We start from the raw sequence: 121,441 nt of genomic DNA, 5'->3' as shown, positions 1-121,441 counted from the left end.
AGTATTCAGCTGCCAGGAAGACAGACTATCGGTTACCATTAGCACTAAAAAACCCAATGGACTGGGTGCGGTGGCTCAGCCTGTAATCCCAGCACTTTAGGAAGCCGAGGTGGTGGGAGGATAGTTTGAACCCAAGAGGTCAAGACTAGCCCGGGCAACATAGCGAGCTCTCTACCAAAATAATAATAATAAATAAATAAATAAATAAATAAATAAATAAATAAATAAGCTGGGCGTGGTGGTGCACAAGTGTAGTCCCAGCTACTTGGGAGGCAGAGGTGGGAGAACCGCTTGAGCACTGGAGGAGGCTGCGATGAGCCAGGATTGTGCCACTGCATGCCAGCCTGGGCCATAGAGCTGAGAGTTTGTCTCAAAAACACAAAACAACCCAATGGAAGCTTCCAAACTCTCCTTCTGGAGCCCTAAAAACTTCCTTTTTGTTAAGTCGAGGTATATAAACCTTCACTTTTGAGTTTTCTGTTACTGGAAGTTCCTGCATGCTTGCATAAACTTTTGTCTTTTCTCCTGTTTATCTGTCTATTGCCAGGTAATTTTTAGGCCCCTAAACACAGGACACAAGTTGAAGAGGAAAAAAGGTTTTCTTTTCAACATCTTCAAATAAAATAGATGGGTCATTGATCAGATAAGACGTACATCATTTTTTAAAATTAATGGAATCTGGTTGCCAACTTAGAAATTCTTCAAAATGATTAATGAGAATTGTCCTCAGTTTTGTCACTGGTGGTAGATAAACCCTCTTTCAGGAACAGAGTACTTTCTTATGAAAACCAGCCAAACACGGGGCCCGCATAGGTTCATCTTAGGACGTCTAAGATGGACATCTTGTTCCCTCTGGCTGCTGCTTCGATAGTTGTCTTTCAATCCACTTGGCCTTATTTGTGGTCTGACAGGTTCCCAGGGATTTTTTATTATCAAATCAACTAAGTTCCGGATGTTTATTGACTCTTCTCTATGTGGTCCTTACATTAGTCACTCTGAAAATGCAGAAGTTTAAGAAACAGTCTCAGGGTCAGGCGCGGTGGCTCACGCCTGTAATCCCAGCACTTTGGGAGGCTGAGGCAGGTGGATCACGAGGTCAAGAGATTGAGACCATCCTGATCAACATGGTGAAACCCCGTCTCTACTAAAAATACAAAAAATTAGCTGGGCATGGTGGCGCGTGCCTGTAATCCCAGCTACTCAGGAGGCTGAGGCAGAAGAATTGCCTGAACCCAGGAGGCGGAGGCTGCGGTGAGCCGAGATCACGCCATTGCACTTCAGCCTGGGTAACAAGAGTGAAACTCCGTCTCCAAAAAAAAAAAAGAAAAAAAAAGAAACAGTCTCTTCACTCAAGGAGCATGTTTGGGAAGACACAAAAAAAACGTGTTGAAATATAAGAGAATTTAGGCTGGGTGTGGTGGCTCATGCCTGTAATCCCAGGACTTTGGGAGGCTAGGGTGGGCGGATAACGAGGTCAAGAGTTCGAGATCAGCCTGGCCAATATGGTGAAACCCCATCTCTTTAAAAAAAAATTTTTTTTTTTAATAAGGGAATTTGTGGGTAAATGCTGCAATGGTAATATAGAAAATGAGAGACTGAGGAGTCTACTTTTGCTACAGTTGTTGGGAGTACACATATAAAATCTCCTCCAATTTGAAGCCATGAAAAATGATTTAAGGTCCAGGTACAGTGGCTCGTGCCTGTAGTCCCAACACTTTGGGAGGGCTAGGAAGGAGGATCACTTGTGCCTAGGAGTTTGAGACACACCCGGGCAACATAGCAAGAACTCATCTCTACTAAAAAAATTAGCCTAACATAGTGGGATGTGCCTATAGTCCCAACTACTTGGGAGGCTGAGGCGGGAGGATTTCTTGAGTCCAGGAGTTCAAGATTGCAGTGAACTATGATTGTGCCATTGCACTCCAGCTGAGGCAACAGAGGAAGACCCTTTCTCAAAGAAAGGAAAGAGAAAGGGAAAGGGAAAGGGAGAATGGTGACTGAAAGAGTTGTAGGAAGGAAAAAGGAGACATTATGAAAAATTTTGAAATATGTGCCATCAGAGGTTGGGTTCTCTAGGAAGGAGATCCTGACATGGAGTTAAGAGTGCAGAACTTTCTGTGCACATTTTCCGGGGTATAACGCCAGAAAAAGTCAAAGGAAAAAGCATGATTGATCCATGGGACCTATCAGACTTTGGTGCAGACCTGACAAAATCTCTTCCAGCCCAATGAGGAGCTCCGGAGTAGGGGTCCAGCTCTGGACAGAAAAGGCTAGCCTTGTACTGCCTTGCTCAGCCATTGGTGGAGGCCACCGGAGAAATGGATGACTTCAGGTCGAATGCTGAGTCAGATCTTGAAAGACCTATAGCTGGAGGCCATCGGCTAAACATGTTCCCCACAGCTGGGCGGCAAACTTGACCCAAGTGCCACCCTGTGTCAGCTTACTCTGCCCTTTGTACCACATGGCTTTCTTCATCCATTTGTATTTAGGGAACAGCCTTTTCAGGGTCACTCTTCCTACAAGGAAGCTTATAAGAGGGAAATTAATGGAATGAACTATAGTCCTGTCACTGCAGTTGGTCTTAAGGCCACAACTGGCCCTCTGGTCTTCATCATATCCCTCCACCACTTAGCCACCACTTCAGCTGCTCTCAGTAGCTTAACCTGGTTGGATGCCCTATTTGTAAGCGGTCTGAGCACATCTCAGGCTCAGCTGGGCAAAGGATTACCAAGAGACACCCAAATAGGTCACCAGAATTCCACACATATTCCACCTACCCACACTGTGTAGCAGCAGCCCTTCCTCCTGCTAACCTGCTGATCAGTTACCTCGGATAAGATGGCCATTCCCTTTCTCACTTCCTAGTCTCTCTCCATTAGGAGGCCAAAGTAGCTGGTGAAACCCATCGCTGTAGTCCAGTGGGATCTCTGCTGCATCTCCAGGCAAGAGTGTGCCCCTTTTGGGAACCAGGACTCTGCAGAGCCCAGGGTTGCAGGGAGAGGAAATTACCGTGGGTCATTGAGATTTTAATAAGTAGGGCCACTCAGGCTTACCCGTTCTTTCCGTACTCATGTATGGACACAGCACCATATTAACTTGACTGATTCAAGGCATAGACCATGATGTCCTGGAGGCTATATAATCATTGTAGGGTATCACCTCCATGCTGGTGCTTTGACTCCATCTTAAACTGGCCATTCCAATTCTTTATCTTATAGTTACTGGTGAAGAGTATGATAGGACCATGGATGCCATGTTCATGGTTTCATTCCCTCCACTTTCTGTGCCATGAAAAGATTCATCTGGTACAATGCTATATTAAGTGTGATTCCATGTCTGTGGATCGGGCAATCTTTAAGACTAGGAAGTGCTGCTACTGGCCAGGTGCGGTGACTCACACCTGTAATCCCAGCACTTTGGGAGGCCGAGGTGGGTGGATCACTTGACTTCAGAAGTTGATCACTTGATCAGCCTGACCAATATGGTAAAAACCTGTCTCTACTAAAAACGCAAGTGGCGGTGCATGTCTGCAGGAGAACCGCTTGAACCTAGAAGGCAGAGATTGCAGTGAGCTGAGACCACACCATTGCACGCCAGCCTGGGCAACAAGGGTGAAACTCCATCTCAAAAAAAAAAGAAAGAAAGAAAGAAAGAAAGAGAGAGAGAAAGAGAGAAAGAAAGGAAGTGTTACTACTGAGGCTCTGTAGGGAGGAATGGCAACCCCAAATCCAGAACCACTGGTTCCGCCAGGACAAAAGGGCCCCAATGCAGTCTACTGGTCACCAAGTAGCCTATGGGTCTCCTCAAGGACTAGAGCTTAGCACTGGTCTTCATGGCTGACAGATTGGACATTCAGAGGAGGCAGTAGCTATGTTCATTTTGGCCAATGACAATCTACACTGTTAGGTTTTTGCATCACTTCCATCTTGGCCACCATGGCCTCTTTGTTCAGAAACCCATCGTGCAGCAGTGGGGGAGGGGCCTCTCACTAAGCCTGGCCAACATACTGAGCTGGCACATCCTTAACCCAAGCTTGGTCTTTTTCCCTCCTCCTTTAGCTGGTTGTATGGGACCCCCTCACATGACCACAGGTGACACCAGGGGAGGGGTGCTGGTGCAATGGTAGTGAGTGACGTGGAAATCTGGCCTAATTGCTCATGCAGCTTGTGTGCACGTCTGCCCTCTCGTCCCACTTGTGTTCATTCCCAGATGTACCATTTTTATCCTATGATAGCTTTGATACTGGCCCTGCATGACTTTATCACTTGCTGTGTTTAACAGGACGTAGCTGATGACAGCCAGTTTTGAATCCACGGTCACTTGGTGTCTCTACCAGGGCCCAGTAGAAGCTAGGAGCTGTTTCTTGAAAGTCATGTAATCCTTCACTGCAGTTGGCATGACCTTGCTGCACTATCCAGGAGGTCTGCATTGTGACTCCTCTATTGGGACTCACCATAAATGCCACACTACGTCTTTTTCCATCACGGACATCTCCAACATGATAAGCTGTGCCACATTTTATGGTCCAACAAAAGCGCTGCTTATGACACAGCCTGGAGAGCTCTTTCCTGCTCCAAGCCCCAGTCAAAGCTGGACCCTCTGTGTAACCCATGATATGCGCAGCAGCCGTATTCCTAGGTGTAAAAGTATATTGTCAGGAACCCAAAGATTCCTAACAGATTTTGTGCTTCCTTCTTTCCAATAAGGTATAAGTGATGCAACAATTTTTCTTTTGCCTTGGGACGAATGTCCCAGCCCACTGGTGACCACTGGGCCTTTCAAAGCATTAGTGAAGTGGCAGGTCATTGTATCTTTGTAGGATTGATGTCCCACTCTCAGGAGCACATGTGTCATACCAAGGCCTCCACCATGCTCTTCACCTCTTTCTCATCCTGCCTGAGCAGTATGACTTCCTCAATGTGAGGATCAATGTGATGTTACATGTGATGTCCAAATGCTCTGGTTCTCTTTGGACTAGATTGTGGCAGAGGACTAAAAAGGAACATAGCCCTGTAGCAAAACTGTAAAGGTTTGTTGCTATGCATTCTGTATGAATATGAACTCTTTCTGATCCTCTTTCCTGATTGCAATAGAAAAGAATGCATTCACCAAATCAATGGCCTCAAACCACTTCAAGCTGCCTAAATCTGCTCCGGCAAAGATGCCGTATCTGGTAGAGAGCTACTACTTCCTTGCAGTAGTCTGCAGTCATTCTCTAAGAACCATCCGGTTGCTGCAGGGTCCACACTGGCAAATTAAACAGAGACATGATAGGGACCATGCTTCTTCATCCTTCAGATATTTAAGAGTGGCTCCTGTGTCCAAATCCTAACAAAAAAAGAAAAAAACTAAAAATAAGAAATAAAAATAAATTTAAAAAGATATTTAAGAGTGGAAGTATCTGCCATCCTCCTCACCCTAGACTGCGATGCTGTTTGGTAGTTACTACATTGGCTGGAGGGGGGGTGGCATTTTCAGATACTTCCACTCAGCCTTCCCCACTGTGATATCGCCCACGCTACAAAACCAGGATGAATGTGAGAGTTAGCCCAACTCCCAAGTGTGGCAATCCCAACCACTTATTTGGGGATTAGGACATTGACAATTGGTGGATTCATGGACCCAGGGAACCCACTGTAAGCTGGACCCCAGTCAGAACTCCATTTGCTCCCACTCTAACATGGAAGCCATGAGGATGCTTCAGGTCTCTGGGCATCAGTTGACCTCTGACTCTGTACCCAGTAGTCACCAAAATGTCTGCAGATTTCCCTATCCACAGTGTGCCATCACTGGAATTAATATTGTAGATCATGTAGGGGAAGAATCAGAGGCACTGTGACAATACAGTTTTGTTTTTTTTTGTTTTTTTTTTTTGAGACGGAGTTTCGCTCTTGTTACCCAGGCTGGAGTGCAATGGCGCGATCTCAGCTCACCGCAACCTCCGCCTCCGGGGTTCAGGCAATTCTCCTGCCTCAGTCTCCTGAGTAGCTGGGATTATAGGCACGCGTCACCATGCCCAGCTAATTTTTTGTATTTTTAGTAGAGACAGGGTTTCACCATGTTGACCAGGATGGTCTTGATCTCTTGACCTCGTGATCCACCCGCCTTGGCCTCCCAAAGTGCTGGGATTACAGGCGTGAGCCACCGCGCCCGGCACGACAATACAGTTTTATAGCATCACAGGTTCCTCATCTTGGTAACTTGGCCATCACTTCACTCAGTGGGTTCTGAGTCTGAACATTGGTTCAGGAATGGAAACTAGGCAAGAAACGTTACTTTTCGTTGGGATAAGCAACTGTTTTCCTCATTATTCTGCTTATTAATTCTTGTTTGCTTAGATCATACATATGAAGCAGGACAGATGCTCCTTGACTTATAATGGGGTTATGTCCCAAAAAATCCATCATATATTGAATATGTTGTAAGTTAAAAATGGATTTATGCCAGGTGTGGTGGCTCACGCCTATAATCCCAGCACTTTGGGAAAGCTGAGGTGGGTGGATCACTTGAGGTCAGGAATTCGAGACCAGCCTGGCCAACATGATGAAACCCCATCTCTACTAAAAAAAAAAAAAATAAATAAATATATATATATATATATATATAATTTATATACATATATAATTTGCGTGTATATATATATATAAAAATTAGCCAGGCATGGTGGCTTATGCCTGTAATCCCAGCTGAGGCTGAGGCAGGAGAATTGCTTGAACCCAGGAGGCGGAGGTTGCAGTGAGCCTAGATCATGCCACTGGCCTCCAGCCTGGGTGACAGAGCGAGGCTCCATCTCAAAAACAAAACAAAACAAAACAAAAAAAACCCAAGGAAGAAAAACAACCAAAAATGCATTTAATACACCTTACCTACCAAATATCATAGCCTAACCTAAGTTACATTAAATGTGCTTAGAACACTTTCATTAGCCTGCAATTGAGCAAAATCATCAAACACAAAGCCTAGTTTAGAAAAAAGTGCTGAATATCTCATGTAATTTTTGAATTGAGTATACTGTACTGTACCGTTATTTACTCTTGTTATCACGTGGCTGACTGGGAGCTGTGGCTGCTGCCACTGCCAGCAACATGAGAGAATATCATACAGCATATTCCTAACCAGGGAAAAGATCAAAGTTCAAAATTCCAAGTGTGGTTTCTACTGGATTGCACACCATGGTATAGCAGAAAAATCATATGTCAAGGGCCGTTTGTACTTTTTGACTACCCATGCGTCTGTATTCTTTCTAGAGAAACTGTGTGCTATTCATAATCCCTACAACTCCCTAGAAGTCAGGTCCTGGTAGCTGCCACTCTGATTTTGTCATGCCGTCCTTAAGTGCCGTCATTCTGGTGTCTAGTGCATCAGGGTCCTATCATCTTCATTGCTATCATGAGTCGAGTTCCAGGACAGCCCCTTCTTCCATCACTTATGTCCTACTGGGGAAAGCACCACTGAACTTCCTAGCGATGTTGGTGTCCCTCTCACCAATGCGTTCCCTGTGGCCTTGATGAATATGGCTCCTTGGGCCATCCTATGGGACATAATCACCCGGTGGGTGTTCTGGCCTAACCTTACCTCTGTTTCAGCATGTCCCCTTTTTTGAGTCTTCTAATCCTTTTCTCTGCTGCCTACATAGCAATTTAGGTACGTCAGACTCACTCTTCACGAGTCAGCACTTTTCCAGGATACAGGGAGCCACCCTAGCAGCAAGTTTGTACCATCTCCTGGTCCTTGCCAGGATGCTCAACCTCATCTCCTGAGAGGTGCCCTTATGTCAATTAATTCTCCTGTAGACAATCTCACATTATTCCAGCGCACTCAACAGAGCAGTTCTCTCAGAGTGGGGAAGTTGGAAATCAAAGTGTGTAAAGTGAAGAAATAAAACAATTGAGTATAGATCATTCATTTTAGAGGATTAGCAGGGAAAGGAAGGGAATGGGAGGAGAGGAGAAGATAGGGAAAATATTGTTCAGGTAATGAGAGGGAGAACTTTTTTTTGTTCAATTGATACTTGTCCTTGTTTTTTTATTTATTGTTATTGTTTGTTGTTATTTTACTAGAAGATCTGGGTATTTGTGAAAGTTTCAATGAAATAGATCTGAGGAGAGACTGCAAAGCTGAGGTTGCCAGGGGGTGTTGGGGTGGCATCAAGCCATACGAACCAGCTGAACCTCCGATCAGAGAGGGAAGTAGAAAACACACAGGCTGCAATGAGTCAGCAATGCTAAGTCATAGAAATGAAAAGTACATAAACAGCAGAGGGCTGAGTCAGATGGAATGTCCAAAGTCCATGCCAAACAGGTGTTCTACAGGAGATATGGGAGTCGAGAGAGGCATTTGTCAAATGGTCAAATGGGAGAAGGCTGCAGTGGGGGGGCAGGCACCAGGGCTTTCCCCAGCTTCAACCTGCATCACTGCAAATACCTCTGGGAGAGCTGCACTGGGAAGGGAAGGAATTGCAGGTATATATTTAGAGCTGGGGAAGGGCCATATTCCTCTTAGAAGATATATTGACAAACTTTAAAATGAGGAACTGCAGGCTACAACCCTTCTTCCGGTAACACATCTGCGAGCAGAGAAAATGGGGATGTAGAAATCCAGAGGTAGGGTTAACCTGGTGATGATGGCATCATGTGGTAGCCAGCTGGCTCCCAGTGGGTTTCACCCTCAGGTATTTGTACCTTTTTGAACCCTTCCACACTGAATAGCACAGATCTGTGTAATCAATAGGATACTGTCAAAATAACAGTGTGACTTCCAAGACTAGGTCATAAACAGTGCTGTGGGTTTCTCCTGGCTCTCTCTTGGGTCCCTTGCTCTGGGGAAGCCAACTGTTGCATTGGGTAGACACACACAAGGAGCCCTAGAGAGGGGTCCACGTGGCAAGTACTAAGCCCTCCCACCAATGGCCAGCACTAACCTGCCTAGCATGTGGGTGAGCCAGTGGGAAGGGGAGCCTTCAGCCCCACTCAATCATCACATGACTGCAGCCCCAACTAACTGCGACCTCACCGAGACTCTGAGCCAGAACCACCCAGTGAAGCCACTCAGCAGAAACTGAAAGAGATAAGAGTGTTGATTGCTTACATCATACTGCTTCGTGCTTATATATCAGGTGGGTCTTAAGCAAATTAGTGACGTGAGTTTTATTACCTCAACTTACAGAGGAGAAAACTGAAACTCGGGTTAGCACACACTGGAAGCAGCAGAGGCAGGATTTGAATCTGGGTCTTGCTAACTCCAAAGCATACAGCCCTATGTCACCTTCAGTTCTTGCTAGCAGCTGCCTTCAGCGCTAGAGGATGAAGTGAATCACACAACATAACGGGGCCCGGCCCCTCAGCAGCTAGCTGACATAGCTAGCCCTCCTTTCAGGGATTCCTGCATTGGAACACCTGATATTTTTCCTGTTTTTCTTTTTATGTTTATACTGTTTTATGATTTCTCAATTATCTTTCTGCCAAATAAATGGTTACACTAGCACTCAAAAGTTGAAAATGATTTTTTATATTATCCTCACACAAAGCGATTTAGTTTTTTTGTTTTTGTTTGTTTTTAAAATGAGGTCTCTGTCACCCAGGTTGGAGTGCAGTGGTGCAATCTCAGTTCACTGAAACCTCTGCCTCCTGGGCTCAAGCAATTCTCCTGTCTCAGTCTCCTGAATAGCTGGGATTACAGGCACACACTACTACCCCCAGCTGATTTTTGTATTTTTAGGAGAGACAGGATTATATGTTGGCCAGGCTGGTCTCAAACTCCTGGCCTCAAGTGATCTGCCCATCTCAGCCTCCCAAATGCTGGGATTACAGGCGTGATCCACCATGCCCAGTCCAACAAAGCTACTTCATTTTAACTGCTATGAAGATAAGTTACCAGGCAGGGCGTAGTGGGTCAGGTCAATAATCGCAGCACTCTTGGAGGCTGAGGCAGGAAGATTGCTTGGGCCAGGAGATTGAGATCAGTCTGGGCAACATAGGGAGACCTCATCCCTACAAAACAATTTGAAAATCAGCCAGGCATGCTGGCACATGCCTGTAGTTCTACCTACTATGGAGGCTGAGGTGGGAGGATCGATTGAGCCCAGGAGATTGAGGCTACAGTGAGCCATGGTTGCACCACTGCACTCCAGCCTGGGTGAACCTGTCTCAAGGGGAAAAAAAAAAAGCAAGAAGGAAAGGTAAGTTACCTTTTATATTGAAACAAATACTGACTCTGATAGCTTTAACTCATTTCAGTTAAACTTTGGCCATAAAGAAGAATTTGGGAGTTTTAAAATAAATTTCTCTTTTTAATTTTAGATTATAGAAAATTTCTATACAATAGAATAGTATAATAAATGCCCACGTACCCATCATGTAGCTTCAATAATTATTACCTGCAGGTGTCTCGGTCTGCCAACTTACTCATAGTTCAGCCACAACCCTTATCCCTTAGCACTTGTTAAATGGCTATTTAAAAAGCACCAAAATGTTAACAGGTGTTGTTTCTTGGTTATCAATTTTATATACAATTTATACTTTCTTGATTTTACTTCTCAGTATCCTCCCAAATTTCCACAGTGAATATGAAGTACTTTTGTAATAAGAGAAAATGCTATTTTAAAATGATTGAAAAAAATGTCTTTTTTTTTTTTTTTTTTAGAGAGGGGATCTCACTATGCTGCCCAGACTGGAGTGCCATCATTGTTCACAGGGATGATTATAGCGTATTATAGCCTTGAACTCCCAGGCTCAAGGGATGCTCCTGCCTCAGATTCCTGAGTAGCTGGGACTACAAATGCAACCGACCTCACCTGACTTGAAAAAATGTATTTCTTTAAGGAGAATATTTTCAAATGCTTGATCCAGGAGTCATTCTTGTTCTTGCTGAGAACAAGCCATTAGTAATCCTCTCCCCGTGATTTCATATAGTTCACTAAGAGCGAGCAAAATAAAATTTGGGTTTTATTTTTGAAACAGGGGCTTGCTCTGTCATCCAGGCTGGAGTGTAGTGGTGGGATCATAGTTCTCTGCTGCCTAGTCCTGGGCTTAGGGATCCTCCCACCTCAGCCTCCAGAGTAGCTAGGACTATAGTGCACACCACTGCACCCAGCTAATTTTTTATTTTTTGTAGAGCTGGGGTCTTACTATGTTGCCCAGCGTGGTCTTGAACTCCTGAGCTCAAGCAATCTTGCCACCTCTGGCCTCTCGAAGTGCTTGGTTTACAGGTGTAAGCCATTGCACCCAGTCAAAATACGGTTTTTAAAGCCTTTTTTTTCAGAGGGAACAATCTCTATTAAGAAAAAACAAAACATTCTTTTGTTGGTAAGGCAGAATATTTGTACACCTAGTAAACAAAAAAAGAAAAAACAGACAGCCCTCAAACAGAACCAATGAATATTACTGTGGCTCTGCAGCAGAGAGTGGAGGATTCTTCTTTCCATGAGATTTTTTTTTCCGTAAGGAAAATCAACCCCTAGCAGGAAATGCCAAAATTGAGTGCCTTGGCACTCCCTCAACAACTCATGGCCCTGTGAATGACAGGGATGTCATTTTTACAGTGGTTTCTAAGGACCTAGGGACAGTATCACTGTGTATCAGGGCTGAATTAGAGAAACAGAGACTCCAGAGCAGCACTCTAAACTCTGGGCTGGATTGTCTTTAAAAGAAATGTCAGATAGGGCAGGGCGCGGTGGCTCATGCCTATAATCCCAGCACTTTGGGAGGCCGAGGTGGGTGAATCACAAGGTCAAGAGATCGAGACCATCCTGGTCAACATGGTGAAACCCCGTCTCTCCTAAAAATACAAAAAAATTAGCTGGGCATGGTGGCACGTGCCTGTAATCCCAGCTACTCAGGAGGCTGAGGCAGGAGAATTGCCTGATTGCCTGAACCCAGGAGGCAGAGGTTGCGGTGAGCCGAGATCGTGCCATTGCACTCCAACCTGGGTAACAAGAGCGAAACTCTGTCTCAAAAAAAAAAAAAAAAAAAAAAAAGAAATGTCAGATATAGGTGATGGGGGGATGGAGGCAGCAAAGCACATTGCCATATATGTGCCTATGCAACAATCCTGCATGATCTGCACATGTACCCCAGAACCTAAAGTACAATAAAAAAAAATAAAAAATACAACAAAATAACAAACAAAACCAGATTTAGCAAGATACAATTTACTTACTCTGGATAAAAAGAGTCAAACTAGTCAAAAAGAGGTAAAATAGTTGAAGAGATTTATTCTGAGCCAAATATGACTGACATGGCCTGCAACACAGCCCTCGGAAGATCCTGAGACCATTGTGCCCAAGGCGGTCAGGACACAACTTGGTTTTCTACATTTTAAGGAGACACAAGGTATCAATCAATACATGTAAGAGGTACATTGGTTGGGTCTGGAAACGTGGGACAAGCAGAAGTAGGGGCTTCCAAGTCATAGGTGAATTCAAAGATTTTCTGATTGACAATTGGTTGAAAGAGTTATTTTATTTATTTATTTATTTTTAAGATAGGGTTTCACCATATTGGTCAGGCTGGTCTTGAACTCCCAACCTCAGGTGATCTGCCCGCCTTGGCCTCCAAAGTGCTTGGATTATAGGCGTGAGCCACCATGCCCAGCCAAAAGACTTATTATCAATAGAAAGGAATGTCTGGTTCACAATAAGGGTTGTGGAGACCAAGGTTTTCTCATGCATATGAAGCCTCCAGGTAGCAGACTTCAGAGAGAATAGATAATATACCAATCTTTCTTTCTTTCCTTCCTTCCTTTCCTTCCTTTTCCTTCCTTCCTTCCTTCCTTCTTTCCTTCTTTCTTTCCTTCTTTCAATGGAGTCTCACCGTGTCACCCAGGCTGGAGTGCAGTGGCATGATCTTGGCTCACGGCAACCTCCACCTCCCTGATTCAAGCGATTCTCCTGCCTCAGCTTCCTATGTAGCTGGGACTACAGGCACCCATCACCACGTCCAGCTAATTTTTTGTATTTTTAATAGAGATGGGGTTTCACTGTGGTAGTTAGGATGGTGATCTCTTGACCTCGTGATTCGCCTGCCTTGGCCTCCCAAAGTGCTGGGATTACAGATATGAGCCTCCGCACCCAGCCAATAAATGTTTCTTATCAGATTTAAAGAGACTATTATATCAGTAATTCCAAAAGTGAGGAGGGTATAATGAGGTATGCCCAGCTCCCCCTTCCTATCATGGCCTGAACTAGTTTTTCAGGTTAACTTTGGAATACCCTTGGTTGAGAGGAGGAATAGAATTATATTGTTTGTTTACAGTACTTCGTAATTCACCTATTCATAGTGTACAATTCAGTGCTTTTTTTTTTTTTTTTTTGAGATGGAGTCTTGCTCTGTTTCCCAAGCTGAAGTGCAGTAGCACAATCTCAGCTCACTGCAACTTCCACCTCCTAGGTTAAAGCTATTCTCCTGCCTCAGCCTCCTGAGTAGCTGGGATTAGAGGCACATGCCACCATGTCTGGCTAATTTTTATATTTTCAGTAGAGATAGGGTTTCACCATGTTGCTCAGGCTGGTCTCTAACTCCTGACCTTGTGATCCACCCACCTTGGCCTCCCAAAGTGCTGGGATTACAGGTGTGAGCCACCGTGCCTGAGCTGTTCAATGCTTTTAAACAAGTTTTTATATAGTCATACAATCATCAAAACCTGGATTATGTTTTACAGTGCCTCAGAATCCACTGCTGTATTGCAACTGTAATGAAGCTGCAAGTTCCAAGTTTGCCTGTTACCTATGCGACCAGGTTTTGTGTGCCTATGTTATTATGTGTTTCATAATGCCTATGTGATTCTTAGAGCTGTACTTAGGAATAGTAACTTCTTCTCAAGTACACTCAATGTCATATTCTGCCCTCTGTAACTACAGCTACAGTTCAAACAGTCTCTACCAGGATTTAGAGATTTAAAGCTATACCCAACTGTTGGAAGTCAGTGGTCATATCAATTGATTTAGGAAATTCAGCAGGGTTGTTTATAGTATCATCAGTCCTTTAGACTCTGGCAAGAGGAGCCCCTGCTCTGGGGTCTGTGCTGTGGCCACACCCTAAACCAGGGATGAAAAGTCCATGGAGCTAAGGGGTCCCTGTACCTCTCCTAACCATGCTGTGGTACCCAAAACTCTGAATTCCCTGCTGATGCAACCCCAAGCCTGTTTCCATATCTGAACGGGTCTCTTCCTTGGATCAGTCCTCCCTTTAGGCCTATCAGAAAATGACAGATCACTGGTGAGTTGGGTGGCTACAACTTGAGTTTGTGGGCTGGGTGTCCACACATAGGCACAAAGCCCTACATGGTGTAGGATAAAACCTGGAGTGAAAAGAGATAGGGTGTGGGCTGAGGGCTGGGGCTGGATCTCTCTGCACTGCCACATCCATAGCAGAATTTTGAGAAGTCTGAGAATTCTAAATTGGAGCCTGACCTTCTTCATAATAGTATATTTGTCAAGGAAGGAGGATAAAACATTTTATTTAACAGTTTGCTAAGCTGATTTAAAATTTTCCAACATTTAGCTGTGTGGTATATAGACCTCCATTTATATGATTTCATTTATATTAAATGTACAGAATAGATAAATCTTTAATGACAAAAAAGATTAGTAGTTGCCAGAGGTTGGGAGGAGGAGAGAAAAAAACAAGTGATTGCTGACGGGTGTGGGGTTTCTTTCTGCAGTGATAACAGTGTCCTTGAATTCGATAGTGATAATGGATCCACACTGTGAATATATTAAAAGCCACTCAAACTTTAAAAGTGTGGGATTTTTTTGTTTTTGTTTTTTGGGACAGAGTCTCGCTCTACCACCAGGCGCCAGGCTGTAGTGCAGTGGAGCAATCTCAGCTCACTGCAACCTCCGCTTCCTGGGTTCAAGCAATTCTCCTGCCTCAGCCTCCTGAGTAGCTGGGACTACAGGTGTGCACCGCCACGCCCAGCTAATTTTTTTGTATTTTAGTAGAGATGGGGTTTCACTATGTTAGCCAGGATGGTCTCGATCTCTTGACTTCGTGATCCACCCTTCTCAGCTTCCCAAAGTGCTGGGATTACAGGTGTGAGCTACCGGCAAAAATGTGGGTTTTATGACAATTTAAATAACCTATCAAGCTGTCACCAAAAATGTACAATGGGAGTTCTGAAATGCCACCTCAAAATATGATGCTTTGACATGTGGATCACTTTGAACTGATGACACTTCGGGAACAGCAGATGCAGACAGAGGCTTCCTCTGAGCGCTGCTTATCTGCCTAAGACAGACCAAGGGATCCTCCAAAAGGAACTCAATTGACATGAATCCCCTCCCCTGGACCTTATCAACCAGGGAAGATTAACTTGGACCACAGAAGGGGAGGCTGGAGGTTGACACCATGCCTAGACAGTCACCTCTTCTTCTGAGGGCTGCTCCAAGAGAACCTTTATTACTTAGGAGCCTTTTTATTTGCATAACAAGACAACCTTTGTTCATACACTTCCTCCCCTCATATTCCCATAACTGGTGTCACCACCCCCCACCCAGAAGCCCATAGCCTCTATTCGCTTCTGTAGCTCAGGGTGTGATATGAGCTTCAATCATCTGACCCTTCTTTGAATCTCATATTTTGTGGGACTCGCATGAGTATGTACATAATTAAAAATGGATTTCCTCCTGTTAATCTGTCTTATGTCAATTTAATTCATAGCTCAGCCAAGGAATTTAGAAGGGTAGAGGGAAGTCATTTTTCACTCCCCTACAAGAACACTTTGCCGTAAAGGGGAGCTAAAAGTAATTTTTGTCTTAAATTCAACCAAACATAGGGATAATTCTGAAATGCGGAACCAAAAGGGTGAATTCGTGCTTCTCTGCAATCTATATATGTAGCTGTCTGTATGTGTCTCTGTATATTGATGTTTTTCTAGATATATGTTAATACATATATAATCAGTGAATTAAGATATCTAGTCACTCATTTACTCACCAAGTGATTGCAGGGGGGTGATGGGGAAGGGGGCAGGGAGGAGTGGTGGGTTCCCAGAGAATGATTATGCAAAAGAATCTAAGAAATCATACCTGCCAGGCCAGGCATGATGGCTCATGCCTGTAATGCCAGCACGTTGGGAGGCCAAGGTAGGCAGATTGCTTGAGGCCAGGAGTTCCAGACCAGCCTGACCAACATGATGAAGTCCCACCTCTACTAAAAATACAAAAAATTAGCTGGGTGTGGTGATGTGTGCCTGTACTTCTAGCTACTTGGGAGGCTAAGGCAGGAGACTTGCTTGAACCTGGGAGGTGGACACTGTAGTGAGCTGAGATTGTGCCACTGCACTCCAGCCTGGCAATAGAGCAAAACCCTGTGTTAAAAAACAAACAAACAAAAACCAAAAAACATACCTGCCTTCCATGAGTTCGTGATATACTTGAATCTCCATAGGCTAGTTATTCAGGAGGGTATGTAATGTAACTCACAATGCCACACTTACTTACATTCAGTTTGGAGAATTACCTCAGTTTACCCAACTTGTTACTGTGAAAAAAAAAAAAAAAGAAAGAAAATTTCAGGACCTTCCAAATTTATTATGCCGAAGGGAAGAGTCAAGCCCTGGGAACCAAGTTACATAGCCTGGCTATTTTTCTTCTCTGGTGTATGACTGTTGCTTCCTGACCTTTTTGTTGATGTTATACATTAACCAAGCTCTCCATTCTTTATTCAAACCTAGGCTAAATGAGGTTGGCGATAGAGCCTCTTGTGATTGTTACCTCTTTACAACAGAATATTAAACAACCCCCTTGGAGTGTAATCAATGGTAGTGAATTAAATCTTCTGTGTATATTAGCTTTATATAGAAAATGCTGTTATTCTGTACAGCGCACCTGTGGTTCCCTACATAAAACCCCCTCACCTTTCCCTACATCGGGGAGCACTGACGACTATTCTTTCTTTGGTGTCTGTGTTTACCCGATGGCTGCTCTCAAACTTTGCTCTTGAATAAGCTCTTTTAACTGGATGCTGAGCCATTCGATTATATTAGATTGACATTTTGATAACCCAGAGACTTTAAGCGGGCCTCCTGAGATCTGTGCCTCTTTGCTGACATTCGGAGCTTTGGTGGCTGCAGGAGCGGCTTTTGCTCATCCCACCTCATTGGAACTGACAGGGGTCTCTGGCAAGGCTCCTCTCAGGTTTTGAATCTCCCTTTGACTGAGATTCAGACTTTATGCAAGCCATCCAGTTCTATGCTAGACAGAGCTGGAACTGACGCTCTACTTTAAGTTAGAAGTTTTGTTTGCTTGTTTTGCCTTTCACAGATTTATGACGTTGTTTTCTTTGAGGTTAAGGTTTGTTTGTTGAACTACTTGCTAGACTCTGTATGGCCCTTTCTGTCATTCGAATTTGGTCAAAGAACAAAATTGGTTCTCTCCATGAAAAGAGAAAGTGAATGTTGCCGGGCGCAGTGGCTCAAGCCTGTAATCCCAGCACTTTGGGAGGCCGAGGTGGGTGGATCACAAGGTCAAGAGATCGAGACCATCCTGGTTAACATGGTGAAACCCAGTCTCTACTAAAAATACAAAAAAATTAGCTGGGCATGGTGGCACGTGCCTGTAATCCCAGCTACTCAGGAGGCCAAGGCAGGAGAATTGCCTGAACCCAGGAGGCGGAGGTTGCGGTGAGCCGAGATCGCGCCATTCCACTCCAGCCTGGGTAACAAGAGAGAAACTCCGTCTCAAAAAAAGAAAAGAAAAGAAAAGAAAGTGAATGTTTGTGGCTTCACGTAAATTTGTAATTTTCAGCTGGGCCCAGTGGCTCACACTTGTAATCCCAGCACTTGGGAGACTGATGCAGGCAGATTGCTTGAGGCCAGGAGTTCGAGACCAGTCTGGCCAACATGGCAAAACCCCATCTCTTCTAAAACGACAAAAATTAGCTGGGCATGGTGGGGTGTGCCTGTAATCCTAGCCACTTGGGAGGCTGAGGCAGGAGAATCACTTGAACTTGGGAGATGGAGATTGCAGTGAGCCCAGATCGTGCCACTGCACTCCAGCCTGGGTAAGTGAGTGAGACTGTGACTCAAAAAAAAAATTTTTTTTTTTTTTTTTTTATCGTGGTCTTAAACTGGACCCAGGTTGGTGACCCAGGTTTTGGAGCTCAGTTAAAATTGACATTTAAGTTTTCTTCTTAAGTGACCAAAAATTCATAAAAGGGTTTGTATGAGGACATAAGTCCCAAATATAAAAATCCTTGGTCCTCTCAGAAGAAAAGCACCTTAGGTGATGGAGGTCACATAGGAATGTCGGAGTTCATAGCTTCGGATGTATAACTGCTCTAGGGAAATCCCAAAGAACAATATACAGGGAAATCTTCTTAACCTAATGGGCACACATAAGGGGTTGGGCTCCCAGTCCCTTAAACCCCCAGAAATTTCTGGGTTTCATTGGGACACATAAGAGGGGAGAGGTGACTTGTGGGTGAAACCTTGAGGAGTAATCACTATTAAGCAGCACACTAGACCCAAAACATCTTTCTCTTTCAATCTTCGGTCAATTTAAAAGAGGATACAAATTAAGGACAACCGTTCATCTAAAACGAAATCCTTTTTAGGGGAAGACCCACTTTCAGAAACTCCAGGTGAATTTATGCACAAGACTTATGGTGCCACCTCCTGTCTATATATAACCTACATACACCAATATGTATATATATGTGGGTGTCGGTACATCTTATGCGACAGGGTCTCGCTCTGTCAGACTGGAGCACAGTGGTGCTATCTCAGCTTACTGCAACCTCCACCTCTGGGGCTCAAGCGATCCTCCCACCTCAGCCTCCCAATGCAAGTGGATGGCACCAGAGGCACACCCACATGCCAGGCTAATTTTTTGAGTTTTTGTAGAGATGGTCTTGCTGTGTCATCCAGGCTTGTCTCAAACTCCTGAGCTCAAGTGATCCTCCTGTCTCAGCCTTCCAAAGCGCTGGGATTACAGGTGTGAGCCAACACAGCCAGCTACCTCCTGTCAATATTTGGAAAAATTGTCTTGCTTGAGCCAAGAAGATCCGGAATTACAATGGCCAAAGTGAGGTACTTGCGAAATGCCTACGTTAGTTTGCTCACGTGCACAATTTTAAAAAGCCAGCTCTAGAATTAAACAATATAATTGGGAGAGTTATTTCCAGTGCTACAGAGAAGCATGCAAAAGAGGCTGTGACACAGTTCTTTTCCTGTAGAAAGAGAATGAAAAGCTCTCTAAAACTGTTCATTCAGAAAAGCTGCTGAAACTGCTGCTTCTCCTCCTTCTGCTCCCCCTTCTTTCTATGCCTCCTTAACAGAACTACCTTGCCCAGACTGACCTTCTCTTCCTTCTCCTCCCCTTACACCCACTCCCAGTTTTTTGACTCCACTTCATGAACATCAAGCATCTGATAGAGGGGAGCCTGCTTTAGTTTATCAACCATGGTCTAAGGTAGAACTTAGAGGCAGAGTTAAATAAGTCCCCGACCCTCGCCAGGGTCCCGTTGGTTTTGCTAAGGAATTTGAATTAAGTATCTGAGCTTATGGCCTTGGTTATTCTGATTCATATCAACTAACTCACATGTGAGTATCAGAAAGTAGAGTTAAAGATGAGAACAAAGCCCATTATAGAAATCTCTTAGAAGATTTTCATAAATGCTCAGAAGAGGACTGTAGGAAGACACACAAACTGCAAAGGCGTTGCTTCAAGCCATCCTCACTGTGTTTCAAAGAGTAGTTGGCTGCAGTAAAATACGATGTCAACAAAATCCAGATGAGTCAGCAACGTCACATTTTGAGAGGTTTAAGTACACTTAAACGATATTCAGGTTTATCTGAAGAAATCTATGTTAATAATCAAAGTGATACTCTTCTCAACTCCAGTTTTATAAATGGGTTAGAGGAAGAATTAGCACTAATAGTGAAAAGACAACACCCTAGCTGGGCCACTTCTCAAACCTCATAATTTGGTCAGTCTTGCTGACCAGTTGTCTCGGCTGAAGATGAAACCGAGAGGGAAGCCAGACAAAAGAGCAAGGCTAATAAAATTATGAATTTACAGTAAAAAAAAAAATATCCACACAATTTGGACCTTCAAAATATCCTTCTAAGCCCCCAAACAGACCTAACCATATACTTTCAATTAATACAAAAAGCCTCCTCACTTTTAAGAGAATTGCCAAAACCTAAAAAGGAAAGAACAACAGGCGGAGGCAGAAAATAAAGAACGGGGGTGTGCCATGGAACTTAAAGGAGCCTTTCCTTTTCTCCTTACTAACACTGTGGAAGACAAGACATTGTTTAAAACTCCCGTACCGGTTTTCCTCCCTATTCTGTGGAAGCATTGCTAAACTCACACCACACTCAACAGTATTCAACTTGTAGACTAGCTTCATACAAAATTTCACTTTCAGCTTCTCACATCACCTCTCTAGATGTAGTAAGCTAAATATTGCAACTCTGTTTCCTTCACTTTTAGATGAAACAACACAACTGCATAAGTCTAACTGCAAACTTTGTTTCTCCGAAGTGATCTGCAAGAGACTCTTCCTACTTAGGCTGATGTTGTGTGGTTTACGGACGGATGTTACGTAATGGATGAATCTGGAACTTACTGTACAGGTTTATGTAATAGTGTTTTCAACCGAAGAAATAGAAAGTGCTTACCTTCCAGAAGCCACTTAGATTAGCTCCTGTCTTTGTACCACAACTGGATATTGAAGATGTCATTTGCCATGTAGAGGCCCTAACCTACTACACACAAAAGGCCCTAAATGACAGCACATGAATGTCTCATTATTATATACTGAATTTACTCTCACGAGAAGACTGTATTACAAAACTATATGGTCTTGGACATACTCACTGCAGCCCAAGGAGGAACCTGTGCCATGACAGAAACTGAACGCTGTGTTTATATCCCAGATGAATCAAATAACATCACCAAATTAATGACTGATTTGAAAAACTCAAGTAATTAACCTTTTGGATCCAAACCCTCTCTAAGCTACCAGTTAAGTAGTTGATTTGGATCTTGGAGAACCTGGTGACAAAAGCTGTTACGTATTTTAAGAATTATAATCATGGTTTGTGTTTTGTCTTGCCTTTGTCTGCAGAGCTGTTATGGTATTTATCTGCAATTGGGTCAACATATAGCTGAGAAAATTAGAACAATGACTACTCAAAGAATTCTTTGATTTAAGAGGCAGCTATGTAGCCTGAATCAGGTTCCAGAACTACTTTCTCTCGTTGCTTTATAGTTCGGACCTGGTCCTTTCCGATTTCCCCTCCTTCCTGGGATGTGACTGCCTAGGAAGGAGCCTTCCTAGTGACATGAGGTTTGATCAAATACAGGACCTGAGAATATAATTCTTCTATAATGCTTTTTCTGAAAGCTTTTGAAGAAAAGAGCGGGGGTGGGGGGAAATGTGAAAGAATATTTCAGCACCTTCCAAATATGTTATGCCAAGGGAAAAAGTTAAGCCCCGTAAACGAAATCACAGAACATGGCTGTTTTTCTTCTCTGGTGCATGACTGTTGCTTCCTGATCTTTGTGTTGTTATATATTAACCAGATTTTAAATTCTTTATTCAGATTAAGTGACGTTGGAGATAGAAACCCTTGTGATTGTTACCTCTTTACAATGGAATGTTAACCCCCTTAAAGTGTAGTCAATAGTAGCGAATTAAATCTTCTGCGTACGTTAGCCTCATCTAGAAAATGCTGTAATTCCATACAGCACCCCTGTTTTTGGCGATATAAACGCCCCTGATCACCATTCTTTGCTGTCAGTGTTTGACAGGATAGCCACTCTTACACTTCGCACTTGAACAAACTCTTTTAACTGGATCCCTGAGCCTTCTAGTTACTTTAGGCTGACATTAGTTAGTTAACTAGTTAGTTCTGCAGTCTGTTAATTCTGAGGGGTTGACCAGAGGTCCTCTAAGGTCCCTTCCAACTCCTAACATTCCACGATTTCGTGAATTTAAAGACTATGGTTGCCCTGTATTAACTGGGTTCAGGACTAAGATAAATTAAGTCATCCAATCGACAAATATTTATTACAGTTTACTATTGTGTGTAGGTGTATCTGTGGAAATAGGAACCTGTATTTTGGTGCACTGCTGCCTCCAAATCGCGGATCTACAACTTTTTCAGCAGAAATTTTCTAAGCTTCCCGCACCAGCCAGAGACGGAGATTGTGCGTCGGACGCAGCCAAGGGTTGCTAAGGAGTCCGACTTGGTCCAAAACGGAAGTGGTCCCTGACAATTACTTTCCCAGGAAGCTTACTTTTGAAAAACTAAGCTATTCCAATTCGCCTTTTCCTAAAGTAAACTCATAAATAGAGACACAACTAAACTTTCGCTCTCGGCGCAGCAGAGAACGACGCTCTCCTCCCGAGAATAACCTCTGCTCTTCCGCGGGGGAAGCTGCATGGAACCAGGAAGCCGCGGGTGCTGGTTCTCCAACGAGCTTTTCTCCCGACGGACCAGCCGCGGCGGGGTTGCCGTGGAAACCGAGCGTGCTGTGTGGATGCGGCGAAACGCTGTGGCGCGGCCTTTGCTGTCTGTCTGCGGAGGGAACTCACAACACCGACGTCAAGATGGTTAGTGGCTCTGAATAATGAGGGAATACTTTGAGTAGGTCCTGATTCTGGCGATTAGAGGTTCCCAGCACACTTCTGTGTAAATCTAGGTGTGCCCGCAGAGGGTAATCCCCTGCTCTCCCTGGGTTCCCACGGTGGGCAGGGATGTACATACCTGGATGCTTTCTTCCCTCCTGCTTCTCCATTTAACCACATCTAAACCACACGTGGGATGGGAAGCAGAGGAAGGGAAAGCTGAGATGACAGAAGCTATGCGAAAGCATCTTTTGCCGCACTCGAACCAGAGAAGATAAAGTTGGGAGTAGCTCTTTGGTCCTTCCTAAGTATTGGGTGATGTTTCTGCTAGTAGAACACCTGTTATAAAACGAGTTTGAATAGGCTTCCCTGGGGTTCGTTGCTAAGGATTTGACTTATAAATTACAGAGCTGTCACTCTTAGTTTAAATCTGATTATTGGAATTGGACCGCACAGCTGTCCTTGTTTCTTTCACAGATGCTTTCAAGGGCCAAACCTGCCGTAGGCGGGGATGTCCAGCACACTGACAAAAGAAAGAAGAAAGGTAGGAAGATTCCAAAACTAGAGGAGCTCCTTTCACAAAGAGATTTCACTGGAGCTATTACCCTGTTGGAGGTAATGTCCAAAAACGTTACTTCTTAATGGGTGAATACCAGACTGATGAATGATTGGGTGCATGCTGGTTGCTAAGCTGTTGAAATAGATGGGTACATTCTGGGGCTTCCTGTACAAATCCCCTGTAAATCTAGTCAGGCCGAGATTCCAGATTCTAAGTTAACTGTAAACCTGATAAAAGATGAACTAAAAATCTAATTTCTTGAGGGCCACTTTTGATTATGTCGAGGTCACTGATGGTGATTGTAATCTAAAAATATGGAGGGACATTTAATACAATGTCAGTTAACACATTGCTTATCCCAACCCTTGGCCAATGTATGATTTTTTCCTATTACGTGTTCGAAAATTTTGCTCAAATTTAAGTAATTCTAACATGCTTATTGTTGAAAATATTATAGCCCCAGAAAATATTTCAAATCTCTATGGCAGTAGTTCTCAGAACCTTTTAATATACGTCGGAATTACCTAGGGTACTTAATAGGATATCAATTCCTGGGCTCCTGCTCTAGGTCTGCAGTGGTGCTCAGGAATCTGCATTTTAAGGTGCGTAGTCTAAGTGCTTCTGATGGAGATGGTCCCAGGGACTGCGCTTTGAAAGACTGCTTTGTGGGAAACACATGTTATAGGAGGGTGAAGTCTGCACCAAAGAACAAAGAGTTCTGACAGCATGTTCTAGTTGTGTTGTGCCACAGTTATTTCTCTTAAAATACTCCATCCATATTAGTCTGAATCTACCATTAATAATTGTTATAATTCGGTTTGCATATATTTCTTCATTTTCCATGTATAGTTTGCTTTATTATTTATTTATTTATTTTTTTGAGATGGAGTTTTACTCTTGTCACCCAGGCTGGAGTGCAATGGCACAATCTTGGCTCACTGCAACCTCTACCTCCTGGGTTCAAGCGATTCTCCTGCCTCAGCCTCCCAAGTAGCTGGGATTACAGACCCCCGCCACCACGCCTGGCTAATCTTTTGTATTTTTAGTAGAGATGGGGTTTCACTATGTTGGCCAGGCTGGTCTCCAACTCCTGACCTCAGGTGATCCACCCGTCTCAGCCTCCCAAAGTACTGGGATTACTGGTGTGAGCCACCGCGCGCGGCCTAGTTCTCTTTCTTACTAGTGTTCTGGTATTGAGCATGTTGTTTAGCTTTTTGTGTGTCAGCTTTCTTATCTTTACAGTGGGGAGTTGGCATGGAAGCACCTTCTAGTTTTGTGAATGAGTGGACTGAGTGCTGTGTATATGTCTATCTTCATCAGTCTGTTTTCCTTTTTTTCTTTAAGACAATGACCCCTTTTTCCTTACTGTATAACACCAGGTTGCCTTTATTTTATTTTATGTTTGAGACAGGGTCTCACTCTGTCATCCAGGCTGGAGTGCAGTGATGTGATCGTGGCTCCCTGCAGCCTCAACCTCCGCTCACATGATCCTCCCACCTCAGCCTCCCAAGTAGCTGAGACTGCAGGCATGTGCCACTATGCCTGGCTAATTTTCATCCAGTTGGTTGTTTATGTGTGTGTGTGGAGACGGGGGTCTCACCATGTTGCCCAGGCTGGTCTTAAACTCCTGGGCTCAAGGGATCCGCCTGCTTCTGGCCTCCCAAAATGCTGGGAGTTACAGGGCCAGACTGATTCTTTTTTTTTTTTTTTTTTTTTTTTTTTGAGATGGTGTTTCACTCTTGTTACCCAGGCTGGAGTGCAATGGCACGATCTCGGCTCACTGCAACCTCCGCCTCCTGGGTTCAGGCAATTCTCCTGCCTCAGCCTCCTGAGTAGCTGGGATTACAGGCACGGGCCACCATGCCCAGCTAATTTTTTGTATTTTTGGTAGAGACGGGGTTTCACCATGTTGACCAGGATGGTCTTGATCTCTTGACCTCGTGATCCACCCGTGTCAGCCTCCCAAAGTGCTGGGATTACAGGCTTGAGCCACCGCACCCGGCCTGTGCTTACATTCTTAGGTAGTTGGTTGGAGTACCATGCTGCATGGGAATGGAAACTGCTATGGTTTCGGGTGAGGTAGTCTCATGCACTTTCCTGTAGCTCCAGGGAATTCAGGGAGACCTCAGGTGAGAATTTCTCCAGAATTAAGGCACTATTTTCAAATTCATAGCATTGCATTTGGTGTAAGGAGGATTTCTAATGTTGTAGAGTTAGCTACAGGAGCAAATTCTTATCCCAGATAAGAAAATATCAAAGAAATGTCTTCATTTTATAATGATTGAGGCATCTGAAGTTCTATAGTGATGCTCTGTAAATATGTGTTGGCCCACTATTTGATTTATCACCCTGTAGAGTGAAAAAAAAAAATCTTACCTTGGGCCGGGCGCGGTGGCTCAAGCCTGTAATCCCAGCACTTTGGGAGACTGAGGCGGGTGGATCACGAGGTCAAGAGATCGAGACCATCCTGGTCAACGTGGTGAAACCCCGTCTCTACTAAAAATACGAAAAATTAGCTGGGCATGGTGGCTCGTGCCTGTAATCCCAGCTACTCAGGAGGCTGAGGCAGGAGAATTGCCTGAACCCAGGAGGCGGAGGTTGCGGTGAGCTGAGATCACGCCATTGCACTCCAGCCTGGGTAACAAGAGCGAAACTCCATCTCAAAAAAAAAAAAAAAAAAAAAAAAAATCTTACTTTACTGCCAAAATTCAGAATTCTGTGTCAAGGTCTTAGTTCTTTCCTTGAAAATAAGGCTTTTCTTTTGTTGGCAGAGGAATTCATAAAATATTTGTTCACAGTGGACATAATTGAGTCCAAGTCTTCGAACATCCTTAACTCTTGTAGGCCTGGTAAGCTAGCCTGCTCAAGGGTAATAGAAAGATTTAATGGCTTGTCCTCAGTGAAAGGTTATAACCTATTAGTAAATATATGTGTGTGCTAATGCAACAGGACTGAAGTGGGAGGTTAAATGCAGTAGAGCACAGGGGGTGACAGCATGGGCTTTGGAGTCAGACATTTCTTTAAGTCCCTGTCAGCACACATACTGGCTGTGGGGTCTTGAGTTCATGGTTCAGCCTCTCTAACCTTCAGTTATTTGGCTTTAAATATTTTACACAATCCTGTCCCTTATGTATCACCTACAATTGTTAGGCAACTCAAATGCTTTTTGGGGTACAATATCATTAGATACAGAATGCCAAATGGGAAATGTTTGAAAATATAAATTTCTGTGACAATTAGAAGGTAATTGTCCTGTTTAATTAAACATCTTATTGTCATGCTTCTAATACTTAGATTGCCTGTTGTTCATCAGTAACTCAACATAGCATTTTTTTAAAACAGAGAGTTTACTATTCAGAGTTTTTCATGATTTTTTAAAATACATTTTTAACCTGAAGTTCAAACGTCATGTTGGGGAACAAGAAGAGGACACTAATTTGTGGATTGGATATTGTGCCTTTCACCTGGGTGACTACAAGCGCGCTCTGGAGGTTAGTGTAAAAAAAACCCGTTTTTTCCTAACAGAAGTGTGTTTAAAATGTTATTAAACTTTATATTATAATAATACATGTCCATGGTAAAATTCAAACAATCCAGATGGAAACAAAAAGAAGTTACCTATTTGTGTTCCTCAATTATACTTGTTAATGAAGGCAACTACTGACTTTTAAAAAATTTATCACTTCAGTAGTTGTCTATATTGTAATATGCTCCATTAAAGTAGTTCCCTCTTGGGCCGGGCGCGGTGGCTCAAGCTTGTAGTCCCAGCACTTTGGGAGGCCGAGGCGGGTGGATCACGAGGTCGAGAGATCGAGACCATCCTGGTCAACATGATGAAACCCCGTCTCTACTAAAAATACAAAAAATTAAAAATTAGCTGGGCGTGGTGGCGCGTGCCTGTAATCCCAGCTACTCAGGAGGCTGAGGCAGGAGAATTGCCTGAACCCAGGAGGCGGAGGTCGCGGTGAGCCAAGATCGCGCCATTGCACTCCAGCCTGGGTAACAAGAGTGAAACTCCGTCTCAAAAAAAAAAAAAAATAGTTCCCTCTTGTCCATGGTTTTGCTTCCCGGGGTCAAGCTCAGTTACCCAAGGTCAATCTCAGTCCAAAAATAGGTGAGTACAGTATAATAAGATATTTTCAGAGAGAGAGAGAGAGAGAGAGCAAAAAGAGACCACATCCTCATAACTTTTATTACCATATATTGTTATAGTTCTATTTTATTATCAGTTATTGGTGTTAATCTCTTATTGTGTCTAACTTATAAATTAAACTTTATCATAGGTGTGTATGTATAGGAAAAAACATAGTATATATAGGATTCAATACTATCCAAGGTTTCAGACGTCTACTAGGCATCTGTCCCCCATGGATAAAGAAGGATGACTGTATGTGTACCTGTATCTTGTATACATTTTACTTTACATGCATACTAATGAGATCGTACAACATATTGGTATTAGGATTTATTAAGTAAATCTTCAGAACAGGAAAATTAAGACATTTTGATAAAAACTTGCATGAGTCTTCTCTGAAGAGAATTTCACTTTTCTTTTGCTTGGTTATTTTTAGACATAGGAACAATTATATTATCTTTATATTTTTGCAAGTAGAATTGTTTGGGAATTTGTTTTTCTTGGTCATTGTAAACCCTACCCATCTACAATAATTAATCAATAGGATTATGGATTTAAATAAAATTATAGATGCCTTACATCAAATAATTTTTAATTCACAAATGAAATTGCTTGAGCATTTCCTACATATTCTTTTTTCTTTTTTTGAGACGGAGTTTCACTCTTGTTACCCAGGCCGGAGTGCAATGGCGCGATCTCTGCTCACTGCAACCTCCGCCTCCTGGGCTCAGGCAATTCTCCTGCCTCAGCCTCCTGAGTAGCTGGGATTACAGGCACATGCCACCATGCCCAGCTAATTTTTTGTATTTTTAGTAGAGACGGGGTTTCACCATGTTGACCAGGATGGTCTCGATCTGTCGACCTCGTGATCCACCCACCTCGGCCTCCCAAAGTGCTGGGATTACAGGCTTGAGCCACCGCGCCCGGCCCATTTCCTACATATTCTTATTCCCAAGATGTAATCTAAGCAAATTTGAAAAACCTGCATAACTAAAATGAAAATATTCGCCGGGCGCAGTGGCTCAAGCCTGTAATCCCAGCACTTTGGGAGGCTGAGGCGGGTGGATCACGAGGTCAAGAGATCGAGACCATCCTGGTCAACATGGTGAAACCCCGTCTCTACTAAAAATACTAAAAATTAGTTGGGCATGGTGGCGCGTGCCTGTAATCCCAGCTACTCAGGAGGCTGAGGCAGGAGAATTGCCTGAACCCAGGAGGCGGAGGTTGCGGTGAGCCGAGATCGCGCCATTGCACTCCAGACTGGGCAACAAGAGCAAAACTCTGCCTCAAAAAAAAAAAAAAAAAAGAAAAAGAAAAAGAAAATATTCAAGGACAGGTAATGAGGAGGCGAGCTGTAGAACAAAGGAACAGGTTGGGCTCAGTGGTTCACGCCTATAATCCAAGCACTTTGGAGACCAAGGCGGGTGGATCACCTGAGGTCGGGAGTTCAAGACCAGCCTGACCAACATGGTGAAACCCCATCTTAAAAAAAAAAAAAAGAACAAAGGAACAGAGTTGGTGAAGGAAAAGGGAAGATGTGCAAAGGACAGGATAGAGGCGGGTAGTATTTGTAAAAGGCGTAGGAGGAAAGGAAGAACAACCCACGTGTGGTAAGAAACAACACCTGGGAAAGACTGATCAAAAGTGAGAGTATATGGGAAATGTCATTGGCAAAGTGAATCTCAGAAAGCGTCCTTGGCAGGAAAAACAAAATATTTAAAAAATATGAAGCCCACCCCCCCAACATATAAAAAAAGCCAGAAAACAATTAGAATGAAATGGAATTTGTAGTGTATTAAAGCTATCAGATTTTAAGTTAACTGAACATAGGACTTTCTTTTTTTTTTTTTTTTTGAGACGGAGTTTCGCTCTTGTTACCCAGGCTGGAGTGCAATGGCACGATCTCGGCTCACGGCAACCTCCGCCTCCTGGGTTCAAGCAATTCTCCTTCCTCAGCCTCCTGAGTAGCTGGGATTACAGGCACGTGTCACTATGTCCAGCTAATATTTTGTATTTTTAGTAGAGACGGGGTTTCACCATGTTGACCAGGATGGTCTCGATCTCTCGACCTCGTGATCCACCCGCCTCAGCCTCCCAAAGTGCTGGGATTACAGGCTTGAGCCACCGCGCCCGGCCAGGACTTTCTTAAGGGGATCTTGTATGTCTTTTTAAATTAGCAGAAATAAAATAGTTCAGTTATTCTTTGTTTCTGTTGTTTGTTAGTCCCTATCAATATTAATTGGGGGACAAAAACCACAAGTACAAGATCATATGGACAGTAGCCCTGCAGATGTAGGATTGAACTTTAGCTTCAGTATTTAACCTTTTCAGATATAGAATAATTGCCAAGCGTGTAGGATTCCCTAAATGGTAAATTGCTTAATCTCAGTATGAAATCCTATTCCATTGTGGAAGAATGGCCCATCAATTGCTTTGCTGCCAAAACAAGATCACTGCTTACTGTATATTTCAGGAATACGAAAATGCTACAAAAGAAGAGAATTGTAATTCTGACGTCTGGGTGAACCTAGCTTGCACCTACTTCTTTCTTGGGATGTATAAACAAGCCGAAGCAGCTGGATTTAAAGGTAAAAGGGCTCTTTTCATCTGATATTCTTCACTCATAGTAAGAGTCGTTTTGAAGATTTTAAAACTTAGTGTATTCCTTTTTCTGTTGAGGAAAAAAAAAGATTGACATTGGAAAGCTCAAAAAAAAAATAGCTTTAATCCTCAAAGAATATTGGATTTGAGTAATTTATGTTTAAAGAGAGAGTTAGCCAGGCATGGTGACTCATGCCTGTAATCCCAGCACTGCCTAGGAGGCCTAGGCAGCTGGATTGCCTGAGCTCAGGAGTTCGAAACCAGCCTGAGCAACATGGTGAAACCCTGTTTCTACTAAAAATACAAAAATTAGCCAGATGTGGTGGCAGGTTCCTATAATCCCAGCTACATGGGAGACTGAGGCAGGAGAATCACTTGAACCCAGGAGGCGGAGGTTGTGGTGAGCTGAGATTGTGCCACTGCACTCCAGCCTGGGCAACAGAGTGAAACTCTGTCTCAAAAAAAAAAAAAAAAAAAAATAGAATTAATGCTACACCCCACCAGGCTACAGCCAAAAAGCAGAAGGATAAAGGAAGAGAAAGGGCTGGGTGTCTTTCTTAGGCCCCGTCATGGGAGAATAGGCATGCTGTTGGTGGTAGTTAGGTAGAGTTTTGTTCAGACTTTTACAGCTGTGGACTTTGTGGCTGCTTTTCCTGTTTCTGAGTGAGAAGCCCAGCAATTTCAGCTTGAAGAATCCAGAAATCATCCCTTCTGCTTTCTTACTTATGGATATTCATCTCAGGGCAATTGTACTCAAATTTGAAAATAAGGACAAAATTAAAACGGCAGAAAAAGTTAATTAGAGTCCGAACCAACTTAAGTTCAAGAAAATGCAGAGAAAAGTGGGCACTGTAATATTTGATAGGGAAGAATGTATTCAAGGTAGAATTAATTTATACATATCAAGAATTTCAGCTCGATTGTGTGCTGTGGCCCACGCCTGTAATCCTAGTACTTTGGGAGGCCGAGGTGGGTGGATCACTGAGGTCAGGAGTTCAAGACCAGCCTGGCCATCATGGTGAAACCCCATCTTTATTAAAAAAAAAAAAAAAAAAAAAAAAGAATTTCAGCCCAAATTCATGGCAAATGTGGAACTTGAAGACTTTTTTTTTTTTTTTTTTTTTTAAAGACAGGGTCTCACTATGTTGTCCAAGCTGAAATACAGTGGCTATTCATATGTATGAGCATAGCATCTTAAAGCCTCAAACTCCTGGCTTCAAGCCAGCCTCCAGCCTCTGCCTTCTGAGTAGCTGAGACTACAGACACACCTGCCACCATACCCAGCAAAGCCTTTCTTGATTCGTACCCAAATTGTTTCATATGTGCTTATATAGTTTTTCCTAATTTCATTATAAGGTCCTTTATGTTACTTACTTTATCTCATATTTCTAGGCTTCATCTGTGCTAAGAACAGTGTTAGACACATAAAAGGTGATCACGACAGCTATCTCTATTTCTTTTTTTTTTTTCTTTCTTATAGATTGAAGTATGACTTTTTCTGTAAAAGAGGTAGAATTGGGTATCCAGAATCAGGAAGTTTTCCAAGAATGCAAAGGATATTTGGAACTTAAAAGCTGTTAATATTTTCTTGACTTCCTGTTTCAGTGTGGCACATAATTATGCTAGAAAGTCTGTGGAATAGAGACTAGGCTAGTATTTAGGAAAATATGGCAGTATAATTGTAGAAAAGGAAATAGCAGAATTAACAAAGAATACTGGGACTAGGAGCTGAGTGAGAGTGGATTCATACACACATCGAGATGACCATGGCGTCTATTCCCAGTGTTTGGTTTGGTATATGAACAACACAGAGGCAAGCTGCTACTCTAACCATGTGTGTGGGGTGTTGTGTTGTGGATCATCGTAATAGGATCAGGTAGACTAAGCAGTGGAGAAGAGCGAAATCTTAGCACATTTCTCTTCTGGTTCTTTTTTTTTTTTTTTTTTTTTTTTTTTGAGACGGAGTTTCACTCTTGTTACCCAGGCTGGAGTGCAATGGCGCGATCTCGGCTCACCGCAACCTCCGCCTCCTGGGTTCAGGCAATTCTCCTGCCTCAGCCTCCTGAGTAGCTGGGATTATAGGCACGCGCCACCATGCCTAGCTAATTTTTTGTATTTTTAGTAGAGACAGGGTTTCATCATGTTGACCAGGTTGGTCTCGATCTCTCGACCTTGTGATCCACCCGCCTCGGCCTCCCAAAGTGCTGGGATTACAGGCTTGAGCCACCGCACCCAGCCTCTCTCTTCTGGTTCTTGATGCTGTTTCTGCTACTGCAGGTGGAGACCAGACTCAAACAATATATATTCTAGCAGAGACATACCTAGGATCAGATAAGTAAGATTTGAGAAGATCATCCGAGTTTCATTTCATTCCTACAAGGGACTGCTAGACCTAGACTGTTGAATTCTTTAATAAGCAGCTTGGATTTTTTTTTTTTCAGCTTCAAAAAGCCGACTCCAAAATCGCCTCCTCTTCCACTTGGCTCACAAGGTATTTATGTTCTCATTTCACATTGTTTTGTTTTAAAAATATTTTTCTTTTTCTTCCTTCTTGTTACTAACACTAGTGAGAGATAATTAATTAGAAATTATTGTTAATAATTTTCTAGAACAAGTGGAATATAACTTAATTATATAGGATTTTCTCCTCTATCAGTTTTCTTTTTTTTCTTTTTTTTTTTTTGAGTCTTGCCCTGTCGACTGGCTGGAGTGCAGTGGAACCATCTTGGCTCACTGCAATCTCTGCCTCTTGGATTCAAGAGATTCCCCTGCCTCAGCCTCCCGAGTAACTGGGATTGCAGGCATGCACCACCATGCGCAGATAATTTTTTGTATTTTAGTAGAGACGGGGTTTCACCATGTTGGCCAGGATGGTCTCAATCTCCTGATCTCATGTTCCGCCCGCCTGGGCCTCCCAAAATGCTGGGATCACAGGTGTGAGCCACTGTGCCCGGCCCAATGTTCTTTACCCTCTTAATTTATTCAGAGATGTTAGGTTTTATTTCTCCTTAAGCCACCGTCATAAGAAGTTTAGACCAGGCGTAGTGGCTCACACCTGTAATCTCAGCAGTTTGGGAGGCCAAAGCTGTTAGATCACCTGAAGTCAGGAGTTCGAGACCAGCCTGGCCAACATGGTGAAACCCTGTGTCTACTAAAAATACAAAAAAAATTAGCTAGGCGTGGTGGCACACACCTTTAATCCCAGCTGCTGGGGAAGCTGAGGCAGGAGAATCACTTGAACCCAGGAGGCAGGAGTTGCAGTGAGCCAAGATTGCACTACTATACTCCAGCCTGGGCGACAGAGCAAGACTCTGTCTCAAAGAAAAAAGTTTAGTTTGTGTCAACTATCCTATTATTTCTTAGGAAATAGACTCAGAGACACCTTGTTCTGATTCCTAGAAATAAATATATACTTTTCAGAATTGCTATATGGTAATAATTTTGATAATGATTAAATTATTTTTTAAATAATAGTTTTTCAAATTTAAATTTTTAAATAATTGTTTAATGTATTTTTTAAAATTTTATAGCATTCCACCAAATGCATCATATGTGTCATTATTTATTCAACATTTCCTAGTTATTTGACTTTTAGATTTATAATTTTTAAAATTTATAAAAATGTCATTCTGAACATCTTAGAAATGGACATGCCTATTGGGTATAAGCATCTTCAAAGCTTTTAATTGATATTGCTAAGTTGTTTTACAGAAAGTTTAATCACCCACGGGCATTATATGAAAATAATTATTTTTGGTACATTTAGAAATTCCACATCATAATTGTCACTTTGTCTCTTTCTCTTTCTAATTCTGCCTTACATGTTTTTCAGACTCTATCATTAAGTGCATACAAACTTAGAATTGCTAGTAGACTGTCTAGCAATAATGTCTTCCTAGTAGACTGAAATATATACTATCATGAAATGTCTCTCATCTCTAAAAAATTTCTCATGGACATATTTGTAAGTGATACCAGCTCTCTTTTGGGTAGTATTTGCCTATTATATCTCTTTATCCTTTTACTTTCTACCTTTCTGTGTCCTTATATTTAAGGTGACTCTTATAAACAGCATATAAATGAGTTTTGTGGGTTTTAAAATCCAGTTAAAATCTTTATTAAAAAAATCTCTAGTATACAATTAATTTACTTAATGTGTTTACAAATACGATTAGCTGCATAACTGCCATCCTGTTATTAGTTCTCTCTTTGCCCAGCTGGTCCATGTGGTCTGGGTTTCTTTTTCATTTCTTTGTTGTCTTTTTTTGGATTGATTTTTTAAATTATATATTTTCCCTCCATTGGTTGTAGTTATGTACATTCTTAGGATTTAGCAGTTTTACTCATGTGTCTTTTGCATATTAAAAAGTTTGATATTAATTAGTACTTTTACCAATTTCTAGAAAATTAAAGGACCTTAGATCATTTTAACTCATTTACTCTTTATCTTTTCTGCAAATTTGAAATATATCTTAAGTGTCTATGTTTCTAATCCCATAAGACTGTTTAATTACTGTTTTATGCAATTAATATTCATTTATAATTAGCCATATTTATCCTTTCCATTGTTCTTTATTTCTTCTTGCATGTTTGTGCTCCCATCTAAAATCATTTTCCATTTGAGGAATTTCCTTTAATATTTCCTTTAGTGGTGATGAATTCTCTATTTTTATCTAAAAATATTTTTATTTTGCTATCTTTCTTAAAGATTTTTGTTTTCTCAGTGTAGAGTTGTAGGCAGGTAGGTACTTTTTATTTTTGCTTAGCATTTTGAAGATGTTGCTTTATTGCTTCCTAGTCCTTGTCTCTACTGACACGTTAGCCGTCAGTCTTATAGTTGTTCCTGTTTTTTTTTTTTCTGATCACATTTAAGATTTATGTATTGTTTTTTCTTATTAGCACTTCTCTTATAATATTCCCAGATAGGGTTTTCTTTCTTTTCTTTTCTTTTTTTTTTTTTTTGAGACGGAGTTTCGCTCTCGTTACCCAGGCTGGAGTGCAATGGTGCGATCTCGACTCACCGCAACCTCTGCCCCCTGGGTTCAGGCAATTATCCTGCCTCAGCCTCCTGAGTAGCTGGGATTACAGGCACGCGCCACCATGCCCAGCTAATTTTTTGTATTTTTAGTGGAGATGGGGTTTCACCATGTTGACCAGGATGGTCTCGATCTCTTGACCTTGTGATCTGCCCGCCTCGGCCTCCCAAAGTGCTGGGATTACAGGCTTGGGCCACCGCGCCCGGCAGGGTTTTCTTTGTATTATACTACATCAGGTTCATAGTGCTTGCTTAAGTTTTTTTTTTTTAATCAAAAATAATCCTTGGTTATTTTTTCTTCAGATTTTGCTTCTGCTCTATACTCTCTTCTTTCCTTCTAGGATCTCAATAATATACATGTATGTAGACCTTTTATTTATATCACATGTAAACACTTTGTAACATTTTCTATACATTTTCTGCAGAAATTTCTTTTACTAATCATCATTCTTCAGCTGTGTCTAATCAGCTATTCTATTTAGTTCTTAATTTCAGTTCTTAATTTCTTATAGAATTTACATTTTGTTGTTTTTTTAATTTCTAATTTACAGCTCAAATTTTCTAATTTTTATTTTAATTTCTTAAACATATTGATAACAGTTATTATTTTTTTTTTTTTGAGATGGAGTTTCGCTCTTGTTACCCAGGCTGGAGTGCAATGGCGTGATCTCGGCTCACCGCAACCTCCGCCTCCTGGGTTCAGGCGATTCTCCTGTCTCAGCCTCCTGAGTAGCTGGGATTACAGGCACGCGCCACCATGCCCAGCTAATTTTTTGTATCTTTAGTAGAGACGGGGTTTCACCGTGTTGACCAGGATGGTCTCGATCTATCGACCTCGTGATCCACCCGCCTCGGCCTCCCAAAGTGCTGCGATTACAGGCTTGAGCCACCACGCCCGGCCTTTGATAACAGTTATTTTTAAAGTCCACGTCTAGTAATTCCAATAGTGTATCTCTGGACAGCTGTTTCTTGGTTTTCAGTCAAATGTTCTTGACCCCTGGTTTGCTTATTGTGTTTAATGTTGGCTATTAAATATTGCAATATTATGTTTAATGCTGGCTATTAAATAATGGAGATAATTTGAAGCTCTCGATGATTTTGTCTTCTTCCAGGAAGGATTTAGAATTTACTTTTACTTCTGTCAGGTACATAGAATAGGGGCAGATGAACTGAAACCTGTCAGAGATTGCAACGAGTTAAAGCTGGTGTATTTCCAGTTTACCTTTATTTCTAGGATAGCTTTCCAGGGGTCCCAACTGATAGCTTGGTGGGCCCCAATCTCTGTTTTTTGGTCCATTAAGCCTGTAAGACTTCTTGAAGCTCTACTTAGTTTTCAGCAACTCAGCCACCAATTGAGAATTGGTAGGTACCATTTAAGAAAAGGTGGTGCTAAATATCAGAATTACCTCTTTGCACTTCTTGCTGGGGATCTTGGTATCTCTCAAGTTTCCATTCACTTGGTAGCTCTCTGATCCTTCCACACAAATTTTTTTTGTTTTGTTTTTTTTGAGACAGGATTTCACTTCCAGTCACCCAGGCTGGAGTGCATTGGCGCCATATCGGCTCACTCTAACCTCCGCCTCCCAGGCTCAAGCAATCCTTGTGCCTCAGCCTCCCAAATCTCTGAGATTACAAGTATATGCCACCATGCCCAGCTGATTTTTGTAGAGACAGGGTTTCACCATGTTTCCCAGGCTAGTCTCAAACTCCTGAGCTTAAGTGATCTACCCACCTCCACCTCCCAAAGTGCTGAGATTACAGGAGTGAGCCACCGTCCCAGCCCCTTTAACACAGATTTTTCAGTAGTTTTTAAGATTTTCTATATGTTCTTGATGGGAGCGCTGCATACTGCAAGCTACTTTAATATTAATAGTAGTGAAAGTCTTTGATTGAATTTAAGAAATATATTTTGTTGTATTTTCCTTTTTCTTTGTTTTTTTGAGACGGAGTCTTGCCAGGCTGGAGTGCAGTGGCACAATCTCGGCTCACTGCAACCTCTGTCTCCTGGGTTCAAGCAGTTCTTCTGCCTCAGTCTCCCAAGTAGCTGGGATTACAGGCATGTGCCACCATGCCCGGCTAATTTTTGTATTTTTAGTAGAGATGGGGTTTCACCATGTTGACCAGGCTGGTCTGGAACTCCTGACCTCAGGTAATCTGCCCACCTTGGCCACCCAAAGTGCGGGGATTACAGGCGTGAGCTACCACACCTGGCCTGTGTTTTTCTTCTGATTACAAAAATAATACATGTTCATCATAGTACATTTAGAAAATAGCAAATTACATACACACAAAAATCAAGATTTCCTGTAAGACCGTCACTTCCAGCTAACACTGTAATATTTTACTCTTTCTTCCAGTCTTTAAAAAATTTGTATTTTTATGTATGTATATATATGTGTATTTATATTGCTAAATTTGGATCATAGTATATATTCTATTTTATAACCAGGCTTTTTACTTAAAAGTGTATCATGGGCCGGGCACGGTGGCTCAAGCCTGTAATCCCAGCACTTTGGGAGGCCAAGGCGGGTGGATTACGAGGTCAAGAGATCGAGACCATCCTGGTCAACATGATGAAACCCCGTCTCTACTAAAAATACAAAACATTAGCTGGGTATGGTGACACGTGCCTGTAATCCCAGTTACTCAGGAGGCTGAGGCAGGAGAATTGCCTGAACCCAGGAGGCGGAGGTTGTGGTGAGCTGAGATCATGCCATTGCACTCCAGCCTGGGTAACAAGAGCGAAACTCCGTCTCAAAAAAAAAAAAAAAAAAAAGTGTATCATGAACATTTTTCCATGTTACTGAATAGTCTACAGAAGACAATTCTTTACAAAATTTTTAAGCTTATAAGTCATTCTCTATCAGGCAGGAGTGAGCAATCTGCATATTAAGGATCACTGTCAAAAATATATCTGTTCTGCCCCATATATAAGCAAAAGGCAACTAATATTTGCAGTAGCCATCTAACAAAATAAGCATTACAAGGTTGGAATAGAATTCTGACGATCTCAAACAACAACAATGTATAGTAACTAAAGAAAAAATGAGAAAATGTAGAGTAGGAAATTAAAAATTGAATTCACTAAGTTACATGATGAGAAATACATTTTGACTCCTCATTGACTACCAAGAAGAATGAGATACGAAAGAACAGGTTAAAAATGTTACCAGGTCAACGTAGAGGCTAAAAAGAAAAAAAGAAAAAAAAGAAAGAAAAAAGGAAAGGGAGAAAATATAAAGAAAAAGAAAAGATACGGAGAGGATCAAATAATATTACCTGTAACCTAAGGGCTTTCCATTGTCATTGTCAAGCTGTGCCTCCAGAGGCTATCTGCATTCTTTCTTTGCAGGGGAAATGAAGTAGAAGGCAAGGAGCCTAAGGGAAATAGGAAGAAGAAAGAGACACAATTTTAAAGAAGAGTTAAAAACTCTATCACACAGATGTTGATTTCTCTAACAACACTAATGTGAAGCTTTACATGTCTTTTCCACTCTCACTCACAATTTTAGTTTAATGATGAGAAAAAGTTGATGAGCTTTCATCAGAATCTTCAGGATGTCACAGAAGATCAACTCAGTTTGGCCTCAATCCACTATATGCGATCTCATTACCAAGAAGCTATTGATATATATAAGCGAATACTGCTAGACAACAGGTCTGTGTCCTTTTATGCCTACTCTACATTTCTTTCATTTTGTTCTTTTCTTTTGTAACTAGTTTGACTGAGAATCTAGTGTCCTTTGGATGTAGTACCACCATGCATTCAAATCTGTTTAGTTGATTATCTGGTGAGATTAAAAATTAGATATTGTCTAAATCAGGTCTCTTATCTTTTTTTTTTTTTTTTTTTTGAGACGGAGTTTCGCTCTTGTTACCCAGGCTGGAGTGCAATGGCGCGATGTCGGCTCACCGCAACCTCCGCCTCCTGGGTTCAGGCAATTCTCCTGCCTCAGCCTCCTGAGTAGCTGGGATTACAGGCACGCGCCACCATGTCCAGCTAATTTTTAGTATTTTTAGTAGAGACGGGGTTTCACCATGTTGACCAGGATGGTCTCGATCTCTTGACCTCGTGATCCACCCGCCTCGACCTCCCAAAGTGCTGGGATTACAGGCTTGAGCCACCGCGGGCCCGGCCTCTTATCTTTTTATCCATTATCACCCTTCCAAAAGACTTTTTCCCCCTAATTACCCTCCCATGAAAGTTTAGTATACTAATATATGTATATTAACATATATCCATTTGTGTACTATAAGTATAACTGTGCTTTACACATAAAATAAATAGGATTTTTTTCATCCTCCCATAAGAACTAATTTTTCCCCTTTGGAAGTGATATTACCCCTGTTGAAATGTATGGTCTAGATGTATCAAACTTAGCATTATAGTTACATTGTAGGTAACTTGCTGACAAAATTAGATACAAACCATTCTGAAGAATTTACATTCCAGCCAGGTGAGGTGGTTCACGCCTGTAATCCCAGCACTTTGGGTGGCTGAGGAGGGCGGATCACAAGGTCAGGAGATGGAGACCATCCTAGTCAACATGGTAAAATCTGTCTTTAAATAAATAAATAAATAAAAGAAAAAAAAAGAATTTACATTTCTACTTTATCACTAAACACTTGACCTCTCTCTCCCTTCCCAAAAATATCTCAGCTTCCTTCCTCCTTTCCTCTTTTGCATTACCTTCTTAGTCGCCTACCTGCTTCCATTTCCAGCCATTGAGTTGGTCTAATGTATGGAGTGTGCTTGTGTTTATGTTCAATTATAGCATATGTTAGTTTTCCAGTATGAACAGCATGAATGTTCCCTTTCTTCTCTTGTTGTCATCTTTCACTCTACTTATATCAAAACACCCAGCTGGGCACGGTGGCTCACACTTGTAATCCCAGCACTTTGAGAGGCCAAGGCAGGCAGATCACAAGGTCAGGAGTTTGAGACCAGCCTGGCCAATATGGTGAAAGCCTGTCTCTACTAAAAATACAAAAATTAGCCAGGTGTGGTGGGGCATGCCTGTAGTCCCAGCTACTTGGGAGGCTGAGGCAGGAGAATCGCTTGAACCTAGTGGGTGGATGTTGCAGTGAGCTGAGATTGTGCCACTGCACTCCAGCCTGGGTGACAGAGCAAGACTCCATCTCAAAGAACAGACAAATAAACCAAAAACAAAAACCCACCCAAATATTGCAATGCAAAAAATATATATATACTGATTATATCTTGCCTTCTTTCTTCATATGGCAAATTCATGAACTGTCTTCTTTGCCTCGTCCATTTGAGCTTTGTAGTTTGACATTTCTATGAAGTAGACTTACATGGTTAACTCTTAATTCTTTCATCTAATAGGGAATACCTTGCCCTCAATGTTTATGTGGCCCTCTGCTACTATAAATTGGATTACTATGATGTGTCTCAAGAAGTTTTGGCTGTTTACCTTCAGCAAATTCCTGATAGTACCATCGCACTCAATCTTAAAGCCTGTAATCATTTTCGCCTTTACAACGGCAAAGCAGCTGAGGTATTGAAGTGTGTTTTTAATGTACTTAATTCCAATTTGAATTACTTTATACTTTCCAAGTTATTCATGAAATGGTTATCTGTAACTCTTGATTAATATCCCTGTGTCATTGCCAGTGTGATTCTATAAGAACCTAATTGTATGTTTATTAGGTATTCTGAAAAGAATGTTGGGCCGGGCGCGGTGGCTCAAGCCTGTAATCCCAGCACTTTGGGAGGCCGAGGTTGGTGGATCACGAGGTCAAGAGATTGAGACCATCCTGGTCAACATGGTGAAACCCCGTTTCTACTAAAAATACAAAAAATTAGCTGGGCATGATGGCATGTGCCTGTAATCCCAGCTACTCAGGAGGCTGAGGCGGGAGAATTGCCTGAACCCAGGAGGCGGAGGTTGCGGTGAGCCAAGATCGCACCATTGCACTCCAGCCTGGGTAACAAGAGCGAAACTCCGTCAAAAAAAAAAAAAAAGAATGTTGACTTCTGAATTCTTTGTGTTACATCTGTTATATTATAGATGATTTTACTGAGATGCCTTACATTATGTTTAAAACCAAATGCTTCTGTTAATTGCTTTAATTTTCCAGGGCTTAAAGAAAAAAAAAAAAACAAAAAAACCCAAATGCTTCTGGCCAGGCACTGTGGCTCATGCCTGTAATCCCAGCATTCTGGGAGGCTGAGGTGGGCAGATAACTTGAGGCCAGCCTAGCCCACATGGCCCCATCTCTACAAAAAAAATACAAAAAATTAGCCTTGATGTGGTGGCATGTGCCTGTAATCTCAGCTGCTGGGGTGTTGTGGGGCAGGCGGAGGTTTCAGTGAGCTGAAATTGAGCCACTGCACTCCAGCCTAAGCGACAGAGTGAGGCTGTGTCTCAAAACAAAGAAAGAAACAAAAATGCTTCAGCTTCTTCCTCTAAAATATGTATGTGGCTCTATAATCGAATGTCACCAACATACATCCAGTAAACCACATCGGAAACCTGGCATATCTGTTGCTTTCTTCTCTTTCATCTCCATGAAATCATCCCTTAGTTCCTATCAGCTATACATCCTAGATATCTCTTTTATCTATCCCTTGGCTACTGTAATCCGGGAGTTTCTCGCCTCTTATTTTGGCCCTTTAAATAGTGTTCCTACCTTTAGTCAGTCTTGTTATCTTCCGTCCAGCCAGTGAATTTGTTCCATGTGCCATACTCTCTTACCCCCTAGCTTTGTGTACAGCATTCTCATTCCTGGAATTACTTCCTTCTTTCTCTGCTTGGTACACTTTAATTTCTTTTCTTTTTCTTTTTCTTTTTTTTTTTTTGAGATGGAGTTTTGCTTTTGTTACCCAGGCTGGAGTGCAATGGCGCAATCTCAGCTCACCGCAGCCTCCGCCTCCTGGGTTCAGGCAATTCTCCTGCCTCAGCCTCCTGAGTAGCTGGGATTACAGGCACGTGCTACCATGCTCAGCTAATTTTTTTGTATTTTTAGTAGAGACAGGATTTCGCCATGTTGACCAGGATGGTCTTGATCTCTTGACCTCGTGATCCACCCGCCTCGGCCTCCCAAAGTGCTGGGATTACAGGCTTGAGCCACTGCGCCCTGCCCGCCCAGCTAATTTTTTTAAAAATTTGAGATAGAGACAAGTTTCACTACATTGTCCAGGTTGGTCTTGAGCTCCTGGGCTCAGATCTGCCTGCCTTAGCCTCCCAAAGTGCTGAGATTATAGGCATAAGCCACCATGCCTGGCCTTTATATTGGTCTTTTTATGTGTTTTGTTAGATTTGTTTCTAGGAATTTGATATTTTGTATGCCATTGTAAGTGGTATCTTATTTTAAATTTCATTTTTTGACTCTGTAGTGATGCGGAACTACAATAGATTTTTTTTTTTTTTTTTTGAGACGGAGTTTCGCTCTTGTTACCCAGGCTGGAGTGCAATGGCGCGATCTCGGCTCACCGCAACCTCCGCCTCCTGGGCTCAGGCAATTCTCCTGCCTCAGCCTCCTAAGTAGCTGGGATTACAGGCACACGCCACCATGCCCAGCTAATTTTTTGCACCTTTAGTAGAGACGGGGTTTCACCATGTTGACCAGGATGGTCTCGATCTCTCGACCTCGTGATCCACCCGCCTCGGCCTCCCAAAGTGCTGGGATTACAGGCTTGAGCCACCGCGCCCGGCCGATTTTTTTTTCAATTTAAAACCAGTCACTGTTTATTAACTGGCCAGTGACAAAAATAATCACAGTGAATACCATAGTTCATCCTTCTGCTAAGCCTGTTGATCTGGTCTTCCCTGTTGCCAGCATCTCTACCTTCTACCAAATGGGTGGTATTTCTCATCATTCCACCTCAGGGAGAAGATAATTTGAAGGGCCACAGGAAGTTGTTTGCTTCTTTGAAGTGTTTTCCAATAGTATAGATCTCATGAATCTGATCTTGCATGCAGATGATGCTGTATTTACCAAGACATCAAGCAGTCAAAGTGTTACTTGTGAAGGCAATCTGCTTCTTACTGATTTTACCACAACTGTGCTTGTAGATCACTTCATTATTAACCTCAGGTTTGGATACTCCCATGTAATGTATGCTTTTACAGTCCTCACCATGTTAACTGAAGGCTTCTTGAGCTTAACAAAGGTGCCATGGAAGATTTGGCAAAGGCAAGGCTTCAGACCACTGGGCCCACACCATTACCCCTGATCCTGATGACAAATGCCAATTTAGGTTCTACAGGTACATAGAAGTTGCCAGCTTTCCTTGCCATCCCAGCCACTGGAGTCTCAGGTCTATACATCTGCCTGTAGTTCTTGTGGTAGTGCTTAGCTGTTTCATAGAAAAGCCTCCTTGCCCTTTTTTTTTTGAGACGGTGTCTAGCTCTGTCATCTATGCTGGAGTGCAGTGGTGCGAAACTGGCTCACTACAGTCTGTACCTCCTGGATTCAAGCTATTCTCCTGCCTCACCCTCCTGAGTAACTGGGGTTATAGATGTGTGCCACCATGCCTGGCTAATTTTTTTTATTTTTAGTAGAGATGAGTTTCACCACATTGGTCAGGCTGATCTCAAACTCCTGACCTCAAGTGATCCACCTGCCTTAGCCTCCCAAAGTGCTGGGATTACAGGCATGAGCCACTGCATCTGGCCACCTTCTTGCCTTTTGAAGCCTCTTTTGGAAAAACATCTTTGTTAGGTGCTTAACCTTCAGCTTTGTGAAATTCCTTTGCTTTGCTTTTCCTTAAGGGGTTCTGGCACAGCTGGAACCTTCTTTTTTTTTTTTTTTTCTTCAATACTTTCCATGGTTCCAGCTGGGAAAGAGTAAATTCCACAGTAGATTTTTTAAATTAACCTAGTAGGATCAGCAGGGTGTTCAGGGTGTGGTAGCTCACACCCTGTAATCCCAGCACTTTGGGAGGCCAAGGTAGGTGGTTCATTTGAGGCCAGGAGTTTGAGACCAGCCTAGCCAACATGGAGAAAGCCCGTCTCTATTAAAAATACAAAAATTAGGCCGGGCGCGGTGGCTCAAGCCTGTAATCCCAGCACTTTGGGAGGCCGAGGCGGGTGGATCACGAGGTCGAGAGTTCGAGACCATCCTGGTCGACACGGTGAAACCCCGTCTCTACTAAAAATACAAAAAATTAGCTGGGCATGGTGGCACGTGCCTGTAATCCCAGCTACTCAGGAGGCTGAGGCAGGAGAATCGCCTGAACCCAGGAGGCGGAGGTTGCAGTGAGCCGAGATCGCGCCATTGCACTCCAGCCTGGGTAACAAGAGCGAAATTCCGTCTCAAAAAAAAAAAAATACAAAAATTAGCCGGGCATGGTGGTGCACGCCTGTAATCCCAGCTACTCAGGAGGCTGAGGTGGGAGAACTGCTTGAACTCAGGAGATGGGGGTTGCAGTGAGCCAAGATTGTTCCATTACACTTCTGTCTAGACAACAGAGTGAGCCTTTCTCAAATAAATAAAAATTAAAATTAAAAATTAAAAAAAAAATTGACCTTGGATCAATTTAAGAGGTCAGTTTAAGAGATCTTGCTAGATTCTCTTATTTGTTTAAATTACATTAAACAGTTTTTTAAAGCAACAAAAATAGTATATAAGTATGGTGTACAACATGATGTTTTGAAATATATATACATTGGGGAATGGTCACATCAAGCTCATTAACATATGTATTACCCACATACTTTTTTTGTGGTGAGAACACTTAAGGTCTACTCTCTTAGCAATTTTCAAATATATAATACGTTGTCATTAACTATAGTCATTGTTGTACAATAATGTTGTACATTATGTTGCACATAATGTATGCTGTGTTGTACAATAGATTCATTGAACTTATTCCTTTTGTATGACTGAGTAATGTATCCTTTGACCAACACCTTCCCAATCTTCACCCTCCTGGCTCCAGGCCCTGGTTACTACAATTCTACTCTCTGCTTCTATGAGTTCAACATCTTTAGATTCCACATATAAGGACATCATGTGATGGTTATCTTTCTGTGCCTGGCTTATTTCACTTAACTAATGTCCTTCAGGTTCATTCATGTTGTTGCAAATGATGGGATTGCCTTCTTTTTTAAGGCTGAATAATGTTAGTTTCATTATATATATACCACATTTTCTTTATTCATTTGTCTGTTGATAGAAACTTAGGCTACTTCTATATCTTGACTATTGTGAATAATGCTGTAGCGAATATGGGAGTGCAGATACGTCTTTGACATGCTGATTTCATTTCCTTTGGATAGATATCCAGTGGTAGGATTGCTGGATCATATGGTAGTTCTATTTTTAATTTTTTGAGGAACATCCATACGGTTTGCCATAATGACTGTACTACTGATTCACATTCCCACCAACAGTACACAAGGGTTCCCTTTTCTTCACATCCTTGCCAATTCTTGTAATCTTTTGTCTTTTTGATAATAGTCATTCTAATTGGAATGAGATGATATCTCATTGTGTTTTTATTTGCATTTCCTTGATGCTTAGTAATGTTGAACATTTTTTCATATACCTGTTGATAATTAGCATGTCTTCTTTTGGGAAATCTCTTATTAATCCTAATAATTTACCTGTAAATTCATTTGTATTATATATATAATTTATATCATCATTTTATTTCTTCCTTTCTAATTCTTACAATTTTATTTCTTATTGCACTGGCTAGGGCCTCTGGAACGTTGTTGAATGTTTGAAATACCCTTATAAGGTTTTTTATCTCAAAGGAAATGATTTTGATGATAGTTCATCATTAAGAAATGGTATTTCGGCCGGATGTGTTGGCTCATGCCTGTAATCCAAGCACTTTGAAGGCCAAGGCAGGTGGATCACCTGAGGTCAGGAATTCAAGACCAGCCTGACCAATATGGTGAAACCCCATCTTTTTTTAAAAAATTTAAAAATTTAAAAAATTTTTTAAAAAGTAATGATATTTCATCATTAAACATGATGTTTAATGTAGATTTTTAAAGATTTCCTTGATCAGATTAAGGAACTTCCCTTCTAGTGTTGGTTTGCTGAGAGGTTTTTTGTTTGTTTGTTTGTTTTTTCGAGACAGAGTTTCGCTCCTGTTACCCAGGCTGGAGTGCAATGGTGCGAACGCGGCTCACCGCAACCTCTGCCTCCTGGGTTCAAGCAATTCTCCTGTCTCAGCCTCCTGAGTAGCTGGGATTACAGGCACGTGCCACCATGCCCAGCTAATTTTTTGTGTCTTTAGTAGAGACGGGGTTTCACCATGTTGACCAGGATGGTCTCCATCTCTTGACCTCGTGATCCACCCGCCTCAGCCTCCCAAAGTGCCGGGATTACATGCTGAGAGGTTTTATAAGGATCAGATTTGAATTATAACATCTTGTATTCTTCATCTATTGAAACGATCATATCATTTTCTCTTATTGTTGTGCCAAATTATTTGAAGTATTTTTTTTTTATTTTTTTTTTTGAGACGGAGTTTCGCTCTTCTTACCCAGGCTGGAGTGCAATGGTTCGAACACGGCTCACCGCAACCTCCGCCTCCTGGGTTCAAGCAATTCTCCTGCCTCAGCCTCCTGAGTAGCTGGAATTACAGGCACGTGCCACCATGCCCAGCTAATTTTTTGTATCTTTTTTTTTTTTTTTTTTGAGACGGAGTTTCGCTCTTGTTACCCAGGCTGGAGTGCAATGGCGCAATCTCGGCTCACTGCAACCTCCGCCTCCTGGGCTCAGGCAATTCTCCTGCCTCAGCCTCCTGAGTAGCTGGGATTACAGGCACACGCCACCATGCCCAGCTAGTTTTTTGTATTTTTAGTAGAGACGGGATTTCACCATGTTGACCAGGATGGTCTTGATCTCTCGACCTCGTGATCCACCCGCGTCAGCCTCCCAAAGTGCTGGGATTACAGGCTTGAGCCACCGCGCCCAGCCTAATTTTTTGTATCTTTAGTAGAGACGGGGTTTCACCATGTTGACCAGGATGGTCTCGATCTCTTGACCTCGTGATCCACCCGCCTCAGCCTCCCAAAGTGCTGGAATTACATGCTGAGAGGTTTTATAAGGATCAGATGTTGAATTATAACATCTTGTATTCTTCATCTATTGAAACGATCATATCATTTTCTCTTATTCTTGTGCCAAATTATTTGAAGTATTTTTTTTTTGAGACGGAGTTTCGCTCTTGTTACCCAGGCTGGAGTGCAATGGTGCGATCTTGCCTCACCGCAACCTCCGCCTCCTGGGTTCAGGCAATTCTCCTGCCTCAGCCTACTGAGTAGCTGGGATCACAGGCATGTGCCACCATGCCCAGCTAATTTTTTTTTGTATTTTTAGTAGAGATGGGGTTTCACTATGTTGACCAGGATGGTCTCGATCTCTTGACCTTGTGATCCACCCGCCTCGGCCTCCCAAAGTGCTGGGATTACAGGTGTGAGCCACCGCGCCCGGCCTTGTTTGAAGTATTTTCTATTGCTAAATCCACTTTACGCTGGACACGGTGGCTGATGTCTGTAATCCCAACACTTTGGGAGGCCAAAGCAGGCCTATCATTTGAGGTCAGGAGTTTGAGACCAGCCTGTTCAACATGGTGAAACCCCATCTCTACTAAAAATACAAAAATTACCTTGGTGTGGTGGCATGTGCCTGTGGTCCCAGATACTTGGGAGGCTGAGGTGGGGGGATCACTTGAGCCTTGGAGACAGGCGTTGCAGTGAGCCGAGATGACACCACTGCACTCCAGCCTGCTCTGGAGACACGGCAGAGCATGTCTCAAAAAAATTAAAAGTTAGCCGGGCACGGTGGCTCAAGCCTGTAATCCCAGCACTTTGGGAGGCCGAGGCGGGTAGATCACGAGGTCGAGAGTTCGAGACCATCCTGGTCGACATGGTGAAACCCCGTCTCTACTAAAAATAAAAAAAAAATCAGCTGGGCATGGTGGCGTGTGCCTGTAATCCCAGCTACTCGGGAGTCTGAGGCAGGAGAATTGCCTGAACCCAGGAGGCGGAGGTTGCGGTGAGCCGAGATCACGCCATTACACTCCAGCCTGGGTAACAAGAGCGAAACTCCGTCTCAAAAAAAAAAAATAATAATAAAATAAAATAAAAAATAAATAAAAAGTTAAAGAGATCTTTAAGATCTTAAGATCTTTAAAATTCAACTTTATACCAGAATAAACCCAGCTTCTTCATGGTTCATTCTTCTCATTATATATCACAGGAACTAGTTAGCTATTATTTAATTTGTTGCATCAATGCATATTGGTTTAATTGGTTTATAATTTGCTTTCTGGTATAGTTCTTGTCAGGTTTTGGTGCAAAGGTTATCTCAAAGGAAAATGAATGAATTGAAGCAGGTACTATATGTTTCTATTTTCTGGAAGAGTTTGTATAAGATTGGCTTTTTTTTTTTTTCTTAAATGTTTGGTAGAACTTATGGTTAAAACTGTCTGGGTTTGGAAGGTTTCAGATTGCTTAATTCAGTTCCCTTAGTGGTTATAGAACTATGCATGTTTTCTGTTTCTTCTTGTGTTATTTTTGGTAAGTTGTATTTTTCTAAAAATTTGATAATTTTCTTTACATTTTCACATTTTTGTAGTCTTTTAAAAAAACCAACTGTTATTTTTAATCCTATTATATAACTTTTAAGAATTAATTTATATACAATGAGTCCCCAAAAAGTTCGGAGAAAATGCATATTATGAAAAAACTGGTGGTGCGCAGTGGCTCATGCCTGTAATCCCAGCACTTTGGGAGGCAGAGGTGGGTGGATCACAAGGTCAAGAGGTTGAGATGATCCTGGCCAACATGGCGAAACCCCGTCTCTACTAAAAAATACAAAAAATAAAAATAAAAATTAGCTGGTCATAGTGTGCGCCTGTAGTCCCAGCTACTCAGGAGGCTGAGGCAGGAGAATTGCTTGAACCCAGAAGGCGGAGGTTGCAGTGAGCCGAGATTGCACCACTGCACTCCAGCCTGGCGCCTGGCGACAGAGCAAGACTCCGTCTCGGGAAAAAAAAAAAAAAAAACAGAAACAAAATACTGTGCATGGATTTCAGTTTTTTTAATCCACCAAAATAAACTTACACTAATTTATTAAAATATATCTGGACAGGATCTAGTTTGAGGCACTAAGAAGGATAAGACGTCAGTTTCAAAAGAGCCCCTATCAGAAAAACATGAATTCTGCTAAAATTACAGCAAGAGCAAACATCAAAGTTATGGCCTGGGTGTGGTGGTTCATGCCTGTAATCCCAGTACTGGGAGGCCAAGGTTGGAGGATTGCTTGAGCCCAGGAGTTTGAGACCAGCCTGGGCAACATAACAAGACCCCATCTCTACAAAAAGTAAAAATAATTAGGTGGGTGTAGTACTACATACCTGTTGTCCCAGCTACTTGGAAAGTTAAGGTGGAGGAGCGCTTGAGCCCAGGAGATCAAGGGCAGTGAGCTGTGATCACGCCACTGCATTCTCACCTGGGTGATAGAGTGAGACACTTTTCTCAAAAAGAAAAAAACAAACAAACAAAAACCATAAAAACAAAAGAAATTGTCAGCATCATTGTATTGTGATCTGAGTTTGATAATTTAAATTTCTTAAGCTTTTGTGTGTGTGTTTGATTCTGTTTTTTCTTCTTTCTCCTGGTTCTCCCTCATGGAGTCCAGTTTCTATATGTAACCAGTACATCAGGTTATGTTTGTATGCTGGACACAGTATTTTAAAAAATGCTTGGCCGGGCGCGGTGGCTCAAGCCTGTAATCCCAGCACTTTGGGAGGCCGAGGTGGGTGGATCACGAGGTCAAGAGATCGAGACCATCCTGGTCAACATGGTGAAACCCCGTCTCTACTAAAAAATACAAAAAACTAGCTGGGGGTGGTGGCGCGTGCCTGTAATCCCAGCTACTCAGTAGGCTGAGGCAGGAGAATTGCCTGAACCCAGGAGGCGGAGGTTGCGGTGAGCCGAGATCGTGCCATTGCACTCCAGCCTGGGTAACGAGAGTGAAACTCGGTCTCAAAAAAATAAATAAAAATAAATAAAAAATGCTTATAGAAATAATTTAAAATCAGGCCGGGTGCGGTGGCTCAAGCCTGTAATCCCAGCACTTTGGGAGGCCGAGGTGGGTGGATCACGAGGTCGAGAGATCGAGACCATCCTGGTCAACGTGGTGAAACCCTGTCTCTACTAAAAATACAAAAAATTAGCTGGGCATGGTGGTGCATGCCTGTAATCCCAGCTACTCAGGAGGCTGAGGCAGGAGAAATGCTTGAACCCAGGAGGCGGAGGTTGCGGTGAGCCGAGATCGTGCCATTGCACTCCAGCCTGGGTAACAAGAGCGAAACTCCGTCTCAAAAAAAAAAAAAAAAAAAAAAAAGAAATAATTTAAAATCTGCAATGAAGGTACTTTCCTCTCTAAATGATATGCATTTGCTCTGCCAGATGAGTACGAGGATTATAAATTTGAGACCACCTTAGACCAAACTTAGGCTTGAGATGAACCGCTGATAGGATTCTCACTGGGCTGTCATTCTGCACAAGGGATGTTTGAGTTCCATTTTATCCTTCTTCTGCCAGGGTAGCTCTTTGGTAGTTCCTGCTGATTGTGGGAAGGGTCTTTCACTAGACTTTCCACCTTGTGCTGGTACTGGGCTTTGTTTTTTGTCCTTGTCACTTGAGACAATGTGGTCTCAAAATAGATAGAATGCAGATACAGATATGCCAGTCTGTCTATCTTCCGTTAAGCCAGACATTAGAGGTTTGCAAAAAAGGTAAAACAGTAATATTGTTCTCACTAAATTTTTGATTTGATAAATACAGTTATTTAAAGTAAAAATTATGTATTTCAATGTGTAGTGGGGTTTATTGTTATTTTTAAACTTTTAAAAAATTTTAATGTTTTTATTTTCGGTAATGACAAGTGGCTCTGAAATTGAGACAAAATGTTAATTCCACCATATTTTAAGGCATATTATTTCTACCATTTTCAATGAATTGAATACTTTAAAATGTCTGTTTTAGTTTCTACTATGATAAATATTGATGGCTATAACCCACATAAGCAAAAATTGTTTGAGATCCTTTATAGAGTATAAAAGGGATCTAAAGATCAAAAAACTTGAAAACTGCTGATATAGCCTAGTATTACCCAAAAATTTGGAATTGTACTGTAGACAGGAGAAGAGTGATTAAAAAAAACAATGCTGAGGCCGGGCCTGGTGGATCACGCCTGTAATCCCAGCACTTTGGGAGGCCGAGGTGGGCAGATCATGAGGTCAACAGATCGAGACCATCCTGGCCAATGTGGTGAAACCCCGTCTCTACTAAAAAAATACAAAAAAATTAGCTGGGTGCAGTGGCGCGCACCTGTAGTCCCAGCTACTCCGGAGGCTGAGGCAGGAGAATTGCTTGAACCCGGGAGGCGAAGGTTGCAGTGAGCCAAGGTCGCACCACTGCACTCCAGCCTGGTGCCTGGTGATGGAGGAGACTCTGTCTCAAAAAAGAAAAAAAAAAAAAAACAATGCTGAGCAGACATGCATTCCCAACCGTGAGATCAGGCAGAATGAGTTTGTGGTAGTTAGTGAAGAACAATCAAGAATTTAATGATTTTATCTAGAAAAGCTTAGCAAACCACTAATAGAAATATAAAAAGGATGAAAGGAAGATTTCTCAAAATCTCCTTTCAGATTAAAGAATCAACCTTAGTTCTTAAATGCTTAGCTCGTTAATCACCTTTGACACTGAAAGAAAAAACTAACTCTAGGAATCTTCAGACTTGAGTACCCCAGTTTTCAAACTTGCTGCTTAGTATAAGTTTCAAGTCACATAACTTTTATAAGCCTCATTGTTTTCATTTATTATTGCCCTCATTTGAAAATGTGGGTAATAATAATTACATTGACCTAGAGTCATGAGGATCAAATGAATTATTTGTAAATTATAAACCATTGTGTAAATATGTGGTATAAGAACGATACAATTGTCATTTTCATAAGCCTTTCTTTTTTGAATTTCAGGCAGAACTCAAAAGCTTGATGGACAATGCTTCTTCATCCTTCGAATTTGCTAAAGAACTCATCAGGCACAATCTGGTGAATAACGGTTTCCCGTCTTGACTGAGTTCAGTCCTACTCTGCTTTGGTACATCACAGCACTTAGAAAGATGAATAAAAGGAGATGCCCCAGCAAATAATGCTTTACTCCAAGGGAACGCCTCCTCACTGTGGAGGAGATAAGTTTTAAAATATTAGTTTGTTTCCTTAAGGAAATCCTTGTTGGGAGAACAGGAATATATATAATATTTGGAAAGAAGCATAAGGCAGCGTAGATCCAAGTGTTTGTTTTTTTGGGAAAGACAAAGGAACATATCTCCCTGTGGATTAAAATAAATGGGAAATATTTTTGCATCTTTGAAGGATGGCTGAGATTTAGAGGGTTCATTTCTAGTCAAGGACATGGCGATAGAATGAGGATGACATATGTAAAAGATTGTGAGCAGATTGATCTTACTGAAACAGTAAATTTGTACTGGGGAATAGCAGACACTTAAGTTGGATGTGTGGTTGGGTTTAGGACTAGATTTTGATTCTATTGACCCACGTAATAGAGTGAGATGCAGAAAAGCTGCTCTCAATTTAGGTACCTGGGATCACTGGGCAAATCATCAAATACTACTGTCTGATATTCTTCATCCAAAAGTGGCAATAATAATAACTATGCTTTTTTCTTCTGATTCTCTATTCCTTTTTGAGGTACCAATTCCTCCAGTAAACCACAGCTGTCGTAGACTCTCCCCTTCTCTTTATCTTCAATATCTATTCAGTTACTAAATCCTATTCTCTTCTTGTTGTCAATGTCTTATATTTACTCCCTTTCTTCTCTGATTCAGGCCTCTATCATAGATACAGTTTTATTTGGATAGTTTCTACTATGAGTTTCTGCATCTAATCTTTTAACTTCAAATCTAGTTTATAAATTGAAGCCAGATTGATTTTTGTGAAGAATTATGGGTTATATAGTAGTCTGGAATTTAAGCTTGGGGAAGATAAAGGCTTGAGAATAGATTTAGGACTTATTGTGAGAGTCTTGACAAATTAATATGGAAGGTTTCCAATTGCTGAAGTGAAATAAATCATGTAGAAAGGATTAAACATAGAAAAATATGGTTCCAAAACAACATCTGTATTTCTGGGACTGGAGGAAGGAGTATTAGAAAATGAGACAAGGGCAGAGAAGCAGCAGCTAGATAATGTAATGTCATCTACAACTACACATTTTAATCACCTGGGAGGCTTTTGAAATTCATGATGCATGGGCTCCTTATTTAATGGTTGGTATAGGGCCCAGCTATCAGTATCTTTTTAAAGCATCCCAGATGGATACAGCTAAGATAAAGAATCACTGTATGGGCCAGGTGCAGTGGCTCACACCTGTAATCCCAGTGCTTTGGGAGGCCGAGGCGGGTAGATTGCTTGAGGTCAGGAGTTCAAGACCAGCAGGACCAACATGGAGAAAACCCCATCTCTACTAAAAATACAAAAATTAGCCGGGCGCGGTGGCTCAAGCCTGTAATCCCAGCACTTTGGGAGGCTGAGGCAGGTGGATCACGAGGTCGAGAGATCGAGACCAACCTGGTCAACATGGTGAAACCCCGTCTCTACTAAAAATACAAAAATTAGCTGGGCATGGTGGTGAGTGCCTGTAGTCCCAGCTACTCAGGAGGCTGAGGCAGGAGAATTGCCTGAACCCAGGAGGCAGAGGTTGCGGTGAGGCAAGATCGCGCCATTGCACTCCAGCCTGGGTAATGAGCGAAACTCCGTCTCAAAAAAAAAAAAAAAAAAAAATTAGCCAGGCATGGTGGCACATGCCTGTAATCCCAGCTACTCAGGAGGCTGAGGCAGGAGACTTGCTTGAACCCGGGAGGTGGAGATTTTGGTGAGCTGAGATCATGCTATTGCACTCCAGCCTGGGCAACAAAAGCAAAACTCCATCTCAAAAAAAAAAAAAAAAGAACCACTATATGAATATATGACTAAATAGAACATATGAAATAGGGATAATTCTTGAAGAGTGGGATTTTAAAAAGAAGTAAGAATATGAAAAATTTTATTTCATAATACTGTATTTAAGTTTTTTCTAATAAACACATATTTTATGATTTTTTTTGTGTGTGTGATAAGAGTCTCACTCTGTTGCCCAGGCTGGAGAGCAGTGGTGCAGTCTTGGCTCACTACAACCTCCACCTTCCAGGTTCAAGCAATTCTCCTCCCTCAGCCTCCTGAGTAGCTGGGATTACAGGTGCCACCACGCCCAGCTAATTTTTGTATTTTTAGTAGAGACAAGGTTTCACTATGTAGGTCAGGCTGGTCTCGAACTCCTGACCTTGTGATGCGCCCGCCTCGGCCTCCCAAAGTGCTGGGATTACAGGCATAAGCCACCGTGCCTGGCCACTCTTATAATTTTTTAACCTGAAAAATATCAGGGCAATATAAAATGCTTGTTAAAAAACATCAACTTTTGATGTTAGATTTGAGGTCAAGATCAAGTTCTACCGTGTACTAGCTTTGTAACTTTGGATAAGTCACTTAACATTGCTGAGTCTCAGTGTTCTTATATGTGGAACAGGGAAAATGAAAGTACTTGTCTTGCATTTTTGTGAGGATTAAGTGAGGTAGTATGTGTAAGGGGCTTCACACAGTGTGCATTTAGAAAATGGCATTGTTACTCTTACTGTCATCTTGTAGGCATCAGTGTCAAAACCGCAGACACATCATGGAGCAAGAGGACAGAAAAGTCCATTGAATTTAGCCAAAGAGATTAATTTGTGACTTGTGAGAGTAAGTTGATTAGTATGCTGAGAGCAGAAGCCAATGTTTTGAGAGGTTGAGTGAGAGGATGAGAAGAAAGTAGAAGCAGTAAGTCACACAATTTTGAAATGTGGCACTGAAAAAGAGAAAAATAGGGCACTATCCAGAGGAAACAATGCAGCCAAGGGGAAGATTTGTCAAGAGAACAAAAGCCCCTTGTGTATGTTTAAAGTTGAGAAGTAGGACCAGGGCTTTGGGAAGATTGAAGATACAGTGATTAATGGAGAAAAGAGGTCCAGATGGAATTAGAAGTCGTGGGATCAGGAAGACAGGTAAATGAATTAGTCTTGGCAAAAGAAGGGACTATCTCAAAGAGGAACCAAAAAAGATCACCAAATAGATATTTTGGGATAGAGAGAAGAAACTGTGTAGTTCATGTGGGATGACCTTGCTTTCTGTAAATTTATTTATGAAACAATTTGCTATATTCCAGACACTATGCTAGGCTCTAGAAATACAACAGTACACAAAATAAATTGTCCTTTCATGGTTGAATTTTTTTGTTTTGGTTTTTTAGCTTTTCTTTGTAACATTTATTATCATCTGATAACATATTTATTTGTTTGCTTTTTGGAGGTCTGTCCCCACTTGAATAGTCCCTATGGTGATGGGAGTGACCTGTTCCTGCCATAACCCCCATGCTGGTTACAGTAATGGGCATGTAGTACATGCTGTTAATTCCATGAAATATTGAAATATGTGCACACATTTAGTCCACTAAATTTAACTCATTTAATCCTCGTAAGAACCCTAAAGGTAGGCATTGCTAATGCCATTTAGAGATGAGGAAACAGGCTCAGAAAGGTTATATAAATTCCTTCAGGGAGTTTTTGATGTAGAATGTCTATCTAGAAAAGAGTTTTATTAGTTATCGGGTACTTTAAGAGTTTTCTGCAGTTCTTATGAAGAGGAAAAGAGATGCACACAATAAGGGTTATTATTTTTATTCTATTTCTTATAGTTTTTGTTTTTAAAATTTAAATTTTTGTAGGTATACAGGAGATGTATATTGCTGTAATTTAGATCATGGCTTGCTTTCAATGAGATCAAGTTCATATGTATACAGAGAGCTTCAAAAATATGTTCGTCCTTTCAAAAAATAACTTGAGTGCCGACTCTACCAGCCACAGTTCTAGGGACTGGGAGAACACAGTAAATGCAAAGGTCCTTGCCATATTGTGGTGGACGTAACAAGTAAACAGATAAAGAAATATACAATAAAATAAAAATATAAGTGCTATGAATAAAAATAAAGAAGGATAAGGCTATAGAGACTGATAATGGAGGTAGGTTTTATATAGGTTTAAAAATAAAATGTTTAATTATGACAGGACTGTTAAGAAGGATCAAAAGCAGAGAGGAAGGAAAAGAAGAGAGAAGGTAAGAAGCATGGGGATTAGGTAGTCAATAATAAATCCAGCCAATAATAAAAGTTCTCAATATATCAACTGATTCCCACAGCTATTTTAGTCAAATATCATGAACCCAGTTGTATGTGGCAGCTCCTTAAACATTGTCACCAATAAATATATACATTGTTATTGCCATAATAGCATGATTTCTCTATCTCTAGGTTGTTTTCCGAGGAGGTGAAGGGGCTTTGCAGGTTTTACCTCCTCTGGTTGATGTCATTCCTGAAGCTAGGCTAAACTTGGTGATTTACTACCTTCGTCAAGGTAAGAAAAATTTGTCCTAGTCTTATTTACAATGAGATATTTTAGAATATTTAAATATGTCTGAGTGAACTACTTGTTTCACTTTTTAAATCCATATTTCTACAAATATATTTCCAACAAGTTCATAGAACAAGTTTATGGTGCTTGTTTGTTGTGCCTTTTTAATCCTCTTTCTTCTTCTGTTGCTTCCTACCTTCTTCTCGCTCATTCTGTTTTTTTCTTTTTTCCTTTTATTTTTCTGTCCTTTATTCTCTATCCATTCTTTCTTTTTAATTGTTTTTCCTCCCGTTCCCTTACAGTTCTTTCTTTTTCTAGTTTTCCCCATTGCATAATGTACATCCACATTTTCTTGTGTCTTTTGAAAAAATGATTAACTGATTTTTTTTTTGCTTTGATTGTTTGCCTTTCTGTTTCTTTGTACCCCAGGCTGCTTATGAGAAATACTATGATTCAAAGAGGATGTGATATTTGTTGCCCCAAAGTAAGATTAAAATTGTTAGACACGTGCCTAAAGCAGCCTTTTCTAGCAGCTATGAGTACAGGGTAGCAGCCACCATCCATTTTTGGTGGCATTCAGTCATGGGCTCTGGAAACCAGCCAGGACAACATATTCCTCATGGAGGAATATGTGTTTATTGAAATAAGAACATGTACTTGCAAAAAGTCCTATTTATTTTATTTATTTGTTATTATTTTGAGATGGAGTCCTACTCTGTTGCCCAGGCTGGAGTGCATTGGTGCGATCTCGGCTCACTGCAGCCTCCACCCACTGGGTTCAAGTGAATCTCCTGCCTCGGCCTCCCAAGTAACTGGGATTACAGGCGTGCACCACCATGCCCAGCAAATTTTTGTATATTTAATAGAAGTGGGGTTTTGCCATGTTGATCAGGCTAGTCTCAAAAACTCCTGACCTCAGGTGATGTACCTGTCTTGGCCTCCCAAAGTGCTGAGATTACAAGCGTGGGCCACCATGCCAAGCCTCTATTTTATATATAAGCAAAAGGAAATATGTTTTGGACAAGAATGAGATAAACAGCATATATATTTTATAAGTTACTTTTATTTTTATTTTATTTTATTTTTTTTGAGACAGAGTTTCACTCTTGCTACCCAGGCTGGAGTGCAATGGCGCGATCTCGGCTCACCGCAACCTCCGCCTCCTGGGTTCAGGCAATTCTCCTGCCTCAGCCTCCTGAGTAGCTGGGATTACAGGCACGCGCCACCATGCCCAGCTAATTTTTTGTATTTTTAGTAGAGACAGGGTTTCACCATGTTGACCGGGATGGTCTCGATCTCTTGACCTCGTGATCCACCCGCCTCAGCCTCCCAAAGTGCTGGGATTACAGGCTTGAGCCACCACACCCGGCCTAAATTACTTTTATTATGGTAAATTTCTTTTTCTTTTTTTTTTTTTTTGAGACGGAGTTTCGCTCTTGTTACCCAGGCTGGAGTGCAATGGCACGATCTCGGCTCACCGCAACCTCCGCCTCCTGGGCTCAGGCAATTCTCCTGCCTCAGCCTCCTAAGTATCTGGGATTACAGGCACGCGCCACCATGCCCAGCTAGTTTTATTGTATTTTTAATAGAGACGGGGTTTCACCATGTTGACCAGGATGGTCTCGATCTTTCGACCTCGTGATCCACCCGCCTCGGCCTCCCAAAGTGCTGGGATTACAGGCTTGAGCCACCGCGCCCGGCCGGTAAATTTCAAACATAAAAATAAATAGTACAATAAATAAACATCCAAATACCCCAGATTCAGCACTTTTTTGTTGTTGTTGTTTTTTTTTGATTCAGCACTTTTCAAGATATTTCCAATCTTCTTTTTTCATTCAGTACCCGCTTTTTGTTCCCGAAATGTTTTAAAGCAAATCTCAGACTTGATATCATTTAATTCCTATATATTTAGTATATCTCTCTCTTAAAAAAAAAATTAAAAAGGTTACTTTTCTTATCTAATACGATGCCATTGGCGTAGAATGCCTCCTCCATGTTCTTAGCTTCAACATTTTTTAAAGTGCTTCATGGCTTTAATATGAGTTTTCTAAGGATATTGGTTATCTTTATCATAGCTACTCAACTCTGAACATTGAGACTTAGAAGACAGATAAAACAGATCCTATTTCCCATGAATATTTAAGTAGTGAAGGATCTTTTCGGAGGGACTGCCTCAGAAGGGTTTTCTGGAATACAGACTAGTGTAATTACTTATTTGTTATATTTCAGATGATGTACAAGAAGCTTATAACTTAATTAAGGATCTGGAACCTACTACTCCTCAGGTAACTGAGAATGTTTTACATTTTTACTAACCAAGTTCTGCTGAAAGTAGAACTTCAGAAATCTAGTTGGAAGTCATATTAGAGAAGATAAGGCAGACTACTGCCTGTAGAATCCCAGGAAAAGACTATATATATTCATTTAGGAATGTTATATGCAACTTGTGATACGAGAATGAATGTTCTGTGCTTTTTGATGTTTTTTCACTTCCTTATATGTAGTCATTTTGTCAAAAAGGGTAAGGAAATTTGGAAAATTCCTTTAGTATTTGGAAATATGAAAATTTAGAATTCCACTGAAGCAACTAGATACATGCAATTATCTCACAAATTGTCTATAACTTGTCTTTCTTCCCCATTGGATCATTAACTCCTTGTAGTCAGGGACAGTGTCTTATTGTATCTCCAACACCATGCACATGAAGTATATTGTAAACATTCCATTTATTGAATGAAAGACTGAATAAAGAATATTTCCAGATCCCATGGAGTTTAAACAAGTGTATTTCTCAAGTATATTTAAAGATTCAGCCTCTTTCATGCTGTCCTTTTTGTGAGCTCTCTCTCTCTCTTTTTTTTTTCAGACAGAGTCTTTCTCTGTCTCCCAGGCTAGAGTACAGTGGCCTGATTTCTGCTCACTGCAACTTCTGCCTCCCAGGTTCAAGTAATTCCCCTGCCTCAGCCTTCCATATAGCTGGGATTATAGGCATGCACCACCATGCCCTGCTAATTTTTTGTATTTTTAGTAGAGACGGGGTTTCGCCATGTTTGCCAGGCTGGTCTCGAACTCCTGACCTCATGATCTGCCCACCTTGGCCTCCCAAAGTGCTGGGATTACAGGTGTGAACCACTGCGTCCAGCCTGTGAGCTCTCTTAAATGAAAGTTTGATAAACCTGCTACCTAGGAAGGGTATGTATTAAAAAATTGAACCAAGTCTGAAAAAAAGGATACAAGTGAGGCCCCAGGACTTCAAAAGAGAGAATACCTTATAAATGGACATAGGACACATTTTTTTATTTTTTATTTTTTATTTTTTTTAGGAAAAGGATTACTAGCAAAGAAAAGTTACTATAACATTTAAAAGGGGCTGGGCACAGTGATTCACGCCTGTAATCCCAGCACTTTGGGAGGCAGAGGCAAGTGGATCACCTGAGGTCAAGAGTTCGAGACCAGCCTGACCAACATGGCAAAACCTCATCTCTACTACAAATACAAAAAAATTAGCCAGGCATGGTGTGGGGGGCACCTGTAATCCCAGTCTCCCTGGAGGCTGAGGTAGGAGAATTGCTAGAACCCTGGGGGGCAGAGGCTGCAATGAGTTGAGATCACACCACTGCTCTCCAGCCTAGGCAACAAAAGTGAGACTCTGTCTCAAAAAAAAAAAAAAAAAAAAAGATTGGAAAGGGAAAATAATATATATGATATGGTTGAGAAGGTAATAAAAATTATATCAACTTTTTTCATATAATTGAAATAAAAAGAAACTTATCTCCTGGAGCTTCCACTGAATTATTTTTGCTTAAGATGGAGAATTTACAAATATGGTATTGTGTTATGTAGATACTTGGCTGCTGGCAACTAAATGAGTGTCTCCTAATTCTTTCATTCAAGCTAGGGATAGAACAGAGAAAAGTAACTCTGGGTAATCTTTGATAATTTATATAAAGTATTAAGTTAATGTAAGGAGTTAATTTGAAAATGATCTCATAGCTCCACATTTCTCTTAACCAGTGTTATTCCATGTTTCTAGGAGTATATTCTCAAAGGAGTGGTCAATGCAGCCCTTGGCCAGGAAATAGGTTCAGTGAGTATGAAATCACTGATAATCTATCGGTTGTAAAGTTATAGGTATGTGGAAGAGAACAAAATGACTATCGAAGTGCAGGCAGCAATAGACTCTCCTGTAGCTCCTTTTATTTCTCTGTATCCCTCAATCCAGACTCCATTGTGAAAAGAATGTTATAGTATTTAGAGACAAAAACAAACAAATAAACAAAAAAACCACAATCCTGTGACCCTAAAGATTTCTCCTTGTTTAAAAGGGTTTAATTTTCAGAAGAATCACTTGAACACAGGAGGCGGAGGTTGCAGTGAGCCGAGATCATGCTACTGCACAGCCTGGGTGACAGAGCAAGACTCCGTCTCCAAAAAAAAGGTCCTTTTTTTTTTTTTTTGAGACGGAGTTTTGCTCTTGTTACCCAGGCTGAAGTGCAATGACGCGATCTCGGCTCACCACAACCACCGCCTCCTGGGTTCAGGCAATTCTCCTGCCTCAGCCTCCTGAGTAGCTGCGATTACAGGCACGTGCCACCATGCCCAGCTAATTTTTAGTATTTTTAGTAGAGACGGGGTTTCACCGTGTTGACCAGGATGGTCTTGATATCTTGACCTCGTGATCCACGCGCCTCGGACTCCCAAAGTGCTGGGATTACAGGTGTGAGCCACCGCGCCCGGCCAAAGGTCCATTTTTTAAATAGCAATTTATTTAATAACAAATTTTAAAATCGTTGCGCAACTTCTTTTTTTTTTTTTTTTTTTGAGACGGAGTTTCGCTCTTGTTACCCAGGCTGGAGTGCAAAGGCACGATCTCGGCTCACCGCAACCTCCGCCTCCTGGGTTCAAGCAATTCTCCTGCCTCAGTCTCCTGAGTAGCTGGGATTACAGGCACGCGCCACCATGCCCAGCTACTTTTTTGTATTTTTAGCAGAGACGGGGTTTCACCATGTTGACCAGGATGGTCTCGATCTCTCGACCTCGTGATCCACCCGCCTCGGCCTCCCAAAGTGCTGGGATTACAGGCTTGAGCCACCGCGCCCGGCGCAACTTCATTCTTATTTGCAGGGACTTTTTTTTGACTTACATAGATCTGAGCTATAATTTTGACATCTGTAAACTGGAGAAAATTGTTTCTTGGGAAATTTTTTTTTTTATAAACACCAAAACACTGTCTAAAATTAAGCTCTTATCCATCTTAATACATCATTCTTTGTTCTTTTTGGAACAAAATGGGATACGAATAAATCTTATCTCAAGTTCTTTTTTTTTTTTTTTTTTTTTTTTTTTTTGAGACGGAGTTTCGCTCTTGTTACCCAGGCTGGAGTGCAATGGCGTGATCTCGGCTCACCGCAACCTCCGCCTCCTGGGTTCAGGCAATTCTCCTGCCTCAGCCTCCTGAGTAGCTGGGATTATAGGCACACACCACCATGCCCAGCTAATTTTTTATATTTTTAGTAGAGACGGGGTTTCACCATGTTGACCAGGTTGGTCTCGATCTCTTGACCTCGTGATCCACCCGCCTCGGCCTCCCAAAGTGCTGGGATTACAGGCTTGAGCCACCACGCCCGGCCTTATCTCAAGTTCATTCTGCAATGTCTTGTATAGTAAATAGGCAGCAAATATTTATTAAATAAATGAGTTTAGGCCGGGTGTGGTGGCTCACACCTGTAATCCCAGTACTTTGAGAGGCCAGGGCGGGCAGATCATGAGGTCAGGAGTTTAAGACCAGCCTGACCAACATGGTGAAAGTCCATTTCTACTAAAAATACAAAAAATTAGCCGGGCATGGTGGTGCATGCCTGTAATCCCAGCTACTCAGGAGGCTGAGGTAGGAGAATCACTTGAACCCGGGAGGTGGAGGTTGCGGTGAGCCAAGATTGTGCCATTGCACTTCAGCCTGAGCAATAAGAGCGAAACTCCATCTCCAAAAATGTAAATAAATAAATGAGTTTAATAAATACTCCTTGTTACATTTATAGCTCCTGTTCCAAAGCCTGATAAAAGAGCAATAGATATTTGTAGAATGAGTTCATTTAATGAAGTTTTATGGTAGAATTTAAGGATTTGATTCTTTTTCTTTTCTGTCTGTCCCTGCACAGGTTTTAATTCAGTTTCAGGTCTAGTTGTTATGCTAATAAGAATTAGTATTGTTTGGGGCAAGATTTAAAAGAAGGTTATATGTTAAATCCTGACAAATATGTTAGAACCATAAAGTATAATAAAATAAAATATTTTTACTTTATTCCTCTATATCAGCTCAGTTTGTTTTTCAGAGGGATCATATGAAAATTGCCCAGCAGTTCTTCCAGTTGGTGGGAGGATCAGCTAGCGAATGTGGTATGTCTGAAATCTGTACTTAGGATCATGCTTCATAATTGGAGTGGGACATATATTGACTGTAAAGTTTGATTCTCTGTCTAGGAATGTATCTATTAGGCTTCACATTGTAAAGTGGGAGGTCAGAAATAAGAGAGACTATTGGAATTAGTTCTTCTCAACATTTCAGCTAAAATGGGATAAGAGAATAAATAAAGGAGAGTAGATTTACTGTTTTGTTCCTGAGATTTTTAAAACTTTGAATCAGTTTTAGATATGAAATGTTATTTATTTATTATTTTTGAGATGGAGTCTTGTTTATCACCAGGCTGGAGTGCAGTGGCATGATCTTGGCTCACTGCAAACTCCGTCTCCCGGATTCAAGAGATTCCCCTGCCTCAGCCTCCTGAGTAGCTGGGACTATAGGTGTGCACCACCACACTTGGCTAATTTTTTGTATTTTAGTAGAGCTGTGGTTTCACCATGGCCAGGATGGTCTCGATCTCCTGACCTCATGATCTACCCTCCATGACCTCCCAAAGTGCTGGGATTATAGGTGTGAGCCACTGCACCTGGCTTGAAATGTTATTTTTTACTGAGTTTTCAAGAGTTCTTTTGAGCATTAACCTTTGTCACATTCTGGTATGTCATTTGCCTTTAAACTTTGCCTATGATATTTTTTTTCCATATAAAGATGTTAAAAACAGCCAGGCATGCTGGCTCAATCTTGTAATTCCAGCACTTGGGGAGGCTGAGGCAGACAGATGGCTTGAGCCCAGAACTTCAAGACCAGCCTGGGCAACATAGGAAGACTCCATCTCTACAAATAATCATTTAAAAAATCAGCCAGATGTGGTGGCATGCACCTATGGCCCCAGCTACTTGAGAGGCTGAAGTGTCAGGTTTGCCTGAGCCTAGGAAGTTGAGGCTGCAGCAAGCCACTACACCAATGCATTCCAGCCCGGGCAACAGAGTGAGACCCCCATCTCAAATACATATTTATATATACATATACATGTGTGCCATAAAACCAATACTATCAAAATTCAAGGAATCACCAGAGGCTACTATGAGCAATGATAGGCCAATAAATTTGAAAAACTAGAAGAAATGGATAAATTCCTAGACACATACAACCAACCAAGATTGAACCATGAAGAAATCCAAAACCTGAGCAGACCAATAACAAGTAATGAGATCAAAGCCATAATAAATATATTTCCAATAAAGAAAAACCCAGGACCCGTTGGCTTCACTGCAGAATTCTACCAAACATTTAAAGAAAAACTAAGATCAATCTTGTTCAAACTATTCCAAAAAAGAAAGGAGGAAATATTTCCAAACTCATTCTTCAAGACCAGGATTGCCCTGATAACAAAACCAAAGACACATCAAAAAAAGAACTGAAGGCCAGTATCTCGAATGAATGGGGTTAAAAAAATAGTCAACAAAATATTAGCAAAAAGAATTCAACAACACATTAAAAAGATCATTCATCATGACCAACTGGGATTTATCTCAGCGATGCAAGGATGGTTGAACTTATACAAATAAATGGGATACATCGTATCAGCAGAATGAAGGACAAAAACTATATGATCATTTCAACTAATGCTGAGAAAGCATTTGATTAAATACAACCTTCTTTTATGATAAAAACCCTCAAAAAACTGGGTGTAGAAGGAACATACCTCAATGCAATAAAATCCATATACAACAGAAAGTATCATATTGAATGGGGAAAATGGAAAGCCTTTCCTCTAAGATCTAGAACAAGACAAGGATTCCCACTTTTACCGCTGTTATTCAACATAGTACTGGAAGTCCTAGCTAGTAATTAGACAAGAGAAAGAAATGAAGCACATTCTAATTGAAAAGGAAGAAGTCAAATTATCCAAGTTTGCAGATGATACGATCTTATATTTGGAAAACCTAAAGACTCTACCAAAAAACCATTAGAACCTGTAAGGAAATGCAGTAAAATTGCAAGATGCAAAACCAACAAATAAAAATCAGTGGTTGGCCAGGCATGGTGGCTCATACCTGTAATCCCAGCACTTTGGGAGGCCAAAGTGGGTAGATCATGAGGTCAGGAGTTTGAGACCATCCTGACCAACATGGTGAAACCTGGTCTCTACTGGAAAAAAAAAAAAATTAGCTGGGTGTGGTAATCCCAGCTACTTGGGAGGCTGAGGCACGAGAATTGCTTGAACCAGGAGGCGGCGGTTATAGTGAGCCAAGATCACACCACTGCACTCCAGCCTGGTGACAGAGCAAGACTCCATCTCAAAACTTAAAAAAAAAAAAAAAAAACCAGTGGCATTTCTATATGCCAACAGCAAACAATCTGAAAATCAAAAAAAGTAATCCCATTTATAATAGCTACCAGTAGAATTAAATACTTAGGAGTTAACCAAAGTAGTGAAGTATCTCTACAATAAAAACTATGAAACACTGATGTAAGACATTGAAGAGGGCACACAAAAGAGGAAAGATATTTCATATTCATAGATTGGAAGAATCAATATTGTTAAAATGTTCATACTACCCAAAACAGTCTACAGATTCAATGCAATCCCTATGAAAATACGAATGGTATTCTTTATAAAAATAGAAAAAAAAATCCTAAAATTTATACAGAACCACAAAAGACCAGAATAGCCAAAGCTGTCCAGAGCAGAAAGAACAAAACTGGAGGAATCCCTGTACCTGATTTCTAATTATACCTCAGCGCTATAGTAACCAAAACAGCATGGCACTGGCATAAAAACAGACACATAGACCAATGAAGCACGTTAAGAGAACCCAGAAATAAATTCATACATCTACAGTGAACTCATTTTTGATAAAGATGTCAAGAACCTTGGGTAAAGGAAAGTCTCTTCAATAAATTGTATGGGAAAACTGGATGTCCTTATGCAGAAGAATGAAACTAGACTCCCATCTCTACCCCTATAAGAAACTCAAATTAAAATAGGTTAAAGACTGAAACTAAGACCTCAAATAAGGAAAATTCTACAAGAAAACATTGGGGAAGTGGCCGGGCGCGGTGGCTCAAGCCTGTAATCCCAGCACTTTGGGAGGCCAAGGCGGGTGGATCACGAGGTCAAGAGATCGAGAGCATCCTGGTCCACATGGTGAAACCCCGTCTCTACTAAAAATACAAAAAAATTAGCTGGGCATGGTGGCGCGTGCCTGGAATCCCAGCTACTCGGGAGGCTGAGGCAGGAGAATTGCCTGAGCCCAGGAGGCGGAGGTTGCGGTGAGCCGAGATCGCGCCATTGCACTCCAGCCTGGGTAAAAAGAGCGAAACTCCGTCTCAAAAAAAAAAAAAAAAAAAGAAAACATTGGGGAAAGTCTCCAGGACATTGGTGTTGGCAAAGACTTCTTTTTACGTTATTGCTCTTGTTTTTGTTTTTGTTTTTTCAAACAAGACAGGCTTTATATAGATCACCAGAAGTAACACTTGACAGAAAGGGAACCATAACATTACACAGCAAAGTATAGCTGTAAAATCTCAAACAAGAAAGGCAGTGCTTTCTTTCGATCACCAAAAATAATGTTTTATAGAGAGGAAATTGTTAGAAGCAAATGTCTAGCTGCAAATTTTCTTTTGCCATCAATCTTGATTCCCTCTAAAATACTTTGGAACTATTTTGTGGTTTCCAAGTACAAACTAAACATTGTTGGACAGAGTTGCTCAGCTTCATCAAAAGAATGAAACCAATTTGCAAAAAAATTTTGTTCGATGGTAACAAATAACAAAACCATGTGATTCTTGCTGTTTAACTGCAATGTCTGTTGAAATGGCCTAACTTATGTACTCTTCTGTGAACATTTCACTGTGAACACAGTTGCTTTTTTCCTGCCATCACACATGGCCTGCACAGTAGCAAGTGTTGTGTCAGAGCACTTTCAGGCACCCAGGAAATATTTCCTAACAGAATAACTACATTATGTGGGCAACTCAAACAACAGGGCCCACCTCTGTCAGAGCCACCAAATGGGCATTGTGTTTGTGCTCTGGGTAAAGACCCACCACCTTGATAGTTGTTCATCTGGAACCCAGAGCACCAAGCTAGACAGAGCAGTTGTTCTTACAGAACCACCAACACTTTAAGAAATTACCCAGGGGCCGGGCGCAGTGGCTCAAGCCTGTAATCCCAGCACTTTGGGAGGCCGAGGTGGTTGGATCATGAGGTCAAGAGATCGAGACCATCCTGGTCAATATGGTGAAACCACGTCTCTACTAAAAATACAAAAAAGTTAGCGGGGCATGGTGGCGCGTGCCTGTAATCCCAGCTACACAGGAGGTTGAGGCAGGAGAATTGCCTGAACCCAGGAGGCAGAGATTGCGGTGAGCCGAGATCGCGCCATTGCACTCCAGCCTGGGTGACAAGAGCGAAAGTCCGTCTCAAAAAAAAAGAAAAAAAAAAGGAAATTGCCCAGGGATTCTTGGTGCTGTAACGCACCTCACAAGCAAAGACATAAGCTGACTCTGGGAAAAAGTCATCATGGTATTCTGCTAAAAACCTCAAATAAGCATCAGAGTGCTTCAAAAAAGTCTTCAGATATTTCTCAGAAAAGGACATCTTCCCAAGGATTTCTGGAAGTTTTATAAAAAATTGCAGCAAATGTTATGCCCTGTAAATGTAAGAGGGTGGAGACACTGGTCACCTGGTGGGTAATTGTCAGGCACAGCCTTCCAGGAAAGGACCTCATTCATTTCATTAGTTTTTCTTTCTCCCTTCAGAGCCAGCAAACACTGCACTCCCTTCCTTGCTAGGAGTAGAGGAATAGGTGAAGATGATCTGCCAAGCACAGGTGTCTTCTTTTCCAGGTGCAGGAGCAGCTTGGGCATGCTGGTGGATGTATCCTGCTGCCAGCGCTTGGGTGAGGTGAGGTGCTGCTCTCAGAAAGTCTGTCACAGTTGGCGGTGTGGCACATGGACCACCTCAGAGACTGCAGTGCTTCCAGCTCAGCCTTGCACCTTTGTTGGTTCACCAGTGGTTGGCTGACTCTCTGTGCACTGTCACATGGATGGATTCCACAGAGGCAGGCTGAGAGAGAGTTCCTTCTAGTTCCTATTAGTGTTTGTGGCACTTTCCTTAATTGGGAGAAAAAATTTAGATGAAGTCACCTTTTTTTTTTTTGAGACCAAGTCTCACTCTGCCACTGAGGCTCGAGTTCAGTGGCGTGATTTTGGCTCACTGCATCCTCTGTCTCCTGGGTTCAAGCTCTTCTCCTGCCTCAGCCTCCCAAGTAGCTGGGATTATAGGCATGGGCTACCATGCCTGGTTAATTTTTGTATTTTTAGTAGAGATGGGGTTTCACCATGTTGTCTAGGCTGGTCTTGAACTCCTGACCTCAGGTGATCCTCCCACCTCGGCCTCCCAAAGTGCTAAGATTACAGGCTTAAGGCACCATACCTGGACTTTTTATTTTTTTTTTTGAGACATTGTCTTGCTCTTGTCACTCAGGCTGGAGTGCCGTGATGTGATCTCAGCTCAGTGAAACCTCTTCCTCCTGGGTTCAAGCGTCAAGCAATTCTCCTGCCTCAGCCTCCCAAGTAGCTGGGATTACAGGTGCCCGCCACCATGCATGGCTAATTTTTGTATTTTTAGTAGAGATGGGCTTTCGGCCACATTGGCCAGGCTGGTCTCGAACTCTTAACCTCAGGCGATCCACTCGCCTCAGCTTCCCAAAGTGCTGGGATTACAGGCATGAGCAGCCGTGCCCAGCAAAGTCACCTTTTTATACTGAGCTTATTCATACAGATAGAGTAAAGCCAGTGGGGGAATGTAATCAAATATTATTCTTAATCCATCCACCATCTTTACAAAAGTCACATTCTTTTTTCTGGGATATAATGCACATTCATGTTGGCATGTGGCATAGCGTGATGGTGACTAGGCCTCTCATTGGCTGAAAAGGCTGCATTCATAGCAAAACGTTTGACATAGGATTCCAAAATCATTATTGGTTGGTCTGGCATGAAAGTTTCACTAGCATTTCCTCCTGTTAATGTAATAACAATCATCCTCCTGCTGCCTCAGAACTTCAGGGATTTCTATAGTTATTGTTCTTTCTTCCATTTCTCTTTTTGTTTGTAGCTCTGGTTTTTTCACTCCAGTCTTTTCTTCAATAACACTTTCTTTACTTATTTCTTTATCCTGTCTTTGCTGCTGTCAGAGGAACTGCTTAATGACTTTTCATCACTTTCATCTTTTTCTTCAGTTGAGAGGCCTTTTAAGACAGAGTCAATCGACACCAGGCAACCTTCAGCACTTCTTCTTTCTTCCTGTGCTCCTCAGGTGAGCTACAGTTTTTCTTGCCAATTTATGCTGTAATCTATGATTTTCATCGGTATCACAAAAAACATGATCTTCAGCCCATTTATCCCAGCTTCTGTTCCAACCATTACAATGGATCAGATATTCTGGAATCTTTCTGCCTTGTTTGTCTTTCCCAACAATAACATTAACAGTCTGGGTCTGATGGCAGGGTGTCCCACAGGAGCGCACACAGCACTGGGCCACACGAGGAGAGATTTAACAGGAAGACAAAAGCTGTAGTCAAAAGGCCTCTTCCACCTGTATTGGTGTCGGGGGTGCAAACATTAACAACAAAGCACGCGTGATGTTCCCCACCACGTGTGAGTGGCCTGGCCCAAAGATTTCTTGAGTAATACCCCACAGACACAAGCAACCAAAGCAAAAATGGACAAATGGGATGACATCAAATGAAAAAAGCTTCTGCACAGCAAAGGAAACCATCAGCAAAGTGAAGCGACAACCCACAGAATGGAGAAATATTTGCCATCTGACAAGGGATTCCTAATCAGAAAATATAGAAGGAGCTCAAACAACTCAATAAGAAAAAAATCTAACACTCCAATTTGAAAATGGGCAAAAGATCTGAACAGACATTTCTTTTTTTTTTAAATTTATTTAATTTTTTCCTGTCGCCCACCCCCAGACATTTCTTAAAAGATACAGATGACAAATGGGTATATGAAAGGTGCTCAGCATCATTGATCATCAGAGAAATGCAAATCAAAACTACAGTGAGATATCATCTCATTCCAGTTAAAATGGCTTTTATGCAAAAGACAGGCAGCAACCAATGCTGGAAAGGATGTGGAGAAAAGGGACCCTCGTACACTGTTTGTGGGAATGTAAATTAGCACGACCACTATGGAGACCAGTTTGGACGTTCCTCAAAACACTAAAAATAGGATGACCATATGATCCGGCAATCTCACTGCTAGGTATATACCCAAATAAAGGAAATCAGCATATCAAAGAGATACTTGCACATGAATGTTTATTGCAGCACAATTCAAAATAGCGAACATTTGGAAGCAACCTAAGCATCCATCAACAGACGAAGGGATAAAGAAAATGTGGTACATATACACAGTGGAATACTGTTCAGTCATAAAAAGAATGAGATGAGATGAATGAGATCCTGTCATTTGCAACAACATGAATGGAAGTGGAGAACATTATGTTAAGTGAAATAAGCCAGGCACAGAAAGACACAGTTTTCACTTATTTGTGGGAGCTAAAAAATATTAAAACACTTGAACTCAAGGAGGTAGAGAGTAGAATGATGGTTAGCAGAGCCTAGGAGGGGTAGTAGTGTAGAAGGACAGTGGGGATGGCTAACAGGTACAAAAAAAATTAGAATTAATAAGATCTAGTATTTGATAACACAACAGAATGGCTGCATTTAACAATAATTTATTATACATTTCAAAGTAACTAGAAGAGTATAATTGGATGGTTTGTAACATAAAGAAAGGATAAATGCTTGATGTGATGGATACCCCATTTACCCTGATGGAATTATACATTATATGCCTGTATCAAAATATCTTACGTACCCATAAATATATACTGGATATCCATATGCAGTATGGATATATGGACTACATAGCCACAAAAAATTTAAAAAGTAGATTAATAAAAATATTAAAACCATATTTAATTGCCTTTATCTTTTCTTTTCTTTTTCTTTTTTTTTTTTTTTTTAAGATGGAGTCTCATTCTGTTGCCCAGGCTGGAGTGCAGTGGCATGATCTCAGATCACTGCAACCTCTGTCTCCTGGGTTCAAGTGATTCTCCTGTCTCAGCCTCCCAAGTAGCTAGGACTACAGGTGCCCACCACCACACCTGGCTAATTTTTATATTTTTAGTAGAGATGGGGTTTTCGCCATGTTGGCCAGGCTGGTCTTGAACTCCTGACGTTGAATCGTTCACCTACTTCCACTTCCCAAAGTGCCGGGATTACAGGCATGAGCCACAGCACCAGCAATTAAGTTTATCTTTTCTATAATGATGTCTTGCATGGGAATTAAGCTTAGTAAGTGCTTTCTTTCAGCTGGGCGTGGTGGTTCACACCTGTAACCCCAGCACCTTCGGAGGCCGAGGCCGGTGGATCACAAGATCAGGCGATTGAGACCATCCTGGCCAACATTCGGTGAAACCCTGTCTCTACTAAAAATACAAAAGTTAGCTGGGGGTGGTAGCGTGTGCCTGTGATCCCAGCTACCTGTGAGGCTGTGGCAGGAGAATCGCTTGAACCAAGGAGTTGGAGGTTGCAGTGAGCCGAGATTGCACCACTGCACTCCAGCCTGGTGACAGGGTGAGACTCTGTCTCCAAAAAAAAAAGAAAGAAAGAAAAAGAAAATGCTTTCTTTCTGCCACAATTATATAATATTCACCTGTATTGCCCACTAGTAGTCTTGAAGCTTCATTTTTATAATTATTTATTTCATCAGCCAAGATTCAGTGAAAGATTTGAGAAAGGGCTACAAAAAGAGATGCTAGTTAACCAGCATGAACCAGTATGGTGCTGCCTGTGCTAGTTGTCTATGCCTATCTATTCTGAGTAACAGTGTTCATGCTGAACTGAAGATTAAATATTTTTGTCACCCCTGGATATTCACAAATGTTCCACCAACACCAGTTATTGAATAATATTTTCCCCGTTTCATTCATTGATTCATACAATAAAAATGTATTGAGCTGCTGAAGATACAGCAGTAAACAAACAAAATTTCCAACCGTTATGCAACTTACAGTCTAGTGGGCCAGACAGACTAGAAAAAATATATAGTGGCTGGGCACCGTTGTTTACGCCTGTAATCCCAGCACTTTGGGAGGCTAAGGCAGGCAGATCACAAGCTCAAGAGATGGAGACCAGCCTGGCCAACATGGTGAAACTCCATCTCTACTAAAAATATAAAAATTAGCCTAGTGTGGTGGTGTGTACCTGTAATCCCAGCTACTTGGGAGGCTGAGCCAAGAGAATAGATTGAACCTGGGAGGTGGGGGTTGCAGTGAGCCAAGATCACCCTACTGTACCCTAGCCTGGGCAACAGAGCAAGACTCTGTCTCAAATATATATATATATATATATATATATATATATATATATATATATAGTATATATACTATGTACATATAGTGTTTGTGTGTCCACACCTATATAGTTATACTATGTATGTATATGGTACATATATCTAGTATGTACATTCTGATCCCGATCCAACTTTTTGCCTGATATCAGATTCCTATTTGAGTAGTGGAGGATTCGTATAACTAACACCTTTACTACATGCATTCCTAAGACTCCTTATCCTGTTTACTTTTTTTCCTTTACCACTTGTAACAGTCTGATATACTATGTATATCAGATATATACGATAGATATATATCTTATCAGAGATACCAGAAAATGCCACCATTTTCTGTGGTAGCATTAGTGGCATCAACTATGTTAAAACTTTTGCTCTGAATGAAGAGACTCCCCCAAACAGGCTTTGTGTGAGCAACATGGTTGTTTATTCACCCAGCTGTGGGTGGGCTGAGTCCGAAAATGGAAGGTGGGATAGGAGTTGGTTTTATAGGTTGTGGAGAAGGCAGCGGAAAGTTACAAAAGGTACAGTTAAGGGCGGTTTTTTGCAAGCTGGGAGGGGGTTATAGGGTGTGGAGTCGCTAAGTTGGCCAAGCTAAGGTCAGTTACAAAGTCCAATGGCCTTGTCAGTTGAAGCCTGAATAAGAAACAATAGAGAAGGTCTCAGAGTTAAGTAGGAGCCACAGGAGCTGATCGTTTCTTCCTCTTTTCATGATCTTCCAGCTACTTCAGGTTTTCTAATTCCGGCAGGCCCTCCAGAGGTGTAGGTGCCGTTCACGGGGGTCACCATGTGGTAGGGGCCACGGCATGGTCAGACCTTACAAACTAATCCTTAAGATTAGTTTTGTGTTTATCTGGTATAACTGATGGTTTTATATTTTGTATGTATATCTGATTAGATATACCAGAAAATGCCTCATTTTCTGTGGTGGCATTAGTGGGATCAACTAATCCTTAAAAATAGTTTTGTGTTTATCTGGTATAACTGATGGTTTTATATCTTATGTGTATATCTGACTAGATATATATAATATTATATGTATCAGATATACATGGTATATCAGTCTGTGATAAGTGCTAAAGGAAAAAAATTTAGCAGGATAAGGAGCCTTAGGAATGTCTGTGGCAAGGGTGTTAGTTATAGGAATCCTCCACTATTCAAATAGAAATCTGATATCAGGCAAAAAATTGGATCAGGATCAGAATCAGATGGTTCCATGGCAAATTATTTTTCCGTTTGAGATTAGAAATGCTAGGTTGATTTAGAAAAGTGATGATGGAGACCAGGCCACACCAAGTGAATGTGCAAATGTTGGATGTGAGAATCAAAGCCCTGGAAATGATTTGGGTAATGCCGTAGCTAGTGAAACTGAAGGGCATGTGTTCATTTTGGACTCTGGGAGTTTATCCCTTATTGGTCACTCTCAATGACCTCCATTTGTTGGAGTTTTGCCCACTAAACAAAATCTAAAATTTCAGAATCTAGAAAGATGTCTAAGAATATTTTCCTGTCTCTAAATTATTAAATAACTAAAATTTCAGCTAAAGAGGATTTTAGTTTCATGAATATGTGTGGGGGTTTTTTTTCCCTCTATTTCAGATACAATACCAGGGAGGCAGTGCATGGCTTCCTGTTTCTTCCTGCTTAAGCAATTTGATGATGTCTTGATTTACCTCAATTCATTTAAGGTCAGTATAGAATTATATAAGACTATATACAAAATACTGTAGACTATGTCAGAGAAGGTAAGGTACCCTTAGAGATGACCCATTTTCTTTGGTGGCATTAGTGGCATAGACTAATCCATAAGGTTAATTTTGTGTTAATTGGTATAACTGGTGGTTTTATGTTTTATATGTTAATTCTCAATGCGACCTGTTCTTGGGGTGTTTTTCAGAGTTACTTCTATAATGATGACATCTTTAACTTTAATTATGCCCAAGCCAAAGCTGCAACAGGCAATACTAGTGAGGCTGAAGAGGTGGGTACCTGCTTTTGAAAGCATTTGAATGATCCTATCTAAAAACATCCTTGTCTTTTTCTCACTGGAATAAAATGGTTAAGGGTCAAGTGTTAAGGATTATTAAAGATTCCTCTGTTCTTAAGTTGCATTAAAAAGTACGCTGTGGGCCGGGTGCAGTGGCTCAAGCCTGTAATCCCAGCACTTTGGGAGGCCAAGGTGGGTGGATCACGAGGTCAAGAGACCGAGACCATCCTGGTCAATACGGTGAAACCCCGTCTCTACTAAAAATACAAAAAATTAGCTGGGCATGATGACGCATACCTGTAATCCCAGCTACTCAGAAGGCCGAGGCAGGAGAATTGCCTGAACACAGGAGGCGGAGGTTGCAGTGAGCCAAGATCGCGCCATTGCACTCCAGCCTGGGTAACAAGAGCGAAACTCCATCTCAAAAAAAAAAAAAAAAAGTAAGCCGGGCGCGGTGGCTCAAGCCTGTAATCCCAGCACTTTGGGAGGCTGAGGCGGGTGGATCACGAGGTCAAGCGATCGAGACCATCCTGGTCAATATGGTGAAACCCCGTCTCTACTAAAGATACAAAAAAATTAGCTGGGCATGGTGGCACGTGCCTGTAATCCCAGCTACTCAGGAGGCTGAGGCAGGAGAATTGCTTGAACCCAGGAGGCGGAGGTTGCGGTGAGCCGAGATCGTGCCATTGCACTCCAGCCTGGGTAACAAGAGCGAAACTCTGTCTCAAAAAAAAAAAAAAAAAAAAAGTACACTATGGAGAAGGTGCAGTGGCACACACCTGTAGTCCCAGCTACTTGGGAGGCTGAGGCAGGACAGTGGCTTGAGCCTGGAAGTTTTAAGCTGCAGTGCACTATAATCATGCTTGTGAATAGCCACTGCACTCCAGCCTGGGCAACATAGTGGGACCCTGTCTACTGCACTCCAGCCTGAGCAACATCGTGAGATCCCATCTCTTAAAAAAAAAAAGTACAATATGAACAGACATAGGTTTTATAACCATATTAAAATTTTTCCTTTTTAGTAAACTTTATAGAAATATAACATATGTACAGAAAAGTATACAAATCCTAAGTAAACTTTATAGAAATATAACATATGTACAGGAAACTATACAAATCCTACGTATACAGCTTGGTGACTATCAATATTTATTTACTTATTTTAATTGTATTTTTGTGGTCATAGAATGTGGTCTGGGCTAGGTGAGCTGGCTCACACCTATAATCCCAACCTTTTGGAAGGCTGAAAAGTGGGAGGATCACTTGAGCCCAGGAGTTCGAGACCAGCCTAGGCAATATAGTGAGACACCATCTCTACAAAAAAAAAATTTTTAATAGCCGAGTATGGTGGCATGTGTCTGTAGTCCCAGCTATTTGGGAGGCCAAGGTACGAGGGAGGATCACTTGACACCGGGAGGTCAAGACTGTAGTGAGCCATGATCGTGCCACTGCACTGCAGCCTGGTTGACAGTGTGAGACCTTGTCTAGAAAACAAACAAAAGAATATGGACTGTTTGATACCAGTCGTTTACCCTTTGTTGAGGCTTGCCTTACTGACCGGTGTGTAGCATGTCATGTGTGCTTAAAAGGAATATGTATCATACAGTTTTTAATTATTCCGCTTAAATCTTCTATATCCTTACCAACTTTTTGTCAACGTGTAATATCAATTTCTGGTGTACTATTTTTAAATCACCACAACTCTGTCCTTTACTTTTCTTAGTAGCCTGTATAGAGTTTGGTCATCTACAGTGCTACGGTCATCATCAATCTAAGGCAAGCCAGTAGTGGATATTTTCACTGCAAAACCATCCTCACGTGTGTTCCCTTTCTTTTCTCTTCTTGCAGGTGTTCCTCTTGATCCAAAGTGAGAAGATGAAAAATGATTACATTTACCTCAGCTGGTTAGCTCGGTGCTGTGAGTCTTCTTTTAAATGTTACAAAAGGAGTCCTCTTTTTCTTTTTGGTTGCATAATCTGTTTGGAAATGACATTAAATGTTTTCTAATTTTATTTTGCATTTTGTTCTGTAGAATGAGTAAACACTGAAATTGAGGATTGTTCATTCTACTCAGTAAGAGTTTCCATGTAAATGTGTCATGCAAGTTTACCCTGTGATTTTTTCTTCTACATAGTATTGATCTAGTACTTATAGCCAGAAAAATGTCAGGTTCTTCCTAAAGTCTCGTTCAAGTTTCCAGAGTCTCAGTTTATTGTGTTGTTTGTGAAATGATGTTGTCATGCTAATTTTAACTTTTCACTATGGTTCAAACCTGAAAAGCGGCAAAATGTTAAAAATGTAATTTTTTGGTGTATTATAGAACTTTACTTTCTATCTCTCTCTCGCTCACTATCTTTTCTTGCTCCTTTTTAAAACTCAGATTTAAAATGTTGCCAAGCACAGTTGCTCACACCTGTAATCCCAGCACTTTGGGAGCGTGAGGCAGAAGGATCACTTGAGGCCAGGAGTTCAAGACCAGCCTGGCCAACATGGTGAAACCTCATCTCTACTAAAAATACTAAAATTAGCTGGGCATGGTGGTGCACACCTGTAATCCCAGCTACTTGGGAGATTGAGGTATGAGAATCACTTAACCCAGGAGGCAAAGTTTGCAGTGGTCCAAGATCGCACCACTACACTCCAGCCTGGGTGACAGAGCAAGACTCTGTCTCAGTGCAAAGATAAAATTAAATAAAATGTTCACTGAGTTTTTGTCAGAGGAAAATTTAGCAATCAAATCTTCTAAGTGAGGCTGAAACTGTGAGTCAGATTGAATGAATGCTAGGTATCCTCTTTTAAGCAGATGAGCAAAGTAGGAACTACCAGAAGTCAATCCAGTCTGAAAGACATAATTATGTGACTCCTAACTTAACTATATTAAGTATGGTAGAATTCTGGCAGGGAGCCAGCTTAATGCCAACATTGCAAGCTTTCCATGAAAGAGGTATTCTATCATTACTTTATTTGGAATATAGAACCAAATCCATAGAATAATAAGGTGCAGAAATTATTTTTTGTCCATGTAAAAATGACTCATTTGTTTACAAATCTTTGTTTCCTTTTGCAGATATTATGAATAAGAAACCAAGACTAGCCTGGGAACTTTATCTCAAGATGGAAACCTCTGGCGAGTCCTTCAGTCTCTTACAGCTAATTGCTAATGACTGTTACAAGGTAAGTTTGACTGAGACTAAAGGGACACTGAAGGTCAGTATCACATTGCTGCATTGGCTAATATTAAGGGAAATGTCCTGCAGACTAAATGGTTAGTAGTGGGAGGATTTGCATAGTGTTTGTTATAAGAGATTCCATTCTTTTTTTTTTTTTTTTTTTTGAGACAGTCTCTCTCTGTCACCCAGGCTTAAGTGCAGTGGTGCAATCTTAGCTCACTGCAACCTCCGCCTCCCTGGTTCAAGGAATTCTCCTGAGTAGCTGGGATTACAGGCACCTGTCACCATGCCCAGCTAATTTTTGTATTTTTAGTAGAGATGGGGTTTCACAATGTTGGCCAGGCTGGTGTCAAACTCCTGACCTCATAGTCTGCCTGCCTTGGCCTCCCAAAGCGCTGTAATTACAGGCGTGAGCCACGCCACCCGGCCTGATGCCATTCTTTTTATGAATGAACTGAACTTAAAGATAGGCAGTATTTCAGAAATTTATGTGTATATGAAATAATTATTTAGAGAGGAAGTTTTAGATTTCTAAAGGCTATGAATCTTTAGGTAGCACTGATGTACAGATAGTCATCTGGTAGTTAGAAATTTGGTTCTGAAGTTCAAGAAACATGTCTTCTGATATCTAGAGACATAGATTGGGAGTCATTAACATTTAAGTACAGCCCTGTGTTGCTTAATAATGGGGATAAGGTCTGAGAAATGTGTCATTGGGTGATTTCGTCATTGTACAAACATCAGAGTGTACTTACACAAACTTAGATGGTATAGCCTGCTACACATTTAGGCCATATGATATAATATATAGCCTATTGCTGCTAAGCTGCAAACCTGTACAGCATGTTCCTGTACTGAATTATGTAGGCAGTTTTAACACAATGGCAGATATTTGCATATTGAAACATATCTAAACATAGAAAAGGCACAAAAAAAATACAGTATTATAATCTAATGGAACCACCATCATATATGCTGCCTGTCATGGATCAAAATACTGTTATGAAGCGCATGACTGGATTCACTGAAGCCCTGAAAAACAGTGAGATTACACAAGTAAAAAGGAAAGGGAGAAGAGTAGCAAACCAAACTTTGAGGTGCAAATGGCAGACAGGTAAGACAAAGACCAGAAAAGAGAATAAAAAATTAGTCAGATTTAGTAAAGGAATGGCTGTTTTTTGTACATGTTGGTTCGTGTGTGTGTAGGGGCTGGGGAGTTGGAAAGGCTGGGAGAAGTTAGTAGTTTTGGGACCTAACCTATAGATTAAAATTTAAAAAAATTCACCTCAAATTCTGCAAGTTCCTATTTTTGGAATATCTCATCCAAAAATGTCAAAAATACAGGTAAATGTCAGGTAAAGAGAGTCTTATGTTAAATCAATCAACAAAAGCTAATTTCAAAGTGAATCATTACCAAACAAGGAAGTGAATCACCACCAGTGGAAAAGATTTTAAGACATAGGAGACTTGAAAATAATGGTTTAACATGACTTGGTGGATGCCAGTGCTGTTAAGTTAGGGGAGGCAGAGGGAAGGAAAACATTGGAAGACAGGAAATTATTTCCGTTTGAGATATATTAAATCTGAACTGTCTTTGAGGTTCCCAGCAGAGATAATACAAGTAGGAAATGCTGTGCTTGGAGCTTTGGTATTCATTGCAATTAGCAATGCAGATTTAGCAGTTCACAGGATTTAACAATGTAGATTTAGAAGTTAACAGTAGTTAGTGGTGGTAATAGCAATAGTAGTAGCAGTGGTAGTAATAGCAGCAACAGCAAAGTATGAGAGAGAATAGGATGAACCCGTAAACAGGGTGAGGAACCTTGCGGAACACCACTGTTTAAGGGCTAGAAAGAGAGAAGAGTAAATGAAGGAGAGGATGAACAGAAGAGAAAGAAAACAATGAGGACAGAGGAAAAAATGCTTTTCATTACTTTTTCTTGCTCCTATTTAGTCAAAAGCCAAGGCAGTGTCAAATCTGCATCCAGATTGAAATGCATGAGGACTGACAGTAGTAGGTAGAGAATAGAGTCAGATTAAAAAGCAGATGCAGTGAGTGTAATGTAGACCACAGTATTAAAAAATTTGATATTGAAGATAAGGAGAAAAAATACAGTGCTAACTTAAATGGAAAAACAGTTTGGGATTGGGGATGGGGTGTAGATCTCCTCTTTTAGAATGGGGGTAGGGGAGTATGCCTGTCAGCAGAAGAAAATGAGCCATTGAACAGGAAGATTAAAGATTCAGGAGAATGGGGCATTTTTGATGGAGTCAGGCCCTAGAGAAGATGAAAGGGGAATAGGGTTAACATCAAAGGAAGATAACTACTTGAAAAACAAGTTAGACTTACCTGGTGTCTCAGTGGTCCCATGACCACCCACAAACTTGGTGATTTACTAGAGGGACTCATATGACTCAATGTAAAGTTATACTCATGGCTAAAATTTATCACACTACAGGAACAGCAGGAACAAGAGAGGTGTAGGTGAAGGCTAGAGAAGTCAAATATAGGTTTTCTTATTTTCCCTCTGTGGGGATCACATGGCCATGTCTTTTTTCAATATATATGTGATATCCTTGTCAAAGAAAAACAGAGAGAATAAGGAGGGAAATGGCAGAATTAAGCCCTAATATGTCATAAATTAAATGTAAATGGTCTAAGTATGCCAATTACAAGACATCTACTGACAGAGTAGATTTTGAAAAAAACCCAATTATGTGTTCTCAGCAGTAAAATCACTTTTTTTTTTTTTTTTGAGACGGAGTTTCGCTCTTGTTACCCAGGCTGGAGTGCAATGGCGCGATCTCGGCTCACCGCAATCTCCGCTTCCTGGGTTCAGGCAATTCTCCTGCCTCAGCCTCCTGAGTAGCTGGGATTACAGGCACACGCCACCATGCCCAGCTAATTTTTTGTATTTTTAGTAGAGATGGGGTTTCGCCATGTTGACCAGGATGGTCTCGATCTCTTGACCTCATGATCTACCCGCCTTGGCCTCCCAAAGTGCTGGGATTACAGGCGTGAGCCACCGCGCCCGGCAAAATCACTTTAAAAATATTGATATATGTAGGTCAAAAATAAAAGGATCAGGCCGGGCGTGGTGGCTCGAGCCTGTAATCCCAGCACTTTGGGAGGCCGAGGCGGGTGGATCACGAGGTCAAGAGATCGAGACCATCCTGGTCAACATAGTGAAACCCCGTCTCTACTAAAAATACAAAAAATTAGCTTGGCATGGTGGCCCGTGCCTGTAATCCCAGCTACCCAGGAGGCCGAGACAGGAGAATTGCCTGAGCCCCGGAGGCAGAGGTTGCGGTGAGCCGAGATCGCGCCATTGCACTCCAGCCTGGGTAACAAGAGTGAAACTCCGTCTCAAAAAAAAAAAACAAAACAAAAAAAATAAAAATAAAAATAAAAGGATCAAAAAGAATGCCCCATCATGAAGTAGTTTGGCAGTTTCTTTAATAAACATACTTAACCATATGACCCAGCAATTGCATTCCTATGTATTTATCCCAGATAAATGAAAACCTATATCCACAGAAATATATAAATGTTAGTAACACAAATTTTAATATATAAATGTTAATAGGAGCTTTATTTGTAATAGCCTAAAACTGGAAACATCAAAATCTTGCAGTAGGTAAATGGTTAAACAGACTGGTTTGGCATGGAATGCTACCAGTAATAATAAGGAACTGTAATGAAAAGTCTGACTCCATTTCTTGTTGTTTGACTGCTGACTGCTTTTAAGCCTCACCCCATTCTTTTCCCCTTGTGCCCCACATCTGGACAGAATGATAAGAAAACCTACATGCTCCCTTCTTTGGCCCCGTAGAGTGATTCAAGCCACACAAGCCCCTGGCCAGACACAGGAACCTTCAACACTGCCCTACCTCCTAACCACAGTAAACACCAAGGCCAGTCTCTTTCCTTGCTCTCTCAGGCCTTTTCAGACCTGCATAATAGGGCCATTCTACTCTCCCAAGACTTCAGATCTGTAAGAAGATGTTTCATATCCTCTTGCTGTGTGTGTGTGGTGTCATCAGTTTCAATATCCAAACCAAACTTTGGTTGGGAGTCCCTCTTGCAGTTGCAGGGTGACCATAACAGGAGCAAGCTGTCGGTACACAAAGTAACTTGAATCAACAGGGAGTAACAAGGACATTATACTGAAGGAAAAAAGCCAGTTTCAAGGAGTCCCCCTACTGTTTGCTTTCATATATATAACATTCTTGAAATGACAAAATTATTGAGATAGAAAACAAATTAGAGGTTGTTAGAGGTTAGGGATGGTGAGCAGGGAGGGCTGCGCGTGTGACTGTAAAAGGGTAACAAGGGAAATCTTGGTGGTGACGTAATAGTTCTGCATCTTGGCCAGGCACAATGTCCTATGCTTGCAATTCCAGCACTTTGGGAGGCCAAGGCAGGAGGATTGCTTGAGGCCAGGAGTTCAAGGCCAGCCTGGGCAACATAGTGAGACACTGTCTCTATAAAACATTTTTTAAAAAGTAGCTGGGCATGGTGGCACACACCTGTGTCCTAGCTACTCGAGAGACTGAGGCAGGAGAATCATTTGAGCCCTGAAGTTCAAAGTTGCAGTAAGCTGTAATTGCCTTACTGCACTCCATCCTGGATGACAAAGCGAGACTTTGTGTCCAGACAAAAAGAGTAACTCGGTATCTTGATAGTTGTATGGTTGTGGATACATGAATCTACACATATGATGAAATAACAAGACTATCGTCAGCATACACAGTACCAATGTCAATTTCCTGATTTATTTATTTATTTATTTATTTTTTGAGACAGAGTTTCACTCTTGTACCCAGGCTGGAGTGCAATGGCGTGATCTCGGCTCACCGCAACCTCCTCTTCCTGGGTTCAGGCAATTCTCCTGCCTCAGCCTCCTGAGTAGCTGGGATTACAGGCATGCGCCACCATTCCCAGCTAATTTTCTGTATTTTTAGTAGAGACGGGGTTTTACCATGTTGACCAGGATGGTCTCGATCTCTTGACCTCATGATCCACCCGCTTCGACCTCCCAAAGTGCTGGGATTACAGGCTTGAGCCACCGCGCCCGGCAATTTCCTGATCTTTATGTTGTGATATTTTACTATTGTTAATGTAAGTTACAACCTTTGGAGGAAACTAGGTGAAAGGTACATGTGACCTCTGACCTATCTTTGTCCATGGATCTATAATTACTAAAACTTGAAAATAAATTTTTTTTTCTTGAGACAGAGTTTGCTTTTGTCGCCCAGTCTGGAGTGCAATGGCGTGATCTCGGCTCACCACAACCTCTGCCTCCTGGGTTCAAGTGATTCTCCTGCCTCAGCCTCCCAAGTAGCTGGGATTACAGGCATGTGCCACCACGCCTAGCTAATTTTGTATTTTTAGTACAGACAGAGTTTCTCCATGTTGGTCACACTGATCTCAAACTCCCGACCTCAGGTGATCCGCCCACCTCAGCCTCCCAAAGGGCTGGGATTACAGGCGTGAACCACTACACCTGGCAAAATAAAAAAAAATGTTTTTTAATGAATCAACTAGATCTATATACAGCAATATAGATGGATCTTATAATGTTGAATCATAGGTACAAGACATAATAAAATATTTACAATATTCATTCATATAAAGTTCTGAGAAGCAGAACTCAATTATATTGTTTAAAGATGTGTATATGTAAGACATAACATAAAGAAAGTCAAAGAACTGATGAGCATAAAAGTCAGAATAGTAGTTACCTCTGACTATGGAAAGAGGGAGTTATGGTCTGGAAGACCATGTGGCTTTTGTGTTGCTCAGTGTCTTGAATTGGGTAGTATTTTCACATTATAATTAGTAGCTGTACATGGATGTTTCATAAACCATTCTATATGTATGTTATTTCACAATAAAGACTTTTTTCCAAAGAGTACATAAACAGAAGTATAAACCTTGAAAATAATTTTTAAAAACTTCTTCCCAGGCCGGGCGCAGTGACTCAAGCCTGTAATTCCAGCACTTTGGGAGGCAAAGGCGGGTGGATCACGAGGTCAAGAGATCAAGACCATCCTGGTCAACATGGTGAAACCCCGTCTCTACTAAAAATACAAAAAATTAGCTGGGCATGGTGGCGTGTGCCTGTAATCCCAGCTACTCAGGAGGCTGAGGCAGGAGAATTGCCTGAACCCAGGAGGCGGAAGTTGCGGTGAGCCGAGATCACGCCATTGCACTCCAGCCTGGGTAACAAGAGCGAAACTCCGTCTCAAAAAAAAACAAAAACAGGGCCGGGCACGGTGGCTCAAGCCTGTAATCCCAGCACTTTGGGAGGCCGAGGCGGGTGGATCACGAAGTCAAGAGATCGAGACCATCCTGGTCAACATGGTGAAACCCCGTCTCTACTAAAAATACAAAAAAATTAGCTGGGCATGGTGGCACGTGCCTGTAATCCCAGCTACTCAGGAGGCTGAGGCAGGAGAATTGCCTGAACCCAGGAGGCGGAGGTTGCGGTGAGCCGAGATCGCGCCATTGCACTCCAGCCTGGGTAACAAGAGCGAAACTCCGTCTCAAAAAAACAAAACCAAAAACAAAAAATTTCTTCCCATTAGACAGAAGAGAAGAAAGGATTAATGAATGTGTAAATATAATTTGAACTGAAGAGAGAAAAATTGTGTTTTCCCTGTAAAGTACAGAATAAAGCTAAGCTAAGAAGGCTGTCTTAAGGAAATTTTCAAAGATTTAGAAAAACATCTGTCAGAAATAGAGAAGTAGCTAAAGCATAGAGCTGCCCAGCAATTTGAAGCCTTAAGTGAAATTGGTAACAGTATGCATTTATGATTACCAAATAAGAAAACTCATCTGGCCAGGCGTGGTGGCTGAAGCCTGTAATCTCAACACTTTGGGAAACCAAAGTGGGAGGATCACTTGAGGCCAGGAATTCAAACCCACCTGGGCAAACTCGTGAGAGCCTGTCTTACAAAAAATTAAAAATTGGCAAGGCATGGTGGTGTGCTTCTGTAGTCCCAGCTGCTTGGAATGCTGAGGCAGGAGGATCTCTTGAGCCCAGGAATTTGAGGTTGCAGTGAACCATGATGGCACCACTGCACTCCAGCCTGGGCAATAGAGCAAGATCCTATCTCTAAAAAAAATCATGAATTAAAAAAAATTTTTTTAATAAAAGAAAACAAAAAAAGAAAACTAAGCAGAATTTAATGGCATTCAGCATGTTCTGTGAGATCAAGGAAATGTTAGTACGTTTGGGGAAATGTCTGTCAAAATGCATTAAATATTTAAAAGATTTAGTGTTTACTATTCAGTATACATCTAGGCATTCTGAGAATTTAGGAACAAGATTAGGGAAAGACCACCCTCAAGTGGAATATGATCAAATTGCATAAAATGAATGATAGTAGTCATGTGAAAAGAATACACTGAAGAGACTTGAAAAATGCTCAGCTCAAATCGCAATAATCAGTTTCTCCTCAAGATTAGAATACAATTAGAAGAAATGGCAAAAATGCTGATTGTAGCATAACTTGACTGTATGTAGAAAAAATGTTACACTATTGAAAACTGAGTGAACATAGGTGGTTTAAACCGAACCTATGTACCCAAACTGTGATCTTCCTTCTTATTGTTTTAACTAGGAATTGAAACTTGCTAACTGAAAATGTTGTCATTACCCATGCACTTATTTCATGCAGTTCCGTTTCATGTTACCTTTATGTTCAGGGTCTTTCTGTGCAATCTTTTTATTGCAAGTATTACCACATACTTTCTCTTGTTCAGATGGGCCAGTTTTACTATTCTGCCAAAGCTTTTGACGTCCTCGAGAGGCTGGATCCCAACCCTCAGTATTGGGAAGGCAAAAGGGGTGCCTGTGTGGGCATTTTCCAGATGATCTTAGCTGGGAGAGAACCCAAGTAAGTAAACAGGCAAGAGATACTGCCTCTACTCATTTTCTTGTTTTTGAGGGAAAGTAATTGTTCTCTTGGATGGTCTCTTCTGAAAACACACAATTATAATGATGTTTTAGAATGATGAAAAAAATGTTGATGTTAAATATTTCTATCTGACCCTTTTCCTCCAGAAACATTTTGTAGAATCAGATGATTCTAAGTCACATGTAATAGAATCAGATAAATCTAAGTTATATATACATTGAGTACACTAACAGCCTCCAAATATAAGAGCCAGATGGATATTTGGTTCCAAATGAATAGCCATTTTTATAAACAAAGTTTTGTTTTTTACTCATCTACTCTTTGGGGTTTTTGTTTGTTTTTGTTTTTTGCCTATTTGGCTTTTTCTTGTGTCCATTAGTTCAAGTCTCAAAGAATTAGGAATGGAGTAGATGTGGTTGGTAACTCTTTTGGTTTTGTTCACCTTCTCGTATTCGAGGAAATACTGAGACATTAGTGTACATAAAATCAAGTGGCTTATACTTTCTTTTTCTTTCTTTTTCCTTTTTTTTTTTTTTAAGATGGAGTCTTGCTCTGTGTCCCAGGCTGGAGTGCAATGGTGCGATCTCAGCTCACTACAGTCTCTGCCTCCTGGGTTCAATTGACTCTCCTACCTCAGTCTCCCAAGTGGCTGGGATTACAGGCGCGTGCCACCACGCCTGAATAATTTTTGTATTGTTAATAGGGATGGGGTTTCACCATATTGGCCAGGCTGGTCTCAAACTCCTGATCTCAGGTGATTCTCCAACCTTGGCCTCCCAAAGTTCTGAGATTACAGGCATGAGCCACCACGCCTGGCCTATAGTTTCATTTGAAACAAACATTAACACACAACTCAATTCCATTTTCTAAAAATAATTTCATGGAATGTATTCACTACTGATATATGAATAGGAAATGTGATAATTTTGAAAGAAAATATCAAAAATTACTTCCTACCTTATAGGATTTCTAAATAAAAGTTTAAAAGCAATTGGTTTTAAACTTTGTGAAAGAGGTTGTTTGTGGGGAAAAAGAAGTAAAAAATATGAGGAGACTCTTAAGCAAATGGATTCATAGTCTGTTGCCTATAGATTTGCTAGGGCAATAGGGAGGTTTTTGTATGCATTACTTAAAATATATTTTAATTTTAATTATTATAAACTTCCAGAAATTTAAATCAAACATAAATGCTAGGCTTCGTCTTTAATGTTCCTCTCTTCCATATTTATTCATGTATTATTTTTCTTGAAACAAATGACTCATTCCTCTGGCTTTGTCAGATTTTATGAATTTGACAGTGGTGCCTAGTAGAACATGATTACCACCTTAAACCAGGTAGAAATCTATGAGTTAGACAAACTAAGTGACTTGTTAGTGTTAGAGCTAGAACTTGAACTCAACTCCTGGATATACCCTTTCTAGTCATGCAGAGTGACAACAGAAATGGGAATATTTAGGTCATCTCAGAGAGGACAAAAAGATTATCAGAATGTAGATAGGTGGTATGGATAAACAAGGAACACTTGGGTTGGTAAGAGAGATTTCACATAATCTTCATTTTCTAGGCCACCATCAGGACATGAGACTAGGAAGCTTGTTAATTGCTTTATGAATAACAGTGGAAAAGTCTATTACCAAAAATGCACTACAAGACATATGGTATGAAGGACAGTTCAGAGTTTATTTTATTTTTAAATTTTCATTCTTCATTGACACATTTTGTCTTTTCAAATCTTTTCCTCAGAGAGACCCTTCGAGAAGTGATCCATTTACTGAGAAGCACAGGTAACACCCAAGTAGAGTACATCATCCGGATCATGAAGAAATGGGCCAAAGAAAACAGAGTACCCATCTAAGATAGCCCCAGCATCCTAGGAACCAGCTTCCACTTTGACATAAAACTGGAAATTATTTTCACTCAAGGTTAATCTGTGATACAGGGCTCTGTTTTATTGACATTTTCCTTCCTTGCTCTTTAAGTCTCAAGGTCAGTGACTGACTTGCTGAGACCTAGTCTCCTGGCTGAGCAGAGTACCATAGTCTGTGACCCTGTATGATTCTTCTAGCAATAAGACTTTGGACTTGTCTGGTGCCTTTCTTCCAGAAATGCTCAGAGTACTTTTATGTAATTTACTGACTTTAAGGAAAACAGTATAACTTTTTTTTTGTTAGCATTTTATGGCATTGTCTCCTGACTGCAATAACAAATGTCTTTGATGTGCAAGAATCGGCATCATTCTGTCATTTAACTTTCAGGCATCTCTGTACATTATCCCATTTTATTGGGAATTTCATAAAAGGTTTTATAAATGCATCTCTAAATCTTGGGAGAATAACTAGCCACGTGATTCTAAGAATGGCAGTAAGCTCCTTTATCAAACTGCCTAGTCACTAATGGGATAGATTTATAGGATGACTCTTTCAGTAATTAATTTGTTGATGATAGTAGCATGTTACAGTGCAGTAAGATGAGTATTGCAATTTTTTTTTTTTTTTTTTTTTTTTTGAGACGGAGTTTCGCTCTTGTTGCCCAGGCTGGAGTGCAATGGCGCGATCTCGGCTCACCGCAACCTCCGCCTCCTGGGTTCAGGCAATTCTCCTGCCTTAGCCTCCTGTGTAGCTGGGATTACAGGCACGCGCCACCATGCCCAGCTAAGAGTATTGCAATTTTTTAAAAGGTGAGTACTTGTAATCCCAGCACTTTGGGAAGCCGAGGCGGGTGGATCACGAGGTCAAGAGATCGAGACCATTCTGGTCAACATGGTGAAACCCCGTCTCTACTAAAAATACAAAAATTAGCTGGGCATGGTGGTGCACGCCTGTAGTCCCAGCTACTCGGGAGGCTGAGGCAGGAGAATTGCCTGAACCCAGGAGGCAGAGGTTGCGGTGAGCCGAGGTTGCACCATTGCACTCCAGCCTGGGTAACAAGAGTGAAACTCCGTCTCAAAAAAAAAAGGTGAGTACTATGAAAAAAATTGCAGTACCTCTAAAGTTATTCAAGAAACAATGTTTATGAATCTCACTAGTCCATTATAGCTTGGTATCATAATATTTTAGGTAACAAAGCAGGTTAGGTTTTTCTTTTTCTTTTCTTTTTTTTTTTTTTTTTTTTTTTTTGAGACAGAGTTTCGCTGTTGTTACCCAGGCTGGAGTGCAATGGCGTGATCTCGGCTCACCGCAACCTCCGCCTCCTGGGTTCAGGCAATTCTCCAGCCTCAGCCTCCTGAGTAGCTGGGATTACAGGCATGCACCACCATGCCCAGCTAATTTTTTGTATTTTTAGTAGAGACGGGGTTTCACCATGTTGACCAGGATGGTCTCGATCTCTCGACCTCATGATCCACCCGCCTCGGCCTCCCAAAGTGCTGGGATTACAGGCTTGAGCCACCGTGCCCGGCCAGGTTTTTCTTAATGTATCTTGTTGAACAAACATCAGTTTTGAAAGTAGGGCTACAGTGATTATTTATATGCATTGTGGGCACTTATTAATGTAATGATAATAAAACATGAATTGTGTAAAGTCCTTTGAGGGACTTCCTTATGGCTAGGCTGTCTTTCATAAGTCATATTCCAGAACCATGTTTCTTTCTTTCTTTCTTTCTTTCTTTCTTTCTTTTTTTTGAGATGGAGTCTCACTCTGTCACCCAGGCTGGAGTACAGTTTCGAAATCTCTGCTCACTGCAGCCTCTGCTTCCCAGGTTCTTGCAATTCTCTTGCCTCAGCCTCCCAAGTAGCTGGGACTACAGGTACACACCACCATGCCTGGCTAATTTTTTTGTATTTCAGTAGAGATGGGGTTTCACTGTGTTGCCCAGGCTCACTTGAACTCCTGAGCTCAGGCAATCCGCCTGCCTCGGCTTCCCAAAGTGCTGGGATTACAGGTGTGAGCCACCGCACCCGGCCAGCCCCATGTTTCTGAGCTCATATAACATAAACCGACTATAAAACTGAGCATTCTTTTTTTTTTTTTTTTTTTTAATGAGACGGAGTTTCGCTCTTGTTACCCAGGCTGGAGTGCAATGGCGCGATCTCGGCTCACCGCAACCTCCACCTCCTGGGCTCAGGCAATTCTCCTGCCTCAGCCTCCTAAGTAGCTGGGATTACAGGCACGTGCCACCACGCCCAGCTAGTTTTTTGTATTTTTAGTAGAGACGGGGTTTCACCATGTTGACCAGGATGGTCTCAATCTCTCGACCTCGTGATCCACCCGCCTCGGCCTCCCAAAGTGCTGGGATTACAGGCTTGAGCCACCGCGCCCAGCACAACTGAGCATTCTTAAGTTCACAACCTGTTTCCAGAAAACAGACCCACATTTTTCTATGTTTTGTACTACCTTTGTTTTTTTTTCTATTAGTTTAGGGTACCTAGTGTTACAGGTCTAGAAAGTGCAGAACCATCCCTACCTAGAAGACAATAGATAGGAGGAGAACTGAAAGAAAGAATTCCTCAAGCACTAAAGTCAGGAAAATCCCTGTAGTCACTGTATTAGTTGTTCCACTTATCCCAACACTCCACTTATGGTTAAAGGAGTTGTATAGAAAGGAGATGAGAACGTGGCAGGAGTGAAAGCAGCCAAGAGGTCGATGACTGAAGATCGCCATCGCCTCTGCCTTCAGGACTATCACAAGAGGTTATTTCACCTCTACTCAGGAAGATGGCCAGTTTTCCTGTCTTTTATCTGAGACCCATGTATAATCAGTTCAGAGCACAAATAAAAATAAACTGGCCTAAATAACTGAATTCTAGGAAACAAAGCTGTATCTTTTTTCATATGCCAAAGCTTCTGTTCCCTCATGTTGTTCCTACTTTTTTTTTTTTTTTTTTCTGTGAGACGGAGTTTCACTCTTGTTACTCAGGCTGGAGTGCAATGGCGCGATCTTGGCTCACGGCAACCTCCGCCTCCTGGGTTCAGGCAATTCTCCTGCCTCAGCCTCCTGAGTGGCTGGGATTACAGGCACACGCCACCATGCCCAGCTAATGTTTTGTATTTTCAGTAGAGACGGGGTTTCACCATGTTGACCAGAATGGTCTCGATCTCTTGACCTTGTGATCCACCCGCCTCGGCCTCCCAAAGTGCTGGGATTACAGGCTTGAGCCACCGCGCCCGGCGTTCCTACTTTTTAAATAATAAATGCTTCTCAGCATCTTAGGAACTAGATGGGTCTGATCTGGGTAGAACCTGCTGTAATTTTTAGAATCATTTTTGTAATTCTTACCTCACTTGAAATATTAGGAAACACAGTAATGAAAAAGACAGGTAGAACTCGTCAGCAGGTTTTGGCAGTGAAATTCGTCTTCCAGTGAATTGCTGTTATTTTCAATTTGCCTATAGTTGAAAAGCTTTTCCATTTATGGAGATTTACTTTTAAATGAGCTTTTGTTGAATTCAACACTCTAGACTCTCCCTGATATTTTCCTGTCTTTTGGGGAAAAAAACAGGTATTCCAAAAATGGCAGAATTTTAGATAATTATTGTAAACTTTTCTTCTATAGGATTGAGCCAAAAAACATAAACACTAAAGAGAGGTACCATATAATTCTCTTATTAAAGATAGCTACTTCTGAAATGTCTTAACAGAGTTTCAAGATTGCAAAGTAGTATTGCACAGCTGGTTTTCTTATCTGTGATGATAGAGGAGAGAGGAAGACCCAGACTTAGGCATGTGGTGAAATATGTACGGTTTATAGCGTCAGTGTACTATTTATAATCTGTAGCAAACATTACTTGTAAATGGGAAAAAATATCTTTTATAATTATTTTTATACCTCGAAATAATTATTCTACTGTATTACATTCAAATTAAAGTTTATTATTTGGTTCTCATTATGATATTCTGTTGAGTGTGATAAGGGCGGGACCTGAGGATGTCATGGGCCTTCTACCTTTTTCTTCCTAGCCCTAGAGTGAGAGGAGGGAAATAAAGTTTTGGGCCCTACAGGTTACTTTTTAGAAGAGAGGAAAGCACATGTTCCCTAAGAAGCCCTTTCCATTACGAGGCTGGTGGTTCCTGCTCAATCATAACAGCTTTGGCTCTTTGCTGAATTACAGCCCATTTATGCTGAATTACAGCCTGTTCATGCTGAATTACAGCCCATTTGGAAGTTATATCAGCAGTACATAGTGTACTACCTCACACATAGAAAGCTCTCAAATACTTGTTGACTGAATAACTAAACATACAGTAACTGGTAGAGCAGGGGACTTGTGAGATCTAACCTCATATATATTCCAGTTCCCATCTAATTTTTATTTTATTGTGTGCTAAACATATGCCAGGTACTTGAGATGCAAAGATAAATAATGCACAGGCCTGGCCCTGAAGGAACTCTAACAGAAGTACATACAACTAAACACAGTAACATGATTGATATCATCAGTGGGAATAAAGTATTGAGCAATAGAAGACAATGGAATGTTTGCATCCATGTAAATGGAATGCATCCTGCCTTATTCGGGAGAAGCAATCAAAATGGATCCCAAAGCTCAACAGCTAACAAGATGCCCATGGCTCTGCCACGTGTGCAACACACACCACATGCATCCAACAGATGGAAGCCAAGGGACTGCTTTCCTCCTCTATGGCTTAGTGCACTTCCTGAAAGGTGCCAGCAAACAGGCATTATATCACAAGAGCTATATCTGCTTTCTAATGGCAAAAGTGAAGTAGTGACTTCCTAGTTCCTATATTAAGAATATCTCTCTCTTGGATGAATAGCCATCTTACCTCTCTTTTCTTCATCCTATAAAATTCTTCTAGGCTGGGCACAGTGGCTGATGCCTGTAATTCCAACACTGGGAGGCCCAAGTGGGAAGATCACTTGATGCCAGGAGTTCAGGAGTAGCCTGAGCAACAAACCAAGACCCTGTCTCCACACACAAAAAAAGTTTCATTTTTTTTGTTTTGTTTTGTTTTTAATTATCCAGGTGTAGTGACACATTCCTGTCGTCCCAGCTACTTGGGAGGCTGAGGAGGGAGGACTGCTTGAGACCAGAAGTTCAAGGTGATAGTATGTACTTTATACTAATGTTCAAACAGTACTCCTTACTATTAAGATGGTCTCAGAGCAGCATAGCTAGGGACTTAGTGACGTGCCTGGAAACTATCTTAACATGAAGCGTCAGGAATACGAGAAAAATGTAAGATAGCACACAATCAAATGAATGTCATCAGTTGACAGTTAATGTGTGTGTAATGAGTGTGGAGCATGTAGACAAGTTTGCACATGCGTTGCCATCAGAACCTCTTCTTTAAATGAAATCTGAATAGCAAACACACCGAGGGGCTGATCCGGTGGTTGTGGTGAAGGAGACAAGAGGAAGGAGGCACAGCAGGGTCCCCTTCAGCCTGCGCCTTGTAGGGCAGCAGTTTACAGACCTCAGATATAAAGAATAAGTATCCTGCCGGGCGCGGTGGCTCAAGCCTGTAATCCCAGCACTTTGGGAGGCTGAGGCGGGTGGATCACAAGGTCAAGAGATCGAGACCATCCTGGTCAACATGGTGAAACCCTGTCTCTACTAAAAATACAAAAAATTAGCTGCGCATGGTGGCACGTGCCTGTAATCCCAGCTACTCAGGAGGCTGAGGCAGGAGAATTGCCTGAACCCAGGAGGCGGAGGTTGCGGTGAGCCGAGATCACGCCATTGCACTCCAGCCTGGGTAACAAGAGCAAAACTCCGTTTCAAAAAAAAAAAAAAAAAAGAATAAGTATCCTGCTAGGCTAACCTCGGGTGAGAGAGCAATGGGCATAATCTATGGGTACATTTTATCTAATTTGTTTATTACCATTTTTGTACATTCATGTATTAATTTGGTCAGTTACTTAGATGCCACTGTGTTCCAGAAAGCATTTGAGGTCAATTACCAAGGTATATATAACAAAATAACAATCGATGGCCGGGCGCGGTGGATCACGCCTGTAATCCCAGCACTTTGGGAGGCCGAGGCGGGTGGATCACGAGGTCAAGAGATCGAGACCATCCTGGTCAACATGGTGAAACCCTGTCTCTACTAAAAATGCAAAAATTAGCTGGGCATGGTGGCGCACACCTGTAGTCCCAGCTACTTGGGAGGCTGAGGCAGGAGAATTGCTTGAACCCAGGAGGCAGAGGTTGCGACGAGCCTAGATCGCGCCATTGCACTCCAGCCTGGGTAACAAGAGCGAAACTCCGTCTCAAAAAAAAAAAAAAAAAAAATCAATCGATAACAAGGTGTTTAAGAAATCAGATGGTGTATAGTAGCTTTGCTGTAGTCCCAGCTACTCAGGAGGCTGAAGCGGGAGGATCACTTGAACGGAGGAGATTAAGACCAGGTGGGCAACATAGCAAGACGTTGTCTCTAAACAAAATTTTTTAAAATAAATAAATAATAAAATATTTAAAAAGAGTAAAGGAAACCAAGAGTTAATACACGACAAAATATAGCAGAATTGCTAAAAACAAACCAGAAATTTGTCTTACAAGCTTCCTGCCAACTGAAGCAAAGGATGAAACACAACCAGATAATAACCTCACAGTCCATCTATGTGAATGACCTTCCTAAGGGGAAGAAAAAACTTGATTTCCAGTGATCTCTAATTGTTCATGGGCTTTGCTGAATTAGGTTTTTCACACTATAACTTTTCAGTGATCTCTAATTGTTCATGGGTTTCTGAATTAGTTTTTTTGCACTATAACTTGGACATAAGTTTATGCTTCTAAGCATTTCAAGAAAATACTGTTCCTGGAAATATTCATAGATCTTTCCTACTGAAAGATAGTTGAACAGTTAATTACACTTGCCCTTCTGTTTTTAGTCTTCCGTATAAATATATAAGTAATTATACTTTCCTTTGCTAGGTTTTTTTGCTTTTGTTTTTGTTATTGTTTTTGTTTGAGACAGGGTCTTATTGTGTCGTCCAGGCTGGAGTGCAGTGGTGCAATCTTGGCTCACTGCAGCCTCCGCCTCCTGGGTTCAAGCGATTCTTCTGCCTCAGCCTCATGAGTAGCTGGGATTATACGTGTGTGCTATCACACCGAGCTAATTTTTTGTATTTTTACTAGAGTTGGGGTTTCACCATGTTGGCCAGGCTGGTCTCAAACTCCTGACTTCAACTGGATCTGCCCACCACAGCCTCCCAAAGTGCTAGGATTACAGGTGTACACCACTGCACCCAGCTGCTTTTGCTAGTTGTTGATGGCATAGTTATCAATATGGTGGAGCAGAGACATGTCATTCAAGTTTTTAGAATTATAAGCACATGTTAGGATGAAAATAAAAGTTAACAGTGACCTACAGAATAAATTTTAAGGTACTGTAAAAACAATGAAATGATAGGGTGTGATATGGCTTTATACATTTACTGAGGAAATTCTGTAACCAGTGAGGTTTTCTTTCCTTTCCTTTTTTTTTTTTTTTTCAATTATGAAACCATGGAGGTTTTAAAAATTTTTATATATTTATTTTTAATGTTTAAATGTTATTTAAAATTTTTTATCTATTTATTTACTTTGAGACTGTGTTATGAAACTTATTTTTGTATGGCTAATTTTTGTATGTTTGGTAGAGATAGGGTTTCGCCATGTTTCCCAGGCTGGTCTGGAACTCCTGGGCTCAGGCAGTCCACCCACTTGCTAGGATTACAAGCCTTGAAAACATGGAGTGTTACATATTTTATATGTATCAATTAATTGCAAACATTATTTATTTAGATCAGGTGTCCCCAAACTTTTTACACAGGGGGCCAGTTCACTGTCCCTCAGACCGTTGGAGGGCCGCCACATACTGTGCTCCTCTCACTGACCACCAGTGAAAGAGGTGCCCCTTCCTGAAGTGTGGCGGGGGGCCGGATAAATGGCCTCAGGGGGCCGCATGCGGCCCGCGGGCCATAGTTTGGGGACGCCTGGTTTAGATGTTTGAGCTGTCCAACAAAAGCGCCTTTAAATTGGCTCCTGTAAAAACAAGTTTTAAATTGTGCTAAAATACACATAAAAGTTACCATCTTAACCGTTATTTGCAACAAATTATTTTTATTGTAAATTGACAATTTATAATTGTGTAAGTTTATGGGTTACAAAGTGATGTCATAATTTGTGGATACGATGTGGAATAACAAAATCAAGCTCGTGAACATAACCATCACGTCAAGTAGTTCACATTTTTGTGATGAGAACACTTGAAATTTACTCTTAACAATTTTGAAATATATAATGTTCTATTATTAAATCTATTCACCACACTGTGCAACAGAACTCAAAGTATAAAGCATTTTCTTTCTGAGATTTTGTATCCTGACCATGTTTTGTTTTGTTTTGTTTTGTTTTGTTTTGTTTTGTTTTGTTTTTGAGACAGAGTTTCGCTCGTTACCCAGGCTGGAGTGCAATGGCGCGATCTCGGCTCACCGCAACCTCCGCCTCCTGGGTTCAGGCAATTCTCCTGCCTCAGCCTCCTGAGTAGCTGGGATTACAGGCACGCGCCACCATGCCCAGCTAAAGTTTTGTATTTTTAGTAGAGACGGGATTTCACCATGTTGACCAGGATGGTCTCTATCTCGTGACCTCGTGATCCACCCACCTCAGCCTCCCAAAGTTCTGGGATTACAGGTTTGAGCCACCACGCCCGGCTATTTTTTTTTTTTTTTTTTAAACAGAGTTTTGCTCTTGTAGTTCAGGCTGTAGTACAATGGCGTGATCTTGGCTCACTGCAACCTCTGGGGTTCAAGTGATTCTCCTGCCTCAGCCTCCTGAGTAGCTGGGATTACAGTCACCCACCACCACACCTGGCTAATTTTTTGTATTTTTAGTAGAGTCAGGGTTTCACCATGTTGGCCAGGCTGGTCTCAAACTCCTGATCTCAGGTGATCCGCCTGCCTCGGCTTCCCAAAGTGCTGGGATTACAGGTTTGAGCTACTGCAGCCTGCCTTAAAATTTTCAAGTGAGACAAAATGTCAATTTCAAAACAGCATCTAAAAAGTGAGCATAATTATTCATACTCAGTTCATGATAGAGCAAATGGGTGAATAGAAGAGTAATTCATGCTATTACATGTTTAATGAACTAGCAACAAGAGAAAATTGGTCAAAGAAAGGCAGAGGAACTTTGTCTTATAAGAATTAGACCCTGGCAACCACTCATCTACTTTCTTTTTTTTAAATTTATTTATTTATTTATTTATTTATTTATTTATTTTTTAAGACGGGGTTTCACCATGTTGGCCAGGCTGGTCTTGAACTCCCGACCTCAGGTGATCCACCTGCCTTGGCCTCCAAAGTGCTTGGATTACAGGCATGAGCCACCACGCCTGGCCCACTTATCTACTTTCTATCTCTACGCTATTCTGGACATTGCGTATAAATAGAATCCAACAATATGTGGCCTTTTATGTCTGGTTTCTTTCACGTCACATAATGTGATCAAGATTCATCCACGTTGTAGAATGTGTCAGTACTCTACTCCTTTGAATGGCTGAATAATATTCTATTGGATGGAAACACTACATTTTTCTAATCTATTCATCAGTTAAAGACATTTGATTGTTTCTACTTTTTGGCTGTTATCCATAATACTACTGAGAACACACAGTACAATTTTTTTATGTGAACATATTTTTAATTGTTTTGGATATATAACTAGGAGCAGAACTGCTGGGTCATAGAACTAGGTCAAATAACTCTATATTTAACTTTTTGAACAAGTGCCAAACTTTTCCAAAGTGGCTACACCATTTAACAATCCTACCAGCAACGTGTGAGGGTTCAGATCTCTCCACGTCCTTACGCACATGACAATAACAGACATGATATCTTATAGTATCTGTCTTTATGTCGCTCCTCAGGTCCAGAGCAGGTGCCTCTCTCATATCATCACAGGACACCCCACACGTCTGCAGTATCCTGTCTGGGGTATCTTTCGATCCCTGATCCCACTATCCTGGAATTATCTGATCAGCTACTTAAGTCCTGACCAGATTGTAAGGTCTGCAAGGTCAGGGGCTGAGTCTGTCCCATTTACAGCTCTAGTCTCAGAGTCAGAGTAGTTGGTATATAACAATACTCACTGAATACATGTTCAATAAACGAGTTACCAAAATAAAATTTTAAAAAAAAGAATTAGAACCCAAGGACTCCGTAATCATCTGGCATTCATTCGATGTTATATCTCTGGTTAGAAATGTACACAATAGGAACTCCAGGAATCTTAAGAATCTTCTTTTAAGGTCCTGGTCAACTGTGGCCACAATGTAGCACTTGTGCTGGGTCACTGTCTGTACTAAGCAGTCATCGCATAGGTTCCTTTGTGTGTGCACGTGGTAATCCTTCAAATCTTGGATCCTTGGAGATCGTTAGAGCCACTCAATACTTCTGCCCCAATTTCTCAATTTCAGCCATTATGGAATCAGTTACACAAGGGATACACTTGGCATACAGACAGTCCATCATTGACTGCACTAAGTCTGGTTTGCCGTTAATGGAAAAGTTGATGAAGTTGGTATCAACACGGATATAGTAAAGTGGCCCAGCTGTGTATTATATCAGAAAAATAAGCAGAAAGGATATTGAGGAAATTCTCTTTCCTTTAGTGTGTTGGAATCTTTCTTTTCTTCCTTTTTGGGTTTTAATCCATCCCTTTCTTTAAGCTTCTGATCTCTGAGACTAAGCATTGGCATCATGATTGAATACTTCCTGGTTTTCTTTTGCCGCTGTACGCTCAGGTCACACTCTTGTTTCTTCCAGAATTCCATCTTGGCCATTTTCAAGTGTACAGTTCAGTGCTGTAAAATACATTCACATTGGGTTTTTATATATAATATTTTTATTTGCTCTTTGTTTGTGTTTAGTGCATGTTGTAAACCTGCATAAGGCTATCAAGTAACCTGAGGAGTTATAGGCCAGATGCAGTGGCTCACAACTGTAACTCCCAGCACTTTGGGAAGCTCAGGTAGGAGGACTGCTTGAGCCCAGGAATTTGAGGCTGCAGTGAGCTCTGATGGCACCACTGCACTCTAGCCTCGGCAATAGAGCAAAACCTTGTCTTAAAATAAAAATTGGGCCGGGAGTGGCATGCCTGTATTCCTAGCACTTTGCGAGACCAAGGCAGGTGGATCATCTGAGGTCAGGAGTTCAAGACTACCTGGTCAACATGGCGAAACCCCATCTCTACTAAAATTACAAAAATTAGCTGGGCATGGTGGTGGATGCCTGTAATCTCAGCTACTCAGGAGGCTGAGGCAGTAGAATGGCTTAAACCTAGGAGAGGCGGGTTGCAGTGAGCCAAGATCATACCAATACACTCCAGTGGGCAACAAGAGCAAAACTCCATCTCAAAAAATATATAATAGGAAGTAGCTCTTAATGAAGACTTTTTATAGTTATTAATCTTTCTTTCCAGCCAGATGCCGTGGCTCACGCCTGTAATCCCAGCACTTGGCAGGCCAAGGTGGTTGGATCATGAGGTCGGGAGTTCGAGACCAGCCTGATCAAGATAGGGAAACCCTGTCTCTACTAAAAACAAATACAAAAAATAGCCAGGTGTGGTGGCCTATACCTATAATCCGGGCTACTAGGAAGGCTGCGGCAGGAGAATCACTTGAACCCGGGAGGCGGACACTGCAGTGAGCCGACATTGCACCACCGCACTCCAACCTGGACAACAGAGTGAGACTCTGTCTCAAAAAAAATCTTCCTTTCCACATATTCTTTTTTTCCCTAGCTTTATGAGGTATAGTTGACAAATATCATTGTATAAAACTAAGGTATACCAAGTTATTATGTGATAGACATCCATATTGTGAAATAATTACCACAATCAAGTTAGTTAACACGTCTGTCACCTTACCTAGTTACCATGTGTGTGTCTCTGTCATGAGAATACTTGAGATCTAATCTCCTAGCAAATTTCATGTATACATTATTATCAAATAATGTCACCATGCTACATTAGATCTCCAGAACTTACTCATCTTATAAGACAGTTTTATCCTTAGACCAGCATTTCCCCATATTCCCTACCTCTTAGCTCCTGGCACCCACCATTCTACTCTGTGAGTTCGACTTTTTTCTTTTTTTTTGAGACGGAGTCTTGCTCTGTTGCCAGGCGCCAGGCTGGAGTGCAGTGGTGCAATCTCAGCTCACTGCAACCTCTGCCTCCCTGGTTCAAGCAGTTCTCCTGCCTCAGCCTCCCGTGTAGCTGGGACTACAGGCGCACGCCACCACGCCCAGCTAATGTTTGTATTTTTAGTAGAGATGGGGTTTCACCATGTTGGCCAGGATGGTCTTGATCTCTTGACCACCCTTGTGATCCGCCTGCCTCAGCCTCCCAAAGTGCTGAGATTACAGGCATGAGCCACTGCACCCGGCCGAGTTCAACTTTTTTAGATTTGACATATAAGTAAGATTTTATAGTATTTGTCTTTCTCTGTCTGACATATTTCACTTAGCATCATGCCCTCAAGGTTTATACTTGGCTATTATGAATAATGTTGCTGCACGTAGCAGGATTTTCTTTTTGTGGCTGAATGATAGTCTGTCATGTATATGGACGCTTAGGTCCATTGAAAGTCCAAGACTCCATATCTTGGCTACTATGAATAATGCTGCAATGAACATGGGAGTACAGATACCTCTTTGAGATATTGATTTCATTTCCTTCAGATATATACCCAGAAATGGGCTTGCTGGATTATATGGCAGTTCTCTTATTAATTTGTGAGGAATCTCCATCATGTTTTCCATAATGGCCTCTACCAACAGTGTACAAAGGGTCTCTTTTGCCCATATCCTTACCAACACGTATTATATCTTGTCTTTCTGATAACAGCTATCCCAACAGGCATGAGGTCATATCTCCTTGTTGTTTTAATACTATCACATTGTTGTGCAACCGATTTCCAGCACTCTTTTCACCTTGCCAAACAATATCTACACCCACTCCTGTCCTTTGAACTTTGTTTTTAGAGAAGGGAGTCTTGCTGTGTTGCCCAGGCTGGACTCTTAAGTCCTGGATGCAAAGTTTCCTCCCACCCCAGCCTCTTGAGTAGCTGAGACTACAGGTACACAACACCATGCCTGGCTCCACATTGTTTACTTTATTTATTAATTAATCATTATTATTATTATTATTTTGAGATGGAGTCTCACCCTGTCACCCAGGTTGGAGAGCGGTGGCGTGATCTCGGCTCACTGCAACCTCTGCCTCCCGGGTTCAAGCAGTTCTCTTGCCTCAGCCTCCCAAGTAGATGGGATTACAGGCATGCACCACCATGCTTGACCCACATTGTACTTTTTAATATAACCTAAGAACAAAAGAATCTTTAATAATCCTTCACCACCCAGGCACAGTGGCTCACACCTGTAATCCAGGGCTTTGAAAGACTGAGGTGGGAGAATCACCTGAGCCCAGGAATTCAAGACCATCCTACCATAACAAACCCCATCTCTAAAATTAAAAAAAAAATTTTTTTGAATTCCCCTTACATGGTGGCAAATGTGTGTAGTCCTAGTGACTTGGGAAGCTGGGATGGGAGGATGGCTTGAGCCCAGGAGTTGGATGCTGCTGTGAGCTATGATCATGCCACTGCACTCCAGCCTGGGTAACATAACGAGACTCTGTCTCTAAAAATAGTAATTGTTTACCCCTGCTCATTTTATTTCCATAAGAAAAAGATAAGAATATATTTAGATAGAATCATTCAAATGCCTTCCAAAGCAGGTACCCAGCAGCAGCCACTGTGCCTGGCTTCCTGTGACTTTTGACATAACTCCATCAGTCTTTGATAGTTTCTTTGCTCTGTGACTCAAGTTGTCTCTGACTTATCTTGTCCCTTAGACTTGGAATCATTTATTATTCTAAGGAAAGATAAGGGTTCATATTGATTTTTAATGCAAAATTTTTCTTTCTTTCTTACATTCTTTTTTTTTTTAAGATAAGGTCTGGCTCCATCACCCAGGCTGGAGTGTAGTGGTACAGTAATAGCTCACTGCAACCTCTGCCTCCTGGGCTCAAACCATCCTCCCACCTCAGCCTCCTGAGTAGCTGAGACCACAGGTGTGCACCACCATGCCTGGCTAATTTTTGTATTTTTGGTAGAGACAGGGTTTTGCCCAGGCTAGTCTTGAACTCCTCAAGCAGTCCTCCTGCCTCAGCCTCCCAAAGTGCTGGGATTACAGGTATGAGCCACCAAGCCTGCCCTTAAAATGTTTCTTATAGGTGCCTCTTCCTTCCTATATCACTAAGGCATTTGTACCTAGGAATCCAAGCCCCAGGTGAGAAATTTATTTACAATTTTTGATAAACATATGACAAAATATTCCATCTCCAGGATAAGGATGATATTTTAAAAAGATATTCAGTCTCACTAGAAAGCAAAGATATGCAACCATAAATTTTGTCAATTCTGAGTTGTGTAAATATTAAAAATTCGAGTATAACCAGCTGGGAAAAGAGTAGAGAAAACTCTCATGCACCAATTTTGAGAAAATAAATAGATACTACCTTTGCTTGGCAAGCAGTATGGCAAATGTGTCAGAATGTAGAATATTCTTTGATCCATCATTTCCAAATCTAGGAATTTATTCTAAGGAAATAGTTAGAGATATATATGTAAAGATATAGGCACAGACCTGATGATTAAAAGGGAAACAACATAAATGATTGCTCCCAAATATACCCCTAGCTCCTAACATGCAATACGGTAGGTATCCAACAAATATTTCTTAGGTGAACTAATAAATGAATAGCCAGCTACAAGATGTTGGTTACATAATGCAGGTGCATCTGTAAAATATAATACTTTGCAATCACAGGCTGGACACTGTGGCTCATCCCAACACTTTGAGAGGTCAAGGCAGGAGGATCGCCTAAGCCCAGGAATTCAAAACCAGCATGAGCAACATAATGAGACCCCATTGCTACAAAAACATTAAAAATTAGCTGGGCATGGTCGTTCAGGGCTATGGTCCCAGCTACTCAGGGGGCTGAGGTGGGAGTACAGTGAGAGCTGTGATCACACCACTGCCCTCCGGGGTGGGTGAGAGAGTATTTCAAAAAATAATAATACTTTGCAGTCATTTAAAAATGATGAAGTAAGGCCGGGCATGGTGGCTCACACCTGTAATCCCAGCACTTGGGAGGCCAAGGCAAGTGGATCACAAGGTCAGGAGTTTGAGACCAGCCTGATTAACATGGTGAAACCTCGTCTCTACTAAAAAAAAAAAAAAATTAGCTGGGCATGGTGGCACACGCCTACAATCCCAGCTACTCAGGAGGCTGAGGCAGGAGAACTGCCTGAACCCAGGAGGGGTAGGTTGCAGTGAGCCAAGATCGTGCCACTGTACTCCAGCCTGGGCAACAGAGTGAGACTTTGTCTCAAAAACAAAAAACAAAACAAAACAAAAAAAACGATGAAGTAGATTTACATTTAACGACTGTGGTAGGCAGAATAATGGTCCCCCAGATATGTCCATATACAAATCCCCGGAACCTGAAAATACATGCAACTACATGGCAAAGAGAAATTAAGATTGTAGACAGGACTCAAGTTGCTAATAAACTGGCCTTAAAATATGGTGCTTTTCCTGGATTATCCAGGTGGTCATGTAAATTTTAAGGACAGAGATCCTTAAAAGCAGAAGAGGGAGAACCAAAGAGATGGCAGCATGAGAATGACTTAGCTGAAGCTGCTGGCTTTGAAGATGGAGGAAGAAAGCCATGAACCAAGCGATGCAGACTTCCTCTAGAAGCTGAAAGTGGAAGGAAATGGATTCTCCCCTGGAGTTTCCAGAAAGGAATGCAGTCTTGCTAACAGTTTCACTTTAGCTCAGTTAGACCCATTTTCAGACTTCTGACCTATAGAACTGTAAGATAAATTTGTGTTGTTTTAAGCCACTTAGTTTTTGATAACTTGTCACAGCAACAATAGGAAACTAGCAATGCTAAAGAAACGTTTATAACACATATTGATAAGTCTTAAAAGTAGGTTACAAAATAACTGTGTTGTTTTTATAGTTTGGATGTATCCTCCAAAACTCATATGCTGGAAACTTAATCTCTACTGCAACAGTGTTGAAAGGTAGGGTCTTTTGGGAGGTGTGTAGGTCATGAGGGTTCAGCCCCCATGAATGGATTAATGCCACTATGAAGAAGGCTTTTGGGAGTGAGTTTGCTCTCTTTCCCTTCTGCCTTCCTTCATGGGAGAAGTCAGCAAGAAATCACTCAGATGCTGGTGCCTTGATTTTGGTGTTCCCAACCTTCAGAACTGTGAGATAACTTTCTGTTGCCGGGCACAGTGGCACATGCTTGTAGTCCCAGCTACTTGGGAGGCTGAAGTGGGAGAATCACTTGAGCCCAGGAGTTCTGGGCTGCAGTGCGCTATGCCGATCAGGTGTCCGCACTAAGTTCGGCATCAAGGAGGTTGCCTAAGGAGGGGGTGAACCAGCCCAGGTCGGAAACGGAGCAGGTCAAAACTCCTGTGCTGATCAGTAGTGGGATCGCGCCTGTGAATAGCCATTGCACTCCAGCCTGGGCAACATAGGAGACCCCATCTCTTACAAAAATAATAATAAAAATAACTTTCTGTTAATTATAAATTACCCAGTTACAGGTATTCTGTTATAGCAGAACAAAATGGACTAAGACACATGTGATTTTGTTTGTACATATATATTTGTCTGAATATGCAGAGAGACTTCAAGAAGGATGCTCATGAAAATTTAAATTTAGGCCCTTATACATCTAAGAGTAGCTGAAGAAAAAATATTTTCTTCTTGTATAACCAAAAGACTGGAAGTAGGTGATTACTGGCATAGGTTCAGTGGAAGAAGAAATGACCACCCAATGGTCTTGGGGACCCAGCGAACCTACAGTAATATGGACTTCAGCCAGGAATGCATTTATTACCCTGTCTGCCAACTCCAACAAAGGGGACCAGGATGGCATTTTGGTTCTCGGTGTATAAATGTTAACTAAACTCCGGTGTCTCATAATCCTCAAAATAGCTGAGTATTCTCTACTGTACTGTCCCTGAGCAAATGGCAGTAGGTCCTTTAGGGAAAGGACTGAGGATATCATTAAGGTACATGTATATGGTAGTCATTACATGACTGTATATATTTGTCAGCACTTACAGAACTGTACATTTAAAATAGGTGGGGTTTTTGGTATAATAAAGTTATTTTTGAGGGAGTGGACCAAGGGTTGAGAAATTACTATTGGGTATAATATTTACTATTCAGGTGATGGGTACATTAAAAGCCCAGACGTCACCACTATGCAATATATGCATATAAGAAACCTGGACTTGAAATTCAAAGGATCATAGAGGCTACTGTGAGCAACAATAAGCCAATAAATTTGAAAACCTAGAAGAAATGGATAAATGCCTAGACACATACAACCTACCAAAATTGAACCATGAAGAAATCCAAAACCTAAACAGACCAATAAAAAGTAACAATCAAAGCCATAATAAAAAGTCTATCAAAGAAAAGCCCAGGACCCAATGGCTTCACCGCTGAATTTTACCAAACGTTTAAAGAAGAACTAATACCAGTCCTATTCAAACTATTTCGAAAAAGAGAGGAAGAGGGAATATTTCTAAACTCATTCTATGAGGCCAGGATTACCCTGATACCAAAGCCAGGCAAAGATACATCAAGAAAATAAAATTACAGGCCAGCATCTCTGATGAATATATATGCAATATTCCTCAACAAAATACCAGCAAACAAAATTTAACAACACATTAAAAAGATCATTCATCATGGCCAAGTGGGATTTATCCCAGGAATGCAAGGATAATTCAATATATGCAAATCAATCAATGGGCTACATCATATCAACAGAATGACGGACAATAACCATGTGACCACTTCAACTGATGCTAAAAAGCATTCCATAAAATTCAATATCCCTTCATGATTAAAAACAAAAAAACCCTCAACTGGATATAGAAGGATCATACCTCAACACAATAAAAGTCATAAATGATAGATCCACAGCTAGTATCATACTGAATGGGGAAAATGAAAAGCCTTTCCTCTAAGATCTAGATCAAGACAAGCATGCTCACTTTCACCACTGTTTTTCGACATAGTACTGGAATTCCTAGCTAGAACAATCAGACAAGAGAAGAAATAAAGGGCATCCAAAGTAGAAAGGAATAAAATCTATCAAGCTCCACCAAAAAAATCTATTAGAACTCGGCCGGGTGCGGTGGCTCATGCCTGTAATCCTAGCACTTTGGGAGGCCGAGGCGGGTGGATCATGAGGTCAAGAGATTGAGACCATCCTGGTCAACATGGTGAAACCCCGTCACCACTAAAAATACAAAAAATTAGCTGGGCATGGTGGCGGGTGCCTGTAATCCCAGCTACTCAGGAGGCTGAGGCAGGAGAATTGCCTGAACCCGGGAGGCGGAGGTTGCGGTGAGCTGAGATCGTGCCATTGCACTCCAGCCTGGGTAACAAAAGTGAAACTCCATCTCAAATAATAATAATAATAGTAATAATCTATTAGAACTCAAATTCAATGAAGTTGCACCAGTACCATTTCTATATGCCAACAGCAAACAATCCGAAAATGAAATTAAAAATGTAATTACATTTACAATAGCTTACAAATAAAATAAAATACCTAGGACTTAACCAAAATAGTGAAATATCTCTACAATAAAAACTGTAAAATATCAATGCAAGAAATTGAAGAGGACACACACAAAAATGAAAAGATATGCCATGTTCATGGGTTGGAAGAATCAATATTGTTAAAATGTCCATACTACCCAAAGCAATCTACAAATTAATGCAATCCCTATCAAAATACCAATATCAAAATACAAAATGACATTCTGTACAGAAATAGAAAAAACATTAAATTTATGTGGAACTACAAGAGACCCAGAATGGCCAAAGCTATCGAGAGAAAAGAACAAAACTGTAGGAATCACAGTACCTGACTTCTAAATATACCCCAGAGCTATAGTAACCCAAACAGCATGGTACTGGTATAAAAACAGACATGTAGACCAATGGAGCACAATAGAGAACCCAGAAATAAATCCATACGTCTACAGTGAACTCATTTTTTGACAAAGTTGCCGAGAGCATATGTTGGGAAAAAGATAGTCTCTTGTAATAAATGGTGCTGGATAAACTGGATATCCATATGCAGAAGAATGAAACTAGACTCCCATCTCTCACCCTATACAAAAATAAAATACAATGGATTAAAGCTTTAAATCTAAGATCTCAAACAAGGAAACTATTACAAGAAAACACTGGGGAAACTCTCCAGGACGTTGGTGTGGGCAAAGGTTTCTTGACTAATACCCCACAAGCACAGGGAACTGAAGCAAAAATGGACAAATGGGGTCATGTCAAGTGAAAAAAGCTTCTGCACAGCAAAGGAAACAACCAACAAAGTGAAGTGACAACCCACAGAATGGAGAAAATATTTACCAACTATCCATCTGACAAGGGATTAATAACTATAATATAGATGGAGCTCAAACAACTCAATAGGAAAAAAAAGTAACAATCTAATTTGAAATTGAGCAAAAGATCTGAATAGACATTTCTTAAAAGAAAACATAAAAATGACAAATGGGTATAAGAAAAGGTGCTCAGGCTGGGCGCGGTGGCTCACGCCTGTAGTCCCAGTACTTTGGGAGGCCGAGGCAGGTGGATCACAAGGTCAAGAGATCGAGACCATCCTGGCCAACATGGCGAAACCCCTGTCTCTACTAAAAATACAAAAAATTAGCCAGGCATGGTGACACATGCCTGTAATCCCAGCTACTTGGGTGGCTGAGACAGGAGAATCGCTTGAACCCAGGAGGAGGAGGTTGCGGTGAGCCAAGATTGCGCCATTGCACTCCAACCTGGGCAACAAAAGCAAAACTGCATCTCAAAAAAAAAAAAGAAGAAAGAAAGAAAGAAAAGGTGCTCAACATCATTGATCATTAGAGAAATGCAAATTAAAATTACAGTGAGATATCATCAGACCCCAGTTAAAGTGGCTTTTATGCAAAAGACAGGCAATAACAAATGCTGGTGAGGATGTGGAGAAAAGGGACCCTCGTATACTGTTGGTGGGAAGTAAATTAGCACAACCACTATGGAAAATAGTTTGAAAGTTCCTCAAAAAACTAAAAACAGGATGACCATATGAGCTAGCAATCTCACTGCTAGGTAGTATATGCCCAAAAGAAAGGAAATCAGTTTATCAAAGAGACACCTGCACACTCGGGTTTATTGTAGCACTATTTACAATAGCTGAAACTTGAAGGCAGCCTAAGTGTCCATCAACAGACAAATGGGTAAAGAGAATGTGGTACATATGCACAACAGACAATTTAGCCATAAAACGAATGAGATCCTGTCATTTGCAACAGCACGGATGGAACTGGAGGTCATTATGTTAAGTGAAATAAGCCAGGCACAGGAAGACAAACTTCACATGTTCTCATTTATTTGTAGGAGCTAGACGTTAAAACATTTGGACGCATGGAGATAGAGAGTAGAATGATGGGTTACTAGAGGCTGGAAAGGATATGGGTGGGGCACGCGGTGGGGATGGTTAATAGGTACAAAACAACAGTTAGAAAGAATGATTGGTGGTTGATAGCACAACAGATACTAAAAATAAAAATAGGCACAGCGTTGCAGGGCTGTCGTTCTAGCTACTCAGGAGACTGAGACAGGAGGATCCCTTGAGCCCTAGAGTTCAAGGTGGCAGTGAACTGTGATTGTGCCACTGCACTCCAGCCTGGGCAACAGAGCAAGACCCTGTCTCAAAAAATAAATAAGTAATAATAATTTAATTATACATTTAAAAATAACAAAAACAATATAATTGTTTGTAACACGAAGGATAAATGGCCAATGGATACCCCCATTTACCCTGATGTGATTACACATTGCATCCCAGTGTATAAGATGTCAAAATATCTCGTGTGCCCCATAATATATATACCTACTATATACCCACAAAAATTTAAAAATTATTTTAAAAACCCCTGTACTTATACTCCCTAAATATATAAGAAAAAAAATTAAACTGCAAAGCTGTTTTTTAAACCCCAGGTTTATTTTTCCCAGTCTCAGTAGTGCTCACTCTCCATGGTCACAACTATGATTCAGAGACTAGAATTAGATCCTGGGCATCATTCCACAGGGTCAATGGAACTGAAAAAGAAAATTATAGGAACACCAGAGACAAAGAGAACTCAATCATGGAGGGAGGTGGGCACAAGTTGCAAACAATCAAAAATCACATCGGGTTTTTTTTTTTGGTTTTTTTTTTTTTTTTTGAGATGGAATTTCGCTCTTGTTGCCCAGGCTGGAGTGCGATGGCACAATCTCGGCTCACTGTGACCTCCACCTCCCAGGTTCAAGCGATTCTCCTGCCTCAGCTTCCTGAGTAGCTGGGACTACATGGGTGTGCCAACACGCTCAGCTAATTTTTTTGTTTTTAACAGAGATGAGGTTTTACCACATTGGCCAGAATGGTCACGATCTCCTGACCTTGTGATCCCCCTGTCTGAGCCTCCCAAAGTGCTGGGACTACAGGCGCAAGCCATCGTGCCCGGCCAACATCGGACCTCTTAGTAGCAACTCTGGATACTAAAATAATGATGCAATTCCTTAAGAATCCTGAGGAAAATATATTTCCAACTAGAAACTGTCATTCAAATATGTAGTAGAACAAATATCTTTTCAGACATGTATATAATATAAAATTATTTTTCGATTAATGTACTCCATCAAAAATTTGAGAACAAAATCGGAAAAAAGACATGGCATATAAGAAACAGGGGCTCCAGCTTAAAAGAGAGATGAAGGGAATGCCTGGACTGATGGTGGGGACATATTTCAAGACAGGTCAGGAGCAGGTCAGAAGGTTCCAAGATAGGCTCAAACAAGATTAAACATACAAATACCTCAGTATCAACATATCAATAACATGTTTACTACCATTGTGAGAGTGTGGAGATGAGTTATATAGAAAACTAAGCAAATGAGAAGGTGTACAAGAAAGGAAAAGTATTCATAACATACTTCATGGATCAGCCATAAAAAAGCATTTATTTGGTCCTAAAACTGTAAGCACTGAACACAGACTCAACCAAAAATTGATCCAACTGTATTAGGAGGATGGGGAGATAGGAAGTATCCACACGTCGGGGGTATGTGTGTGTGAGAGAGTGTGTGGGCACCAAATCCTCATATTTCATTGCAATATGATAGATGCAGTGCATTTAGACTAAAACTCTTGTGTTCAGTTCTGAGAAAAAGAGGAAGCTGAGCAAAGCGAAGAATCACACAGACAAGACGTATTTGTAGGAAGCACTTTGCCCTGCAGCAGAGACGACATTGTTGTGGACAGCTCCACAGCTGCTTATCAAATAAGTTAGAGAAGAGTAAATGCAAAACTCGGGGTCAGATAAATGCCTGCTAAATAGGTGGGTACATGGCTTTGGGGTTTCTCTACATGTATATTCATCAAAATAGCTGGTCCAGGAAAACTCATCTTCCTCAAGGATGAGCAACCACACAGACAACGTAGCTGAGAGTCTATAGAAAATTAACAGAAGAGGTAATAAAAAAAATCAAATGGTGGACAGAGAATATCAATAGAAAATAGACAACTAAGATCGGGTGCGGTGGCTCACGCCTGTAATCCCAGCACTTTGGGAGGCCAAGGTGGGTGGATCACGAGGTCAGGAGTACAAGACTGGCCTGATCAAGGTGGCAAAACCCCATCTCTACTAAAAATACAAAAATTAGCCAGTTGCAGTGGAAGGCACCTGTAGTCCCAGCTACTCGGGGGGCTGAGGCAGGAGAATCGCTTGAACCCGGGTGGCAGAGGTTGCAGTGAGCCGAGATTGTGCCACTGCACTCCAGCCTGGGCAACAGAGTGAGAGTTTGTCTCAAAAAAAAAAAAAAAATTACTAGAATATTCACTTATAAGAAAGCTATCACCAAATATTTTACTCTGACAGTGTATTAGTCTGTTCTCACACTGCTATAAAGAAATACTTGAGACTGGGTAATTTATAAAGAAAAGAGGTTTGATTGGCTCACGGTTCTGCAGGCTATGGAGGAAGTGTGGCAGCATCTGCTGGATTCCTGGGGAACCCTCAGGGAACTTACAATTGTGGTGGAAGGCAAAGGAGGAAGGGGAAGCAGCCTCATCTTATCTGGCCAGAGCAGGAGGAAGAGAAGGAGGGGAGGGGGCACACACGTTTGACCAACCAGATCTTGTGACAACTCACTCACCACATAGTACCAAGTCGGGGATGATGCTAAGCCATTCATGGGAACTCTGCCTCCATGATCCCGTCACCTCCCTTCATGCCCTACCTCTAGCATTAGGGATTATATTTCAACATGAGATTTGGCTGGGGACACAGATCCAAACCATATCGAACAGAAAGGTAGAAAGTAGTGTTAGTACATTGGTATTAGGTTGGTGCAAAAGAAATTGCTGTTTTTGCCATTACTTTCAATGACAAAAACCGCAATTACTTTTGCACTGACTTGATAGCTTTCAGCTCTCACTTAAAGGTGATAAATAGTAGGTCTGAGTGAATTTTGCAATACCAAGTTAAACACAAAATATAGAAAAAAACCCGACTAATTTCATCATTGACTTATTATATACTATTGAATATTATTAGTATAAGTATGAAATGATAGACACATTTCTAAAAATTGAAGGTTAAAGGCATAGAGCAAGACCTTGTCTCAAAAAATAATAATTTAATTGTGTATTTTAAAATAACAAAAAGAACATAATTGGATTCTTTGTAACATGACAGATAAATGCTAGAACAAAAATATAAACCTTCCAAATTATCGGAAGTAGCATACACAAAACAGAGCAAATGGAAAAGCTCATGGTGGATTTTTTTTAAGGTTTAAAGGAGAGAGAATGACATAATGTGATAGATCTATGCTCAAACATACCTCTAGGGTCAAAAATGCAAATAGGCTCAACTCACCTATTAAAAGAAAAAGATTGGCAGATTGGATCACAAAGCAAAATCTAACTCTGTGCTGTTACTTCTGCTCAGAACAAAGTGATGCATAAATGTTGATAATAAAAAGATGGGCACTAGTACAGTTAGGCAAATGCAAATAAAAAGAGAGCAGATGTCACAATCAAACAAGGTTGAATCCGGGTCAAAATCATTAAGCAAGTCAAAGAAACACACTTTGAATGATAAAGGATCCATTTCCCAATGAATATATAACAGTTATGAATATGCAGCAAAGAAAATGGCAACAATACTCAAAAATGAAAATGATAAGAGTCACAAAGACAGTAGTAACAGAAGATTACAGGTCATGACAGTTGACATGAAGAAAGGAATAAAACTTATAGGCAATCTAAATATCACAAATAATAAAGATTAGATTGTAAATATAGATTTGTTTATGCCTTAAAGAATAGAATCCATACCATGTTCAATATAACTGGGTGTACCTTAGGTCACAAAGAGAAGAACACTAAACGCTTACACAGGTACTTACTGTGCCCCTGCCATCCTTCTAAGCGGTTCATGAATGTTAACTCGCTTAATTCCAACAACTTTCGTAAGTACATATATTATGATTCCCATTTTGCACATGGGGAGACTAAGGCACAGAATGCTTACATCACTTGTGCCAAGATCGCAGAGCTCATGCCAGTGAGCAGCAGAGCTGGCATTTAACCCAGGTAGTTTAACTTCCAATCTGTGCTCTTAACCACTAGGCCAGAGACTTTTGTCAATAAAGTCTCAAAAGTAGAACCACTGCAGATAGTTTCTCATCACAATGCCCTAAAAGCAGAAGTTAATAGTAAAAACCGGCCAGGCACGGTGGCTCAAGCCTGTAATCCCAGCACTTTGGGAGGCCGAGGCGGGTGGATCACGAGGTCAATAGATCGAGACCATCCTGGTCAACATGGTGAAAACCCGTCTCTACTAAAAATACAAAAAATTAGCTGGGCATGGTGGTGCGTGCCTGTAATCCCGGCTACTCAGGAGGCTGAGGCAGGAGAATTGCCTGAACCCGGGAGGCGGAGGTTGCAGTGAGCCGAGATCGCACCATTGCACTCCAGCCTGGGTAACGAGTGAAATTCTGTCTCAAAAAAAAAAAAAAAAAAAAAAGAAGTTAATAGTAAAAACAAGAAAGCCTAAGAACTCTGCCACCTAAAATTAAAAAAAAAAAAAAAAACAAAAAAAAACGAACTAACCAACCGATCAACCAAAAAAACAAACAGGTAACAAACAAAATCTATCTTTTAAGTTTTGGATAAAAGACAATCCAAATTAGACTACAGTTAAAGCTCAGAAGACAAGGCCTTTTCGTTTTTATATTAATAAAAGTGAGTGACTTAAGGTTTTATCAAGAAGTAAAAAACATAACTGAAATAAAAATAAGCTCGGGCGCAGTGGCTCACACCTGTAATCCCAGCACTATGGGAGGCCAAAGTGGGCAGATCAACTTGAGGCCAGAGGTTCAAGACCAGCCTGGCCAGCATGGTGAAACCCCATCTCTACTAACAGTACAAAAATTAGCGGGGCATGGTGGTACACACCTGTAGTCCCAGCTACTCAGGAGGTTGAGTCTGGAGAATTGCTTGAACCCAGCAGGCAGAGGTTGCAGGGAGTCAAGATTATGCCATTGCACTCCACCCTGGGCTGCAGAGCGAGACTCTGTCTCAAATAATAATAATAATAAATAAATAAGTAAAATAAGGACTGCACAAAGAAAAATAAAACTAAATTAATGAATTTGTACATAGAAAAATGATACTACCAACAAATAAGTGAAGGAGCTGGTTCTTTGAAAAAAAGGTGAGCTAATAAAACAGAAGAGCCTTGGCCGGGTACGGTGGCTCAAGCCTGTAATCCCAGCACTTTGGGAGGCCGAGGTGGGTGGATCACGAGGTCAAGAGATCGAGACCACCTGGTCAACATGGTGAAACCCCGTCTCTACTAAAGGTGCAAAAAATTAGCTGGGCATCGTGGCGCGTGCCTGTAATCCCAGCTACTCAGGAGGCTGAGGCAGGAGAATTGCCTGAACCCAGGAGGAAGAGGTTGCGGTGAGCCGAGAGCGCGCCATTGCACTCCAGCCTGGGTAACAAGAGAGAAACTCCATCTCAAAAAAAAAACAAAAAAACAAAAAAACAAACAAAAAAAAAACACAGAAGAGCCTTTATCTAAGCAATCAAAAGAAACAAAACATACACAATATTATAGTTCTTAGATAAATTCACAGCAGTGGAAAATCCTGGTTGAAAAGTATGAACATCTGTAATTTTGACAGATACTGCTGATCTGCCATCTATAGAAGATTTTTCCAATTTCCATCTCTACCAGCAATGAACGGAACTGATTGTTTCCTCACATGCTCAGCAACGCAGTATTAGCCATTTAAAAAATGTGTCTACCTGAAAGATGAAAAGTAGTGCCTCTGTATAGTGTTATAGATAAATGTCTGTATCTTTTTGTTTTGTTTTGTGGTTATAGTCTTTGCCAGTAATGGAATCTGTTTTGCTTGAGTCATAATAAGAAGTTGGAAGTTTTTCTCCTATTATGTAGGCTGTAAAATAATATTAAACCTATTATGTATTACTTTAAAATAATATTAAACCTATTTTTCTATAAATGCTTGGTTGGATTCCCCTGTGAAACTGGCCCTATTTTTGTTTTGTTTTGTTTTTGAGACAGGTTCTCACTCTGTTGCCCCAGGTTGGAGTGCTAAGGCATGATCATGGCTGACTGCAGCCTTGAACTCCTGGCTCAAATAGTCCTCCCACCTCAGCCTCCCAGGTAGTTAGGACTACAGGCATGCACCAACACACCTGGCCAGTTTTAAAAAGTTTTTTGGGCCGGGCGCGGTGGCTCAAGCCTGTAATCCCAGCACTTTGGGAGGCCGAGGCGGGTGGATCACGAGGTCGAGAGATCGAGACCATCCTGGTCAACATGGTGAAACCCCGTCTCCACTAAAAATACAAAACATTAGCTGGGCATGGTGGCACGTGCCTGTAATCCCAGCTACTCAGGAGGCTGAGGCAGGAGAATTGCCTGAACCCAGGAGGCGGAGGTTGCGGTGAGCTGAGATTGCGCCATTGCACTCCAACCTGGGTAACAAGAGCAAAACTCCGTCTCAAAAAAAAAAAAAAAGTTTTTTGTAGAGACAGGGTCTCACTATGTTGCCCAGTTTGGTCTTGAACTCCTGACCTCAAGCGATCTTCCTGCCTTGGCCGCCCAAAGTACTGGGAAAATAGGGCAACATTCTTTAATTCTTCTGTAGTAAATTGTCTGGATTTTTGTCCTTTCTGAAACCGTTTTGTTATCCATTTTTATGGGTAAGCCATCACTGTAATTCACCTTTTTACAACAAAGCATCCTGCAGGATTTTCTTTTTTTTTTCTTTTTTGAGACAGTTTTGCTCTGCCCACCAGCTGGAGTGCAGTGGAATCTTGGCTCACTGCAACCTCCACCTCCAGGGTTCAAGCGATTCTTCTGCCTCAGTCACCTGAGGAGCTGGGCTGGGATTATAGGCTACCACCACCACGCCCAGCTAATTTTTTTTTTTTTTTTTTTTTTTTTTTTTAAGTAAAGATGGGATTTCACCATGTTGGCCACGGCTGGTCTCAAACTCCTGACCTCTGGCGATCTGCCCACCCTAGCCTCTCAAAGTGCTGGGATTACAGGCATGAGCCACTGCACCCGACCCATCCTGCATGGTTTCATTCTGCTATCTGTTTCATGTTGTAAACATCGGGTGGATTGCCTGACAGCCCCTCACTCTTTCTTGGAGTAACACCCTGCCCCCTAAGCCCCTTCCAGCTAATCAGAAGCTTCCGGTAGCCATATCTTTCCTCACAGTTGTTTGACCTGGGAGTGAGCACCCATCCCAAAATAGATCAATCACAGATCCTTCCCTAGAATTTTGGAATAAGGTGTAAGAGTTTCCAGTCTTAGTCTGGACTGATCTCTTCAACAAAGAAGGTATTAGAACAAATTGCTAATTACAACAAGGCCATATTTTTAACCATGTAACTTGGGGAGTAGAGAAAACTGATCCACAGAGAGGGGAACAGAATGAGGTAGATCTTAGATGCAGAAATGAGACAGAGATAAAATTGCCTGGAATCCATGTGAGGTTTTTTTGTTGTTTGTTTTTGAGACAGAGTCTCACTCTGTTGCCCAGCCTGGAGTGCAGTGGTGTGATCTCCGCTCACTGCAACCTCCACCTCCCAGGTTCAAACGATTCTCCTGCCTCAGCCTCCCCAGTAGCTGGGATTACAGGTGCCTGGCACCACGCTCCGCTAATTTTTTGTACTTTTAGTAGAGTCGGGGTTTCACCGTGTTGGCCAGGATGGTCTTGATCTCCTGACCTCGTGATCTTCCCGCCTCAGACTCCCAAAGTACTGGCATTACAGACTTGAGCCACGGCACCTGGCCCCATGTGACTTTTTTAGTTCCTAATTCTGGTTCCATCTTTTTGGGACCTGATTGCAATCCTTCCCTTAGATTCTGGGAGATATCGTTACCTCTGCTGTAGAAACTCTTCTGTTTAAACTAGTTTCACTTGATTTACAATGCTTGCAACCAAAAATTCTAGCATATTCTTCAGTTCTAATTCCCACTGTTCCTCTTCTGGCTCTGTTCTGTTGCGGCAGCCCACCCGAGGCTGTTAGAATGCATCTCTGACACTATAGTCATGCTGGCCGGCCTTTCTTCTTTCTCTTTTTCTTCTTTCTTCCCCCTTCCCTCCCTTCCCCCACTTCTTCTTCCCTCCCTTCCCTCCCTTCTCTCCATTCCTTCCCTCCTCCCTTCCCTCTCTCCCTTCTCTTCCCTCCCTTCCTCCCTTCCCCTTTTCCTCCCCTCCTCTCTCTCTTTCTTGTCTTTCCCACCCTATCTTTCCAGGCTGAGTTCATCTCTGACACTATAGTCATGCCTGCCCCTTCCTTCCTCCCTCCCTCTCTGCTTGCTTTCTTTTCTTTCCTTTTCTTTCTTTCCTTCCTTCCTTCCTTCCTCTTTCTTTCTTTCTTTCTTTGTTTCTTTCTTTCACAGAGTCTTGCTCTGTCACCCAGGCTGCAGTGCAGTGGCACAATCTCAGCTCACTGCAACCTCTGCCTCCTGGGTTCAAGCAATTCTTCTGCCTCAGCCCCCTGAGTAGCTGAGACCACAGACACACACCACCACGCCTGGCTAATTTTTGTATTTTTAGTAGAGGTGGGGTTTTACCATGTTGGCCGGGGTGGTCTCGAACTCCTGACCTCAGGTGATCCACCCAACTCGGCCTCCCAAAGTGTTGGGATTACAGGCATGAGCCACTGTGCCTGGCCATGCCTGGCTTTTTCTTTTTTCTTTTCTTTTTCTTTTTCTTTTTTTTTTTCTTTTTTTTTTTTTTTTGAGATGGAGTTTCACTCTTGTTACCCAGGCTGGAGTGCAATGGCGTGATCTCGGCTCACTGCAACCTCTTCCTCCTGGGTTCAGGCAATTCTCCTGCCTCGGCCTCCTGAGTAGCTGGGATTACAGGCACGTGCCACCATGCCCAGCTAATTTTTTGTATTTTTGGTAGAGACGGGGTTTCACCATGTTGGCCAGGATGGTCTCGATCTCTTGACTTCATGATCCGCCCGCCTCAGCCTCCCAAAGTGCTGGGATTACAGGCTTGAGCCACCGTGCCCGGCATGCCTGCCTTTTTCTATTTTTTTCATATTCTAATCAAATCCTGGTTTCCTCCATCAAGCTTTCCCTGACTATTCCAAATTTCATTGATTTCTCCCTCCTCTGAATTTCCATGTTGCATTTATATATTGGAAGAGCTGAAAAATGTTACCCCAGCTATGCCAAATAACACTCAAAGCTTTTTAAATCTCAAGCCTCTGAGTGATTTTTACATGGAATCTTTTAGTCCTCCTGCTTCTGCAGTGAAATTTCCACAGCCTTGACCCATGGCTGCAATCTCATGAACCTATTCAAGACTAAGTTGGCTGGGCATGGTGGCTCATGCCTGTAATACCAGCACTTTGGGAGGCCGAAGCAGGTGGATCACCTGAGTTCAAGAGCTCAAGATCAGCCTCGCCAACATGGCATAACCCTGTCTCTGCTAAAAATACAAAAAAATTAGCTGGGCGTGGTGGCAGGTAGCTATAATCCCAGCTACTGTGGAGGCTGAGGCAATAGAATCACTTGAACCCAGGATGCAGAAGTTGCAGTGAGCCAAGATCACACCCTTGCACTCCAAACTGGGCTACAAGAGTAAAATTCTGTCTCAAAACAAACAAGACTAAATCTACTATTAGTTTAGTATTTCACTACTTCTAGCACAGTTTGCAACAAAACAAGTTTTGCTTGAGGGAACTGTTCAACATTAATGAAATAAACAAAATTATTATATTTTATAAGCATAACAACTGAATAGTACATAAAATGTCCATTATAAGTTCACAGGATAAACAAATTGTGGTATATTCATAAATGGAATACTATACAGCAGGGAAAAGAATAAACTACTGATGATATGCAGTAACATGGATGAATTTCAAAACCATTGTGTTGAAAGAAGCCAGACATAATATATAAAGACATACTACATGATTCCATGTACATAAAGTTCAAGAACAGGCAAAACTTATCTGTGATGATGGATGTCAGAATGGAGGTTACCTCTGGAAGCATATTGACCAGAAAGAGGAAAGATGGACCTTTAGAGGTTTTTTTTGTTTTTTTTTTGTTTTTTTGACAGAGTTTCACCATGTTGGTCAGGCTGATCTTGAACTCCTGACCTCAGGTGATCTGCCCACCTTGGCCTCCAAAGTGCTTGGATTACAGGTGTGAGCCACCATGCCAGGCCCTTTATATATGTTGAATGGGTAATGGTTAAAGGAATGTGTGCAAAGGGTAAAATTCATCAAGTTGTATGCATCTTTCTGTATGTCTAGAATCCCTTAATTAAACAAAACTACAGATGCAAGCTGCCACACCAGGCTAATTTTTATATATAAATTTTGTTTTTAAAACTAGAGATGGGGTTTCACCATGTTGGCCAGGCCAGTCTCAAACTCCTGACCTCATGTGATCCTCCCACCTTGGCCTCCCAAAGTGCTGGGATTACAGGTGTGACCCACTGTGCCCGGCCCAAAAATTTTAAAAGATGCAAATGATCTGTTATCAGAGTTTGCACCAACGCAAAACAAGCACAGCTGGGCTGTCTCCATAGTCTGTGAGTCTCTGTTCTGTTTCTAAAACTGGGCCACATAATGTCCCTTTTGAGATCAGCTCTCAGTTTTGTGAATGTACGCCAAGAGATTTTTAAAATAAATTCTTGTATACATATACATACATACATATACAAATAATAGATTATTTCTCCCTTTTAACAAATGTTCCTCTTTTTATCCTAATGGTAGTATACTAAATAATAGTCTGCAAATTCCTTTTTTCACTTAATAATAGATTTTGGTAATTAAATTTTGAAAACATTACATAGAATTCGATTGCATGGATTTTCTCAAAATAAGAGAAATGTACTCCAAAATCATTTTTTGAAATATATCAGTTTTAGCAAAGATTAAAACATTTGATAACACAAGTTGCCAAGGGTATTGGGACTCTCATGTATTGCCAGTGGAATATAAATCAGTACCTTCTATGGAAGGCAATTTATCAAAGTTAAAAATACGCATATTATTTGGTTCAGCAACTGAGTCAGGTTGAACATATTTTATTCGCATAAGAGCCTTACGTTTCCTTTCCTGTGAACTATTTGTTCATATCTTTCTCCATTTTTCTATTAGGTTATTGTTTCTTTGATCTTTAGTTCTTTTTCCTTTCATTCTTTCTTTCTTTTCTTTTTTTTTTTTTTTTTGAGATAGAGTTTCCCTCTTGTGCCCCAGGCTGGAGTGCAATGGTGTGATCTTGGCTCACTGCAATATCTGCCTCCCAGGTTCAGGCGATTCTCCTGCCTCAGCCTCCTGAGTAGCTGGGATTACAGGCATGTGCCACCATGCCTGGCTGATTTTTGTATTTTCAGTAGAGACAGCATTTCTCCATGTTGGTCAGGTTGGTCTCGAACTCCCAACCTCAGGTGATCCGCCCGCCTCAGCCTCCCAAAGTGCCGGAATTGCAGGCGTGAGCCACCTCGCCCAGCATGAGTTCTTTATAGATTAGAGAAACTTACCCTTTGTGAAATGTATTGCAAATTTTTTTCCAGTTTTGTCATTTGTCTTTTGATTAATGCTGTTTAAGCCGTCGAAAGTATCAAGCATACCTGGAAAGGCCTTTGCTAGTCTAATTTTTTTTAAATCTCAGCCAATTTCTTCTACACATATTATGACTTCTTTTTTATAGTTAAAACATTTATTCACTAGAAATTTATCCTTTTGTAAGGTGTAAGATACAATTTTATTCGTGTAGATAATTACTTAGTTGTCTTAAGCTGTTTTTTGAATAAATCTATGCTTTCCTCACTGATTTGAAATCCTTGCATATTCAACCAGAAAAAAACTGGAACCATAATGGAAATATGAATAATTGTTATAAACAGGCAATTTACTGGAGAAGAAACCTAAAAGACTAGTGGATATATGATGAGATGCTCAAATTCCTTAGTCATCAGAGCAGTGCAAATTAAAATAATGAACAGTAAAAATTAAACTGTATTTATTGGTGGCAATGCAGTAGAGAAGAAGAGGTGATACAGGAACCCTGACTTCACTGGTGTGATCATTTTGGAGAATAGTCTCTTTTTTGTTGTTGTTTTTTTTTGAGATGGAATTTCACTCTTGTTACCCAGGCTGGAGTGCAATGGCGCGATCTTGGCTCACCACAACCTCTGCCTCCTGGGTTCAGGCAATTCTCCTGCCTCAGCCTCCTGAGTAGCTGGGATTACAGGCACGTGCCACCATGTCCAGCTAATTTTTTGTATTTTTAGTAGAGACGGGGTTTCACCATGTTGACCGGGATGGTCTCGATCTCTTGACCTCGTGATTCACCTACCTCGGCCTCACAAAGTGCTGGGATTATAGGCGTGAGCCACCGCGCCTGGCCCAGAGAATAGTCTCTTAATGTGCATGCACGCCCTAGGACCCAGCAGTTCTTTCCTGGGTCTGTGTCCCAAATAAATCCTCATATAGACTCAAAGAGCACATGACTGAGGATGTTCACAGTTGCACTGCGGTGGTGGTGGTGAGGGTAACTGGAGGCAATCCAAGCGTCTATCACTGAGGAAGTAAACAGGCAAAATATGCAATTGCAGATCACTACTCAAAAGTTGTAAAAAAAAAATTTGTAAAATGAATATATTATACATAGCAGCATGAGTGGATTTTAAAAATATAGTGTAGAGAAAAAAAAAGAAACAGAATGAGATACATAAATTTACAAATTTAAAATATATTCATGTAAAATAATAATATATACAAGGTCACATATAAAAAGTTAAAATTGGCTGGGCGCAGTGGCTCACATCTGTAATCCCAGCACTTTGGGAGGCCAACATGGACGGATCACGTGAGGTCAGGAGTTCAGGACCAAACTGGCCAACATGGCGAAACCCCATCTCTACTAAAAATACCAAAATTAGCCAGGCATGACGGCACACACCTGTAATCCCGGCTACTTAAGAGGTTGAGTCAGGAAAATCGCTTGAATCTGAGAGGCAGAGGTTGCAGTGAGCTGAGATTGTGCCATTGCACTCCAGCCTGGGCAACAGAGCGAGACTCCCCTCTCCAAAAAAAAAACACAAAAAAACAGGAGTTAAAATTGTACAATATTTGGCATTGGAGGCACAATGAATGGAAATAAAGAGGAATTTCAGAGGGAGAGAAAAAGACTCATGATGATACAGTGCCACAAACTGTGAAATATGATTACTGCAACCTTCTTTGCCTGAAGTGAAAATTAAAAATAAAAAGCTCATCAAAGGCCAGGCGTGGTGGCACACGCCTGTAATCCCAGCACTTTGGGAGGCCGAGGTGGGTGGATCACGAGGTCAGGAGTTCAAGACCAGACTGGCTAACATGGTGAAACCCCGTCTCTATTAAAAAATAAATAAATAAATAAAATATCAAGGTTACCAGTAATCTCCATTTTGCCAAAATCCAGGAATTATCTTTCTGCTCTCATCTTACTAGAATTCTTTTTTTTTTTTTTTTTTTTTTTTTTTTTTT

At 41.4% G+C, this 121,441-nt stretch overlaps 1 protein-coding gene and 3 pseudogenes across 3 annotated transcripts; 1 reads left to right on the top strand and 3 right to left on the bottom strand.

Moving 5' to 3' along the window:
* Positions 1 to 22,437: 22,437 nt before the first annotated feature.
* On the top strand, positions 22,438 to 87,776 carry IFT56 (intraflagellar transport 56). Of its 3 annotated transcripts, XM_039473005.2 has the most exons (18): positions 22,439 to 22,562; positions 23,055 to 23,192; positions 26,535 to 26,627; positions 29,745 to 29,859; positions 32,314 to 32,363; positions 38,420 to 38,565; positions 40,255 to 40,426; positions 51,886 to 51,960; positions 56,309 to 56,411; positions 58,638 to 58,693; positions 60,442 to 60,495; positions 62,741 to 62,804; positions 73,807 to 73,895; positions 74,105 to 74,188; positions 76,043 to 76,112; positions 77,262 to 77,368; positions 85,136 to 85,269; positions 87,035 to 87,776. In XM_039473005.2, the coding sequence occupies exons 1-18, from the start codon at positions 22,560 to 22,562 to the stop codon at positions 87,144 to 87,146; spliced, it is 1,665 nt and encodes a 554-aa protein (XP_039328939.1). In that variant the 5' UTR covers positions 22,439 to 22,559; the 3' UTR covers positions 87,147 to 87,776. The 3 variants fall into 3 exon arrangements, 2 of the variants coding, with proteins under 2 accessions (XP_039328939.1, XP_074235118.1); XR_012512017.1 differs by lacking the exons at positions 85,136 to 85,269; positions 87,035 to 87,776 and having other exon boundaries at positions 22,438 to 22,562; positions 76,043 to 76,771; positions 77,262 to 77,319; XM_074379017.1 differs by lacking the exons at positions 58,638 to 58,693; positions 60,442 to 60,495; positions 62,741 to 62,804; ... (4 more) ...; positions 85,136 to 85,269; positions 87,035 to 87,776 and having other exon boundaries at positions 51,886 to 52,009; positions 56,309 to 56,384.
* Positions 66,600 to 68,508, bottom strand: LOC104651696 (MSL complex subunit 3 pseudogene; annotated as a pseudogene).
* LOC141579916 (MSL complex subunit 3 pseudogene) lies at positions 68,549 to 72,996 on the bottom strand (annotated as a pseudogene).
* Positions 87,777 to 97,374: 9,598 nt separating the features above from the next.
* On the bottom strand, positions 97,375 to 98,005 carry LOC101048968 (rRNA-processing protein FCF1 homolog pseudogene; annotated as a pseudogene).
* Positions 98,006 to 121,441: the final 23,436 nt, after the last annotated feature.

This window comes from Saimiri boliviensis, chromosome 10, assembly GCF_048565385.1.
Source record: "Saimiri boliviensis isolate mSaiBol1 chromosome 10, mSaiBol1.pri, whole genome shotgun sequence".
Lineage (NCBI taxonomy): Eukaryota > Metazoa > Chordata > Mammalia > Primates > Cebidae > Saimiri > Saimiri boliviensis.
This window is presented reverse-complemented; position numbering and strand designations above follow the sequence as displayed.

Bases quoted from the DNA above. Each gene is read 5' to 3' on its own strand.
- IFT56 (XM_039473005.2), top strand. The intron at 40,427-51,885 runs GTATTGAAGTGT...TTTGAATTTCAG, and splicing joins ACAACGGCAAAGCAGCTGAG to GCAGAACTCAAAAGCTTGAT. The intron at 77,369-85,135 runs GTAAGTTTGACT...TCTCTTGTTCAG, and splicing joins TTGCTAATGACTGTTACAAG to ATGGGCCAGTTTTACTATTC.